The sequence below is a fragment of the Crassostrea angulata genome, chromosome 4 (genome assembly GCF_025612915.1).
Source record: "Crassostrea angulata isolate pt1a10 chromosome 4, ASM2561291v2, whole genome shotgun sequence".
NCBI classification, from domain to species: domain Eukaryota; kingdom Metazoa; phylum Mollusca; class Bivalvia; order Ostreida; family Ostreidae; genus Magallana; species Magallana angulata.
The window spans coordinates 47438385-47565486 of NC_069114.1; the positions used below are offsets into that span (position 1 = coordinate 47438385).

General features: G+C 32.3%; 7 protein-coding genes across 10 annotated transcripts; 6 read left to right on the top strand and 1 right to left on the bottom strand.

Moving 5' to 3' along the window:
* The first annotated feature begins 28339 nt into the window (after positions 1–28339).
* Positions 28340–30712, top strand: LOC128181697 (uncharacterized). 2 transcript variants are annotated; one of them, XM_052850184.1, is made up of 3 exons: positions 28340–28676; positions 29152–29316; positions 30351–30712. In XM_052850184.1, the coding sequence occupies exons 1-3, from the start codon at positions 28487–28489 to the stop codon at positions 30584–30586; spliced, it is 591 nt and encodes a 196-aa protein (XP_052706144.1). In that variant the 5' UTR covers positions 28340–28486; the 3' UTR covers positions 30587–30712. The 2 variants fall into 2 exon arrangements, with proteins under 2 accessions (XP_052706144.1, XP_052706143.1); XM_052850183.1 differs by having other exon boundaries at positions 28342–28799.
* Positions 30713–32378: 1666 nt separating this feature from the next.
* LOC128181872 (uncharacterized) lies at positions 32379–65496 on the top strand. 3 transcript variants are annotated; one of them, XM_052850426.1, is made up of 4 exons: positions 32379–32517; positions 50257–50421; positions 64861–64965; positions 65156–65496. In XM_052850426.1, the coding sequence occupies exons 1-4, from the start codon at positions 32499–32501 to the stop codon at positions 65389–65391; spliced, it is 525 nt and encodes a 174-aa protein (XP_052706386.1). In that variant the 5' UTR covers positions 32379–32498; the 3' UTR covers positions 65392–65496. The 3 variants fall into 3 exon arrangements, with proteins under 3 accessions (XP_052706386.1, XP_052706384.1, XP_052706385.1); XM_052850424.1 differs by lacking the exon at positions 32379–32517 and adding an exon at positions 49730–50118; XM_052850425.1 differs by lacking the exons at positions 32379–32517; positions 64861–64965 and adding an exon at positions 49743–50118.
* Positions 50487–75963, bottom strand: LOC128181873 (uncharacterized). The gene is made up of 3 exons (XM_052850427.1): positions 75577–75963; positions 75244–75355; positions 50487–51168 (listed from the first exon to the last, which is right to left on the bottom strand). The coding sequence occupies exons 1-3, from the start codon at positions 75961–75963 to the stop codon at positions 51023–51025; spliced, it is 645 nt and encodes a 214-aa protein (XP_052706387.1). The 3' UTR covers positions 50487–51022.
* A 13266-nt stretch (positions 75964–89229) lies between these two features.
* Positions 89230–95857, top strand: LOC128181909 (uncharacterized). Its single transcript, XM_052850477.1, has 3 exons — positions 89230–89542; positions 89655–89819; positions 93925–95857. Exons 1-3 carry the CDS (start codon positions 89230–89232, stop codon positions 94158–94160), a joined length of 714 nt encoding a protein of 237 aa, XP_052706437.1. The 3' UTR covers positions 94161–95857.
* A 2454-nt stretch (positions 95858–98311) lies between these two features.
* LOC128181903 (uncharacterized) lies at positions 98312–104561 on the top strand. The gene is made up of 3 exons (XM_052850472.1): positions 98312–98664; positions 98792–98956; positions 103715–104561. Exons 1-3 carry the CDS (start codon positions 98358–98360, stop codon positions 103948–103950), a joined length of 708 nt encoding a protein of 235 aa, XP_052706432.1. The 5' UTR covers positions 98312–98357; the 3' UTR covers positions 103951–104561.
* Positions 104562–111544: 6983 nt separating this feature from the next.
* Positions 111545–113458, top strand: LOC128181696 (uncharacterized). The gene is made up of 3 exons (XM_052850182.1): positions 111545–111805; positions 111968–112132; positions 112950–113458. Exons 1-3 carry the CDS (start codon positions 111595–111597, stop codon positions 113177–113179), a joined length of 606 nt encoding a protein of 201 aa, XP_052706142.1. The 5' UTR covers positions 111545–111594; the 3' UTR covers positions 113180–113458.
* Positions 113459–116945: 3487 nt separating this feature from the next.
* LOC128181694 (uncharacterized) lies at positions 116946–122189 on the top strand. Its single transcript, XM_052850181.1, has 3 exons — positions 116946–117329; positions 119191–119355; positions 121936–122189. Exons 1-3 carry the CDS (start codon positions 116996–116998, stop codon positions 122169–122171), a joined length of 735 nt encoding a protein of 244 aa, XP_052706141.1. The 5' UTR covers positions 116946–116995; the 3' UTR covers positions 122172–122189.
* The last annotated feature ends 4913 nt before the right edge of the window (positions 122190–127102 follow it).

Genomic DNA, 127102 nt, shown 5'->3' on the forward strand with positions numbered 1-127102 from the left:
TTTGTAACATGTTTTCCTTGCAAGAATGTAGTTCACGTTTGTGACTAAATCAACAGATAAGCAGGCAAATGATACTGATTCAACTTTTGAGTTACATATACTGTAAACATATTTACCCGATATGTTCGATGAATAACAACATTTGGAATGCTTTGGTGTGTCATGCAGATAAGAATGCATGCATTAGGATCTTTACAGAAAAAAAACCTGTTTAAGGAAAGATACATAAATACATTTGGGGAAATAGCATCAAGTAGAACAATTGTAATTCTACTAAAAAACTTACCTACTTGAAAGCCATATTGGAATGTTTTGCCCACTAATGTAAACTGTCAAAGACATTACACAATCTTTGTTCTATTGTTAATTCTTATTTCATTAAAAAAAAAACAATTGGAGAAACCAATACTTTTGAAATGTTACCATGGAAACCGTTAGAATTTTTTAAAATTTGTTAATAGTGTTTTTATGAGCTGAAATGGGAAATTATTCATTTTTTTAATCCTAATTAATGTCCATGCCAAATACACTTTTTTATGAAAATTGACACACGTTGCTAAGGCAACAAGGTCAAGAAATAGAAAAAACTGAAAAAAATTCAAGATGATTGTGATATTCTGTAATTCCCGATTTCAAAACTTTCTAGCAATTCTTTTTATTGGAACTATGCTTAAGTTTTTATTGTATACCACAAAGAATTTTGTAATTCAACACAGAAGTGTTGCTGCTAAGGAAATTAAGGCTGAGTAGAAAATCAAACAGAAAATCTTACTTTTTCAAAAGTCCATTGTAGCGACAATATTTTTTAGCAAATGCAAAATGTTTTTTCAAGTTGATTTCAAGTTCAGGACATAGTTGATATTATATAACCCATAATAATAAGTTATCTATAGTTTTTTATATGAATAATACCCATTCAAAAATGCCCCAAAATATTAGAAAATACTTTATTTTTGAGCTTGTTACCATAGCAATAGATTTCAATTTTTAACTATAAATTTTTAATTACACAACTATAATAGTGTATACAAAAAAACCTAAAGATTTGCATTTTTAATTCATATTAAATGAAGAAATCATATTTTGAACTAGACACGATCTCGTTGCGAGCAACGAGGAGGTCTTCCGTGTGTTTTAGAACATGAAATACATGTACGACATTGGTTTTGCTATTTAACGGCTAAACGTGATTTAAAATATAAGACAAAGGTCTACATTCTAAGGGCCAGATACTATTTTGTTTTAGATGTATGAGCTTTGGTTGAAAACAATTAGATCTCTAATTCGGGGGGCAGCCTCTTTTTCCTCGTATCAAATGAAAAGTCATTTACTTTTAAAGATATTTTGTTCAACAAGTGTATAGAAATTTGTTACCATTCTTGAGATATCTCAGAAAGAGCGTTTAAGGGGCCGATCCCTTATCTCCTTATAGGGGTCGTTTAACGAAATTTTGAAGAATCCATATTGTTTAGTAGATCATTTTGAGTATCTTCTCTTCTATACTGCATTTCAAAATATTTTTCCTTTCTGAGATATCGGTGATCAAAGTTTTGAATTTTGAACTCTTAAAAACCTTAATTACGTATCACATTATAAAATCATGACACTGCTTGGATACATAACTGTAAGATAAACATATTTGCTTCTATAATCTTTCACAAAATATATCTCAGTAAAGGGGCTATAGATGAAAGACTTGAGAGCCCTTTGGTCCCCTAATTTGAGGGGCCAGCCCCTTTGTCTTGATATCAAATAAAAGGTCTTATAAATATAAAAAAAAATTAACATTATATGTTTTAACAAAATATTATTCAGAAAAAAAGATAAACAGAGAAAACCAGAAAAAATTATGATATTTGTTTAATCTCAATATTTAGGTCCAGGCGAGCTTCGGCGCTTTTTGCGATCGAAATGTTTTTAAACCTTCATGCACAATTTCAATCTTCCGTCTACCATCACTGAAAATTTCAAGTGTATATCTGCTATAGTTTAAAAGGAGTACTGCCGACAAAATACCTCTCTGAAAATCGACAAAACGACTATATCTCAAAACCTGAAGTCACGTCATCATTAAAAAAAAATTGCAATACGCTTCACATCGTCATCTATAAGATCGACAAGTTTCATAAAAATCAATTGAGTAGTTTTCGAGATCTTGCGTGCACAAAATTGGTAAGAAAAAAAAATAATAATATAGAAGAATAGGGAAAAAGGAACAAAGCAATAACAATAATGTTTTCCGTTGGAAACGGAAGACCTTAATAATAAGAAAAGTGAAAAAGAAACAATAGAATAATAGAAGGGTCTTCCGCTGAAGACGGAAGACCCTAATAATTAAAGAATGTTTTTGTCTAAATCTTAATGTACGAGTGTTTTCAACTTGTACTTCAGTCCAACAACCCCTTTATTTTGAATATCTTAGTTAGACAGTCAAAAAAAAAAATGGAGAGAAGGAAATAGACAGAAAGAACAAATCTTGGCTCTGGCGAGATTCGAACACACAGCCTTTGCAGGTGTCATAACAGTATTTCATCGTAGACTGGTCCTCTGTCTCTATCATACGAAATATATATCGCGCATATCAGACAGGCATTGCCAGTCTATATTTCATCATCGAAGGTTCACGTCAAAACATGGCTGACGCGAAATAATTCCAGATTTTCTCTTTGAATTTGGGGCGTTTCCGCCCGGGACAGGAGCTGAATTTTTGTATGAGATGAAAAACAACGTGTATGATGTCTCACTACTCAGGTTTGGTAACAGTGCGAGGTCATTTGAAATATTAATGCGTGTTTGTGTCTGGAGGGGGATGAAAAGGACCGAGCTTGATTTTCGTCGTAAATAAATCGAAAGTAGAATTTTGAGGTGTGGATTTCGGATTCGGTTAACGACAATTAGGGGAAGTCCTAAAACAATGACTGATGCATTTTACACATGTATTTCAGAGTAGATATTTTTTTGTGTCGTTTACTATTAAGTTTGACTGTTTTATACATGTATCAACAGGATTGATAAAATTCTTATAAATGTAGAAATAACGAAATCAGTAACACGTAAATTTATTCATAAAAAAATTGATGACTGTAATTTCCACAGTTCTAACATTCATAAGTAGTTCACACGCTATCGTAGATACAGACTAAACGGAAAACAAGAAATATACATGCAACAGAAATATTACGCGGCTGCTTACATCCCTTGCACTGTGTAAATTTTAAGTCCCCATACAGGCTATACTCGCGGCTTGATATCGGAAATTTCTTCTTAATTGTTCAACCCGCTGCAAATTTGCAGAAAAACAGAATGAGGTCCGAGGTACATTTACACAAAATTTCATGAGGATTGAGTGAAGGGCTCGGGAGTTAGAATTTTTTTCTACAGTACATGTCAAACACGAAAATTAAAACTCAAATGCCAAAAAGTTCATTACTCTGTTAATAATGAACGAATTGGTCTGGTAATTAGTACGGTAATCTAGAATGGTACTATGTTGAAATTAAAGGTCCGAGATCAAAGATCAAGTAAAATCGGGCCAGAAAAACTAAATGATTTTATGAAGGGTGGGGGGGGGGGGGGGGTGGTCGGTGACTTCTATATTAAATGGAAAATACTAAATTCCCAATATCACTAGAGTTTGAGATACATGCTTGACCTTTATTTTGCTATTTACCAGCTAAACATGATTTGGAAATAGAATGAAAAATCCTTTAATCTTAAACAGACTCTTTTCTTCAATTTCTATATCCTCTTTTTCTTTTACAAATAAATCATAAATGTATTGGACTTCTCGCCCTTGTTTTGTTTCTGATATATGTATAAGAGCTTTGATTGAAACATTTAGATCCCTCTTATCATGTAATTTGAGGGACTAGCCCCTTTTTCTTGATATCAATGAAAGGTCCCTTAATATTAAACACATTTTGTTCAACAAGTGTTTAGAAATTTGTTACTGATTTTGAGATATTAGGGAAAGAGTGTTTTAGGGGCCGACCCTTTATCTCCTTATAAGGACCATTAAACGAAACTTTGGTGGTTAATTATTATTACGAATATTATTCTGAGTATCTTCTCTTCTAGAAGCATTTCAAAATATTTCTCCTTTTTAAGAAATAAATGATCAAAATATTGGACTTCTAGCCCCTTTAAAATCCAAATTATGTAACATATCAGAAAACTTTTAACAAATATAGGTAGATAACTGGAAGATAAACAGTTTTGCTTCTATAATACATTACAAAATATTTTTCATTCAAGAGATATAGATAAAAGACTTTAGACCCCTCTTGGCCCCTAATATGAGGGGTCAGCCCCTTTTGCTTGGTGTCAGTTGAAAGATCTTTTATAGATAAATTTTTGATGCTCTACATGTGTTAGCCAAATATTGATTAGAAGAAAGATATTCGTGATCAAATCTCAAATTTCGTAAAAATTGTCAAAAAAATTTCACATCAACATTTTCAGTTCCGGGCGAGCTTCAAGGATGATGACTTCTGGTCAAATCTAAAACAAGCAAGCAAATCTACCATAACCACTCTATCTTGCATATAAATTTCAAGTTCCTAACTATAACAGTTTTTGAGGAGATGCGTGGACAATATCATGTTCCAAAATACATGAAAAAGGCAGATAATTCAGAAACAGAAGTGAATTTTCAGACAGGAAGTAAGATGCAAAGAGATATTCACCTAAGACATCACCCCTGTAAAAATCATTAAAATCGATTGAGAAATGGCTGAGAAATTAAGGGTGACTACCAAGAAAAAAAATAATAATATAGAAGAACTAGAGCAAAGCTCGTTGCAAAGCAACGAGTGGGTCTTCCGTTAATGTCGGAAGTAAAGCTGGAAGTTCCTGTAAGAAGCAGAGTTTTTAAACCAATAACAAGAGTAACTAAAATATAAAAGATGAAAAAAACGAATTATTCCTGGTGCGACTTAAGAAATACGAATGATTTTAAGTACGACTTAACAAACACCTTTCCGATTTCAAGAACGACTTAACAAAAAAAAATCCGAATGTGTTCAAGTACGACTTAACAATTATTTTTGGTACGAGTTAATTTTACTTTAAACATAACGCTATTTTTTAAACCAAGGACGCGGAATCAAAATTTCCGGAAAAATCAATATTTAAACCCCGATATCCCTGTAATGCATCGTCCGATTTTAAAACGGGTTTCGGTTTTAAATTAAACTTAATAAAAGCTTCTTTGCTGCTTTATGATTAATATCAAATTATTGGTCAGAAAAGAGTTATTATGAAAAGACTAAGTAGCCCTTCTGGCCCCTAATTTGAGGGGTCAGCCCCTTTTTCTTGATATCAAATAAAAGGTCTCGCTAATATAAACATATTTTGTTCTACACGTGTTCATGAATTGTAAACCGTTCTCGAGATATCTTTACAAATGCGTTTTAGGGGCCGACCCTTTAACCCCTTACCGGGGCAACTAACAACACAATTTTTGGTATCATATTGTTAAGAACATTATTTTGAAGAACTTTTGTTCTACATTGCTTTCAAGAATATTTCTCCTTTTTCAGATATTAATGATCAGATTTTTGAGTTCTGGCCCCTTGAAACCCCTAATTACGTAATATATGACTTAGGTATGGTAATGTATAGATGAACAGCTGTACAATGAACATTTTTGCTTCTATAATTAATAACAAAATATTGTTCGGTAAAGAGTTATTGTGAGAAGACATTAGAGCCCTCTTGGCCCCTTATTTGAGGGGCCAGCCCCTTTTTTATGACATCAAATGATAGGTCTTGTTAATATAAACATATTTTGTTTAACAAGTGTTCACAAAATGTTTACCGTTCTTGAGATATCTGTACAAATGTGTTTTAGGGGCCGACCCTTTAACTCCTAAATAGGGTCATAAACAAAAACATTTAAGGTAGCATATTGTACAAAACATTATTTTGAACAACTTTTGTTCTACATTGCTTTTCAAAATATTTCTCCTTTTTCAGATATTAATGATCAAAGTTTTGAACTTCTGGCCCCTTGAAACCCTTAATTACGTAATATATGACTTAAGGATGGTACTGTATAGATAAACAGCTGTACAATAAACATTTTTGCTTCTATAATTGATAACAAATTATTGTTCACTAAAAAGTTATTGCAAATAGACTTTTGAACCCTCTTGGCCCCTAATTTGAGGGGCCAGCCCCTTTTTCTTGATATCAAATAAAAGCCCGTGCAAATTGAAACAGCTTTTGCATTACATGTTTTAACAAAATATTTATACGTCAAAAGATATTACGGAAAATGTGCGAAAATTTAGTGAAAAAATTTGGTGCTAATTTTCAGGTTCAGGCGAGCTTCTAGGCCGTGCGCATTTTTCGCAATTGGAAGCATGGAGGGAAATCTACAGACATTCATCTACAATCCCTGCAAATTTCAAGCTTTTATCATGATTAGTTTCAGAGGAGATGCGTGGACAAAATGACCCTTAAAAATTTACAAAATCGTCCATATCTGAAACCGGAAGTGACGTAATCATTTGAAATTTTATTAATCTGTAGCGACATTGATGCTTTATAACTCCTAAAAATTTGATGTAAATCGATTGAATAGTTTCTGAGAAATAACGATTCAAAAAAGTCAGAAAAAGAAAAAAAAGTATAACTAGAGCAAAGCTCGTTGCAAAGCAACGAGTGGGTCTTCCGGTAATGTCGAAAGTAAAGCTAGAAGTTCCTGTAAGAAGCAGGGTTCTTAAACCAACAAACGTAAGAAACTAAGACCAAAAAAAATCGAATTATTCTTGGTACGAGTTAACAAAATCCGAATGATACCAAGTACTAATTAACAAACCTTATCGATTTGAAGAACGACTTAGCAAATACAAATCCGAATCTGTTAAAGAACGATTTAACAATTATGGAATAATTTTAGGTACGAGTTAATTTAACTCTGAACATAAAACTATTTTCTTAACCAAGAATGTGGAATCAAAATTTCCGGAAAAATCAAATTTTAAACCCCTATATCTTTGTATTGCATTGGTCGATTTTAGAACGGATTTCAGTTTTGAATTATGAATAATAAGCTCTTATTTTCTGCTTTATGATTTATAACTAATTATCGCTTAAAAATACGTTATCATGAAAAGACTTTGTAGCACTTTTGACCCATTATTTGAGGGGCTGGCCCCTTTTTCTTGATATCAAATGAAAGGTCTTGTAAATATAAACATATTTTGTTACACAAGTATTCACGAATTGTTAACCGTTCTAGAGATATTCGAACAACTGTGTTTTAGGGGCCGACCCTTAAACTCCTTACCAGGGCCACCAAAAAAATATTTTTAGATCCCATATCGTTAAGAACATTATTTTGAGCAACTTTTCTTCTACAAGGCTTTTCAAAATATTTCTCCTTTTCTAGATATTAATGACCAAATTTAAAGACATCTGGCCCCTTGAAACCCCTAATTACGTATCATATGTCTTAGGTATGGTACCGTATAGATAAACAGATGTACAATGAACATTTTTGGTTCTATAATTGATAACAAATTATTTTTCAGTAAAGAGTTATTGCAAAAAGACTTTAGAGCCCTCTTGGCCCCTTTTTTGAGGGGCCAACCCTTATTCCTTGATATCAAATAAAAGGTCTTGTAAATATAAACACATTTTGCTCAACAAGTGTTCAGAAATTGTTGACCGTTCTAAAGATATCTGAGCAATTGTGTTTTAGGGGCCGACCCTTAAAATCCTTACTGGGGCCACCAACAAAAATTATTAAGGTAGCATATTGTTAAGAACATTATTCTTAGCATTTTTTGTTCTATAATGCTTATCAAAATATTTCTCCTTTTCTAGATACTAAAGATCAAAGTTTTGAACTTCTGGCCTCTTGAAACCCCTAATTACGTAATATATGACTTAGGCATGGTACTGTATAAATAAACAGATATACAATGAACATTTTTGGTTCTATAATTGATAACAAATTATTTTTCAGTAAAGAGTTATTGCTAAAAGACTTAAGAGCCATTTTGGCCCCTTATTTGAGGGGCCAGCCCCTTTTTCTTGAAATCAAACGCAAGTCCTAGTTAATCTGAACAACTTTTGCTTTACATGTCTTAACAAAATATTTTCACATTAAAAGCTAGGGCCGAAAATGTGCGAAAATTTCGTGAAAAAAATTGGTGCCTATTTTTGAGCTCGGGTGAGCTTCGCCACCTTGCGCATTTTTCAAAATGTCAAATAAATAGGATCATCTACAGACATTCATCTACTATCCCTGAAAGTTTCACGTTTCTATCGCAATTAGTTTTTGAGAAGTTACGTGGACAAAATGGTCCTTAAAAATTCACTAAATCCTCACAATCTCGAACCGGAAGTGACGTCATCAACCAGAAATTTTATAATATCAAGTATATTTGATGCTCAATGTGTCCTGTAAATTTCATGCAAATCGGTCATGTAGTTCACGAGAAATAGCGTTCGAAAAAAGTCAGAAAAAAAATAAAAAATAAAATAATAATAAGGAAAAGAAACAATACAATAACAAGAGGGTCTTCCGTCGGAAACGGAAGACCCTAATAATAAAGAAAAAGAAACCGTAGAATAACAGAAGGGTTTTCCGTTGAAAACGGAAAACCCTAATGAGAACGCGTAGAAAAACAGTAAGGTCTTCCGCTGAAGACGGAAGACCTTAAATATCTCTTTAGTTACCATGGAAACACTTTAAAAGTTTGTATTTCTCCATAAATGTTTTTCTTTCTCTTGAAAAAATGAAAATTTTGTTTAACAATATATTCTACCCTAGAGGACCCAAATTGTGCTTATTACTTGTAATATGTTCTCAAATAAGCATTAAAATGTCATTTATACATCTTTACCCTCTGTTAACATGGCAACGCGACCACATAGCAACAGATAAATGGTGTTTGTTTTTTTTACTCATCAAAGTCTTTTAAATTGTAAAGTGTGAGGAAAATCTGTGACTAAGCGTGGACACCGAATTTTATTTTGATTCTTACATAGAATTGATTTTAAGTTCTTGCCCTGCAGTGTATACACCCTTTAAAAACTTAATAACTCTACACAGCATTGCTGATCAATCCGTACAAAATTGTTAAAGGTACTAGGGTCTTTTAGGCACAATTCATGGAGCAATGCAATGTTTGCACCGTGCACAGCTTTTCTTTGAACCCGAAGACTTGTCAATACGCGCATGTTAACCCTTTCCTCTTTTTAATTAGTTTAATTGCCGCAGCCAATAAAAAACTGCTGCTACAGTTATGATATCGTCCTCCATTTTTTTTAATGTTCAGAAAAAACAAAAACGCGTGGTGATTATGGAAAAAATGTGCAAGGCTTGCCTTAGCGTGTAGACACTAGAGACGTATGGCGTGCAAACAAGTATATTTAAGACTTGTAAGGCAAACCTTATCGTGTGTACCGGCCCTTAAACGCAGAAGGATAAAACGTAGGCTCAACCAGGACTCAAGGTCACCCGAAAATAGTTCCCAAATAGTGTGTATTAATAAGCACTTATAGAACTTTTTTATCATTGAAGATAAGAATGTAAATTAACTTTCCCCCCCTTTTCTTCAGCTTATAATCTACGAGATTGGCTCTCCTTAAACACAAGACCACCGGTAAGTTGATACCTGTATGTAGCTATAATATCGGTGTGTTCGATTATAGGGTGGGTGTGATGGAGTGCGGAGGTTCGAAGACCATTCGCAATGAGACGTTTCTCTCCGAGACTGTATCTAATGAGTGTGAAACTGAAAATCGGGTGTTTCTTGATTTCAAAAACAAAGTACTAATTTTGTTCTGTATGAAAAACGCAGTATTACTTTATTCCATCATAATTTGTCCCCGCCGAGATTTTAACCATTAATTTTTGGGACTGGAGCCTGGGCCTAAAACTTATAGACAAACAAATTATCTTTTATCAATTTTGCTGCTGTTAATAATGTAGCAAGTTTATTTTTTAAGTGGTTAATATATTGTTTATTTTTTGTTTGGTAAAGATTTAGTACAAGCCCATTTGGTCATTGGGTGGGGTTTTCGGAAGAGAAGCTGGGCCTGGTTCATGGTCTTACAATCTATGTAAGAGACATTGCTTCTCTAAGACCTGGGGAAGAACTTAAATTTAAGTTTTATCTGTCATTGATATTAGAGTAGGAATTCTGTCATCTGTTTCGGTTACTGAATATAGAGATATTTAACACTTCCAGATTTTTGTATCTTAAGACAGTTAAATATGACATACCGGTAAATTCAATAGAGTAAGGCACACCTAATATAAAGTGACCCGTACAGGTATGTCAGGAGAATAGTACGGCATGTGTATTAGGTGCTTTTAAAAGATTATTCATAAATAAAGAGAACATTTGCTATATTGTATTTCATTATGTAGCATTTATCATGAATATGTCATATTGATGCTCAGTTATTCAAATTTAATTGTAGATAATAAATGCATATAAAAATATCATAAAAAAAGAACACAGATCAGGTGAACCAGGATTGATAAACATTTGAAAACAGATACATGGAAAATATTCACTTTTGCAATAAACAAATGATAAAAAAAATTAATTCTTAGAGCATGGAAATTTTTGTCACTCTGAATGTATAGTGTTATCAGCTCTCTTTTATTTTCTAAAACAAAAGTGTATTATTATTTAAGACAATGCTGTGTGTCAGCAGCCCTTTAATCTCTTCTATTATGTCGGGGAAAGACCATATGGGGTGGTCAAAAAAGGTAAATACCACACAAAATGTATGATAACCATAGTCACAATACATGTAGTAATTACTAACAAAAATCAAATCTGATTTTCTTTGTATTGAAAGGCTAAATTACTTTTTATGCAATATGAAACTGTAAAATTGACAAGGACTAAAGGTTGAATAGGTGTTGTATTGAATTCTGTGTTACAGCAGGACATAAGGGACTATGATATACAAATCGATGTGTGAATGAAAAGAGTTGCCACTGGGTGGATGTTGCGAGTAGAAATCACAGGAACAATAAATAAGCAGTATAATAGTCTAAAAGAAAGGGGTCACCTTATGTAATTTTACAAAATGGAGAATCACTAGTCATCCACTGTAGGGTAACCAGGGGTCACCTTAAGTGAAATATCATGAGGGAAAGAGAGGTCACCTCCTTATGTCCTACACAAATGTCGTAATGATTTTGTAAATCAATACGGAAACTGGAGGTCAGTTAGTGAAGGAGAAACTTCAAGAATACTGCAAAACAATATACTCCAGAAGTGGGCGAATCAGATGTGGATATTAAAAAACTATAAAGAATTATTAGAAGCTTTGAGGACACAAAATCTTACCAAAACATCAAAACGTACGATTTTTCAAAGCTTTATACAACCAGTCCCCATTACAAATTAAAATGAAGGCTTTTTGATATCGTCGACAGTTGTTTCTTCAAATAAATTGGGGGTCGTAGAAATGCTTACCTTGTCATTGGAAATCTTAATATATATTTTGTTAAAAACCATTCTGATTGCACACACAAGTACTCTGAAGTTGACATTAAAAAGATGCTTGAGTTTCTGATAGACAACATCTATGTAGTTTTGGAAAATCAAGTCTTCCAACAATCTGTTGGAATCCCATGGGTACCAATTGTGCCCCATTGTTAGCAGATCTATTTTTATATTGTTATGAAGCAGAATTTATTCAAAAACTTGTACGTGAAAAATTAAATCACTCGCTGTGGCCTTCAACTCAACATTCAGGTATATCGACGACGTATTATCAATTAACAATTGTTTTTTCCATACTTTATACGTCGACTCGATATATCCCAGGGAACTTATAATAAAAGATACCACCGAGTCTGCGTTATCTGTTTAATATTTGGATATTTTACTGGACATGGACATTGATGGTAACCTAACAACAAAACTTCATGATAAAAGCGATGATTTCAATTTTTCTATAGTCAACTTTCCTTACTATGTAGCAATATACCTTCATCACCTTCATATGGTGTTTTTGTCTCTCAGTTGATTCGATACGTAAGGGCATGCCTTTGTATGAACAGTTTCTAAGACGAAGCAGGCTACTGACAAACAAGTTGATAAAACAGGACTATCAACAGTCTCGCTTGAAGTCATCTTTTTTTAAGTTCTATGGTCGATACAACGACCTTGAACACACACTAAGGGCTCCTTTGTTTTAGATTGTTTGTAAGGGAATGTAGAGCAATCATATTTGGATGTTCATTGCAAGATGGTACATGGTCTGTGGTTTCCTTCAGAGTATATCTGATAACCTTTGTCAACTCCGCAATTGGTTCAAGTTTATTTTCAAGAATTCTTTTAATGTTTGATGTGCTAATAAAAATAAATTTCGGCCTGCCTTTGGTAACACCTTCACTAGTACGCCTTGTATTCACTATCTGCCATTGTTCTTTACGTTGCTAATTGGCAGCAGCTTCTGCATATGACTTGGGAGCATTTATATGATTCGCAATTTGATGGAATTGCACATTGCCCGAGTCTGCTCTACCGGTAGTGTTTCTTTATGAGCCTCCAGTCTTTCCACAGTCTTTAAGATTTCGTCGTTGAAGTTACCGAGGGAATTGCACATTGTCTGAGTCTGCTCTAGTTTTTCTACAAATTTGTTTTTTTTTGTCTTTTAAATTCAAATTTAACCTTACAGAATGGGCGGTATTGTTGTTTTACCATCTCATCCATGTTTTTACCGTGTCCATGCTCATTTCTTAATGAGATCTTATGAATATTCATATTGATATCAAAACGAGGCTAATGCCGTATCGAATATAAACACTAACTATCATGGCCGAAGAAAAAACGTCTGCTAATAAAGACCTTACGATTGTGCCGAATCTAACGTTTGGGTGTTATGCTGTCTCCTGATATACAGCTAGTTTACTCATGTAGTTTGATGATCAGATATATTCAAAAACATGGTGAAAAATACAAGAAAAGAAAAAACAATAAATGTCATGTACAGAGTCAAAAAATAGATAATGTCATGAACATATGTAAATACGTATAATGAAGCTTAAATTTTATCAGTATATAAACATTGCATGACTGAGAAGTTCGCATATTGTCTAAATGTATATATGAAAATGTAACAAACTCCCCTAAACCTAAACCATAGAAATAAATATATATATATATATATATATATATATATATATATATATATATATATATATATATATATAAACTACTGTAAATTATCAAAATACATAGCCGAGTGAAAAAAAAAATAACTTAACAACAAAAAAGACTCAAAGATAATGACTTCCAGATACTTACATTGTTGGCAGACTAGAAAAACAGTACATGACTGTGCAAACCTGAGGTAGGGCGACGACTGAGCCAAAAAAAAAAAACCCGTGCAATATTCAAGTTAGGAAATGGAAAGTAAACAATAAAAGAAAAAACCAGGCCGTACCGGATAAAAAATTCCCGGCTATAAGACGACACAGGTGTTATGGAAGCTACATGAAAACCGTTAGCCAGAGCCTTAGGGATAAAGAATCATCCAAGATATATAAGTATTTCTGCGAGAAATATGTAACAAACATCACGGGTAAGCAGGAGTTGTTTGTGTTTATAATCAGTTGTTTTCATGTTATGACATCGGTATTTTGGCTATAAAACTCATGAAATGCTTCGTATATGATTACAAATTAAATGTTTTTCCATTTATTTTATTTAATAAATGACTTTTTTATATTATAGTTCACAGTATTGAGAAAGGTTGCATAGTAAAAGGGAAATGTCATCGGTCACAGCGCAAGAATGAGTCATCGCATGATATCGAGGTAATTTGGCATGCTTTTACAAAACTATTGGGTATGAAATGATTTAATATGAAATGTAAATTTTTATTTACACGCATTTATATATACTTTATAGTGCACCAATAACTTAAATCATTTATAATAATAGAAATTCCAATTCTTTAATATTCAGATTGTACTGTTGGATGGACCAGTCATAGATAGCTGTTGTTGCTCCTGGGTTATAGGAAAATCAGGACATTGTGGTCATGTTATGGGCCTCCTCTATTCATTGGCCCATATGAAATCACCCAACTTTAGATCCATTCCATCAGATGTCTTGAAAACCTCTCTTCCCCAGACCTGGCATGTACCCCGTGGAGAGAGGATATCAGGAAGTGCCGCAGACAATGTGGTGGTTTATGATGTCAAATCACCCCAACGACAGCCTCGGGGATTGAAGTCCACAGTGTACAATCCCCTGAATTCATCATAGCTACCAGTGTCCCAGTTATGTTCTAGTGTGTCTCAGACATTTAAATTCAATTTAATTGAATAACAGCTGCAAGACAACAACATTAATATCTATCCATGTGGAATCAATCTCAGTCATCATGCCCCTTGGCCTGCTGTAAGTCCAGACAGGAAAGTCTACCAACCATCAATGAATCCACCATTTGGATTATTAGAGATCAAGTGTCCTGTAAATTTTATGAACCATTGTGGGTTTTTTTTATTTTTACATCTGAAAACCAATCCGTCCGCGGAAGATAAACATAGAAAAAAACTTGGAATGGCTTTACTTCTCCCTTCCAGGTGAAAACAGAGGGTACACTCCCAGGTTTTAAGGTTTTCCTTACAGGTGTCCATTTAAAGTCTTCGGACTTAAAATACTGGGAGCAAACTACTGTTTGGTCACTAATCTAAATAATTATAATTAAAAATTTGTGGCAAAAGGAAACTTCAAAATATTTTGGTTCTGACATACAAGCGACAAATACAAACCAGCCTTAATTCCAAATATCATATTTTTCAGTGTTTTCATATACAATGGAAACATTTTCTTTACTGACTAGTAGAAAACAAAGTCGATATTTGATAATTAATTTGTGATTTGCGGACATTTATATATTACTGAAAAATACAGTGAATGTACTATACATGCCCTAATATTGAACTTGTATGAGACTTATGAAAACGACTGCGTTATATGCAGGTCAGGATGGCTTACGTTAAAAAGGTGTCCCGGGTCTCTCCTGATGGCTAAAATCCATTTATTCCTAAGCTCTTGGTCCGCCAGTATCCTATGGAAAGAGAGGTTGGGGTTTAGCCTCCAATTTCCAGTGCAATGTGACACACAACAGTGTTTGTCGTTGCCTTGTCCCATCGCATTTTCTTTATTATCCGCCATATTTGTTCACTCTACCTACCGATCTTAGCCTCGTTTTCAAGTCTGACGCGGGGCTTATGAATATTCTTTGAGAAAGGAGTATTATCAAGTTTACTGATAGAGTCAGTCAGACTTTTTCTTATCTTTGAAAAACCCGGACAGAATCAGTTACGTTTAGAGTTTTCACAGCTGTGTCATCTCCAGTCATAACTGGGTGAACAATTATGGGGCTATGTGGAATATCTTCCCCACTACATTCACTATTTATCAGTTTGCAAGGCCAAAACTTTGTCCAGGAATTGTTTCAGTATTGAGAAATGTTTATCTGCAAATATTGCATGTTGTAACACAAATATCAAACTATAGAGGAGATTTGTCATTTGCATTACTTTTATAACTATAGAATTAGAACTATCCGATCCACTTTCCCATACTTCTGGATCATCATACCAGTTTATCTCAAAATCTTCATTTTTCTCTAAGAAGTTGTAGTAAAACACTTCGAGTGTTTTTAATCCATGGATGGATGCGCTGAAGATATTGTGGAACGTGATCATTCTCGCTTTTTTTTCTACAGATTTTTGTCGATCTACTCAAAGACATTTTTTGGCCTTCCCTGTTTTTTTGTTAAGTTTTTTTTGGTGACTTGACCTTGGGTATTCTCAGGGGTGTGCAATTACAAAATTTGGCCACTAGCCCAGGGGCTAGTGGGAGTACCAAAGTTACTAGCCCAAGATTCAAAGTTACTAGCCAGACTATTTCGGACATGTCGACATTTCATTTTATAAAAAACACTAAATTTTATGTACATAATGTTTTCTCCTGTATGATACTAGTATATATAATTATTAATATACGAAATATTTATTACTTGCATGTTTTCTGTGGTAGACTAGTTCAAAAATATTCAACTTCATTGATCTCTCACATTTTAGTTACAAAATTGGTTTGGGTACCGTTTATATAATAAAACCCAAACATAACATTGTGAATGTGAACAGACTCTATAAAATCACTGCAACTATCTATGTGTGCATGCATTTTATCCTGTTTAATTTCCAGGTACAAAATATAACTATGCAATTAATTACGTAATGGTAAATTTTAATTAAAAATAATGGAAAATGCACAAATAATATGCAAAATATGATTATTTTTGAATTCACCAAGCAGGTCACTTTAAAATGTGTTCATGAGAATAGTTAGTGCAGAAATTTATAATATCTCTGTAATGCATCTCTCTCTCTCTCTCTCTCTCTGTAAAAAAAATTATATCAAAAAAGCCAATGAATACATATTAAAGGAAAAGGAATCATTTTACAGTGATGTCACTTGAAACAGCTGCACAGGTAACTACGGAAGCCATGTGCAGTGAGGCGTGACTATCTCGTCTAGCCACTGGTCAACACTGTCGGTAAAACTTCAAAGTGTGAAACTTACAGCAGAGTGTTTTTTCTCAGAAGAATGTAGCACGAGAAAAAAATGCTTAAGAAATTTTTAGGCTATCATGACTTAAAAGGAGCAGATATTATGCCTCTGTGATAACAATGACGATACACTTTTCCTACTAGGACACTGCAAATTTACCGGCATATTTTGCCAACTCTGGTTATGATTTACTAGCCCGACGGGCTACCACAGTTAATGTTTTTGCTAGCCCGACCTCTAAAATCGGTAGCCCCGGGCGTCGGGCGATGGTAATTGCACACCCCTGATTCTGTTAAGATTTTCGTCCATGAAGGACACTGAAGTACTCTATGTGCATTACAGTGTTATAACAGCCGTAGCTTTCAACACACTTTACAAACAAAAATATGTGGAATGTAAATATAAGGATTTGATATGTTTTCTTTTCAGTAAATATGCTATAAAATAATATCAAAATACGATACTCGCATAAAAAGTGGAACTACATACCAAAGAGCTCTGATGTAAAGTATAAACGTTAGTTTAAGGTAGGATAGTTTCCCAATCGCAACATTTCACAGTATAAATCTCTGCTATTCAGTTAACTGAAATGTAACTAATCGGTAACTGAAGGGTGACTGAATGTCATAGCTTGCCATTCAGTCACCTTTCCAGACCTTTCAGTTGACTGAATTGCAAAGGTTCATCCTGTGAAATTTATTGCATCTCTGAGCCGCACACCATGTGCGTTTTCACATTGGGTTTAATATACATGAAATTGGTATATAATATTACTGAAGTATTCTACATAAATTGTGAATTTTGTGGTCCCTGTGTCGGGGGGGGGGGGGGGGGGGTCAGGTACTATGGTGGGGCCAATATGGCCATACAAGTGAAAATAAATTGAAGTAAACTCAGGTGACCAATTGCTGTCCGTTTTCGTGCGTCGAGCGTTAACAATTTACATTTTAAACTTTTTAAAAACTACAAGGCTGATGGTTACCATTTTTGGTGGGAGGCATCTCTATGGTAAGAGGAATCTAAATTGTGAAATTCATGGCTCTACCACCTATGGGCGCCACATATAGGGCCAAATATGCCAAAAAATAGGCCAAATTTTCAAAAATCTTCTTCTCTACTCCCAAACATGTGAAGAAAAAACTGATTGCATAGTTATGATGTCCATGAAGCTCTCTACCAAAATTATGAAATTCATGGGCCCTGGTTTAGGGGTTCTGGCTCCAGGGTGGGGCCAATATGGCCATATAGTAAAAATGTATTAAATCTTAGAAAATCTTCTTCTCTACTAACAAAGATATTTTTTAAAACTAAATGCATGATTATGATGTCCAAGACCCTCTACTTAAATTGTGAAATTCATGACCCCTGTTTTAGGGGTTCGGCCTCTAAGGTGGGGCCAATATGGCCATATAGTTAAAATGTATCAAATCTTAGAAAATCTTCTTCTCTACTCCCATATATATTTGTTAAAAACTAAATGCCTGGTTATGATGTCCATGAGGCCCTCTACCAAAATTGCGAATATCATGGCCCCTGGGTCAAGGGTTCAAGCTCTAGAGTGGGGCCAATATGGCCATATAGTAAAAATGTATTAAATCTTATAAAATCTTCTTCTCTACTACCATATATATTTGTTCAAAAGTAATTTCATGATAATGATTTCCATGAAGCCTTCTACTAAAATTTTGAAATTCATGACCCCTGGATCAGGGGTTCAGTCTCTAGGGTGGGGCCAATATGGTCATATAGAAAAAATGTATTTAATATTAGAAAATATTCTTCTCTACTCCCAAAATCATGCATCAGGATCGGTATGCGGGACGTACTAAATACCTGAAATACTAAAGACCTGAATGTCATTAAATTTTATATAAATGATATATTTGAATTTCTATTTGCCGTGTCAAATAAAATGACTTTGCGTGTGTACTTAGTATATTTCCATGTAAAATGTGGTAGAAAATATCATAAAATGACATTATATTAATTATTTACGCAAGAATATGACAGAAATGAAAATTTGAATTGACTGAAAAATTTGAACTGATCCATTTTTATTTTATTATGAGGTCCCTTGAAATCATATACTAGTATTAAACTAATGCGTTAAGTTTTCATTCAATACAATGCAACAACAACAAAAAACCAAAATGGTTTGAAATACATAATCTCCAAGAGAAAAATGATGAGCTGAACTTTGTATTAGAGTAATGTAAAAATCAATGTGTTCTCCATTACTTCATAGTATGGCAATGGTCATACAATTTCCGTTAGAAATGCTTACAGTAACGAAATCGATTCTTTATGATAATAGTAAAATGTTAAACTTCAAAACAAGTTGCTGAAAGTATATTAAAATTACCATAAAAATTAGTACAACCAACTCTTATTTTCTTCTTTGTGGTGTGTTTTTATGTAAACAACCAATGATTCATACACCAATTATATTTTTTGCGGCCCATTTGACGCTTGCGTCAATATGATTTCTTGTTGTTCATTTATATGTATTTACAAACCACTCTAGGTCATCATGACATTCATATATAATGGGATACATTTTGATGTATCTACTTGATTAAAGCAGTATTTAAGAACGACGAAACCCTATTATGGCAACACACGTTCAATTAACTCCATTTTCAAAAACAAACAAAAGTAAAAGAAAAACCTATTCAGTCATCCTTGTTTACACTAGCGAGCGTTTAATACATTTGATATTGGTACTGAGGGTCCGGAAATTTTTGTGAGCATTTTAATGATTTGATAGTTTACACTTCAGGAGTCGATATCATAGCTGTTTGTTAACTCTATAATTGTTCTGTAGTGTGCATGAACGTATTTTGTCGTATCTAACAAGCTCGTATCAGATTTTGTTTCACTAAAATTTTCTTTTCTACTAAAATGACAAAATATCATGGTTTTTAAAGTTCTGTTAGCCATATTTTTTGTGGAAAAGGCCGTTAAGAAGCCTTATTTTGGGCAAAATTGAATTATTAGGGCCCCGCAAGGATTTGCGGGTGCCCTATAGTAATCACTCTGTCCGTCCGTCCTTCTGTCCGTCCGTCTGTCACTCTTCCGTCCACAAATTTTCTGTTTTTTTCTAATAACTTTTTTATGGTTGCCCAATCAAGTTCAAATTTGGTATGGCAGTTCAGTAGGCAGAAATACATATTTTGATGCTAAGTTTGGTTCTCTATGTCTTCTGGTTTGAAGCTGGGGTGGTGGGGGTAGATTCCTTAACTATGCATAAGAATGAGTGGGCAAAGAGAGATAACTGCTGAGAATGTTACCATTGTATACTAGGAAGGCTGTGCAATATTTGTCCTTTGGGATTAATTAACCTTCCACAGGAAGAAAATCCTAAGCTTTATTTTTATCTGTCACATTGAGATTAATTACTGCACTGCCTGTGTCTGCAAATGAACTTTGTTTTGAAGTTAAGGTCAATTTTGAATGATGTGTTGTATTGTATACATTCTTTGAAATATGGATTTAAAATATAATATTCATACTTTATTTTGGTTAAAATACCGTACACAATGATTTATGATAATTTTATTGAATTCTAAAATCAAGATATATATTAAGATATCCCTTTTCACTATTTTATTTTTCAATTATAATTTATTTTATTTTTTTCTGCCTAGCTTAATGCTGTTAATTTTATCAGGTAATCAGATAATAACCCCATTCTGTCATTTCTGAAAAAACAAATCTTATTGTAAATTTAGAAGAAAAGGATGAGAGAGCAGAACAATTAACCCCCTGGGATTACTTATCTTGCCTGCTGCAGAAAATTTAGAGGATTATCTCTATCTGTCATATGAAGATTAATGAACACCTTTGTCTGCAACTGATGTTTGTTTTGAAGTTGATGTCAACCCTGGGTGATACAATGTATTTGCATTCACTGAAGGCTTGCATTTTATAAAACACCTGCTTAAATCTTTTTTAAATACACATTTAATTTAGTTTTGTTTTTTTATAAGACATGAGGTTATCTCTGTTTTATGCAGATACAAGGTTACTATTTAGAGTTTTTGGACATTCAGGAATTATCTTGAAATTTTAAAAATACAGTTGTTACTTATAATTTTCATATATATTTTTTTTAATGTAATCAAATTTAACTCTCATTCCATGAGCTGCACCCTTATATTTTTACCCCTCAGTTTAACACTTTAATTGTTGGATGAAAACCATATCAAACTACAAATCATGAGATCCTATATATTGCAGTTCTTTACATCTTATGCCGGGCATTTATTTTTCATCATTGTTAATATAAAGAGGATGGAATTCAAAGTTTTTTTCACTTCTGTATATTAATTGTCATAGCGGGGCCCTTCCTGACTGGTCAGTTTTCTAGTTGTCGTCCTGTTCAAAAAAATTGTTTTGCTTATTATTCCTTAGAAGAGAAAACTGTCCTTTGACAAAAATTATTGATTATTTTCAAATATTATTTATCAAAGGTTTAAGTTAAATGCAGACTTATCACACTAGCAGGTTTTTGCAGGAAAGAAAAATCTAAAAAATACAGCTGATATTGCTTTAAGGAATATATAAAGAAAATCGTAAAATATCTTCTTCTCTAGAGCCTATTGGCCAGAAAAGCATAATCTTGCGTGGAAGCATCCTTCCTCAGGTAGTGAAGATATAAGTTGTACACGGGGTTAAATTTGTACCAAGAATTAATGATATCGAGAAATATTTTAAACAAAAGGCCCATATATAATAGGCCTTAACGATCATCTGAGAAGCATGTTACCCATACACAAACTTGTCGGAGTCTCATATATGCATTTTTAATTCTAGAGTACAATCAAAGTACTGAAGTACTGACGGGAATTGATTTTTATCGATTATCATTTATTTTAAAATCAACGATAAGTTATTTTGCATGGCAAGTGGTTTTTTATAAATGTATGTATTTGAATTACGCACATTTTTTATTATATGAATACTCGGACTTTTCCGAAAAGAATTTCGACAAAACCCATATGAATCATGCCGTGTAATATTTAAGGATACTATTAATTCCATCAAGATACGTATCAGTAATCGAAATATTTCTGAAAAATTGTATGGATCCAAGCAATATTAATATAGTCTCGTTCAACCAGACGCTCGGCTGACTCCGTTCATCTCCGACAAGCAAGAGAGATTCTCGGCTTGTCGAAAATTTACGGAAACCACCGATCGTCTGCTTGAACGAGACTTTAGTAATCTCTAGCGTAGGTATACAAACCACTACAAAAAAATATCAAAATTGTTCCTACCATTGAAAATCTGACTATTTTCATGGTATTTATAAATAAATTTCCTTCAGAAACAGTGCTTCAGAATTCATTACAGCGAATTTATCGATTATTTTCGAGAACTAAGTCTTGTCAGTGGTGATGATTTGTGCTTAGGTTCAAGCACTGTTTCACTTTCGGTTTGCCAGAGTAACTGCATAGGAGAGTTGATTAAAATCAACTACCAAAAATAATAAATGTGTAATGACGACCTCCTCCCTGCCTGTAATCTTTCAAAAAGGACTATGAAACCTATAATTTTAGCGAAAAACTTGAAGATCATAAAAGAGCGTAGGACCTGATATAAAAAAAGGTGCAAGACTCGGATTAAAAGTAATTTCCCATATTTGTTAACTTTCAAGTTTGGTTTTATGTGTATATGTTTTTATTGATAAACTAAAACAAGGTGGTCAGTATACATGTTTTATCTAAAACAATCTCCCATCCGCCGTCCCTAGGGACAGAAACTCTCTCTGTGGGCATTTTATCTTTAAAAGCCATCGATCATGAGTTACTCACTTCTTCTGTTCCAGCTTTCAAATATTCAACCTTCATTGACAATTAATCATCATCTGGAATTTATACCAGAACTACAGACTACCCGATTACAGGGACGAGATCAAAACAACAGTGTGATGTTGTTAATATCATATATCTCAAATCAAAGACTTTTATTTGAATTCGAAGTCCAAATAGGTAATATAATTTATCATGAAGCTACAGTATAGATTTTTTCCGGATTTACAAAACTTGTTCGTTTTTATTCCTTATGAACTGTAAGAGTTGTCGGACTTTGTTGACAAACCATCTTCGCTTGAAATATACAATAGAAGGGAGTCAAGCACTAGTATCTTCTAGATTTCAAAATTATCAAGAAAGAGAAACTTCTCCCCAGGCAGCTTCCTAATGAGGCAAATTTTCATTGGTATTTCGTAAGTTTCCTATCATATTTCGTTCATAAAAATCTATACTGTTAGTCCTATAGCAAGTTGTTTGAGAATTTTGAAATTCATAAGCGCGTCCTTTACTTTAACCACTTGATTTTTACAATCTGAACTCTGGTGTTCTACTATTTGGTTTCTTTCCACCTTCTCTATATCCTCCATAGTTTAAATGTTGATTGATAATATTAAATAAAGCGTGTTACTGTTCTAAATGCACAACCGTAGTGTAGGTTACCTCCCCTTACTTAGATACATATCGCTATTTGGAGCTATTTTTGAATTATTATTTTTAAATTTTTAGCAGAATTAAAATATTCAGAAGTGTAAGGTGATGCTTTATATAATTTTTAACCGGGTTTTCCAGCGGAAAAAATCCGGTTATTAAAATGATGAAAATGGCGTGCGGCTGCCTATAGGGTACCCTCATTGTACGGTGTAATAAAGTTGATTCAGTTTTGTATATACATGTATTTGTATTTGTGTTCCTCTTTCTTTTTGTTATGAATGGGTTACCGTATGTGAGTGACGAGTGTCGGGCGAGTGTGCTATTTTTTAGATCAAGTATTTGAAGTGACCGGTTTGGGTGTAGTGGTCAGTAGAGGGTCCGGTAACGACATCAGCCGGGTGCCACGTTTTGCAGCTCCAGATTTAAGATATGGTGAATATCTCCAGTTAGTATAATACTGAGGAGAAACGGGTAGCCATTGAATTCTTGATTTGTAGGGGGGGGGGGGGCACATGTTTTCCTAGCCGTGCATAAGGGTGTTTGGTACAAATTCCTGTACTACAGACTGTGGGCGCTAGACGGAAATTTTCCTATGGAAGGACATGTAGGTAAAAGACGAATGTCAGGGACGTATGCTGTGTTGAGCGGGGTGTATTTTCTGTCGAAAAAGTGGTCGTAGACTGGAAGCGAGAGACCTGTGAGTCCGGGGCTTGCAGTCAGGATAGCGATACTCGAGGGACAGGCAATTTGACGAGGGCAGGAGCGTCTTGGGTGCGTGGTGTCCTTGAAGTGACCGAGTTCCTTTCAGTGAGAGGTTTTAAGTGTGTAAAAGTGACTGTTATTACAAGCTCATTTTCATATTATATATATCGAGCTGAAATTTGAAGTAATTGTAATATCACGGTTTATTGAACTTTAACATTTTTTGAGTAATTTTTCAACAAGAGTTTTATTGGTTAAAATAGCTTCTAAACAACATTTTGTACTTTACTTCCATTTTATATCTGATACAGTGTGATTTAATTTTGAATTCAGTTGATAGTATCAGATATTTTTCATTTGTTTAATTGAATTATCATTCTTTGTTTTAAGTTATTTTCGAATGAGAGTGGCGTGCAAGGGGGGGGGGGGGGTGAGAATATTGATTTCTTTTATTTATTGATTTTTTTTTCAAATTAAACTTGTTTTTTTCTTTACAAAGTCTTATTTTTCATTCAGCCGACAAAATCAAAAAGAAATCATTACATACGGATAACTCCTTCAGTTTTCAAGATAGGAAGATGTTCTTTTGCACATCAATTGTACATATATCAGAGGTGTGCATCTTACAAGGATTCGGATTTCTGATAATTTATGAAAACAATACCAGCTTTTGAACTTAGTCATTTTTTTAGCAAAATATTGCATATTGGGTACCCTCATTGTACGGATAACTCCTCCTACAGTTTCAAGATATGGAATTGTTCTTTTGAAGATCAATTTTACATATATCAGAGGTGTGCATATTGCTAGGATTTTGAATTCTGATAATTTTTAAGAAAAATATCAGCTTTAGAACTAGTCTTTTTTGGGCAAAAAATTGCATTTAGGGTACTCCCTTTCATTGGATTCGGTAGGTAGTGTTTATCAAATCAAGGTTGACATGGATTATGAATACAGTTTACATAAAAGAAAACCCGGGTTGTCGTCACATTGACAGCTCTTCACTTGTTTTTTTTTTTATCGTTATTTTACAAACTAGATTTAATCATAGCAGAGATATTTGGGAATTAGCAATTTTAAATTTGAGGGCAATACACCCCCTTGACGACGGGCTGAGACAGAGAAATATCAGCCCCGATGGCGATACAGCATTAGCTTCTGGTTGCTGTCTCACCTAGTCCAAAACACATGTATCAGGGCTGATACACTACTAGGTATAAGATATAATGATTATCAGCATTTTGTCTAGTGGCACAAGAGTTTAAATAACAAGGCAGCCCTGCACACGATTTCTCACAGATGATATTGGACACTCTTCTTTATGCCCTCTCTGTGACCCCAGAATATGTTTTTAGTGAGTTCTCAGATTAGACTTAGAATATTCAACTATATCAATTCTATTTAAAAACATGTATATCATACCTATCTGATGCTGCATCTAAATAGATATGCATGGGTATATTTTCTCGGTTTCTGAATTTGACTATTAAATTGTACATAAATATGCACTTTATATATCATGGATTTGGGGTAGATTTAACGTGTATATCTCGGAAAATCAACATTTTATTCTGAACACTTGATGAAGGAGAAACCAAATGAAACATATATTGTATGCCGAATAATGTTTAAAGAGTTTGTTTTAACTAGGAACTGAACATCAATAATGAAAAATCAACTTCGTTGGTCACAGGATTAAAAAGTTCGAAGGGCTTTAAAAGTCGTAAACAGCAATTATATCTAAACTCATTGGGATATAAACCTTTAGAACGGTGAATATTTTAGAATTATTAAACCGTGTTTTTTGTTTATAATTAATGTAACCGTCAATCCGTTGTCGCGTACAATGATCATTGTGACATTAAATATATATACCATTTACCCGTTAAAAAGTTTATAAAGAATTTTACACAGTTTTGTGCTTTATAAACGTTCATAACAATTTATAAAAGCAAGTCAACAAGTTCACCGGGATATGATATTGGTTGATCACGTACCCCAGGGGAAAAATAAGATGTTTCTGTAAATCCGACGACAATAAGACAAATATATTCAAGATGTTGAAAACACTTTATTAGAATTCCGCTCTACGGGCGCCCTATAGTGATAAGTCTGTCCGTCCGTCTTTCCGCCCTTTCGTCCGTCCGAGATCGCTTGTCCGGAGCATATCTTCTCTCCTCTTGGCCCTCTCTAGGTCATACTTTTCCCACAGAGTGCCTTTGGGTAAAGGGTGTGCAGTGACCTTGTACCATGTTTTTAGGTATAAGATTAAGGTCATAGAATTATATAGAAATACAAAATTATACATAACAAGAGGCCAATTGGCCTTAACGGTCACCTGAGTAGCATATAACCCATACACAAACTTGTCGAGGAGTCTCATATATGCATCTAATCAATAAGGTTTCATACTGGAGTAGAAAAAATAAATTTGTAATGATGACCACCTCCCTGCCTGAAATCGTTCAAAAAGAACTGTGAAACCTATAATTTTGGCGAAAAACAATAAGATCTACAAAATCATGAATTCAGTTTTCCTCTCAGGTGTGTGGGAGTAAAAAAGATAATTTTTTAACATTTTATGCATTAACACTTATACATCCATTTTGGCCCTGCCCTAGAGTCAAAACCCACCCTTGAGGGGACATGAGAATTAAAATTTCAATAGACTTCCTGGTAAACATAATTATTAGTCAGTTTTTTATACAGATGTGTGAGAATTGAGAAGACAATTTTTACAAAGTATATGCATTAACACTATATTGCCCCCCCCCCCCCCCTCATGTCCTGAACCCCTGACCCAGGGGCCATGCATTTCACAATTTAGGTAGAGGAGTTATTGGACATCATAACCATGTATTCAGTTTTTTGCCCATATGTGTGGAAGTAAAGAGGAAGATTTTTTAAGAGTTAATACATTTTTACTATATGGCCATATTGGCCCCACCCTAGAGCCTGAACCCCTAACCCAGGGGTCATGAATTTCACAATTTTGGTAGAGGGCCTCTTTTTTATGTACGACTTCCGGTTCGTGAATGCATTCATTTTAAATCAACAAATTGATATTTTGTTGAATGTAAGGCTTGTAAAGGTAAGAAGCTAACGTTTTTGAGAAATGGGAGTTGGAAGGATATCCAAAATGAAAAACTGAAGCAAGCAGTAGATAAAGTTTATCCTAATTTAATCAAACCAAGCAACCGTCCGAGCCGAATTTTGGGCTATATTTAACGAATTACTCAGAGAAGAACAGGTTCATAACTCAGAAGAGACTTTGACGAATATCGTAAACATGATTAATGGAATTAATTCATGTAAATTGCTGAAGATATGTTAATATTTTAAAAATATTTGGGTTAAAATAACGACATGTTAACTCGAATTTTCTCATAGAGTTGACTATAAATCGCCAGATCTTAGCTACGTTTCAGTTTCAATATCAAACTTAAATTTGCCTACACTAATTTTCTAAATGGGTAATGTATGTCACTGGATAAAGAAAATTTATAAAACTATATTGCTAAAGATTAACACGTTTGAGGTGTGATTTCGGTAGCAATGGGAGGGATATTGTACAACTACGTAAATGCACCCATTCCCCATGGATGCACCTCAGAGCCTGCATGGGGATAGGAATTCAAAGTGGTTTTTAACAAGTTCAAACTTTGGTCTCTTCAATTACATGTTTATTCCTAAATAATGCATTTCCCCGAACAATATTTCCATTTCGCGAGGGGATGCTGCGCTTTGCGGTGCCCTTGTTGATATCAGTATTGCTATTAATAAATTTTTTAAATAGTTCGGATCTCTAAAACTTCAATGTAAATGAGGGTACATCATATTTGCTTTTTATTGAAATAAGTATAAAATCCCAAATAAGTTTCGAAGTCACAACCAAACGCTTTAACCAACTGTCCTACACTATTTTTCCATTTATATTTCAAAAGGAAAATAATTAAAGAGTTTTTTTAATAGCTTATTTAATTAATCACAATGTGTGTACATTTCATTTCATCATTTTAGACTTTATTTAGCAATGATTTAGTTGTTAGACATTCGTAGGAATGATATCAACTAATTAACCAACCTTTTGAAAATGATCATTTATAAGATATAAATAAATGTTACAAAGTAAGTTTGTGTCTAATCTATGCAATATTTAAGCGATAAACGTCATAGTATTTTTTCGTTTCCGTTCCGTTCTGTTTTTCGTTCCGCGTGTTAGCAACACCCGTTTTGATGGTAGGTCTTATGACTGCAAATTGTATTTGTTTTGAATTTAAAACTGGAGGTAATGACAAATATATATTTGTGCCATATATTGTATGTTTTCTTCACATTAAACAAAATTTGACGATTGATATTAGATATGCATGTTAGATGTTAAATGGTTGTTTACCAAGTCCATTCCTATTCAAAGGCCCTAGAACACAGTGACCCTCGTTTTGTTATAGATACGTTTACTTTTAATTGCAAGCGGATGAATTATAGTTTATTAGTCAATAAAACAACCAATCGTTTAAAACATTATCATTTATATATCTGCCTAGGCATGAATGTCTATAAAATGACGTAAAGAGATCCATTATATGATTGTTAGACAATCATATAAAACTCTTTGATTTTGTTGACTAATGCTTAGACTATAGTAATTCAGGAGGTAGCCGTCTGGAAAAGTATATCTATGGTACTGGAATTGTAATTGTAATCTTTAATGTTTGCACTCACATTTGTGAAATGTTCAGCAAAGTCCAGATTTGGTTGAGTCTGGGACTGATCGTGGTGCAGACTTTTCAGGCTGTTAGCTTCCTTGGATCAAGTTTTAAATTTCTCAGCGATATGGATAACATCAGATTCGACCAGTTTATTATACGTTCATTAACAACAAGGAGTCCTCTAGACTGTTCTAGGAAGTGCGAGATTCATGGCACATGTCTCTCCTTTCAATACTCCCATATGAGTGGTCAATGTCGACTTTTCAATACCATTTTTCTACATCAGGATGCTGGAGTGCACGACATTGGATGGCAGTATTATATCGCATCTAATAGTATTGTGATTTTATAAGTATTTGCGAGCATCAGTTTTATTTGATTCAATGATAACCAGTTTTAAGCATACTTGAATTTATGAACAATGATCCTATAAATACAATTTGTTATTTGAAATCGCGCTTAAATGAACATTAACTTTCATGGATCAAATCAACAAAGAAATCTACAAAAACTGATATTCAACGAATTTTGATAAAACCACAGAATGAAAAAATTTCAAAATTTTCTCATTTCACAACAAACGTAAAGCATTAAATACTTTCAAAGCATTTTTATTTTGGTGACAATTGTCAGATTTTTTTTATTATATATGTGAAACTGTCTTTGAGAATTTTTTTTTCGTTTAAGGGGGCTGCAGAGACCCGTTTATAGATGGTCGAGACCTGGATATATGTTTTATGTTTGCTGGTTTCAATAACTTGACAGAGGGAATGAAGGAATGCGCGGCAATCCAGTCAAATGTCATCTCTATTACATCAACCGAGGAAAACGATTTTCTGACCAGATTAACTGGTAACATATTTTTTAATTCTACATATGCATGTTTTAAATGTTACATTTGTGTGCCATACTTCTTGTCTGTGTTATTTAAATGCATTGTAAAAACGAAGGTCCTCTACAGAGAACAAATTTATCTCAATCAATTCATTCAATATAGTAAGCCATATTTTAAAGGGGCTCGTAACATAAAGGGGGTCTTTCTTAGGTCTAAGACAGTGCTTAAGCAGTATACACTTAGTCTTAAGTCCGTAATTAGAAGTATGCCTAGCTAGGACAATTTTCTCAAAACTTACGCGGCCGGTAGAGGTGACTAAAGTTTATCTTAAGTTTTGTTTACACACATTTAGAAGTTTTATTATAATTTACAAAAAATGAATATAATTATACTCACCAATATCAAAGTTTTTGTTGAATTGATATAAATTTAACAGTGGCCATAATATGCTGTAACATTATCCATGTAGGATACAAGTGGGCTGCTGAATAGGTTGTAAAAATGTAATGGTCAGTTTACAAGAGGTTACAGTATGTGTAAACACGCGAAACTTGAGAAATATAAAAAACAACAAACAGTGGTTTGTCACAGCTTGCACGGTGTGACATATTTTGCGAGTTGTTTTTATTGCGTAAATATTTTCCGGTAAAGTTTTAGAGAGATGAAACATGTTTTCCCATTAACCTCATTATAGAAGTAACCCTATTTCACTATATATTGTAGTTCAAAAACTAAAGTAACAAAGTAGTTTATAGTCATGTATTGAACAGAAAATAACAAGTTTTTCTGAAACTCTGATATCTTGATTCTTAAGAGGTGATTGATAAACATTTATTGAACAAAAAATAGATATTTTTTCTAACAATTTTATATCTTGATACACATATTATCTCAGACTGACAACTGTTATTGTATTTATGCAGTGCAAGGTATTTAGCCCCTTTGTCTTTGTGGTTGTACATACTGCATATAACTATTACATGTCTAATATTTGATTCAAATAAAATATGACTATTGATTTGGGAGTTAAAATTTTTCTTTTGCATTTTAGGAACTCTGTCCAATGTCTCTCCTCTAAATGTCAGTTACAAGCGGCCATTTATTCAAGGATTTTGGAATGGAACTGCCTGGATCTTGGAAAATGGGACTCCGTTGGTCTATACAAACTGGGCCAAAGGTCATCCACAGATAGATGACGAAAAACGATACATAAGATCGATCAAGGGGAAATGGCAATCAACAAAGTCCTCAGCCATCAGATCTATTTTTTGTAGTTATAAACCATAGACCTTTTTTTGTTCATAATACGTGCATGATGATACAATGCCATTAGCACCATTCAAGGATGTTTTAGTTGTTTTACTTTTATGAACCAATGTAGCTTTTGAAATATAAGAAATCTCCTAATAGCCTCATAGTTTGTGCTTTAATTCCATATATTTCCTTTTTTTTTTTTTTAAAATATCTGATATGCTTAACTAAAATGTGAAGTATCGATTCTTTTTTAGCAAACAACTTTACAAGTATTACTTTCTTTTAATTTTATAAAAACTAATGAAAGGAAAATATTATATTTTACTGAAGCCAAAATAAGATTTGTAAAACACTTGTAACCGTTCTGCCCTGTCAGTAATTAAGTTGCTTAGAAAAAATATCAATGAAACGAAGACACGATCACTGTATTGTAACACAGATCGTTTTCATACTATACTTGTCCGAAGATATCATCGATTCACATTTTGCTTAATTACTTGATATATAAAAAAATCCTCAGGGTTCGAATGATATGAATTCAAAAGTATGAAAAATTTCCAAGATTTCAAAAGCCCCCGTTAGCCTATCGGGTTTCAAAAACAGCTAAAAATGTGATGTCTACGGGGATTTTGTATAGCGGCAAGCCCGGATGATAACGTTTAAAAATTGCGCAAGGTATTTCGAGTGACTTCCGAATGTAAAAAATATGTAAACATTCTCCATTATAAATCTCCGTTGGAAATCAGTTTTCGTTCCTGTTAATTTTTCCGAGTGAAAAATGATAATGTGTCAGTGAAAATATCTTGGAAATTTTCCCTTTCATCGATTTTAATTGCACTGCTTTCACAGGTATATGTATTTTTATAAAAAGATCAATCAAATGTGCTGCATAAATATCTTTGGAGAGACAAAATTGTTAGATCAATTAATTAATCACCTAATTGTGTACGGACTTTTCCTTTTTTCCCGATTACGACAAAGAACACACGGCGGGTGTGACTGGTCAGCAGGGGATGCTCTGTCCTCCATGGCACCTGATCCTGCCTCTCAGGTTTTCCAGAGGTCCGTGATTGTTCTGCTTCGGACTATCGATTGAATACCGAATTGTCAACGGATTTTTCTCCGTGTTCCCCGATCATTATATTTTCCCAAATTACGACAATATCCCCGATAATGATATTTTTACCGATATGACATTAGGCGCACGAGGGGTGTGACCGGTCGGCAGAGGATGCTTACTCCTCCTTGGCACCTGATCTTACCTCTATCTTTTTTAAGAGATCCGTATTCGCTCTGCTCCTGTCTTGTAATTTTCCTTTGGACTACTAACTGTTCGTTTTCACCACTTGTCATTTCATATAACTTCCGGTTTTTTTTTTAATCAATTGCTAAAACAATTTAAAAAGACCCAATAAAAATATTAAATATTATAACTAACGAATTTGTCCATACCCCCATCTCCCACCAAATATACACATACAAAAAGAATGAAATAACCTCAAATCACAGAAAATGTACGGTATAAGATGTGTCTGGGAGACAGTTATACCATTAAGAGGTAAATACCTTTTAAAAAGATTAGAACCGTCAAAGTTTATTCAGTAAACATGAACAAAAGCCCCAGGCGGATTCGAACCCATGACCTGCGGTTTACAAGCCTGATACTTAAACCGACTGAGCTATGAAGATAAACATCTGAATCGATTGGTACAAACAGTTTAACAAAACATTTAAATCGCCATCTTGTGACTTTGTGTCTTAAAAAGTATAATTCTCGGTGTAGTGAAGTACCTTAACAAATATTACATGTATATGGTAGTAGAGAAGAAGATCAATACATTTTTACTATATGGCCATGAATTTCAAAAACTTGGTAGTGATTCATGGACATCATAACTATGCAACCAGTGTTTTCCTCACATGTGTTGGAGTAGAGAAGATATAGATGCCTCTCACTAAAAATGGTAACAATCAGCCTTGTAGTTTTTAAGAAGTTAAAAATGTAAAAATGTTAACGCACGACGACGGACGAAAACGGATAGCAATATGTCATATGAGTTTACTCAGGTGACCTACAAAATAGAATTTAAAAATCATTTATTTTTTTCAAAAATACCAGACGTTACAAAAGTGTAAACTTGATCTGTAGTTTGACATTTTGAAGCTGTTCAGCAAGTTTCATATTATTCTTCAGATGCTAAAGGTGCCTCACTACACCTTGAAATAGTTTCTCAAATCAGCAGAAAATTACTTGATTATGATGGATAGCATGATGGATAAGAAGTATCTATATCAAATAGGCGAAAAAATGTGCAATTTTAGATAAAATATGATATTTTCAAAAATTTTATTCAGTAAAGATGAACAAAAGCCCCAGGCGGATTCGAACCCATGACCTACGGTTCAAAAGCCCTATACTTTTTTTTTTATCTTCAAGCCCGATACTTTAACCACTGAGCTATGAAGATATACATCTAAATCGATTGATACAAACAGTTTAACAAAACATTTAAATCGCTATCTTGTGACGCAGTGTCTTAAAAAGTATAAGTCTCTGTGTAGTGAAATACCTTAAGGAAAAAAGTGTGGAAAACTGAAGTGGGACTGACAGACGGACTGACAGACGCAGAGGAAATTTATTGTCCCCTCCGGTGAAACTGGTAGGGGTTTAATAAAACAAAGTTTGGGAAGGGGTTTTATAGGAACCACCTTGTCTGTCCGTCTGTCTATTCAATGTTCCATATCTTTTTTATAGAGAAACATTGGAAGTCCTTACTCGACATAAACATTGCTTATGACCTGAGGATGTGTCAGGATCTTCACCCAGGATTGTTGTGTAAAATGAAGGTCATTATTTTAAAAAATGCTTAATTCTTGTGTGTGCCCTCTCTTGTAATGGAAATTAATTATAGGATTAGATGTGACCGAAGATTGCTTGGGACTTGTACATATTTCCTAACTTGAGCTTTGTTCATTTGTGCTAGTTCAATGTCACTCCAAGGAAAGGGCATCCCTTATTTTCTAATAGAAAAATATTTCAGTTTTAGTATTTTCTTAGCGGGGGCGGGGGGTTTGTGTGTGTTTGTGTGTGTGTGTGTGATTTGTTAGCTCGCTCACAGTATCACTATTTGATAATGATAGAGAACATGTAGCAGCTATAATGTTAATGTGAATTCACTAGCTATAACAACACACATAATACAAAAGCAGTGAATTTTTATATTATAACTTTTGTCTATACATTCAGTACATTGACAACAATTACATCTTTACAAAATTACCTGTAATTTAAAGCTTCTGTAGATTAGTAGCTGTGAAATCAAGCTGTCTATGAACACACGATCCTTTATCTCGAGTGCCATGAACATATTGGAAATAACTGTCGATACATCAATGACAATTACAAGATTAAACAACATTTTGAGGCGCGTCAATTGTTTTGGACTTTTATGATAGAATTTAAACAACTGACTTAGCAAGTCCAAAATCTTGTTTTTTGTCTCCCATGGTAGGATTTTTGACTACGGCGAAATCAAAATGTTCATATAGTGTTTCTCCTTAGAATTCTATACTTTGAAAAATCTTTTACTCACATTAAATAGAAACTGGCTACGTATACAAATTTAGAAAGACTATCAAGATATCTACAAAGATTATAAATTACGTTTCCAGTGGTAAGGGGTATTGGCACTAGGATGGGGCCAAAATGATTACATTTGTATATAATGTAAATATATAATTATATTGTTTAAAACCATTTTCTTTATGACACTGAATGGTGAAAATGACTGCATGAACCTCAAGATATGGTTCTTGCTGCAGGGTGTGGCCAAATGAGTCATTTAGTGTTTACGTTGTTTTTGTTAATTCCTTTGACACTGAATAGAAACAAATATACCAACGATTTTATTTTCTGGCCCCGCCGTCACTTAAATCACTATAGTCCGTCCTGAAGGAAAATTGTATAAATTTGAGATCAATACTCAGACTTGAAGCTAAATGATGATTTGAAAAAAAGTCGGTGTAGTTGGAGCCAGGATATAGAAGTTAAAATGACATGAAAGCCTCTGTTCCATCATATTCGCTAGCCAAGGGTATACGATCCACTCTGAGCAGAGTGGATCGTAAACCCTTGGCTAGCGAAGATGCTGTTCCATCGGGTAAGTGTTCAATTTAGGAGGAGAGGGGAGTTTTTAAATATGCCGAGCAAGGGCTAACTTCTGTTCTTTAGATATGCTGATATAGGAATAAAAGGAATAAATGTAATAAGAAATAAGTGAAGAAAATGGGCATTCTACCAATAAAATTTTCATTTAATAGCCCTTGAGATTTTTTTTAAATTTTTTTTTTGGGGGGGGGGAGTTGAGGTAAAACATGCATATGTACACTGGCCATTTTGAGTTTTATATCTAAACGAATGAAAATAATTGATTTACTAGTAAAAATCCATTTCATCATTTCAATATTTTGACTTAGATGTTTGTTTTTTTTTTTAAAAATCAATCCCTAATCAAAAGCAACAGTACACCGTGACACTCTCTATAAAATAAATACATTTACTTATCATCACAAGCGGATGCACTTTAGTTTATAAATCGATTAAGTAACCAATCAAAGTATCAAAGAAATTATCAATTGTAACTCTACTTATGTTTAAATTTCTATCAAACGACGTTAAGAGGACACACATTAAAATTCTCCGGTTTTGTTGACCAATACTTTGTTGAACGATAGTAGTTTGGACACGTGGACTTCGTGCTTATAAAATGTATAAGTATGATGTTGTATTCTACATCATCTTTTTGAGTGGGAGCTATCATTCGTAAAATGTCCAAGAAACTCAATAGGATGTTGAGACTTGGTTTTATCGTGGTACTTATTACCACGGCCATGGGTTACCGAGGAGCAAGTTTTGTAAAGGTCAGCGAAATGAGGGACATTAGATTTGATTTGTGGTCAATACGTTCACTCTCTACAAGGAGTCCTTTGGACTGTTCCAGGAAGTGTGAGACCAATGGTTCATGTCTGTCTTTTCAGTACTTATCTCTGACCGGTGTCGTATAATTTAAGGTCCGCCCTGTGAAATGGTCCGGCCGGACCTTTAATGTTAACATTTAGGGTCCGGCTTTCCCCTATAAGAAAAGGTCCTACCCGTAGTCACTTATTAAAAGTTCTCTTAAAGTAATTATTCTTTTTGCTCCTGTATATGAATCTTAAAGATGTCTTTGTTTATGTAATCCAATCGGACATTTGCGTATCGTACATGTATGACCGTACTACTAATTAAATTACTTTTGGAATATTAAATATTGATAGCGGGTTAGATTTTGACCAATTGTATAAGAATCTGAAAAAAAGAAAACCAGGAGTATTTTGACAATAATTTGCACACACTATTAAGTCCCTTTGTTTTTAAATTTCTTCCGGTGTATATGTATTAACAGAGAGTTTCACGACAGTTGAATACGGGTAAAAGAAGCCCTGCAGGCATTCACACCTGTGCTAATCAGAATACACCCCTGAACTGTGAAAGAAAAAATGTCTCCGCTGTAGTGTTATACACAACTTAGATTGTCTTTTTAGCTCGTGCTTTGTTTAATTTTCAGTAGGTCAGGAAGGTATGATTATATACTAATAATTTATACGTCTCTAGGTAGATTTAACATTTATTTAGTGTATAATAATGATAAGAGGCCGCATACATGTATATGGATTACCTGAACAAAAGCGATTTACGTTGACAATATAGTGAACATACGTAACTGTGGTAACTATAAGGGCGTGAAAAAACAAAAGGAAGTTTATTAGAAGACACATGTACCTATTATCAAAAAGCATGTTTTGATTGACTACAGGTACATGTAGTGTTTATTCATTCTTTCTTTATTCACTTTAGGCTTAACAGCCCATCCGTATTCATGTACATATAACAGCTGTATAACATAAAGATATGCAATTGGAACAAGAGAATAGACAATATACTTAAATTATGCCAAAAATTCATTTCGTAATTTTAAACTATTATCTGTATACTTTATAAGGTCATTAACAATTTGGAAATTTTCTGATCTTAAAAGTTGCACAAATTTGAACATAGCAGATTTCCTCTAAAAATATGGTTTGATATATTTTTTATAAAAAAGATCATACAAATGACACACCAATAGAAAATTAAATTCATCTTCCACACAATAAATATTACAATATAATATACATTTTCTTCGAATTCTGAGTGTTCTTTTCAATCGACCAGTTTAAAGGGTAATAAAAGTCTGATAGTGTGGTAATAATCTCTCTCTCCTCTCCCTCTCTCTTCTCTCTCTCTCTCTCTCTCTCTCTCTCTCTCTCTCTCTCTCTCTCTCTCTGTTTTTTTCTCTCAAATTGTACATGCAATTTTGTTAAAAAAAAAAGTAAAGTGTATATTCCCGACCGCATTTGATCACCTCAAAATTCTCAAACATTGATTCCATATTCCTTTATTTACAACGTCCAATATTTTTACATGTATGTAATGATGCATAATAATGCAGGATTTGGAAACGAGTAAACACTTCATAGATAAATCCGTTTCCATCGATAAATTCTACATTTCAATTTTTGGTATGTCTAAGTTAGGATTTCTCATATATGAAAAATTAAAGTTGAACTAGCAGCGTACTTACAATAATTGCGTTGAGGAAGAAATATAAGAAGCAATGTATATAACCTGTGATATGTTACAAAGTGTTTTTATGCAGAAATATAAATCTATTTGTAAACTGCCTAAAAAATAACATCCTTGCTAATTTAAGAACAATATGTATCCCCTTGGAGTAAAAGATTGACGTCCTTATTAAAAAAGATAGTGTCTAAGAAAAGCAGGCTTGTATATTGGTATAATTTATTAAATCCCCCCCCCTCTCTATCTCTCTCTCTCTCTCTCTCTCTCTGACTTCAATGTTGGAAAGGGCCCTAATTTACCATCACTAGATAAGATCTGCCCCGATGGAAAATAGGATCTTTAAAGAAAGTCAATGTCGACTTTTCAATACCATTTTTCTACATCAGGATTCAGAAGTGCACAATATCGGATGGCAGTATTATATAGCATCAAATAGTATGATATAATTTTAGCGTTTTTTTATGAGATCACAGCTTAGTTTTAAAACCTCTAAAATGAATTTTCATTCTGGTAACAGTTTTTGAATTTTCTCTATGTTAAGGTAGATCTGTACACCAAATAAGAGTAGGAGATTTTTGTTGCATGCATCTTTACTAATAGCAGGCCCTGTATTCAACAATATAAGACCTCAAAGTACTCTACCCTATTTTCTGGAATTTTTAAAAAACAGTCTTGTTCTAGATAACATCAATTTTTTTAAATTTCTAATCATTTCTGCTTTAAATTTCATATAAAAGTTAAATGTTGTAAAGTTTTAAAATGAAAAACAAAATAATCATGAGTTAAGTTTATGATTTTATTGGAATCTACATAAATATTAAACTAAAAGTTAAAAAAAAAACTTTCAGGCAAACTGTGTTTTGAAATCCCACAAAATTTTGAAAATATAAACAATATTCGTGGGTTAATGAGATGAAAGTAATTGAATGAAACAGAAAATCAAAAGAAATACAGAATTATTGCAAACATCTTGGTATGGAAGCTCCTATTTAAGAGTTGCCTTTCTTTATTTTACCTGGTCTTAAATATCTTTGTACCAGTATGAATTTTTTTAATTCATAAAATCTAAAATAAAGATTGAAAAGGAACAAACCACTCCATGCTTATTATGTAGATATAAGGTACATGTAAGTAGTGTTTATTATGTAGATATAAGGTAAGTAGTGTTTATAATTATGTTTGAACCTGACAAATTATATTTTATTAAAATTCACTATTTATTTACAACTCTTAACACAAAATTGTTAACCGGGTTTTCCGAAGGAAAATTCCGGTATTAAAATGGTGTAAACGGCGGGCGGGCGACTGCCAATAGGGTACCCTCATTGTACGGATAACTCCTCCTACAGTTTTCAAGATAGGAAGTTGTTCTTTTGCAGATCAATTGTACATATATCAGAGGTATGCATACTGGTAGGATATTGATTTCCGATAATTTATGAAAAAAATACCAGCTTTTGAACTTAGTCATTTTTTGGCAAAATATTGCATATAGGGTACCCTCATTGAACGGATAACTCCTCCTATAGTTTTCAAGATAGGAAGTTGTTCTTTTGCAGATCAATTGTACATATATCAGAGGTGTGCATATTGCTAGGATTTTGATTTCTGATAATTTATGAAAAAATACCAGCTTTTAAACTTAGTCATTTTTTGGCAAAATATTGCATATAGGGTACCCCATTGTACGGATAACTCCTCCTACAGTTTTCAAGATAGGAAATTGTTCTTTTGCAGATCAATTGTACATATATCAGAGGTGTGCATATTGGTAGGATATTGATTTCCGATAATTTATGAAAAAAATACCAGCTTTTGAACTTAGTCATTTTTTGGCAAAATATTGCATATAGGGTACCCCATTGTACGGATAACTCCTCACACAGTTTTCAAGATAGGAAGTTGTTCTTTTGCAGATCAATTGTACATATATCAGAGGTGTGCATATTGGTAGGATTTTGATTTCCGATAATTTATGAAAAAAATACCAGCTTTTGAACTTAGTCATTTTTTGGCTAAATATTGCATATAGGGTACACCATTTCACTGGATATGGGTTGACATGGATTATGGATACAGTTCACTTAAAAGAAAACCCGGTTTGCTGTCACACTGACAGCTTTTCACTTGTTGTAGTTAAAATGCTTTAGTTTTTCTTTTTAATATACATTAGCAATTATAAACAACGACAATGCTCATATTAATACATACAGTACCGATCAGACCAAACCTAACAGAGAGTTAACCCCAACTAAACTCTGAGTTTACTTGAGTGGACATAGAGTAAACCTCGATCAGAAGTATACCCTTGAAAGCAGACGCTACATGTGTATTCTGAATATACAAGGAACTGTCACACTGACAGCTTTTCACTTGTTGTAGTTAAAATGCTTTAGTTTTTCTTTTTAATATACATTAGCAATTATAAACAACGACAATGCTCATATTAATACATACAGTACCGATCAGACCAAACCTAACAGAGAGTTAACCCCAACTAAACTCTGAGTTTACTTGAGTGGACATAGAGTAAACCTCGATCAGAAGTATACCCTTGAAAGCAGACGCTACATGTGTATTCTGAATATACAAGGAATTACAGGCAGTAAGATGTTAAGACAAAATACAGGTCTGCTTCACACTTCATTGCATTAATTTAAATCCAAAAGCAATTCTGGAGTAAACCAAAAGTAAACTCCGATTAAACCCAAAGTAAACCCCGAGTGGACTCAAATTTTCTAAAAGTAAACCGAAGTAAACCCGGGGTTTAGTTGGGGTTTACTCTGGTGTTAGGTTGGGTCTGATCGGTACTGTACATTAAATGTCCATCATGATACACATATACTTGCGGTAATGAAAAGCATGCTCCTATTTAGAATTCTGTCCTTCCCTCATTTTGCTTGCAAATCTTCACTTGCTATTACTACCTAGGACTTTTTAAATAAAAAAAAAAATATTTTAAATCCAAACAAATTACTTACCTTTCGGTTTAGATCCAATGCAATTCTTTCACTGCGAATGTTTCAGATTTGAGCATTAGGATCAATTCAAGAGATCGAACGAACTATAGTTTTATTTACATCATACATATAAAGTTTATATGGAATAATCATAATCTGCTTACCTTTATCATCCGTCACGTATGTTTGATCGTTTTCAGAAGATGACATGACAAAATGTATCGCCAATACCAGGAAAACATTATTTGATACATGAACAAAAATGACATATTTTCTAAGCGTTTTGGTGATTTTATTCTTATCTTATATCCCTCGTTACATGAGTCAATATACACTGTGCAAAGCAATTTTTTACCATGACAGAATGATATCAATTTGGAACAAAATGGCATTTCAAACGGATATCAGATACGTTGTGACAATGTAGCGATCCATCTTAATTTATGTAAGTGATTGCGTCTTAAAAAATTATTACTCCTAAAGTTATTTTAAGGACGCTGTAGACACCCGTTTATTGATGGTCGAGACTTGGATATATGTTTTATGTTTGCCGGCTTTCATAATTTGACAGAGGGTATGGAGGATTGCGCGGCGATTCAGTCAAGGATCATCTCTATCACATCAGCAGAACAGAGCGAGTTTCTCAACAGATTGGCTGGTAACGTACTGTTGTTCTATATTTTGTACTTGCTAAATGTTATCTCTTTTTATCTTATGTTAAGGTAATTTTTTTAAACTTTTAACTCATTTTTTCTTTAGATATCGATGTGACTTGAATGCATCAATATTTGTCACATATTTTTATGGATATAATTTTGCATCGTTTGAATTTTCGAGCGTTTAATTTTAAAATTAAATTATTTTAATGAAATAATGATATTTAGATAATAAACAACATTTGTGAAAGTTGCAATCGTGCCAAGAGCCTAAAAACGACTCATAGTTGTATAAAGAATATATATTAAGAATAAACAACATGTTAACGATAACGAAAGACTCGTATATATTTTATCCGGCTATATACGTCCCTTTTTAATCCCTGTAAATCTACAAAAAACGTTCCCACACGAGACAAAACTAATTTGGTCACAAGTATATATATGCCGTATTCCTCTGATTGCTAAATTAATTAGACAACTTATTTTACCACTGCCGAAAAAAGCCGGCCAGATTCATGATACAATAGTTTTCATAGGTAGGTAAAATTGTTATTTAACAGGTAGATGCTGTTTTAATTGGATACTTGAATTACGAGAGAGAGAGAGAGAGAGAGAGAGAGAGAGAGAGAGAGAGAGTAAACATGTTTTCCTTCCAACGTGGTATAGATGAATTTTAGTACACAATAATTTCGCTGGACATCGTTAAAAAATAGTTCACGAACTGAAAAGAGTATCAATCTAATTCTTTTTAGCTAAAGGTAAAGGCTATTTCGACTTATTACGATGAATTTAAAGAGTTGTGACTATTGCTGCTTAAATGAGCAATGTGGCCCCTATACCTCATATTATTCAATTGGAATGTACAAAAATCAACGCATGGCTATTTTTGTGCTTGTACGATTAACAAAAAAATAATAAATAACTATTTTTAATGTAAATAACGCGAAATATTGATCTGGGAATGTGATCTTCTAATTTCAGAAATTTTTACGCATATTTCTCTCCCGGATAACAGTTACAGACGGCCATTTATTCAAGGATTCTGGGATGGAAACGACTGGGTCTTGGACAACGGGAATCCTTTAGTCTACACAAACTGGGCGAGTGGTCAACCAGAGATTGTAAACAATAAACGATATTTAAAATTCTCAAATGGTGAATGGAAAACGTCAATGGCCTCAAACATTAGACCTGTTTTTTGTAGTTATATACAATAGAGGTAGTTCTTGCAAAATACGTAAACCACTTTCTGTGTATGATGTATTACAATTCAAAGTTGGTTAATTTTGTTTTGTCGTTGTTTGTTGATTCAATGTAATCTTTGGAGTCCTGGTCACAGTTTTAGTGAACCATTTTCAGTTTATATTTTTTTCTGAAACCAAAATGTTTATAATGATTAACATATGTAAATGTATGTCGAGTAAAGCTAAATATCTCTTTTGTAAAAAAGTATTTTGATATGTTTTGATTCAAGTTGATGAAGGAATTGAAAATATTATTTCATCGATCACAAAATGATATGAGAAAACAATTTAAAAATGTAGTTCGGTTAATAATTTATTTGCAAAAGGAAAAATAATTTGCATGACCCTTCTTTACAAAGAGAGGTAAGCTCTATATCCCTCTTGCAAATCAGCAAGGAAAGTTCAAATTTGGAATGAATATTTGGCATACAATGGTTAAACTTTATAAATGTTTTTTTTTTAAACTTAATTTAAAGTGTGATCATGCTCTTTCCGTGTAAGAATATTCTCTATATCCAATTTACAAATCAGGAAGAAAATATTTATGGATTAATCATTGGGCACATTATTGTTTATCTTAAGGATGACGTTTACTCAGAATGAAAAAAAATTCCACTGATGATAATGAAAAACCAACTATTGTGTGTTATAGACCTTTTATTGTAGTGTTATTTTTCATTTTTAATTAAGTAGGTCAATGACCTACTTTTTGAGTTAAAGGCCATTGTATATTTTTGGAAAATTAAAGGAAAATCACTTAAAATTTTACATTATGATTGAGATTTTCTTAATTGTGAAAATATTACAAATTGCTCAACGATTTTGAAAATGAAATACAATTTATGAATGGCAGTGTCACTAAATACATACAAAGCATTAAGTTTTCCTTTTCAATTTTTATAAATATTCCAGTCCGAATTTCCTCTATCACTTTTCAAATTCCTACCCATTTTTGATCCAATTTTACAAAAAATTGAATGATGATAATACAAAAACATTTATAGTATTAAACTACTTATATTGATCTTAATCTGTTGGCATATAATTTATATGAGGTCAATGATCAAAATTTTGAGATACGGTGTCTTTTCTCGCTTTTAAGCATATTTCAATATTTTTGAAATTCATGCCATACGGTTATTATTATGAATTAATGAGGTAAAACTACCAGAAAATATGCAAAATTATATAGACTAAAATATAAAATCTTAACTTTTAATATTAGAGCACTTCCAAAAATGTTTTAGAAGAAAACAAAATCTGCAAAATTTAGTCCGAATTTCCTCTGTTTGGCTAAAAGTCTATTTTTGTTTTGGCATAATTCCATAATATAGTAGAAATATGGAATGCTATGTCAATAATAATTCATTTCACAGATACTTTTTGTGTTTAGAACAAATTTTACTCATGACATTGAACTTTATAACAATCCGAATTCGAGAACCCAAACCCTGAGTAAACAACACCCTTAATAAACGTAAACCCATCAGCTTACTGTGGTTTCATCAATTTTCGTTGAATACCAATTTTCGTGGATTTCGTTGTTAAGTTGATCAACGAAATTTATTGTTCATTGAAGTTCAATTTCAACTAACCTTTTGTATTGATAGGATCATTGGCCACGAAATTACGTATCCTTGAAACTGTGGTTTTCAGAAAATCCACGAAAATTGATACCCACAAAAATCCAGAAACCACAGTATTGAAAAATGTGATCATGCTCCTTCTGTCTGAGAATATCTAGATGCAAGGTTTTTTGAGAGATAATAAAGTCAGAAATAATCAATATTTTTATACTTATCATACTAAATATACTGACGAAACTGTTAAATAAATACAGCATTTATTGATATTCGTTTTAATTTTTGTATGTTTTCATTTCATTTGTCAAATAGTCAAAATTAAGCTACGAATATCAATCTACTGCATTGCCACGCCCATTCATTTACTACATGTATAAGCATGAATTTATAGTAAACATGCAAATATATATAATGCAATGCAAATATTTACCCGTACAAATTATGACCTGTTCAAGCACGTTGAAACGGCGTTAGAAGAGTGAAACTCAAATTTGAGTCTCAAAGTTAAAATAATTTAAAAAAATTATGTCACTGTGTAAAACCCTTTTTTTGCAATAAAACATACTGTAATACAAACTAAGTAGTGGAAATATTTTTATGCCCCCCTTCGAAGAAGGGAGGGCATATTGCTTTGCTGTTGTCTGTCGGTCGGTCGGTCCACCAATAGTTTCCGTTCATTTTCTTCGAAGAGATGACATATTCAAAAGTATACAGGTTTATCATGATAATATCTAGATCAAATTTGATACTGGGTACGATCGAGCAATTTTCGACAGAGTTATGGCCCTTGGACGTAGAAAAATTCCAGTTATTTGCAGTTTCCGCTCATTTTCTTTGCAGCGGATGAACACATTGAACTGAAATTTGGTATACATTTTTATCATGATAATATCTAGGTCAAACTCGATATTGGGTACGATTGAGCAGTTTTCGACAGAGTTATGGTCTTTTGACATAGAAAAATTCCAGTTATTTGCAGTTTCTGCTCATTCTCTTCGCATAGGGTGCATATATTGATATGAAATTTGGTATACAGGTTTATCATGATAATATCTAGGTCAAGTTTGATATTGGGTATGATAGAGCAATTTTTGACAGAGTTATAACCCTTGGACTTAGAAAAATTCCAGTTATTTGCAGTTTACGTTCATTTTCTTTGTGGATGTTTCCAATGGAGGGGGCACAAGTGTTTCACAAACATCTCTTGTTGTATTTAGAAACACAATCTTTAAATCAAAGTTGTGAAACTTCTCAGGGGAATTTTTGTAGGATGATTGTTTGATCAACGTCTAAACATTGTTGTTTAAGTGTTAAATGTTACAGTCCGAAGTGAAAGTCATTAGGTAGAGTGTGCTAAGACTTTACCCATCATGTTAGCATTTTGTTTTTAAGCAAACTATTAAATAAATGAAAAAGCAAATATTCAAGAAACAAAAGATGTTTGTGAAACACTTATGCCCCTCCCTAAGTACAAGGGGCATAACTCTGTCGAAAACTGCTCTAACATACCAAAAATCAAATTGACCTTGATATTATTTAGATAAACCTGTATATTAAATTTCATACCAATATAAGCACCTTCTGCGAAGAAAATGAGTGGAAACTGCAAATAAGTGGAAGTTTTCTACGTCCAAGAGCCATAACTCTGTCGAAAATTGCTCGACCGTACCCAATATCAAACTTGACCTGGATATTATCATGAAAAACCTGTATACCAAATTTCATTTTAATATGTTAATCCTCTGCGAAGAAAATGAGCGGAAACTGCAAATAACTGGAATTTTTCCACGTCCAAGGGCCATAACTCTGTCGAAAATGGCTCGATCGTACCCAATATCGAACTTGACCTAGATATTATCATGATAAACCTGTATACCAAATTTCATTTCAATATGTTTATCCTCTGGGAAGAAAATGAGCGGAAACTGCAAATAACTGTTTTTTTCTACGTCCAAGGGCCATAACTCTGTCGAAAATGGCTCAATCCTACCCAATATCGAACTTGACCTAGATATTATCATGATAAACCTGTATACCAAATTTTAATGTTATCCTCTGCGAAGAAAATGAACGGAAACTGCAAATAACTGGAATTTTTCTACGTCCAAGGGCAATCACTCTGTTGAAAATGGCTCAATTCTAACCAATATCGAACTTGACCTAGATATTATCATGATAAACCTGTATACCAAATTTCATTCCAATATGTGTATCCTCTGCGAAGAAAATGAGCGGAAACTGTAGGTGGACCGACCGACAGACAGCAGCAAAGCAATATGCCCTCCCTTCTTCGAAGGAGGCATTAAAATGTCTTTGGTGACATATTTTATTTTTCAATAATCTCCAAAATTGTAGTGATGTCACCAACTCTGAAAAATTGGCCTCATTTTGTACCTCCCATTTCTACCTAAATACTTGGAGCTTATAGACAAACTAATCCATACCACTGTGTCAATGATCAGAGGTTTGTTTTTAATATTGTAAAGGGTAATTAACTAAAATAAAAAAAGGTGGTTAGTATTTTAATACTTTTAAGGTAAGATTTATCATTTGTTTCAACAAAGAAAGAAATCGATGCATGTATTGATTTCAAATAATAGCCCATATTTGTTCTCTCCATCAAATATCTTTGTCGAACAATCGGGGAAGTTATTTCAAAGATAGTGAAATACTCTTTGACATTTCTGAAAATTTCCATTTCTATCCCATTTTTATCATTGTCAGATAGCTACATCGTCTTACAAATAAAACAAAATATTTAATAGCGATACCATCCGTGTTAATTGTTTTCATATTTGGTTAACTAAGTTTTATTTAGATATGCACTACATTGCCATGACGTTTTCTTTTTCTAGTGACATTCATATCTGTTATTAGGGTAGTTATATATCAACCAAGACTGCTCAAAAGTATCTTTGTACAAGTTAATCATTAGTCTTCTAAACGGTAACTGTTACTTGTTATACAACTATGATGATTAACATAATAAATTTAGTAACTAAATGAAGATCAGTTTCTACAATACATTAGAGGAGCACTTCCTGTCCCCTGCCATCCAAAAACTAAGTGTTTGGGTGAACATACTTGCTAGACTTGTAGTTTGCTATGACCCGATACTCTCAGCTAATAACAGCAATATATCTTACGCTACATAAATCGATAGTTCTAGAAATATACATCAAGGACTACAATTAACGGTAAGAATGATAAAAATTCATTATATTAGAACTAGTAGTTACATATAGAGCACTAAAATTTACAAAAGTATGCATATTTATTGCCAACATGTCGTGTGCGGCATTACGACTTGTTTGTGTTAGATGGCCGACTTAAGTTTTCATTGCTCATACTTTCAGCGCATTCCCATAAATGCCTTGTATTTAGACTTTTTTCAGAAATTGTTTTGGTACTGTACACGTAATATAACATAATAAACAAAGTTCAGTTGTATTTTTTTTATTTTTTCCAACTCCAACCTCTTTCCGATATTATCGTCATTCAGTAGGGAAACATTGCCATCCAACGTTTATGTGGCTATAATGCAATGAAGCTTTGTTTGATAGCGTTATAAAAATTGGCATTAAAAGAGTGAAAAAAAGTGAACGCCTTTGGAATTACAAAAACATAAGTAATTTATCTCCTTGGTTAGTTTTGCTATATCTTATGAATGCATTGTAAACATGCCGGTTGAATTGAATTTCCTAACAATGACCCATAGTTTGTGCAGTTTGACATTAAGATATGACCCCTTTTAAATACTAGATGGTAGAATTTTGTTTTTCTTCATCAAAAGTAAAAGCTGATATAACTAATCACAAACCATAATTCTATAATTAAAGAAACATGTCTACTGTAATATATTTATAATCTGCTTCGAAATGGCATCTTATAAATGCAGACAAAGCAAATTGTGTTTATTTAAGTGCAAACTTAAAATGACAATACATGGTGTACCTTTTCAGCCTAAAGTATATAATCAAATGAATGCAAGGTTTTTTTTAATCGCATGTATTTTGAAATCATTTTTTGTTTGATGGTTGTCATGACACATAAACTCACGTGTTTACACTTTTTTTTTTTTTATTTCGAGTCAAAAAAAATTCAGGTTTTAAATTAGATTTGATATAATTTTTAAAATCAATTCCATATTAAGGTTATTGACAATATGTCTGCAATAAGTACATAAACGGATGCGCTTTCGCTAAAAATCGATTAACAACCAATCGTATGAATGGGATCTCTTTTGTAACCATACTTAAGGATATACATAAATAGAAATCACTGTGTAATAATATTCATTATGTAAACAATCATAAAATCTCTCCAATTTTTTTTACCCATAATATTGAATGCCATGCAAAAAAGTTGATAAGTAACATTTTACATCACCATTTTGAATTGGAGCTATCATTCTTAAAATGTCCAATGTTTAGACTGTGTCTTATCCTAGTACTACATGTGATTACATTAGTTACCAGGGAGCAAGATTTGTCATTTTATCGAAATGATTTGCTTAGATCCGTGGATAATAGCTGAAGTTCAATGCAAGAAGTAACCATTTTTGGTGGGTTCTGTACTAGCTAGTATCTAATATAATTCTTTTTTGTAGATAATGGCTCCAATTCTTCTCTTACATTATTAGTTACATTACCCTACTTATATAGATCTGAAATACATACATGTAATTTATCGGAATTAAAGGAAAAACAAGAATTCGTAGGTATGGTTCATTAGCAAGGGTGGTTGAAACCAATATAGAACATCACATGGTCAATAACATTTACTGTGGAATCATTAGATTTCGTGGAATTCGGTGGAACCTCTCATCAACGAATAAACATCTTCCACGAATTAATGAATTAAGGTAATAAAGTCATATTTCCTCTGTATGTTTAAGTGAATACACGAAATTGCGTTCCCACAATCCTGTAAAATTTAAGGAATCCACGAAAATTGGCCCCCACGAAATCTAATGATTCCACAGTACACAATTTTTTCACAATCTGCGAAACAAAAGATACTTTTTTTGCAAAATACTCTTCTGTTGCCTTGTGTATGATTCGGTGATATTAGAGTTTATCATTTTTTATTGTGACAAGTTAAGTTTATATGCTGCTCAAAATAATAAGTATTTATATGTTAAAAAAACTCAAACGCAAATCAAGTATCAAAATATTGATAACTACCTTTTGTAGCTAGCTGATGCTAAGAAGATTACATATCAATTTCTTTGTATCTAAAGTAGTGTAAATTATAAATTTTCGTATGAGAATTATATTTTGAGTCGATGCATAATGTTTCAGTTGGTTCCAGGATACAATTAATGTTACGTTTCACATATAAATTTCGATATTACTGCTTACATCCAGTTAAATTGGAAAAAAAACAAGAAAACCCAGTTTTTAACGGTTGATTACAATTGCACGTTATAATATAATTATTTACCTTACATTTTATAATTATCACCACCATTTAGATTCATTCAGTGTAATTGCTGTTAGTTTAGTGGACTGTTTAAATTTTAATTTTTTTTCCAAAGGCACTGAAATGGTAATGCTGTTATTGAAAAGTCAGAATGACGTGTCTGTAGAAATAAACCGATTTAAGGAGTTATTATTTTTGTTCGTTCCATGTTTTTTGAAATCTTAATTCATTTTTATTATATATAAGATTTAAATTCCTTTACACATAGAGATTGCGTTTTTACACAGGTTTTGTAACAGATTTACAGCAAAATGGACACTACTTCGATTTCAAGTTTTAAGTTCTTAATTATATAATTTACAACTACTACATTAAATAATTCAATAATGGATAGCTATGAAATAAAACAAATATTTTAAAAGGCTCCAAGTATTTGATCGTAGCCTATGTCAACATTTATTTAAATATCGTCATAATTAAGTTTAAAAATTGAACAACAAATCGTATGACGGAGTCTATTTTGATTTTTCACTTAAAGATGAAAATCAATGGAAATCAATTTATTATTTTGTCAAGGTACATTATGTAACCATACATACAACCTCCTAAAGTATTTGACGTACATCCTCTTCTGTCAATTAAAAAAATCGATCCTTTACTAATAGGCTGTGTTGGAGTTGTGCGATATTTTCTAATACCTTTTTAACGTGGTACTATAATTTGTAAAATGTCAAAGAAATTGCAGATGATGTTGAGATTTGGTCTTATCGTAGTACTGATTACCCAGGTCATTAGTCGCCAAGAAAGAAGTTTTGTCATTGCAATGGCAAACGTTAGATTTGATCTATGGATAATAAGTTCACTGTCTGCAAGAAGTCGCCTAGACTGCAGCAGAACCTGTGAGATCCATAGTACATGTTTGTCTTTCGAGTACACCCCGCTGACCGGTGAATGTCGACTATTTGATACCATTTTTCTACATCAGGATGCTGGAGTGTACGAAATCGGATGGCAGTACTATATCGCATCTAACAGTAGGACCAAAAAAATGTCTTCTGGTGTTATGGATATGATTTTTAAATTTAGTTTTTCTTTGACAATCTTTATTAGAATTCTACATTTTTTAATTTAAACGAAAATTCGTCTTGAGGATTTTTTATTTTCATTTCAAGGGCGCTGTAGACACCCATTTATAGATGGTCGAGACTTGGATATATGTTTTACGTTTGTCGGTTTTCATAATCTGACGGAAGCTAAGGCGAAATGTGCGGCAATCCAGTCAAGTATCATCTCTATCACATCAGATGAGCAGCAGGATTTTCTGACCAGATTAGCTGGTAATGTACTTTTTTCTTCTTTATTTTGTATATGCAATATGGTATTTCCTTTTTATTTTAAATGCCATTTATTTCCTGTTTTTGTTTTGTTTCGTGTTGACTTTTGAACACATGGAGCCAAACAACCATTATTTGAAGATCATTATAAACATTTTATTTTGTCATAAATTGACTGATGTGCGCTCTGTCCGGTTTTGAAGTTGGTTCGGAAGTATAAAAAGTGACTCAAACGGGACAAATGCCTGTACAGCAGATATGTTTGAATTTCGTTTGATTTGTCAGCATATGACTATATTGTGTGTGGATTTGAACACTGGAAAACGAAGTTAAATGTTTTTAAAAAAATCATGGTCCATCGATGAACAGTCATGATTTGTTGATTAAATAAGTAAATCAGATGTCAGATTGAGTCTGTTTCGAGAGATTCAAGTTACCTTTGCAAATGCCATGCTATATTGTATTCAGGCTCGAATTGCTTGTGTTATGGCATTTCATAATTCACAACCATATAAGACTGATAAACGAACGACAGTGAGACAGGTTGAGGGAGTTGACATTACATGTAGTAATTCTGATGTCAAAGGCCCTAACAAGATTTTATTTATCTTTTATTATAGGCAGTAGCAATTCGGTCCACCAGTTCTGTTTGTTGTGTAGCACTATGCCTTAATGGCTTTCTGCTTTGCCGATTTAAAAGAATCGAAGAGCTCCCAAGATGAATGTTTTCCTGTTGTTTATTTCCTTTTTCTACAACATTAAGAAAGATAAATCGTCATTTACAAGAATGTGAAGCTGGTGTTTATCATCACTTGCATAGCTTAGAATATAGAATGTTTAAATACATGAAATGTTATCAGCATGAAGAAATGTTAACAAAACTCTACCATGCCTGACCCCCTGTTTGACAATAAACCACGGAGGTTTTGTTTGGTTGACAAATACAGAAGTCCTTGTCTTAACACAACCTAGCCTTAAAGAGTCGGAAATTTTCCTCAGAGTTATCTTTTCAAAAACAATGAAAACACATTGTAAGGACTCCGGCTGAGTGGAAATTGCTATCGGTATTTGTTTTGTCGCCACCTTTGGATATAGGAACATTTAAAGCTCGCTTCCATTCCATCGAAATATTGTCCTATGTTTATATGGCGTGTGGCGTTATACATTTTTGGAGACATTGTATGAAATAGATGTTAGGAGTATTGTGAATGTTCATTAATTCATCTCAAGGTGAATTAAGCAAAACTGTGGCTTTTCTTATGTTTTCTTTTATTATATTGTATTCGGATGTTGTGTTCAATGCCGTGTATTGGACTTCGATGTCGAAATAGCAGGAGGAAATATCCTCCTTTAAATGTTCATCTGAAAAAAGCGGTAAGCGTCCTTGTACAATTCGGCAAAGGTACTTGCGACGCGAAATGACTTGATGTATGGAAATACCGCAAAGTCCATGGGGGCCAAGTCCGGGCTGTGTTGGGGATGCTTAAGGCACTAATACTCGAACCCCAGTAAATCGATCTTTAACTGTGTTGTCTTAGATGTATGAGCGGAAGAATTATTTTGGTGAGGTAAAACTTGATCCAAATGGGCCGCTAACAATTTTAAAAAAAATAACATTCAATAATTCTAGAATGCAAATAAATGCATTGTTATTATTGATTAAAATATAATGAAACTTTTTTTTGCTTTTTTCTTTCAAATTAAGAGTAGCAATGATTATTTGATTTTATTTCTAAAGGACACTAATGTTACCTTGCACTAGTATGGAACGCCGGGGCTGTCTTTTATGGGGATTTAACATTATACGCAGTGTTCTCCTCATTATATTTGATAGTATATTCATTATATGAGGTCTTTTTTTTTTTACATTATATCGTGTGCATTTTCCATTTTATATAGTACTTCTTTCATTATATGATGTAGTGTTTTCACTATATTATGTACATCTATCATTATATGAGTTGCTTCCAACATTATATGAGGTGCTTCCAACATTATATGAGGTGCTTCTAACATTATATGCGGTCGTTCTAACATTATATGCGGTGAACACAACATTATATTATGTACTTCTCACATTACATGCATTATATTCATTATTAAATGTAGTATTTCTGTTATTTTGATGATGATGAACGTTAAATATTATGTCCGGTCCTGTTAGCATTCCGTGCGGTAGTTTATGCATTTCGTTGTGATGTAGACACAGTATTATATGCTGTGTTTTCATCTTTTTGTCTAGCCCTGCTTAAACATTCTTAAATACTTGATGAGGATTACAGTATATCTTTCCAAATTATAAGGCGTGAAAATAGATCTGCATATTGCCTATTTAAGTTTTTCACCTGATAAGTTTAAAAAAAATAATTTCAATACTACACAAATCACAATTCGTAATTGAAAGTTAAGTTTTTTATCCATATTTCTAGGACCTTGCCAAAATTTTAAATTAATCTCTTAGAAATACCCATTTAGCGTTAAAGGAATTCTTATTTCTTGGTTTTGGAAAAGAGGTGGGTGGAAATAAATATTCGATCAGTTCCTGAATACTTAATACAATATTCATTGATGGACCTTCCCGTGATATACATGTTCGCTTGCCAAAGGTACAAGATTCGTACGGTTAGTTAGCACAGAGACATTTTAAATTTTTAAGTTTAAGCTTTTTTATGCCCCCGTCCTAATCGAAGATTCGGAAGTATATAGTTTTTGCCCTGTTCGTCCATCTGTTTGTCCGCAAAAATATAGATCTTGGCCCTAACTTTTGAGTTGGTGGGGCAATTGCTTTCATATTTCACAGATGTATTCCTTGTGGCAAAACTTTTCTTGAAGTACCGCCAAATTAATAAATATCGTTTACTTCAAACTTGTAATTTAGATTATATTTATCCCAGATAGTAATCTTTACATCTGCATTAAATGAAGATGAATGAGCAGTTTCTGAAATTTTAAGACACCCCTCCCCCTTCCATTCTTCTCTCAATGTACGCCATTCGAGCTTGAAAAATCATCGGTAATGTCTGCATAAATATATAATTGGCATATTGAATCCATAAAGAAATAAGATCTTCATTCGTGCACACATACAGATTAAATGTTGACAACTTATATGTTCTGTTCCCGCTATTATATTTTTTTATTTTGATAATTCATATTTAGAAAAAACTTATTTTTTATGGATTTTATGTCCACGTGTCCGGTTTAGAGCTCATGCACACAAGTACGAGAGTTCAGCTTCACACCTCTATATACTTGCATACTAAAAACTCTGCGTTTATATTTCTGAGAGATTCCGAAAATAAGCTTCCAAAAGATCATCATCATAAAGATGAAAGCACAGCATATAATACTGTGTCTACATCACAACAAAATGCATAAACTACCGCACGGAATGCTAACAGGACAGGACATAATATTTAACGCTCATCATCATCATAATAACAGAAATACTACATACTAGATTTTGATCCGTGAGTGCACGGGTTGACATAGCATATGATATCGGACATTTACGAAATAGATACATCGACACACAGTATATTGTTGACATTTGCATTACCAAGCATTAAGCCTACAATAATGCTATTAATTTCACTACATTCTGCTGAGTTGGAATAATATAATCTGTGACTGCCTCCCATATACCCGTAATGTAGCAGAAAATCGCATAATCGCTCCAAAACGATTTTGGAGAAAATTAATAAAGTTGCACTGAAAATAACAGTCAAATTGTTCATAACAAACCATGTTGAAGCTGTAAATACCTTTGTTCGAAAAGTTTAATTTTATAATTGAAGAATTCAACATTTCTTCAATAAGGTTTTTTACACACCATGTTGACAATCTAAACTCCCGGGGTTTTTTTTTATAGTAAATGCATTGTGTTAGAGTTGTCACCCGTATTTTCTTTGATGAACAGAAAAAAAAATTCTAATGAAATTTTATATGCATTTGTTATCCATGCAAATGTGACATTGTGGAAACATAAAATAAAGAGCCTCCCGTGATTTACCGTGAATGTAATGCACATGCGCAAAATTGTAAAATCCAAAAAATTCAGATGATTTCCGGAATTTTTTGAGGAATTTTCGTTGATTATTAATTAGCGAAACTTGATTGAGAAAAAATAAAAACAAATTGGTAATCTTCAAGAACCAATGATGTTTAGAATATATAAAAATAAAGACAGTACTCTTCCAATTAATTGGTATTAAAACTAAAAAATTCGAATCTATTATTTTAATATAGTAGTATAGATAATAATGAATATACTGTATGTAATGTGAAAAGTACATAATATAACGTTGTGTTCACCGCATATAATGTTAGAACGACCGCATATAATGTTAGAAGCACCTCATATAATGTTGGAAGCACCTCATATAATGTTGGAAGCACCTCATATAATGATAGATGTACATGATATAGTGAAATAACTACATCATATAATGAAAGAAGTACTATATAAAATAGAAAATGCACACTAAATAATGTATAAAAGACCTCATATAATGAATATACTACCAAATATAATGAGGAGAACACTGCGTATAATGTTAAATTCCCATATAAGACAGCCCCGGCGTGCCATACAATAGTAATCGTAATTTACTGTCCGTCCATTGAGTACTGCGTGTGTAAGAATAACTCCTTAACGGTCCATAAAAAGAATGAACATATTCGTTTCAAGAGATTTAGTAATTAAAGATTAAGTAATTAAAAAGAACTCGAAAATTTTACAGTAGCAAAAAATTGCAGAATCGCTCCGAAACAATTTTGGAGAAAATTAATGAAGCTGAATTGAAAATAGCATTTAAAGTTTTCACATGTAGGCAAAAAACTGAATACATGGTTATGATGTCCACTACTACTTTAAATCTTGAAAGAAAGCAACAAACGACAAATACAATCAATAAAATAAAAGATAACAATCAAATAGAACACTTGGACAATAAAGGAATTATGGACTGCCTTATAGACTTCTTTGAAACACTATATAAAAGCAAAAGTATTAGTGATGACGCCATTGAAACATATCTTAAAAATATAAAATGCGAAAAATCACAGAAAATGATAAAAGAGAATGTGATGAACTGCCTACCATGCTCGAATGTGAAACAGCGATTAAATGTAGGAAAAATAAATCTCCTGGACAAGATGGACTTGCGGCAGAATTTTATAATATGTTTTGGAATGAATTAAAAGACATATATTACGCATCTTTTCTTAAAAACATTGAAATAGGAATTTTACCATTCTCTCAGCGAAATGTCGTTTTATCTCTAGTTTTTAAAAAAGGAGAAAATGACAATTTAAAAAACTATAGACCTTTAAGCTTAACTAATGTTGACTACAAAATATTTGCACATATCTTAGCTTTACGATTACAAAATGTAGCTGGTAAAATTATAAATCGTGAACAAAGTGCTTATATTAAAGGACGATACATAGGCGAAAACGCGCGATTGATTTTAGATGTCTTTGAATATTACGACCATATTGATTTAGACGGAATATTACTATTCCTAGATTTCGAAAAAGCGTTCGACTCCATAGAATACAATTTTATGTTCAAAACTTAGAAAAGTTTAACTTTGGTTCAAAATTTATTGGGATGATAAAAACACTTTAAAATAAGCCCACATTTAAATTTAAAAACAATGGATGGATGTCAAAACCATGTATAATGCAAAGAGGAATACGTCAAGGCTGTCCGGTCTTTGCATTATTATTTATGCTTGTTCTAGAAATATTAGCAGTTCAGATAAAGAGCGATAACGAAATCAAAGGGCTATCATTTCAAAAAAATTACGTGACAGACGATAGTATAAAAATGATTCAACATGCAGATGATTGCACAAGTATGGTAAAAGATATTAACAATCCTTGACAAAAGTATTAAAAAACAATTTCAGAATTCTCTAAAGTTGCCGGACCTAAACTTAATATAGAAAAAACAGAATGCCTATTAACTGGCTCACTTGTAAATAAATACGCGGAAGAAACCTATATAAGAGGTGTACGAATTACAAATTCGTGCATTAAATCTTTAGGCATTTATATTGGACATGATAAAACCGAATGTTTTGAGAAAAACTGGACAAGTAAACTAGAACAACTTGAAAGAATTTTAAGTGTTTGGAAAAAACGAAATCTTACAATATTTGGAAAATGTACAATTATAAATACCTTAGCTACATGTATCTCAAATATAGTATACAATACTAATACTTTACAAAACCCAGATGTTGAAATTTTAAAAAAATGTTTCAAAATTAATATATAATTTTTTGAGGAAAAAATGAGACAGAATAAAGAGAAGTTACACGTTAATTGTGAAAATTGAACAAGGTGGTATCGAGATAATCGAAGTAGAGAGTAAATTTTATGCTGCTACAGCATCATGGTTAGATAGGATAGTAAAACACTAAGTGAGATTTTGCAACAACACAATATTACAGTCTTTGTTATTATTAAAACCAATGAGTGTTATCCAAACAATTCCGATTTTTTCGAACTGATAAAGCTACCGCAGTTTTATCGAAATGTATTCAATGCCTTTAATAGTTGTAAAATACAAAAATCGATTGGTAGTGTAATACGAGATGAGATTTTAAGCCAATTTTTATGGAATAACAAACTTTTTCAATACGATTCAAAGCCACTATGTTTTTATAACTGGCTTAAGGTTGGCATATTATATGTTAAAGATATTTTTGACGAAACTGGGGAAATGTATGATATAACATATTTTTCAAACAAATTAGTTAATAAGAACAATATAACTTGTGAATATGTTATGTTAAAAAGAGCTGTCAAACATTTTAGACAAAAATTTGATTGTTCATATGCAAAGTACGTAAATATAAAAAATGATGTACATGTTCTTTTTAAAAATCATGTTACAAAATCTATCTAGATCTACAAAAAGCGATTTTTACTACTCAATATTCATTGATATTAAATTTCAAAAATCGGTCCAAGAAAATAAATTGAATCGAATATTCAACATTAAGGAAGGGTATATATGGAAAAATGTATATGTGTCCAAAATAAAGAATATGTATGAGAAAAGAATAGCAGAATTTAACTACAAACTGTTAAATGATATATTAAATAATAATGTATATGTGAGTAAATGGAATAGAGATGTATCGCCATTTTGCACCTTTTGCAACATTGAAGAAGACATAAAACATGTGTTATATGATTGTGAAATTGTCAAACCTATTTGGGAAAAATTGGTTCCTTTCTTAAGTTTACTGTTACTTGGAAAATTATTGTACTTGGATTTTACATTGAAGTCAACGAAAAAACATTGGTTTAAATAGCTTTTGTTGCATATACAATATACAAATATAAGCTGAAATGTAGATTTGATGATGAAACAATGTCAAATCTTAAGTTTACTGTTACTTGGAAAATTATTGTACTTGGATTTTACATTGAAGTCAACGAAAAAACATTGGATTAAATAGCTTTTGTTGCATATACAATATACAAATATAAGCTGAAATGTAGATTTGATGATGAAACAATGTCAAAGAAAAAAATTCTTTATGTATTGAAAGGAAAATTGAATGTTCAAAACACTGTTTTAAGAGAGATTGAATATATGAGAAATGATATTTATCAAGATATTTGTGATTATTTGTAAGGTTTGTGAATAGTTATCCTGTTGATTGCGTGGACCCTGAGGTCCACGCAGAAAATATATAAGCGAGGTTAAACCGGATGCTATGGGGAAAATTCAGCCTGCGCATGAGCTAGCCTGGTTCCTGTGCGTAATGGGTAGCTCATGGAACTAGGCTAGCACACGTTTATCTGAATCGGGATCGGTAAACAGAACAGAAACAAAATATTCCTTTTAAAGAAATGATTGGCATGTGATATTAGCTATCAGTATTATCAAATAAGTTAATGTTATGCTGAAACTACAACATGCATCAAATAGCATAATTTGCAATGTATTGTTGTTTTCCGAATACACATGTAACTTAACTTTACTTTTATAGTAGGCGAGACTAGAGTACTTCCCGATTAAATTTTTTTAAGCTTTTAAGTATGATTGAATAATTATGCCACTGTATAAAATTTTAAATCTGAAGAGAAATGCATCAAGATATGAAATTTTTAATTTACACAAAGCTGTCACTGAATAGTTAACAAAGTAGTGCGAATCGTAATGTGTGCGCTAATAGTAGAATAAACCGAATGTCTGTTACTATACATGCAAACTTCATTCATAGATAGATAATAATTATTTTAAAAGTATGAATCCTTTAAATTCTGAAATAAAATTCCATCGTTTCTAGCTCTCTGCTTTTAACCACTAAATTTGTACGTTGTATTACGTATACATGTATGTATTGCCCTGGCTTTTTATATCAGAATTTAATAATCCTTTAAATCCTCGACAAGTTTGTGTATGGGTTATATGCTACTCAGGTGACCGTTAAGGCTTATTGGCCTCTTGTATATTACAATTGTGCCACACTGAACTGTAATGATATTTGTTTTTAAAATTCGATTTGTATGAATAGAAGAAGTATAAGCTTTCATATAACAAGTCCAAGAGTTTAAAATCTACTCTATGTAAAAATCAAAACTCATTGGCCACGTATACTTACTAATTTTCTTCAAACATTACAGTTAAATAGATTGTGATGAGTATAACGGCATAACACCATATGTTTTAAGCTACATGTATGTAGTGCTGTTACCATAGTAACAGAGGGTAACGATACAAAAATGGAAGTTATGCTTATTTGAGACCATATCGCGAGAAAGGGCAACAATTTGGGGTTCAAAGTTAACGTAACTCGTACTAAAAATAATTTGAAAATGATTAAGTCCTATCTTAACTTATTCGAGTTTTTTTTTTTGTTGAGTATTTTTTTCGTACGTTTTTGTTTTTCAACACTTTTCTGTAATTTTTCAAGGTTGATGAAGGGGCTTTACTGAGTGCAGAGTATTTGATTTGTTTTAAAATCATATATGCAAAGAGTCTTTTCTGGTTTACGATTTGTTAAACGTAAATTTGATTAATTTCCATTAAATCAATATGAGAGGAAATCAAAATAATATATTTTTCTTTTTAACGAGGCCGGGTCTAATTTGTTCTGCCCTAGATTTTTGGATGAAACTCTTTACATGAATTTCTACTGATATAATTATTATTTTACAATTAAAAAATACGACATTTACCACACCGTTTGTTTAGGGGGTCATCTCAAAGTTTGTTAATCTTTAAGATAGGACTCTATGGGATTTTGCTTGAAATGTATCAATTTTGCATATTTTTTTTTTTACATTTTTTCAAAACTTCTGCCCTAGGGATTTCTTTTTGTGTTCTACATATTAAAGTTATTGCTAAAAGGCATCAAATGGTCAAATAAAAAAACCCTTTTACCTCCTGGTTTGTTCCAGGGGTCTTATCAAAGTTGATTTTTGTAAGAACAATTTCCCGGATTAGTCAGATAATGGCTATTTTTTATTTGACAAAGGCGGAAAAGATGATCTTTATAGTATTATTAAAACATTCAGACATATTTAAGTAATAAAAAATATATAACATCACATATTAAGGGTCATTAATATAAAATAAATGGTTATTTTCTTGAAATATATGAATTAAACTATATTTAGGCGGGTTAAGAAAACGTGACAGAGGGCTAGGCTTGCTGAATCCTCTTCACGTTTTCGACCCAAGCCCAAATATAGCTTACTTCGAGACATTTATGTTTATTCCACAATATAACATTATTTTTACGCATCAAACAAGATATTTTCAACAAAAACTATCACGCCATGGCGTCAACCAAGCAAAAAGATGACGTCACAATACAAATGAAACGCTGCGCGAAAGCGTGCGTACGCGTTCTGTACTCGGCTCGTTAATTAACTATCATACAACTTTGGCATAGAAATAGTTATAGTTTAGAATCTAAGAAGGACTATATTTTTGGCGGAATATCGGCGTAGGAAAATATCATACGTTTCGCAATTCAGAATTGCTGTAGATTAATGAGTCTCTTTTAGGAATTTTAAAACAATAACATTAATGTTGGATTATTTAACTTATGTGAACTAATGATATGATACTTGGATTTCGCAATTTGTTTTTAAAATAAGATTTGCATATCAAATTACATTTTAATAAGCTTTAAAAGTGCCCGTTTTATACTTTGAATTGTGTAAAATAAAACACTGAAATCAGTTTTTCTCTCATATTAAATGGTCAATATATTAGCTTTTCTGTCAATTCATATCTTTATATAAAGTCTTCATAAAATGTAAAAATCAGAAATATTTTAATATTGGAAGCATAAAAAATAATCATAATAAACCTTAGATTACCGGTTTTATTTTTAAAAGGATGGAATGTAATTTTCACGGTAATAATTTTATAAAAAAAATCACAATAATAGTGCATTTGTGAATATGAATATATGTATTGAGAGTTCCTTAGGGATGGTTGAATGGAATTTGAAGAGGTTTTAAGAACGGATAGAAAACTAGACTCTTGTTGCTATAACAACAAAAAGGTCTTCCGTTCCTCATTATGAATCTGTATTAACAAATCCATTTTTCTTGTAAAAAGAGAATGAATATAATATATACTGTAAAGGAATTCACAAGAAATTATTTCTAATTTAAACAAAACAAAAAAGGCAAAATGTCATCTTTTGAGTACTTTCTGTGACGAACGGAAGTTACCCGGGATCATAGTTGACATATATTTATACATTGTTTTGTCTTTACGCAACGTTTGGATGTTCAAGTATTTGTTTTTTATTATATCTCGTTCAGAAAAGGATTTTGTCTAGGGACCGGAAACGGACAAACGGAAGTGATTACAGAATTGAAAGTGGATATTTTTAGAACATTTACCTACAGTATGTTACTGTACATCACCCAAAGTAAAATGTTTTTTTTTTTAATTCTGAAGTTTGAAAAAAGCGTTGTTTGCTTGAACGCTTCCAGTGAGAACCGGAAGTGACATACGATCACATGAAACCCGTTAAACACATGTTCAATCAATTGTCCATCATCCAAATAAGTTTTGTGTCTTGTACTCTCACAATTTATGAGATCTCGCGGGTACTTTGTGTTTATAAAAGAAGGGAACCAGAGATATTTGAGATGTCCACCGGAAGTAGAATGTTAATTTTTGGTTTTTTTAAGGTGTAGGTGATCTATTGTAATTCTATAGCTTAAATGTTACTTCGATGCTAAATAACCAAAGTATTCTTAAAAATCGATTTGAGTGTACTTCCTGTGACGACCGGAAGTTACACCGGATAAAACAAATAGTGTTAACATTTGTACATACATAGGTCTATCATCCCACAAAGTCGTCACCGTTTTTGAGATCTTGTCAATATAAAGTTAATTGTCTCGGGACAGGAAACGGACAAACGGCAGTGCTCAATGTAAATTATATTAAATATTTCTTGTAAACTTGCCTTTTGTACATTATTTTTCATTTATCTAACTAAAAATATCAAAGAAAAATAGTAAAACTGATAAACAGCTCGATTTTTTTTAACTCTTCCGGTGTGGACCGAAAGTGACGGAAGACAACATGAAACCGGTGAAACACATCTTCAATCAAATGTCTATCATCCATGAAAGTTTCGTGTCTTGATCACTTATAGTTTCTGAGAACTCGCGGGTACAAAATGTGTTTTAAAAAAGCTACCAAAGATGATTGAGATATCTGAGAAGTGTCTCCGGTGACGACCGGAAGTGACGACGAACAAAACAAAATAATTTAAACATATTTATATACACAGGTCTATCATCGTACAAAGTTTGGTTGTTCAAGTCTTTACCATTTTTGAAATCTCGAGGTGACAAGCTTTTTTCGTTGCGGGACAGGAAACGGACGACAGGAAATGAATTTTGAAAAAATGAAAAAAAAAAACAACGCCTCGAAATATTATCATTCTCTATCAGTCCTAATAACTTGAAGTAAATCTATCTAGCCATCTCTGAGGAATCTTGTGGACAAAAAATGGGAAAAAATAATAATACATGTAACTAGACTCTTGTTGCTATAGCAACAAAAAGGACTTCCGTTCCTCATGCAAAAATCTGCACATAAAAATCCATTTCTCTTGTGAAAAGAAAAGAAATATAATATATACTGAAAAGGAATTCCCAAGAAATTATTTCTAAGTTAAACAAAAGAAAAACACAAAATGTCAATTTTTGAGTACTTTCTGTGACGACCTCACCGGAAGTTAAGCCGTATTATACATAAAGAGCATAGTAAACATAACTTCATACATTGTTTTGTCTTTCCTCAAAGTTCGGATGTTCAGATTTTTGTTAATTATAATATTTCTTTAAGAAAAGGTTTTTGTCTCGGGACAATTTAAAAAAGAAATTACCAGAGATATTTGAGATGTCTCACCGGAAGTAGATTTTTTTTTTACCATGAGTAGATGACATTTTGTATTTCTATTGCTAAATTGATACCTACTTGCTACATAACAAAACATTTTTATAAAATCAAATTTGGGTGTACTTCCTGTGACGACCGGAAGTTACCACGGATTAAACAAAATAGTTTTAACTCATGTACATACATAGGTCTATCATCCCACACAGTTTGGTTGTTCAAGTCGTAAACGTTTTTGAGATTTCGTCGAAATAAAGTTTTTTTTTTGTCTTGGGACAGGAAACGGACAAACGCAAGTGCTCAATGTAAATTGTATTCAATATTTCTTGTATACTTGCCTTTTGTAATTTATTGTTCATCGAGCCTACTACAAATATCAAAGAAATAATGTTAAACTGATAAACAGCTCGATTGATTCGAACTCTTCCTATGTGGACCGGAAGTGACGGAAGATAAAATGAAACAGGTTCAACACATCTTCAATCAAATGTCTATCATCCATGAAAGTTTCGTGCTTATATCACTTATAGTCTCTGAGACCTCGGGGGAACAGAATGTGTTTTAAACAAAATACCTGAGATAATTGAGATATCTCACCGGAAGTAGAATTTTTTGTTGATATAACATCGCATAGACAACCTATGTATAGATTTATACTTATATATTTATTATATGGAAAAGGAATTTAAAGCGTAAAAATAATTATTTTTGAAGTGCTTCCAGTGACGACCGGAAGTTAAGACGAACAATACAAAATAATTTAAACACATTTACAACTAAAGGTCTATCATCCCACAAAGTTTAGATCTTCAAGTGTTTGCCGATTTTGAGATCTCGAGGGAACAAGGTTTTTTGACGCGGGACAGGAAAACGACCGGAAATGAATTTTGAAAAAATGAAAAGAAACGCCTCGAGATATTATCATTTTCAATCATCCTTAAAAATTTCAGGGAAATCTATCAAGACAACTCTGAGAAATTCTGCCGACAAAAAGGAGAAAAAAAAATAAGAAAGAAAGAATAAACACTACAATCACTATAGGGTCTTCCGTTGGAAACGGAAGACCTTAAAAAGAAATATTAAAATCACTATAAGGTCTTCCGTTGGAAACGGAAGACCTTAATAATAAAAAAAACCTTACAATCACTGGAAGGTCTTCTACCTTAATAAACATTATTCAATTGCTTTTTTAAAAGTATATTTAAACGGAAGACTTTTCGTTGTGTTTAACAAACTTCTAGTTATTATCAAACTGATGATACATTTGCATAATTCCGACGTAAGCAGTCCATGGTTTACTGCCTATTTGACAATAAACCAATGTAAAACCAGATTGATTAAGAACCATGGCCAACTAGTAGGAAAATAATATGCTGTTCACTTTGATTATTAAGGTAGCTCCATACTCGTAAAATTCTCTGAGGAAAGTTGAAAAACCGAACTGATTTCGACTTTATAGACGTACATGTCATCAATTGTTAGAAAAAATATACATGTCATCACACTTTTTGAGATGCCAGATAAACATAAACTAAAGCATATTTTAGCATTAGAAATATGCATATTTTTTTGTTAAATCTTGTAGGCAGAAATTTGTTTTTCTTGTTGAATTTTAATGTCAACTTTATCAGAAAACTAAAATTACAAAAATATTTGAAAATTAATCGTTGGAAAAAGAAAAACTATAGCATTTAGACATACAACTGAGAGAAAAGTCAGAAAACGAGTTATTTCCCCTTTGCTAGATAAAATATATAAAAATTTGGAAATTTTGTATAAAATTAAGTGCGAAAATATCTTGAACCTACCAATAATTCTAATTACATCCATGTGATTATATTCACATAAAATAAATAAAACTATCTTGCACAATTTTTAAAGAATTCAATGTTTTACAAAAAAGTGTGACATCACAGAACACTGGATCTACTTTAAGTTTAACCTTGAATGTTGAACTCCCATTATAATATTTGAATCTGACTTTGAAAAAAACATTAATTGATTTTGTATTTTTTATGGTCGTTTAATTTCAGAAACGTTTTCTAATGTTTCTTTACCGGACCCCATTAACAAAAGGCCATTCATTCAAGGATTATGGAACGGAGCTGACTGGAAACAGCCTTCTGAATTGAATGATAGTATATGGTTACATTTTCTGGCATGCTTTGCTCGGTCATAAAATGATTTGTTTGTCGAAAGGTCGTTCGGCGTATGCCGTCTTACCGATTTTTTTGTTCAGATGCTCGAAAATAGTGTTGTATCCGAATGTAATAAGATTGTATGAAATTTAAGTGCAACTTTAATGACTTAGTCTTTTTTTCATCTTAGGTACTCTGTTGAATATCCCCTTCCCAGGTACCAGTTACACGCGGCCATTCATTCAGGGATTCTGGGACGGAACTGACTGGATCTTGGACAATGGAACCCCGTTAGTGTACACAAACTGGGGAACAGGTGAACCACAAAATACGGACACAAACCGATACATAAAATTAAGAAAGGGGAAATGGAGGACATCACTAGATTTAAACATTAGACCTGTGTTTTGTAGTTATAAACCATAATCTTGTTTTTGAACATAATACTAGTGTTTGGGTTGTGGAACACAATTAGAAGTTGGTTTATGTAAAAAATGCCAATTCTTTTATAAAAACGTAATACACATGAAATTTGTTAAACCGTGTTATAAATTTAAACTTTCTCAAGAGTTTGCCATACCGGTAAATGATTCAAATCTATGGAAAAATATATACACGAGAAAAGTCAAAGATATAAATGACAATAAAATAGCTGAATTTAATTACAAAATGCTCCATAATATTCTCTGCAACAATGCATATGGTAAATGGTTAAGGGACAATGGGGAATAACTGTAATATATGTAAAACAATTAAAAACACTAAACATTTATTATTTGAATGTAAAAATGTTGAACATATTTGGAGAAAATTAGGTTCCTTTTTATTAATCGATATAAAATAGAAACATATTATTCTAGGCTTTTATTTAAAACATAACGACAAGATTGAGTCGTTGAATTTATTAATTTCTTTCATTGCTTATAAAATATATAAATACTGTTATGTTTATACTGATAAAATCTTAAGTTCTAGCATCTCTCGCATAAATAAAACAATGTTTAGGGCAGTAATTGATTCGGACATTTATTAATGGGAAACTCCGTAGTTTATTTAAATTATAAGCACTGGCTCTGCTAAAGTTGATATTTGATAGTCTGTGAACTTTTGTGATGTACCTTAATGGATTCTCAGTTAATAAAATGTAGCGTAGTAAACGGACGTGTTTGTATTTCTTAATACACAACAAATTGGCGACGAGGATGTTTTAAGACTAACTGATAATTCCATGGAAATTTTCGTATAAAAGTTACTGCAAAGTTTCTGTAATTAACAGTTTGAGTCATTATTACTAAGATGGCAGGTTATATAGGAAAAATTGATCCCTTTGATGACAGCATTGAAACTTGGACTTCATATGTTGAGAGACTTGAACAATATTTCAAGGCCAACAAAGTAGAGAATGATATGAAAGTACCGGCGCTTTTAAGTTTGATCGGGGGAAAAACCTATTCATTATTGAGAGACCTGACCAGTCCTGAAAAACCGGCAGATAAAAACTGGATATTGAAAAATTATTGAAAGATCACCTATCTCCAAAACCATCTGTAATCGCAGAGAGATTCCGATTCAATCGTAGGCAGCAACTGGACGGAGAATCAGTAAACGATTATGTGGTGAAGCTAAGGAAATTTGCTGAACATTGCGAATTCGGAGAAAACTTAAACGACACTCTTCGCGACAGGATAGTGTGTGGACTTAATAACGAACAAATACAGGGGCAATTATTATCCAAATCAACTCTTACACTTCAAAAAGCCATTGATATAGCAGTGGGAATGGAGACCGCCTCAAAAGATGCGCAAGAACTAAGACATAAACAAGTAATTGTCAATAAACTCAACCAACAAAGGACGTACCATCAAAAACCTAAGTCGCCGCAGCCAAGTAATTGCATTCATTGCAATGGAAAGAATCATGATTCAGCTGATTGCTATTTTAAATCAGCTGTCTGCCGAAAGTGTAACAAAACAGGACATATCATTCGAGCCTGTGGAATTGCGGGTAAAGGAAAACAAAAATTCAAACCAAGAAAACAAAAGAAACTAGAACTTTTTTTGTCTTCAACAAAAAGTAAGGGCTTTTCGACAGCCCCATTATCCCTTTTTAATTAAATGTTAAAAAAAAATATTCTCTAATTTGTTTCCAGGTGTTCTAAACGCCTTGGTTGCTTAGATAGGAATTTTTGAGTAGTGCAATGTGAAAAGAAAGATAACTCCAGAACTTTACAGGTAGCTACACTTCTAATTTCCAGAGGAATATTTTCAAAAAATCATATTGAAGTAAGTATTCATTCCTCGGACACAAAACTTAATATGCTTATAGTATTTGTGCTCTGCATTCTTACAGCAAAGCGAGATAACTCTTACTAAAAACATTTTCAAATTTAAACAAGTGATGATCTTTGGGGCCTTCCAAACCCCTATAAGGAGTTAAAAAGTGGCCCCTCGGACCATAATTTTAAAACTGTACTCTATATTCCTAACAATAAACTGAAAAGATTTTTAAAATCGGAAGAGAAATAAAAAAGTTACAGGTAAAATACTGTTTTGTACGTTGGCCCCTGCAGATCCCTAATTTTCTCAAATTGTCTACCAGAAAACTTTTCCGGTCTGTGCATTGTGTGTACCATTATACATCTGAAATATTGTAATGTTAACTTGAAAACTTTTTGAGAAAACGAACGACGCGTGACTTTTGTTTAACATTGAAACTCCTATAGGTGCTTTTCATCGACCTATAAAACCGGAAGTAGTCAATATATGTCAATGAAACTCGGAATGTACGTTTATTACTTTTATCTTAACAATGGTAAGGTATAATTTAAATTTTTAAAGGTCATTTGAAATTTTTTGTTTTTCATCCCCCATTTTCTAAAGTTTAGGATTGAATATCTCAAAAACGGTAAGATATAGAAAGTTGTCAACGCTTACAATTTTGTTCAACAAGACAAGATGCATCTAATTCCTAAAGCTGAACGTTCTAATTCAAAAACTAAACAAAATATTGCGTTTCGTTCAATTTTTACAATTTTCCTTATATAAACCGGAAGTACCGTAACCGGAAGTTCAAAACCTTACTTTCCATAGATTGATATATTTGCTGTAAGACGGTTGCATAATTGTATCTATATACCTTCCAGTTTTATAGAAATCGTTGACAAAAAACTGTCGAGAAAATAATAATAATAAAACTAGACCTGTTTTTGTCTCCAACAAAAAAGAAGGGCTTTTCGACAGCCCTTTAAATCCCTTGTTTAAATTTTAAATATTTTTTCTCAAAATCTGTATATTATAAAATGAGACTAAATATCAGGAACATATATCCAGACGTTAACATTTAAGAAATAAAATGCCCAAAGAAAGACAACTCCAGAATTTTATATCCAACTACATCGTTTGTTTCTAAAAGAAAGGTTCTAAAAATTCATATGTAAGAAAGAACTCAACTATGATTCATGACTTTTGGTAGGCCAATAGCTCTAATGCCAATCATTCATTAAGCAAAGCGAGATAACCCTTGAAATTTAATTTTTTTGGAATTGTGATAAAGTTATCATTTTCAGGCCCTTAAAACCCTTATAAGGAGACAAAAAATGCCCCCTCGGACCATATTTTTTAAATTGTACTCTCTATTCTAAACAATAAAGTGAAAAGATTTCTAAATTTGGATGAAAGGTAAAAAAGTTACAGCCAAAGGGCTGTTTTGAACGTTGGCCCCTGCAGATCCCTTATTTTTTCGAATTTTCCACCCAAAACCTTTTCCGGTCTGCGCATTATATGTGTCATTACACAGATAAAAAATTGTAATATTTAATTGAAAACTTTTTGAGAAAACGAATGACGCGTGATTTTAGTTTAACATTAAAACTCCTATAGACGAGTTTCATCGACCTATAAAACCGGAAGTAGTAAACAGATTTTAATGAAACTCGGAATGTATATTAATTACTCCTATCTTAATAATGTTCAGGCATCAAATAAATTTTTAAAGGTCATTTGAATGTTTTCGTTTTTTCATTCCCCCTTTTTTAAATTTGTGGGCTTTATATTTCAAAAACGGTAAGATAAAGATACTTGTCAACGCTTACAATTTTGTATAGCTAGACAAGATAGATCTAATTGTAAAATTTGAACGTTCAAACTTGAAAAATAAACAAAATATTGGGATTTTTTAATTTTTAGAATTGTCTCTGTAGGTTCCGGAAGTACCGGAACCGGAAGTTCAAAACCTTACATTCCATACTTTGAAAGGATGGCTTTATAACAGTTGCATTATTGATTCAATATATCTGACAGCTTTTAAAAAATCGCTGTCAGAAAACTGTCTAGTATAATAATAAAAAAAGACGAAAACAATAGGTCTTTTCGACCGAAAGTCGAAAAGCCCTAAAAAGACAAAAACAATAGGTCTTTTCGACCGAAAGTCGAAAAGCCCTAATTTGTCCGAAATGTTGACCAGACAAGTGATGACAGTGATTCATCATGCGAAATCGAAAAATTGAGCATTAATTCAGTTATCAAGACTGATGATCATCCTATACTCTTAAAAGTCAGAGTAAATGGAAAAGAAATTCAAATGGAATTGGATACCGGATCAGCTGTGTCCGTAATATCAGAGGAAAAGTTCCGAGAAATTTTCGGTAAGCAGCCATTAAAACCAAGCAAAATCAAACTCCGCACATATTCTGGTGAAAAACTTAAACCAGTTGGAGTCCTAGATGTAAAAGTTGAACACAATGGACAAAGTGCAGTTTGTGAGCTGTATGTTGTAGAAAAAGGGACATCAACTCTATTTGGACGGTCATGGCTAAAAGAAATAAAACTCAACTGGAAAAATGTCAAAAGCATCATGACGGTTGCCACAGAAAAACCTGAAAGCCAAAGGAAAATTCGTGAAATCTTACAAAAATATAGCTCAGTGTTCGCTGACGGAATCGGTAAAGTCCATGGAATCAAAACAAATCTACATTTAATTGATGATGCGAAAGCAATTTTCTGTAAGGCACGACCAGTTCCATACGCCTTGAAACCAAAAGTTGAAGAAGAACTAGGAAACCTAGAAAATATGGGAATTCTAGAAAAAGTGGACACGAGCGATTGGGCAACACCAATTGTTCCAGTTCCCAAGAAAAATGGAAAAGTTAGGATCTGTGGAGACTTCAAGGTCACACTCAACCCTCACCTAAACGTAGACCAATATCCCTTACCGAAAATAGAGGATATTTTTGCGTCCTTGTCCAATGGAGAACATTTCTCTAAAATTGATTTGAGACAAGCATATCTACACATGGAAATGGAAGAAAAATCCAAAGCGTACCTGACGATAAATACCCACAAAGGATTGTATCGATATAACAGACTGTTGTATGGGGTAGCATCGGCACCATCAATTTGGCAAAGAACTATGGACCAGATTCTACAAGGATTACCAGGTGTTCACTGCATATTAGATGACATGATAGTCACTGGTAAAACCGATAAGGAACACTTGAGAAATTTGGATAGTGTTCTTCAACGCCTCCAGAAATTTGGATTAAGGGCTAACCTTGAAAAATGTTACTTTTTCAAAGACAGTGTCCAGTATTGTGGACATGAAGTCGCAAAAGATGGAATCTGGAAAACAAAAGACAAAATTGATGCTGTATTAAGAACGCCAGCACCTGAACATCTTACGCAACTGAGATCATTTCTTGGACTGGTGAACTATTACAATAGATTTCTGCCAAATCTGGCAAGTGAACTGAAACCAATGCATGAACTGTTGGAAAAAGGACGTAAATTGTCATGGAATGAAAGCCAACAGAAAGCTTTTGAAAAGGCAAAAAGGCTCATTACTTCCGATACGGTCCTGGCTCATTATGACCCAGATATGGACTTGTACCTCGCTTGTGACGCCTCACCATATGGAATAGGAGCTGTGTTGTCACACAAATACGAAAATGGAAGTGAACGACCAATTACTTACATATCAAAAACATTGACAAAGGCTGAACGAATCTATGCACAAATCGACAAAGAAGCACTGGCGATATATTGGGCGGTAAAAAAATTCTACCCTTATCTTTTTGGACGGAAGTTTACACTGATCACAGATCACCAACCATTAACTTCGATTTTTAATCCTTCAAAAAGTATCCCTGTAACCTCCGCTTCAAGATTGCAAAGATACGCTGTGTTTCTGTCAGGATTCACCTATGAAATCATGTACAAAAGTACAAAGAATCACACAAACGCAGATGCATTGTCAAGACTTCCCATGAAGTCATGTGAAAATGATGAGCCAGATGCATCTGATATTTTCAACATTGAACAAATTGAAAATTTGCCCGTTACTGCAATGGAAATTGCAAAGGAAACAAAGAGAAATCCGATGCTGAGTTGTGTTTATCAACATGTGACATCAGGATGGAAAAAGCCAGAGGACACATCTCTGATGCCGTTTTACAATCGTAGAGATGAAATAACCACACAACATGGATGTTTGATGTGGGGAATCAGAGTCATAATTCCAACGAAACTTCGAAAAAAAATACTGGAAACTCTACATGCGTCTCATTTAGGAGTCGTGAAGATGAAAGGCATTGCGAGAAGTTACGTATGGTTGCCAGGCATCGATAAAGAAATAGAAAACGTCACAAAATCATGTAGTGGGTGTTCAAAAATTCAAAATAATCCAACCAAGGCACCAGTACACCCCTGGAAATGGCCGTCAGCACCTTGGCAAAGAATACACATTGACTTCGCCGGACCATTATTAAATAAAAATTTTCTCATTATGGTGGATGCGCACTCAAAATTGCCTGAAGTTTTTCCAATGAAAGAAATAACTTCTTTTAAAACCATTGAAATTTTGCGTACAGTTTTCGCACGAAACGGAATTCCAGAACAGATTGTATCAGACAATGGACCACAATTTACATCACACGAATTTGACGAATTCATTAGGAAAAATGGAATTAAACATTTTAAATCCGCTCCGTACCACCCTGCAACTAATGGTTTAGCAGAGAGATTTGTGCAAACGTTCAAACGTAGCCTAGAGTCGATGAGAAATCAAGAAATGTCACTCAACAAAAAGATTGCAAATTTCTTAATATTGTATAGGAACGCGCCTCACAGCGTTACAAATGAAACACCGGCAAAATTATTTCATGGAAGAAATCTTAGGACATGCTTAGATCTGATTAGACCTGACACAAGAAAAACTGTAACAGATAAAACCATGAAAAATGCGGTGGAGGAAAGAGGAACAACTCGTAATTTAAAAAAAAATGACCATGTTATCGTGCTAGATTACAGAAATGATGAAAAATGGATAGACGGACAAATTAAATCAAAATTAGGACCGCTATCATATGAAGTTACAACCGAACAAGGGAGCGTGTGGAAAAGACATGTCAATCAAATGCGAGATTCGAATAAAAAAATCGATGAACCGAGTTACCGTGACGACCCTACACCAGAGTTCAAAGAGCAAACAGAGTTGACCACCGTTGCGCCATCAAACAAAGAGTGTACCGATACCATACCGACTGAAAACGCGCCGCTAATGAGACGTTATCCGACACGCGCACGTAATAAAACCAAAAGACTCATTGAAGAATGTTAATTTTAATTGTAGACATTGTGACAATATAATAATCATATATACCTTGATTTTCATAACTGTAGATTAGTTTTGTGTTGTTTGAATTACTCTTTATCTTTTATGTTCATTAATTTGAAGGGAGGAAATGTTATGTTTATACTGATAAAATCGTAAGTTCTAGCATCTCTCGCATAAATAAAACAATGTTTAGGGCAGTAATTGATTCGGACATTTATTATTGGGAAACGCCGTAGTTTATTTATATTATAAGCACTGTCTCTGCTAAAGTTGATATTTGATAGTCTGTGAACTTTTGTGATGTACCTTAATGGATTCTCAGTTAATAAAATGTAGCCGTAGTAAACGGACGTGTTTGTATTTCTTAATACACAACAAATAAAAAATGTACTGTAGAATTAAATCTCTGCAAGAAACTGAAATAAATGTGTGTAAAAGTGTCAAAAATGCTCTTATTCAATATTCTTCTGTTACGTCTTATGAAATATGACAAACAACGTCTTTTCTCTTTTGCTGATACATTGTGATATATACATGTACTTACATGTTTTAAATTTGTAATTCTATAAAGTATTTAGCTACTTTGAGAGAACAGTCTCATGTAGCATCGTCCACTGGGGAGTGTTTGGACTTTTTGTGTTGTAAGGACCCTGGTGGACCATAATTGTCAAATAGTATCAGAGTACTTCTATATTATACATATACTTATACAATGCAATTGTTTGTTAAAATACAATTTACCCATTATATGTATATTCATTGTTTGAAAACAAAATATATTCGACTTAATATACAAGATATCTATGTATTAATCGTCAAATCTAGATTTATGTTTTCCTAACTTATTCCTGTATTGTTTACGAATTATTGTTATCTGTATAAAAACTGAATAATAAATATTATAAAAAAAATTATTAATAGATAAGAAGGTGGGGACCCATCGTGTACATTCGAGAATCAAAATGCAAACATTTCTTGAACTGGCTTGTTTCTGCCTAACACTCACTATAACACACACACACATTAAAATTAGACCTTTCATATCGCTCTCCGTTATGTATGGTTACCTCTCGTGAAAGCGATACTAGTATTTAAATGACTCCTTTGTTGTGTCATCTCAAACTGGGGCACTATTTCAGTGCTACGTATTTGCTAGATAAAAGGGATGTAGCATGATTTCTTATGCACGGAATTGACTTAAAATTTTGATAAGACCCCGACCGTTTTATGCGTACACTTCATTTCCTTTCTGGCTATACGTCTGAATATCACAAACTTTTTAATAAAATTGGCCTGCTTTCTTAAAATTCTGCTTGGTACATATCCAGTAAATTCTATTCATACTTGTTAACTTCAGATCACAACAGTCCTTTTAAATACAAGATACCAATCAAAGAAAATATTTTAACAAACCATAAAACAAGAACTAAAAACATACATGTAACAGTACATATTCTGGTAAATGCAGATGTAAAATTTGATTGATAACATTTTTTACATGGAAACAAAAACATATGAAGGTCTAAATAGCCGCAACACAAGTTTACTTTAGTTCAGATGTTTTTCATAAAATATCAATACTCAATACTGCGTAAGACAGACAGTGGTTGTAAAATTCACTATAAGTTATGAAGCCAATTCAAACATAGATTGCCAAATGTTAAAATGTTACCATCATTTAAAATCATAAACAAACATTTAATCTCTTACTAATAAATTAAAATAAAATCAAATTCAATGTTAAAAAAAAGTCATATAAAATCTGAAAATAACATTTGTTAACACACACAAAAAAAAAATATGTAAACCGAACTCAAAACCAACTTTTCGCAAACATTTGGCACCTTGACTTCGTCTACATATTAAGAAGTACTTAGACTTTTGTTCGCATTTTCAATAACTTTGATAACTTTGCTATAGCGAAGAGATCTTCTGGCACTTTTGGTTTCTTGATCAGATGACCCTACAGCTGTTAATATCCAACAAACACAGATAATAAGTTATGCAATAATGTAACTCAAAACAACTTTCATAACTCTTGTAAATACACCTTGGGAATATGCAGAATGGAGATATAAATTTAACTGAAAGTTTTATGTTTGTACAAGGACCTAATACATACCAGCATTCAAGCTTTTGTCAGCTTACACTCCTGTACAATGTAGACCTTAAATCTAAAAATATGAAAGAACATTGCTTGGATTCGTATCTAATAACTTAAAGGTTTAATTTAGCTAATTTAAATACCTTTGAGGATTCACTTAACTGCTATAAGTGATTTATCCATCACTCATTTAGAGACATAAATTTCTTCTTTATTAAAGCATATTATAACTATTACTTGCAAAACATTTTGCCTGTACAATGCCCGGAAGTTCCCTTAAAGAAAGCTGTATGACGACTCTAAAAAGTTATTTTATATCCTTATTTTAAAGTCATTCTACCAATTTTGAAACTTGTCTTTAATCATTGATAGTAGCTGATCAAGACAAAATATGACAATCAAATGATTTCTTTAAGAATCATTATGAAAATAATCTTTCAATGAAGATAATACTAATGCCCAATCAATTAAAAATGTAAATATTTCACTCAATTACATTAATTTACATTTAACCGTTCCCAATCTGGAAAACAAAGTAAGGAAATAAATTGCATTGTTCATAAAACCTTCAGGCCTTGGCAACAAGGGTCTTTGTTGACATGTAGATAGATAGTGAATCTCATGGGTCGGTACAATCCCTTCACAAAAATGAACCAACTTGGTCTCTGGTACAGTTGCCTGTCAAAGTACTATGAATGATGTATTAATTTGGTGAATACACATTTATCATGTTTATTTAAACAATAAAATGTTTTCAACTTCCTTAACTAGAAAATTTAATGCTTAACAAAACTTTTATTTTATGAAGATATCTTGAATAGAACTAAATATGAAATTTACCATGAGTATGATCAATCGCGTTTTCGTGAATGACAGTTTTTTCAACGAGTGATTATTACCTGCGGCGATATTAGTAGTCTTTTCTTCCTAGACCCAGGTGTCTTGGACAGATTCCGCTTCATATGATCTTCAAACTGGGATATTATAACTGTAATCTCCTTACGGTACTTAATAACTTTCTTAACTTTTGAGAAACATTTTGTGCAGACACCGTCTGTATTGTCCGGAATTGTTGTCACTTGACAGATTGCTGCACGCTTCTCTTCGCTTAGACGAAATTTTAACTTAGATAACTTCTTTACAGTTGCTTTACTATTCTCGTCAATCTCTTTTACTGTAAAAGAAAAGCCACACAGGTTGCATATGTTTGTGGAGCTGTATATCTTTCGCGGTGTCATGGACGCCGCCATCTTTGTGTTGACGCATCCGACAGTCACATCGAACATTTCATATGTGATAAGCTGATTGGTTGGAGCAAAAGGTCACTAGAACGTGACCTGAACGAGGTTGCGTTGGATCCATTCACGGGCGGTAACCATACATAACAGCGAGCGAGATGAAAGGTCCAATTTTAATTAGATTCACACACACACACACACACACACACACACACACACACACACACACACACACACACACACACACACACACACAGTTTAGCATTTTTGATGATCATGAGATAGTTTTAATAATTGGGAACAATTAAATATAAATCTTCGTTATCATCAACATCTTGCACCAAATTTGTTGAAAGAAGAGAGATTAGATGGATATAGGGTATGAGGAGAGAAAAGGGTGCACCTTTTAATGAAAGAATATCGCTTTTATGTGAAACAAAGTATTTACTCAATATCAAAGAAGGCACTGAAGCCGGATGTGGGAAGGCTGAATAATTGTAATTAAAAACAGAACAAATGCGGTATGTGTTTTTGTCTGGGGTTTCTATTAAACATGGTTAAAAGTTTCAGGATTTTCAAAAAGAGAGGTCGAAGAAGACATAAAAAATCCACATGCTTGACCAGCTTATTACCTAAAAAATTACCATTTTCTGTTAAAGTTTTCAAATTTATACTTTTTAGTGTCAAGGTATTTTAAAGTAGTGAAATTTGTTCTAATATCTGTAAATAACACTTGAATTGTTAGGGTTTTACTAAAACAACGTTAACGTTTTCTTTTGATTTATGATTAATTGACCATTGATATAACATTTTCTTCTTCGGCATCTGGCGCAAGATTTCCCAGAAGATATGTGAAATTGTTTGTGACATAGTGTGCTGTAATCTAAACAATGATTTTCAAATCAATCCCATATATCAAATGCTTTACAGTTTCATCCTCTATAAAAAATTAAACGATTAAGGACAACATTAAGCGATTGTGATATTCCTGTATGGCAGAGACTTCCTCTGTAACGTTGAGATTTTTTTAGTTATATATCAAATGTTAACAGGATAAAAGTATCAGAGTCTGTGTCACTCTGACCTTGATATTAATATACTGAAAACCAACTTTTATTCGCGTGTGAGAGATTTTCGCGAGGTTAGCGAGAGCCTTGTCGTCGCGAATATTTCTCGCCGCGAACCAATCCTTTGTAAATAGTTTTTATAACAATACAAGTCTAGATAAGGCTTGGTCGCGAACATAAGTCGTCGCGAACAAGTTTATCGGCAGTTAATCGCGAAATATAGTCGCCGCGAATAGAAATTGGTTAACAGAAATTCAAAATGACTGCTTTATATGTAACTTTGTCTAAGTTTTTGCAAGGTCAACAAGGTCGATCTCAAAATTGTTTAATAATGCATTCCTTAAAAGAACATTTGTATCATCGCTACTTCCTGCTGAGTTTGGTAATATTTAACTGCAATTTGTGAATAAAAAGTGAACATTTAGTATCTAAACATCTATTTCTTATCCTGTATTTCAATCCCAATGGCGTAGCGCCCTTTACACAAAAACGCAAATGAATACACAAAATTTTGCAAAGCATAGGTCTTATGATTTGAGTTTCCTATTGTTTGCACGTAAACAAATCGTATTGAGACTCCACTGCATATTTAGTATTCAGTTCTCAACGTAAACCATGCATTTACTACGATTCCGGAAAATACCGTCATTCCATACTTTACATTAAAATTAATTGGAAGTTCGTTTGAATCATAAATTAATATGGACGAGCTATACCTTTGACTTTCATGTTATTGGCTTAAAGAATGATCTACAATAAACTTATTAAAATGAGATGAACAACTTTTAACTCCTTTCAAGTTTAAATATTCATACTAAAATCTGAAAACACATCAAGTTTTGAGTGTTTGTCCGTAATTGTATTCTGTCAGTCTATACTTACATGTAATGTAAAGTCGGCCGTCGGGTGATTAAAATTTTGACAAAGTCACAATACATTGTGATAAACTTGATCAAAAATTTGTCATTTAGGTAAGCAAGTTACGGTTTGAATAATAGACCTGTTTCAAAACGCCTATTATCTTTAGTCATATGCAGTTGGTTTCCGCTGGGGTATCATGCAATGTTTCATATATATATATTCTTTTAAAATTCAACATTTCCCTTACACATACAGTATGTAAAATTGTAACATTTTGAGACAATATCTCATCACCAAAAGCCTGTAAATCTAAAAGCTAAAACCTAAAATCCAAGAGCATCGGGGGTCTTGAAATTTTAAAGAAAATATTCGATGAGTACCAGGTAAATAATGTTTGTCTCGGAATTCAGCAACTTTTGTTCATATTTATTGGAATCATAATACTTAAAAATGTCATATTTTAAAGGCAGTTTTGTCATTCAAATAACATAAAATCCAGGAGCTTCCGGGGGCTTTGCCCCCTGGGCCCCCACCAGGGCTCTGCTCTGGACCCGCTGGTGGCCTCAAAGCGGCCCCCAGACCCCCTACCTTTTTTTGAATACAGTAAATTAAAAAGTAGCTACGCCACTGAATCCTGAAAAGAATTTTGTACAAACATCAATGGGACGAAAAAGAAGCTATGTTGTCGTGAAAAGCGGGTTGTTTTTTTGCTCTGTTTTATGTTTCTTACCAGCAGCAGAATTTGCGAAAGGTTTTCTTTGTTTATCCGAGTGAGGAGCAATATCACACGTATGATGTCAATTTTACGAAGTTATTCTTGTTGACTAATTGAGGATTTTGTTCAGTCTGTAGTGAAGTTCAAAGACACAGCCATAGATACGTCCATTTTTTCACGTATAAATAACTAAAATTAACAACTGGATTAACCAATAACTTAATGTGATTAGAGTTAAATTTGATACATTTCAATAAATATAAATTGATGACTAATGCAGAACCATTGTTGAAGTAGTCTGTAACTTTTGATAAGAATGGATTTAAATATGAACATTAAGTTTTAAATATAAATTACCGTCTATTGTGATGTAACGTTGTTACAAAACATGTGTAAAATCTGTCTGTGAGTTTTTACCTTACACATAAAGATTGCATTTTACACATGTTTTGTAACAACGTTACATCACAATAGACGGTAATTTAAATCCAGTCTTATTCAAGGCTATAGACTACTTCCACAATGTTTCTGCATTAGTCACAGTTTCAAATAATAAAATGCAGAGACACTTTAGTTTATAAATTGATAAATTAACAAACCGTATAGATGAAGTCTCTTTTGTATTTATACTTAAGGGTAAAATTCAATGGAAATCAATTTAATAAGCTACATTATATACAATCTCTTTAATTGTGTTGACGTTTATCCTCCAATTCAATGCAAAAAATGAACCTTTTACCAATAGAATTTCTTGAAATGATGTGGTAGTTTCTAATATTTTTTTCAATCTAGTACTTTCAATCGTGTAATGTCCTAAAAGGTCAAAATAATGTTTTGCCTTGGTCAAATCAAAGTACTAATTAACCAGGTCATTAGTCTCCACAAAATAAATGTCATCAAAATGGAGGATGTTAGATTTGATGAATGGATAATAATGTCACTATATGCAAGAAGTCGCCTAGACTGCAGCAAAACCTATGAATTAGGGTAACACAATTTCAGAGGTTTCTTTTTATATCCAGAACGATTTTAGAGGCTCATTTATTGATGGTCGATGTTTGGACATATGTTTTATATTTGCTAAACGTTTATACACTAGGCAAAATTACTAACGCTCCACCTACTACTTCTTTGATTGTTTTAGATCTGAACGCAACAAAGATTGATTAGTATATTATTTTAACAGTTTATAATAATACAGAAAATGAAACATCATTTGTTGTAATCTTATCGACCAGTTGCTTTGAGTACTGTTTATGAAACATTGGTACCCCCCATTATGTGATTCACATATCAATATCAGGTGTGGGCTCCATTTGCTCGTATAAATGGGATCTGTCTGTCTTTTCGCCTAGTATTTACGTGACGCTTTGGAATTCTTGCTCGGTCCCTCACACTTCCGGTTTGCGCAAATTTCCGGTACAACCTTGCAATTGACGTGTGGTCCCTTTTAAACACTTTGGCTACCTTAAACGACATTTTTTTTTTATTTGATAAGCATGCTGTGTCATGTTTTAGCAAATATCACCGGTAATCGTACAATTATTAACATTTTTTCTAACCTCACTAAAGGAGCATTCTGCAGAGACCATACCAACTGTCCTGCCACGCTCTTCTGCGATCAAACGCGCCATACCCCGTCGGGTTTTTTGTGAGGTTTTAGTAATGCATGCATCAATAATAAGATCACAAAAAATGTCTTACTTATAATTTAGGTGACTTATTTAAACATCAAGTATATCTTTAAAAAATTCTAGGATGTAAATATTATTTTATTTCAAATGGTGCGATAGCAATTTTGTCCAGTGTATACATGTGTTCGTAAAAACAGATGAATATGTATACTTTTTTATTATTCTTATTTATTTTTACATTATTACATCCATTTGATATATTACGCAAATATCTATATTTGTTATCATGACATGTATGTTCCGGTACCTAAGATGTATTTAATTTATGCTCTACTGGTTCCAACGGTTGCACCATAAAAATATTAAAATGAAAATGTTTTGAAATGAACATTTTAGAGAGAGAGAAGGGGGTAAAAATAAACAATGTATGTCGAAGTCAGCTTTTTAACCTAATTTAACTATACTTGATAAACAGCGAATAAACAAAATGCAATCAGATTCCTTTCCAAAATATATCTTGATTCTTATAACACAAGAATTGATATCAAAATACAAAATTATCATCATACTTTTTTATCCTTATGATGTCGTTGCCGTTATGGATGTATAAATACATTGTAACAATTGTTTTTGTATTTCATTTAAAAAAAGGAGTCATCATTATTGATTTTCGTTTGAAAAATCTTATACAAGCATACGAAAACTGAAACAAAATCAATCAAACATTATTAAAATACAAAATAACAATGTTTTCAACAAATATCGATTTTAATAAACATGTTTTGTTTATTGGAGGAAGATGTACTACGACAAAGGTAGATTAATATTGAAACAGAGAAAATCCGAAATAATTTTTTCTAAACTGGTTTTCTCTTAAAATCTTTCTGTAGCAATGTAAATGCAAAAGTTAAGTTTCTATGTGTTTGTTCATATCATTTTACATTATTTATGGTTGAATTATCTCGTGTATAACTTTCTATCGCTGGCTGGCAAATGCTGGAAAAAATCTTTAAAATACATAAAATCAATTCCAGATAGAATATCTCAAAAATTTGATTATTGATCTTATACAATGTTAGTGTCAACAGATTACAGACAATGAAATAGTTTTAGACAATCAATGTTTTTTGAGCTCCTATTAGTCAGGTTTTTTATGTAAAACTCGATAAAAAATGGGTAGAATTTTGAAAATTTATAGAGGAAATTCAGACTAACTTAAACTTTAAAAATAAGCTAAAACTTTTCATTGAAATATAAAATTAAAAAAGCTTTTTGTATTTGATATTTTTCCAACGAACAAAAAAATTGTTCTATTATTTCTGATAATTACAAAATAAAGAAAATCATGGAAAGGTTGGACAATTTTGACAAATTTATCAATAAAAATTCAGAGGTCATTAACATATAAAGTAGGCAATTGACCTAGTTATTTGAAAGAGAAAATAACACCACAAATGTATGCTACAATGTAAATAAGTATTTTTTATTAGTGGATATCTTCGCCCCGGGATAAACGTAATCCTTAGTATAATGACTTAACAAATCCAAAAAACATCTATCAAATCAGAAATTAGACAAACATACGGCGGCGTGGAAGGGCCAGATGAAAACATAAAAAATTCTTCTTTGTTCGGACAAACAAGTTATTAGTTCGGACGAATTAGGATTTGTTCGGACGAATTAGGATTTGTTTGGACGAATAAGTTATTTGTTTGGACGAATTAGGATTTGTTCGGACGAATTACATATTTGTTCGGACAAATAAGTTATTTGTTCGGACGAATTAGGATTTGTTCGGACAAATTATGATTTGTTCGGACAAATAAGTTATTTGTTCGGACAAATTATGATTAGTTCAGACAAATAAGTTATTTGTTCGGACGATTTAGGATTTGTTCGGACGAATTAGCTATTTGTTCGGACGAATTAGATATTTGTTCGGACAAATAACTTATTTGTTCGGACGAATTAGGATTTGTTCGGACAAATAACTTATTTGTTCGGACGAATAAGTTATAAATAGTGGTACATGTATGAGAGAGAGAGAGAGAGAGAGAGAGAGAGAGAGAGAGAGAGAGATGTCATAATCATGGATACATAAATGTGAAAAGTCTAATCAGTTTACATGATCATGCGCGGATCCAGAAAAATTTACCGGGGTGGTGGTGATGGTGGGGGGGGGGGGGTCTGATAGATAGTTTTGTTTGCGGGGTGGGGGTGCACATTTTCACATTTATGTATCCATGATTATGACATCTCTCTCTCTCTCTCTTTCTCTCTCTCTCATACATGTACCACTATTAATAACTTATTCGTCCGAACAAATAGCTAATTCGTCCGAACAAATAGCTAATTCGTCCGAACAAATCATAATTCGTCCGAACAAATAAGTTATTTGTCCGAACAAATAGCTAATTCGTCCGAACAAATAAATTATTTGTCCGAACAAATCCTAATTCGTCCGAACAAATAACTTATTTGTCCGAACAAATCCTAGTTCGTCCGAACAAATCCTAATTCGTCCGAACAAATAACTTATTCGTCCGAACACATAGCTAATTCGTCCGAACAAGTAATTCATTTGTCAGAACGAATCCTAATTCGTCCGAACAAATCGTAATTCGTCCGAACAAATTACTTATTCGTCCTAACAAATAGCTAATTCGTCCGAACGAATAAGATTAATTTTTTTTCCTCTGGCCCTTCCACGCCGCCGTACAAACATGTATTGGTCTCTTATTTTTCCAGCATTTCTTGTCATAATTGATTTTTTCACGATAAAATTGAATCAAATGCATAGCACATATTTGTGCACTTATGTCATCAATGTTTGAAATTTATGTCTTAAAAATCTACATTTCTTTAGTGGATGCCTTTGTCATCAAACTGTTATATCAGATTTTTATTTGATGTCCTTTTAACTCTCCGTGTTGTAAATGATTATGACGTCATAATGTGTTGTTATAGTGACTATTTGCATTTAGATGCATCATCTTAAAGAGTTTAGGAGAAACTTGAAAAATAAAACAGTATAGATGAAATATTTTTATTTATGCATGTACATAAAATTGTTCCTATGTAGCCTTCACTTACCCGGAAAACGAACACGTGTTCATTAGACACACGCGTTACTTAAACGTAGAAAATTACATAAATTTACACGATTATGATACATAAGTACGGCAAAATAAAATGTACTTTGACTTTCTTTTCAAGGTAATTGTAATTTTAAATGAATTTCTAAGCCTGATAATTTTTCTGTAAAAATAACATAACCTCAAAATGGCAAACGGATACACTTTACTTTAATAATCCTTAAAACAATCGATCCTTTAAAAAATCTTTTTTGTATCTTTACTAAAGGAGAAAAAATCATTAAAATCAAAGTAAATAAAGCTACATAATGTTAAGAGAGGCTGTCTGCAATCATCGAGAAATTTTTGGAAAGTGCAAAAAATTTTTAAACAAAAAATCCTATGATTACATATAGCATTATTGATAAATTCAATATAATTTAAATGCGTTCCTTACAATTGTATGTATTGTTTTGTTGTAACTATGGTAACGGCTACAGACTCTTTGAAAAAAACGCCAAATATGCCACATTAAATGCCAAATTTTTTTAAAATTAAAATTGTAAAATCCATTTTCAGGTCAATGAACAAAGCTCATTAAAAATTTAGTTAAAAAATAATTAAAATATTTTTTTTTAAACTTGGCTGCCATGGAAACCAAAATAACCTGACATTTTGTACGACTTAAAATTCAATAAAACAACTAATTTTTAAGCTAAGATATTTCAGTGGCACAACTTAATATGGTACAATCTTTCGTATTGGAAGAAAAAAGACATTTACACTTTTATTTCAAAAAATAAAATCAGTTTAACAACTTTCTTCTTTTTTTCCTGACCTGACGACCAATCCCATTTTTCACCATTTGCAGCTATATTTTCATATTAAAAAGATAATTCAAGGTTACATGGCTTTGAGCATGTTATGAAAAGTAAAATCAAATGATTTCTTTTGAGAACAGACTTCAACGGAGTTTATTTTCTTAAACAATTACAAGAAAATGCCAAAATGTGGATTACAACCACAATTAATCAATTGGTGGTATCTAAGGAAAAGCATTTTCTTAGTTACCAGAATGAATTTTTACATTCAAAACCAGAAATAAAAGTGTGTGACCTCCTTATATGTTGTTTACAAGATTATTTAGAATCACCTTTAAAGAACATGATTTTAGGTCTACTGTTTACAAATATGAAGGATTAATATTTACCGTTACTATGGCAATGGGAAAACAGCAATTATTTGTACAGAAACATCGCTGAATTAAAGGCGTTTAAAAAATACATATAACTGCTATTAACTCTGTAATATTATTTTGTTATTACTTGTTTAAGTAGAATAAAAATCGCTCATGGAAATTCAAATATGAAATTTTGAAAATTAAGATAACTTCCTATAAAATACTAGTAACATATTATAACAAGAAATGTATCCTTCAAGGTACCATGGTTCCGATAGCACAGTTGGGAAAGAAAAGGAATTGTGCACTTCCATGACTTTCATATTGACCTTAAGGTTATGCCTAATTGATCTTAGATACATGTATATGGTATTTTAAAGAACATGGTATGATAAGGGCCAAAATTGGAATTTCATCAAATCAGAGATACAGGTATGAAGTTGATTTTAAATCTTGTACAATTTAACTAATTATATAATAATAATGACATATTCTTGGTATATCTGGCACATGTATGCATTTAAGCATGCCTTATGCTCAGGTAAGCTAAGAATACAATCATGGGCATGGGCTCCTTCAAAGCTTTGAAATGGGTCCATGACTATTGAAAGCTATTATAAAAGAGCCAAAAGCATACATAAACTGGATTTGATCATTTCTAATTTTAAATGAACATATAAATTAAATGAAAAAAATATTGCCTTCAAAGATCTTCACTAAAAAAGTTTCTTTTTAAAATATGCATACTGCTTCCAACTTTCGAACCTACATGTATACCTCTTCATCAGAACAAAATCAAGGTTTTTCCAATTATCAGTATTTTGTGTCATTATCATGATAATTGCAATTTAATTCTACCAAAACTGAGTAGAACTTATATGTATCTAATCCAGATTTGTGTATTTTGAAATATTTACCAATAGAACATTATTATTTTTTGTAAAAGATTTGTCCAATCCGAATTATTGCCTAATCTGACCAATTCATATGGAAACATTGATGTCTAGATTAGACAAGTTCTATTATTTTTTCCCAAGCCCCCATTTTATTTAAATAAGAACTAAAATAACAATACAGGTTTCTAAAAATTATCGGTTTAGATAGACATAAAGCTTATAAAATAACAATACTAAAGGTGCATCTGTCATAATGGATATTGTACATTTGCAACTTCGTCTCGCAGTTGTTTATTTTATCAGGGATAGGATTAGCAACAGCATGTTTATGTACAGCAGAAAACTTATAACGAGTCAACTCAGGGATATATATTTTCAAACCACTGTAGCTTTAGTCTTGCACTAACAAACTGAGAATCTGCCTCTGAGCTCCCCAACTTGCAATAATACTGTATGCAGTAGTATCTAACATCTTCTCTGTTAGCTTATCACCGCTGCGACCCGAGTTCGACCCCCGTGATCGACAGTGGTTGTATGTGATAGGGTATGGTGGTCGCCCACTTGGACACAGTTTGGTGCAAATGTAATGGAGACCCAGTTGTTTATTTCCATGAGGTAATAATGAATCAAAGGGAACGTGTATAAATAGTTTGTTAAAAGACCGATGTCCATGACTTCGCCTACGTCTCTTAGTGTTGTTAAAAAGTCCCATTACATTAACATTGGTACACTGTGGACTTGAAAGATTCCCCACACTTTCAACATTATCGTTGCATCCATACAGAAAGGCCGTACCTAGTTTTATTATCCAAATTTCTTCTTGTTGTCCTCGGCATGGCGTACTCAGTGATGGGCTATTGGTATGATGGTTATTTTTTTCTAGAATTCTAACTTTCATAGACAAAACAGAATGATCAGTGGAATTAAAACGTTTGTATAAAACTTGCTGACCGCCATTATTGATTTGAAATCTATGACCTATTAAATGACAATAAAGCCAAGAAAATAACGACTTTACATCGTTTCCATGTTTCTACAAAAACGCTCCGTTTCTTAAATACATTCGATCATTGACATTGTTCGATCTGCCGCAATGTGTGGTTTGCGCATATGCGAGCCACCGCTGCACCTGTTCACACTTTTTTTTAATATCTCAACTTGTATATTTATTCCATTAGATCCATCGTAGGGAAATTTCCAATAACGTTGTCAAGTGCGTAGGTACCGTCTAAAAATTTGATTTTATTTCTAAAGTTTGAAGGACAAATTATATTTTTACGATGAAAAAAAAAAATACTTTGAGGGAGAGAATTGGAGAACCTCAATGTTTATATTTAAGATTTAGTTTGAAAAATTACAATGATTTTAAAACCAGAAGGTTAATGGTAAATAATAATTATTCTACATTTGTGTAAAATTTCAGGCGAATTACATTGTATTGTAAAGCACGAGTAATGGTTGCATTACAATTACCATCACTTTGTGAAAAGTCAATAATAAGTTTTTAAAAAGTAAAGATTTCTTGCAAATGTTTCAAATATAAAACTCACGTTAACATGTCCACAGGTTAATGTTCACTATCAGGTTAAAATTAATTTTAGTTTATGAATGAAAATTTGCAGTTTATGATTATCAAAGTTTGAATGATTTCATCTTTTAACCGCATCCTGTCGGGTTTGAAAATCTTCCATGCTACATGTATACTAAATTAACTTTCTACAGGTGCATGAAAGCTGGGACTGAAAGATACTCTCTGGCAATCTTTATCTTGGGATAAATTAAGTGTTCATGCAAAATAGAAAAAAATACATGAATCTTGTATTTTCCATCAGTCCAAACAAATGGATTATAATAATCGAAGTGATTTTTAGGCTTTAGCACTTCTTAAAACAATAAAACATTTCGATACTTAAATTATCCTGATGGCATTGTGTGTTGTTGACACATTCTTCACAGTAAAGTATTTAATGCACAACTAATTAGAATTAATTTTTCAAATGATTTCAAACTCATAATAGCAACAGTTTTAAAAATGTTATTAAATTGTGTTGTTATGGCTAGTAATGTTGACAAATATAACGATGGAAGTAAAAACGGATTCTTTTTATAAAAAAATTTTTTATACATCTAGAATAATTTTATCTCAAGGATTATGTCTTTAAATTTTTAACCAAATGCAATTTCAGTTATTCAACTTATCATAATTTTAATAATGAACATAGTTACATAGATAGGCATAGTATTGCAAACAAATGCCAGCATTTTGCTAGATTTTGGAAAGTAATGCATTACATTACAATTACTTGTAATGCTAAATCTATGGTATTACATGCATTACTTTGAAACATGTAATGCATTGTTATGCATTATCATTACATTTAGCTATACCCCAAGCCTGGTGTAAACCTTTTGCATAACAAAAACCTTTCTGTTACAATCAATATATCTAAAATTAATCAATGGTAAAAGATTTTGGCATTATGTCACAATTACATGCTCAACATACATCTCTAATAAAATTTTGTTCAAATTTTTAAAAAATATTACAGATGACTATTTTCATTCTGAACTTATTTTTATAATCGATTGTTGCATTATAAGAATTATCTAATTTGAAATCATAAACGTAGAATACATGTATTTGATATTTTGAATACTTCTAAAGAATAAAATATTTGAATGTATTGCTTGGTACAATGCAAACTATTTTGATCATTATGAATACTTATTAACAAGTATGAGTATATGTATTATGGTGATTTACGTTATTAATACGTAGGCAAAAAAATGCTTAGCTTAAAAAAGTTTTCGTCTCTATTTAAATTAATTTCAATTTGATAATAAAGTGAATGGATTTTGAAAATGCAGGAAGTTTACATCGGCTCCAAAACATTTAATTACCAGCTGTTCTCATTATTTTAACTTGCACTACATATTTGAAGTGATGACGGAGTTGTGTAATAATGAATTGTAAAAAAAAAAACCCGATTAAAGTTGGTTGTGGGGATAGGGGCCAATTTTTTATTAAATAGATGTATAGATGTCATACTTAAAAAGCTCACGATTTTGTAATAAGAATGTCATACTGAAAAAGCATTGAAAAAGCATTGGTTTTCATAATTCTCAAACCTTCATTGCTTAATACAAATCTTCTCAGAATGCATGTGTTGAGAATTGACTGTCGCCTGTGACGTATATTTTGGAAATCGGCTTCAGAAACTATGTTTATCTAGTTGTAACATATTGGGGGATTCGCTTTCGTTGTAGCTTGATTCCGGAAATCGGCTCCAGCAACTATGTTTATCTAGTTGTAACATATTGGGGGATTCGCTTTCGTTGTAGCTTGATTCCGGAAATCGGCTTCAGCAACTATGTTTATCTAGTTGTAACACATTGAGGGATTCGCTATCGTTGTTGCGTGATTCCGGAAATCGGCTTCAGCCACTGTGTTTATCAGCTGTGTGTAGTGAAGCATATTTTCAGTCATCTCGTACTCAAAGGATTTTGAGAAAGCAGATTAAAAATTAAAAAAAAAATAACGTCTTGAGTCCTTTGAATGATCGGAAAAAACTAAATAAATGTGTTGTACAAAACATTAAAAAAATCAAACAAAGCAGCTTTAAATCAATATATACATTAAGTTTTCATTGAAATTGATTTTAATTAGTTTGATAATCAATAAAACAAAAAATGAGTTCGACGAACTTTCTTTTTAACTACAATCTTGTGTAAAATTGAGAGAAAATTGATGTAAAGAGCTCTTCATTGTTGACAAGCATTTGTGTGAGCTGACACCAGACAAGAAAAGTTAAAACTAGCTTATATTAATATTGGAAAAAAATTGTATTCTACAACAACTAGTTTGAGTTGACGTTGTTAGTTGAAAAATGTCCAGCAGAGTCCAGCTGATGTTAAATAAATGTTATATCTTGGTACAAATTATCCACGTTTTTTGTTACCAAGGAATAAACTATGTGATGGTCAGCGAGATGAGGGATATTAGATTTGACCTGTGGATTATTAGTATACCGACAACGTGGAGTCCTTTGGACTGTTCCAGGAAGTGTGAGACCAATGGTACATGTCTGTCCTTTCAGTACTCCTTTCTGAGTGGTCAATGTCGACTATTCAATACCATTTTTCTACATCAGGATGCTGGAGTGTACGACATCGGATGGCAGTTTTATATCGTATCTCATAGTATGACCAATATAAACGTTTTTCTGTCCTAAAATTTGTAAAAATTTTCAGACTCCTCCTTTTCTACTCTATTCTGTTAACTCTTTTTTAAAGAATTTTTCTTTATATCAAGGGCGCTGTAGAGACCTGTTTATAGATGGTCGAGACTTGGATATATGTTTTATGTTTGCCGGCTTCCACAATTTAACAGAGGGTAAGGAGAAATGCGCTGCAATGTCGTCAGGAATCATCTCCATCACATCAACCGAGGAAAACCAATTTCTGATCAGATTAACTGGTAACATTTTTTTTTAAGTTTCATAACAGATTAGTTGGTAACTGAACCTCTTTCTCTGCTTTTCTTTGCTCGCTTTATAGGGTTGCTTTTTGTTTCACATAATTTGTTCTGGTACTTTAAATAGTCAAATGCAATCCGTCCAAAATAAAAAAGACAAGAAAATCACATCGAAACGAAAGAAAATGCAACAAAACCAACTTCAAATATTTTTTATTATCGAATTGATATTTTTTATAATTGAAAAAATAATCAGATTCAAATAAGGATCAACAAAGGAGAAAAAAATATTCAATCATAGCAATAACTAAACCAGAAGCATATGTAATTATGTCAAAGATACAGTACAGTCAACGCAGGTCACGTGCTTAACCGCGCTCCTCCCGCGGTTAGTAATCATTTACGTGTTACACCATCGCGGTTAATTTATTGCGGTCGACGTTTTAACCGCGGCGGACGTTTTTACCGCGGCGGGGTGATCTCCCATTAACCAAGGTGATCGGAAAATTTTACCTGTACGCTATTAGACAATGAGACAGCCACCTAACATCGAGAGTCATTCTTTACTGGCCGTACATGAGGCCTGTTCAACATACCGATCTCTCTCGAGCGCTTGCCAAAATTTGTGTTGCAAGTATAGGGAATTTTGGCGAGCGCTTGCATTATTGAACACGCTTCTAATGTATTGGTTTTCATTTCATACAAATCGATTACGTATTTAACGCACGTTTTCAAAACTCCGTATCAATATTCTAAAGAAATTTGAAATTAATCTTCACCTGTTTCTATTTTCATGTACTTGTAAGATTAAGGATATAAGTATTATTTTAATTATTTTCACCTTTATCTACTTAATATAATCAGTATGTAGGTGAAGGTAAAAACTATACGTAAAAAAGGTTTTCCTCTCTATTTTTAACCATTTTTTACTCCAAATATAGTTTTAATCTATATCAATTTAAGGCATGTTTTACGACACAGTCATAAAAACTTAACGTTACCCTTAAAATACTAAATAATTTTTATATCATTTTCTGCGTGTTAAATATGAAGCTAATACATGCAAAAAACATGTTACATTAAATATCAGTGGCAAATAACGTTCTTTCGACCCCCCCCCCCCCCCTTTTTTTAGTGTAAGATGACTGGAGGTAAATTGTATTTTACTATAGTCCCCATCGTTTTTCACAAATGGTGTGTAACCACTGACAGAAAATCATTCTACGATTGAACGCACAGAATACACAGGTAAGAAACAGTTAGATAGTCAATGTAACGAGGGATCATCAGGAATTATCCTCGTACATCAAACACTTTTACTAACAGTGACAAATGCAATAAATAATTGCTTCATTTTTCTGCATTTCTAAACAGTTTAAGGTGATGAAATGTTCCTCGCCACAGAAAATCAATGTATGAAAAAAAACCCAACAAGAAATCATCTTGACGCAAGCGTCAAATTAGCCATAAAAATATAATTGTTGTATGAATCATTGCATGGTTGTTTACCTAAGAACACACCACAAAGAAGAAAATAAAAGTTGGTAGTAGTAATTTTTATGGTAAATTTAAATATACTTTCAGCAACTTGTTTTGAAGTTTAACATTTTACTATTATCATAAAGAATCGAGTTCGTTACTGTAAGCATTTCTAACGGTAATTGTTTGATCATTGCCATAGTATGAAGTAATGGAAAACACATTGATTTGTACAATACACAGTTCAACTCATCATTTTTCTCTTGGAGATTATGTTTTTCAAACCATTTTTGTAGCATTGTATTGAATGAAAACTTAAGTATTTCAGGTCTTTAGTATGTCCCGCATACCGGAATTTTCCGAATAGATTATAGTCTGGATAAAAACGCGCCAAACACGACAATCTACTAAGTATGACCTATTTTTCATTTACGAGTAAAACAAAAAATATGTGATATTTTTTAAAAGGCATAAAACATATTTCAACCTGCAAATTTACGTTTAATTCATAAAAATATTCATAATATTAATTCTATCAAAAAAGAAGTATCCCGCAGAAACGCAGTAACAATATTTAAATGTGTATAAAATAACGGACCGCCTTCCGGCGGCCCGTAATAAAACCGTCAAATGCGTCAATATAAACTAAACGCGAGAATGCACATGTGCAGAGGTTTGGTTCGGTTCAGTTTTGTTTAAGCTCACCGAAAAAAATTTTTGTTACTAATTTCATCAATGTGTGATAATGGTTGATGGCAAGAGAGATATTGACTTCTTATGAATAAGTAAGTTGAATCTAAAATTCTCTCAAAAATTAACAGAAATCGAGAAATTAGATAGTTCACTTGAAAGGGACGTGTCTTTGTTTACGCACAGACCACTACTCATGGCTCAGTCGTCGGTCACTGGAATCGATTTATCGAACACGTAACTGTATAGAACAATCTTACTAACTGTGAATACTGTGATGATTATTGAAAACTGTCAGTATCCAGAAATTGTGAAATTCTTGATCGTGATTTGATTTTTGAAAGTGTCCATACATGTAAATGAGTACAGTATCAATGGCCGACAAACACAAATCTGTAAACAATACGGATAACGTCATCTCACTGATACATCCAAATATTTTTCGGATGTGGTAAAAACCCCCAAGAAAAAGAGAAACACCTAGCTCTTCGCTACCGAGTATTGAAATTAATCCCGAGGCTGACCAATCTATGAACTCAAAGCTACCAATAAATAGTTCTACACCTGAAAACCTTGAAAACCCTATTCACTATTAAATTATTGCTTCCTTACACCCCTTATTGCCTGATGTCCTATTGGTACAGGGAATCGAAGACATTATGCGTATAGCAAGATCTGTCAAAGCAAGATGGAGAGAGAAGATTGAAGAGCTTATAGCTATGAAGGTCGCTAAAACTGTTGTCTCAAAACTAAAATCAGCAAATTAGAAAGGAAAACAGCAAGATGTTTCTTCAGACGAATTATATGGTCGTTGATCTCTTCTCCGTGCACATGTCAGCGGAATCCCCAACGCTAACGAAGAGGACACTACACGGAAGATACTATACGCGTCCAATAAAGCCTAAGTCCCACTTCAGCCCGATGACGTTTTCGTTTCACATAGAGTCGGTTGTCCCCATAACCAATCACAAAGACAAATAATCGCGAGGCTAAAAAGTGTATACGACAAGTTTCGACGTGTGAAAAACTTCAAAACATGCTTACACTATACACATTACGGTCTCTGAAGATCTAACCATATACAGAGATCGGCTGATGTTCCTTTGCAGAAAACTGTGTCGCACAAATCAACTCGAAAAAGTTTGGTCGACAAATGAAATGATTCTTATCCGTGATCTTCGCGAACGAACACATGCTATCCATAAAGAATCTGACCCCGTTCGATTTGGGCATGTCATGCAGTCCTTTGACGGACAGAGTTGTCAATTTTTGCGATTATCTAATTTTCGCATTTTTCGCAACTTCTTTAAATCGTAAATATTGGAATACGCAGAAATTATATCCTGTATCATTTTTTATAAGACACTTTTTATATCGCAAAAAATGACTGCTGCAAATTAAAACTGATACATTTTTTACCTTAATTTTCGCAAATTTTGTGACACGCGAAAAAAACTGGATGTACGGTTTATTATGCCAATGTTAACGTTTAAAGAATTAGCATACTGTTTATCGTATGTCAACAGTTTTTTTACTGTATTTGAATTTTATTACCATTTTTTTTTACATACATCCTCCTACTTTGTGGAGATATTGAGATGAATCCCGCACTTTGGACTACAAATTTCCTTGGCATTATCCATTTGAACATTACGAGTATTAGAAACAAAAGAAGCTTTTCAAACACTTTTATTCAAAGTTCTGTTCTTAATTTTTATTTACCGTTTTTTATGTTTCTTTACTACTTTGAGGTGATATTGAGGTAAACCCGGGACCTATTAAGGCCAATGTCCTTGACATTTTACATCTATTTTATTAGAACAAACCGCGTCACGAGTGTCGATACTGGTCAATGTACTTATCAAAAATGATTATAATTTTATTTGATATAAATCATCAATGAATATCAATCTTGAAGTTCTTTGTCTTTTGATTTCAGAGCCGTTTTCGAATATCTTTCTCTCAGATAGCAGCTATAAGCGACCATTTATTCAGGGTTTTTGGGATGGAAGAAACTGGGTTTTGGACAATGGGACTCTTTTGGTCTACACACAATGGGCCGATGGGCATCCAAAGATTAACCAAGACAGACATTACATAAAATTTGTAATAGGAAAATGGAAAACATCAATATCCTCAGCGATTAGACCTGTTTTTTGCAGCTATAAACTGTAGATGTTAATTGGTTGCATTATTCGCATGTCATGCTCGGTGTTTGATAATACATGTACCATGTTAGTTATCCTAATGGGGTTTTTTTGCGGAATTAATCTAATATAGTTTTTATAGGATTTCAAGGCTTTAAAAAGTCACAGTTTGAACTCACAATTTTTAACTGGGTTTTCCAACGAAAAATCCGGTTATTAAAATGGTGAAAATGGCGGGCGGGAGGCTGCCAAAAGGGTACCCTCATTGTACGGATAACTCCTCCTATAGTTTTTAAGATAGGAAGTTGTTCTTTTGCAGATCAAATCAATTGTCCATATATCAGAGGTGTGCATATTGCTAGGATTTTGATTTCCGATAATTTATCGAAAAAATACCAGCTTTTGAACTTAGTCTTTTTTTGGCAAAATATTGCATATAGGATACCCTCATTGTACGGATAACTCCTCCTACAGTTTTCAAGATAGGAAGTTGTTCTTTTGCAGATCATTGATCAATTGTACTTATATTAGAAGTGTGCATATTGCTAGAATTTTGATTACCGATAATTTATGAAAAAATACCAGCTTTTGAACTTAGTCCTTTTTGTCAAAATATTGCATGTAGGGTACCCTCATTGTACGGATAACTCCTCCTACAGTTTTCAAGATAAGAAGTTGTTCTTTTGCAGATTAATTGTACATACATGTACATCAGAGGTGTGCATATTGTTAGGATTTTGATTTCTGATTATTTATGAAAAAAATACTAGCTTTTGAACGTTGTCATTTTTTGGCAAAATGTTGCAAATAGGGTACTCCATTTCACTGGATACGGGTTGACATGGATTATGGATACAGTTCACATAAAAGAAAACCCGGTTTGCTGTCACATTGACAGCTTTTCACTTGTTATTATCTGATTTAATTTTTTTTAATCTTTAAATGCTTACTTAAATATGTGTATTAAGATGTGCTAACATTTGTTTTTATTGTATGATAAAAGTAGAAAAAACTGCAAAGTGTAAACAATCTTTTCATAACTAAATGAAAATCGTATTACAGATTATAGATTATAGATAATTAACAAAATGAGAAGTATACTTTATCTGTAGCTAACAGATACTATTTCTACAGTGTACAATTTAGTTACATCGCCCGAATACCTATATCGCTAAATCCTCATACAAAAAAACCCGAAAATACAAAATGTTTTTAAAACAATTTGTGTGGTACATTGTTTCTTTTATGAACTGGTCAAATGCTGTTGTTCTTTGTTAACGTAGAGGCTTAATAACCTTTTTAAAGTAACGAATCAAGATAACACACGCAATTCGTTTTTATCCTGATATAGATCATATTTCTTATTCATTAAATGCTAGGCACTACATTTTTCCATTGCTTCATGTACATGTTGAGGAACTTCGATTGCTAACTGTGTGTATTTTAGTGTGAATATCAGTCAACAAAATGGTCTATTCTGTGGATATAGTATTTAAAAAAATGAACACAAACTAAAGATTTGTATTAAGCCAAATTGAACTCAAATCTAAAATCATCAGAGTATTATTTCTTGGGACAAATCACATTTGATGTTCATGACAACAGAGCCCAATAAACAAATGAGTTAACTTGATTCGGATTTCCTACTGCAAAGGAATTCTTTTCACTAGAGTGTTTTCTTCTATAAAGTTTTGCCGCACAGAAAACCTGATATTGATACATATGTACTGCTTTTTAAATTTCTTTTTGGTATGTTAGTTTAAAATGTTAATATTAAAAATAAGCTTTGTAAATAAAGTGTTTTTTAAACAAACTGTTTATGTTTTTGTTATGCATGAAAAAAATGACAATAACAAACCGTTATCCATTTCAAAAACCCATAAAACGAAATAGAAATTCAAAGCAAAGCAACACAGCCTCCAAATAGATAGAGGTAGGATCAGGTGCCTAGGAGGAGCCTCTGCTGACTGGTCACACTCGCCGTGTGCTCTTTGTCGTAATCGGGAAAAAAACCCGGAAAAGTCCGTAGACAGTTAGGTGATTAATTATGGTCTAACAGTTAGTATGAAAAACGTCAGTCAGCATGCGACCCAGTGGAAGATTATATTTGTTGGCATGGTCGTTGTATCGACCATAGAACTAACGAAAAGATAGCTTCAAACGAGACTGTTGATAGTCCTGGTAGTCCAACTTGTTTGTCAGTAGCTTGTCTCGCCTTAGAAAGTGTTCATACGAAGAGCATGCCCTTGTGTATCGAATCAACTGAGAGACAAAAACACCATATGCAGGTGATAAAGGTATATTGCTATATAAGTATAGAAAAATTGAAGTCATCGCGTTTATCATAAAGTGTTGTTGTTAGGTTACCATCAATGTCCATTTCCGGTAAAATATCCAAATATGAAACGGATGACGCAGACTCTGTGGTATCTTTCATTTCAAGTTCACTAGGATATTTGATTTGACGTTGGAATGGAAATTTTTTAATTGATAATACGTCGTCAATACAGTGTTTAAAAAATACGTCTCATTCTGCGTCAAAGTTTGATTTTTTGGCCTCTAAAAATTCCTAATTGCGTAAAAGGGGGTATGGCAATAATTTTTCAAACAAGTATTATTACAACAACAAATTTGCTTTTATAAAACCTACAGAAAAAATCGTTTTTAAGTTATTTGTTTTTTTATTTTACTTGTCTTGTGGCCCCTAATTAGAGAGACCAGTCCTTTCTCCTGATTTCGAAGGAAAGAACATTTATTTTCCCACCATTTTTGTTATATGTGGTTTAACAAAATATCTATTGATAGAATAATACAGATCAAAATGTATGTAAATTTCGACTTAAAATTTGTACTTCATTTTCGTGCCTAGGCGAGCTCCAAGAAATGGCGCAACTGGCATTAAAGAACCAAATAGTTTACCATTTCAAACTAGTTTCACTATATATCATGAAAGTTTATGGTCATATCTCTAGTCGTTTCTGAACAAAATTGATCGTAAAACTTACACAATCACTTTAAACAACCATTCCCCACGATAAGTTCAAGATTTTTTACATCATTAATAGCTGCTTTTTCAATAAAAATGTATCTTGTAAATTTCCTTACCTTGTCATCGGTCTTTTACAAAACTACTTTGTTAAAACCATTCAGATTGCGTACACAGGTACTCTGAAGAGGATATAAAAAAATGCTTACGTTTCTGATCGACAACATCTATGTAGTTTTTGGAAATCAGGTCTATTTCTATTGCCATATTAAGAAGAATTTGTTAAAAAACTTGTACGTGAAAAAAAGAAATCACTCAATGTGGCCTTAAACTTGACATTTAGGTATATCGACAACGTATTAGTATTATCAATTTACAATTGTTACTTCCATTCATACGTCGAATCGATATATCTAAGTGAACTTTAAATAAAAGATACCACAAAATCTGATTCATCTGTTTCATATTTAGATATGTACCTAGAAAAATACATAAATGGTACACTAACAACAAAACATTATATAAATACGTGATGCCTTCAAGTTTGGGTAATTTTTGGTATAAAAAAACACGACGTATTTATAATTTTCATGTTTCATTTAAAATGCATATAAGCATGCAGCGCACAGGAAATAAAGGTAAATTTCCTAAATTAGAACATATATTTAATTAAATGTGACCAAGTGACGATTTGAGTTAAAAATGTAAAACAATGTACGACCAACGGCAATATGTTTTTCAAGTGTCTTAAGTGCCTGAATGAAATACATGTTCACTACATAGCTATTATCCCCCCACCCCAAGCCTCCTTCAAAGCCTCAACCCCCTGCCCCCTTAGGCGATGAATTTCATGATTGAAAAAGTTAACACTGTGGACATTATAATATCAATGTATTTAGTTTATCTCCAAAGACAGTGAAAGTAAGACAGAAATAATACATATTGGCCCTACCAAAAGAGCCTGAACCCATGATCGATACACTTTACTTTAAAAATCGATAAAACAACCTTTCGTTAAACAGGTTCTTTTTCGTATATTTATTTAAGGATGAAAATCAATGAAAATCAATTTAAAAAGCTATATTTTGCACACACATAATGTCTCCAATTTTGATGAAGTATATTCTCCTATGCTTTGCAGACAAGTGGGCCATTTACTTATAAGATACTTTTGAATGATATTGATATGGTATTCGTCATCACCTTTTCCCTTTTTAAACTGAATCTATCATTTATAAAATGTCAAAGAAACTCCGGATGAATCTTAGACTTGGTCTTATCGTGGTACTTATTGCAAAGGTCATTTGTTACCAAGGAGCCAGTTTTGTCATCGAAATGGAGGACATAAGATTTGATCTGTGGATTATAAGTTCACTGTATGCAAGAAGTCGCTTAGACTGCAGCAAAACGTGTGAAATCCATGGTACATGTCTGTCTTTTCAGTACTCCCCTCTGAACGGTCAATGCCGACTTTTCAATACCATTTTCCTACATCAGGATGCTGGAGTATCCGACATCGGATGGCAGTATTATATCGTATCTAATAGTATGGTCAATATAAAAGTTTTTTGTTTTATGTTAAGGTATAAAATGATTTTTTTCTTTGATAACTTTTATCAGTTTTGTACTTAGTGATACATGTACAACCTGAGAGAATTTCTTTTTATTTTAAGGGCGCTGTAGAGACCCGTTTATCGATGGACGAGTATTGGATATATGTTTTATGTTTGCCGGCTTCCACAATTTGACTGAGGCTAAGACAAAATGCGCTGCAAATAATTCAAATATCATCTCTATCACATCAGCAGAGCAGAACCAGTTTCTGAGCAGATTAGCTGGTAACTAAACTTCTTTCTTATTTTTATATTTTAAAAGTTACATCTTGTTTAACTGAAATGATAGTTTGGTTTAGTATTAATAGAGATATAAAAAGAGTTACAAGAAAAAAACTCCCATCAGAAAAAAGAACGCATTGAGATACTCTTTAACTAATTCAGTGGTAAACTTTTATTATTTGAAAATATATTTCAGAACGAAAAGGTCAGGCAATTCATGCGTTAGGGATTTAAAAGTGTTTTTTACATTTCCACACATGGTATATCAGCGCTTGATTTCATTTATAATGGTTTACTCATTCATCAATGAACAATTTGTAAACTGCTTTTATAGAGAAAAACAATTACAATGCGGTATTAAAAACCAGATGACAGTGTAATTCATTTTGTATTATTTTATTATAGTGTTGTTTTTGCCCTTATGATACATGAACACCATACCGAATTTATTAAACTGATACATTTGTCTTTATTTCTATGCTGTGCTTGCCCAAACTGTCGAACATATTTAAAATCAAAGTACCGAAGAACTGACGGGAGTTGATTTTATCGATGTTTATTGATTGCAAAATCAATGATATGTTATTTTGCATGTTTTTAATCTGTATTTGAATTACGCACATTTTTATAATATGAATTTTCGGACTTTTTCGACACACAGGCACGTAGCATCGTTTTTGAATGTGGGAGGGGGGGGGGGCAGACTCATCCAAAAGATCTTGACAAGCCAAAAAAAATAATTTGGAATTTCCCAAAATCTTCTAAATCCTAATCCATGGGGGGCGGGGGGGGGGGGGGCAACTCAAAGGTAATTCAGTTTTTTATATGTCAATTTTAAAAAGTTAGTTGCTGCGAGAAAAAGTGGGGGGGGGGGGGGAGGGCGGGGTAAGCCCCCCCCCCCCCCCCCCTTGATGCTACGTGCCTGACACAAGAATGTTGATTAAAAACCCATATGATTCATGTTAAGTAATATCTACAGATAGAATAAATTCATTCAAACTATGTATCAGTGATAGAAATATTCCTGGAAAATTTATGGATCCAAGCAATATTGAACTCTCGTCTCGTTCAACAAAACGCTCGGCTGTCGCCGTTCATCCCCGACAAGCGAGAGAGACTCTCTGCTTGTCGGAGATTTACGGAGACAGCCGAGCGTCGAGTTGAACAAGAAGACTTTATTGAACTCTGACGTAAGAATACATACAACTACAAAAAATATCTAAATTGTTCGTACCATTTAAAATCTGACTATTTTCAAGGTATTTATAAATATGTTTCCTTGAAAAACAATGCCTTAGCATACATTATTTCGAATTTATCAATTATTCTCATGAACTAATTCTTGTCAGCGGCGATGATTTGTGCTTTGGTCCAAACACTGTTTCACTATCGGTTTGTCAGAGTAACTGCATAGGAGAGTTGATTAAAATCAACTCCCAAAAAGCTATTTTTTGTCCCCCGCCGCAACGCGGAGCGGGGACATAGAAATGCCGGGTGTCCGTCCGTGTGTCCGTGCGTCCGTGTTTCCGTCCGTCACACTTTTTGTAAGCGCTCTCATGCCTACAAATTTTGACAGATTTTCATTAAATTTATACCATATGTTTATACCACTTGGTCAAGTTCGAAAATCAGCATTGGTCGATACTTTTGGTTGGAGTTATGGGATTTTGTGACCTTGTAAGCGCTCTCATACTTTTTTGTAAGCGCTCTCATGCCTACCAAATGTTTATACAACTATTACTTTGGTCAAGTTCGAAAATCAGCATTGGTTGATACTTTTTGTTGGAGTTATGGGACTTTGTGACCTTGTAAGCGCTCTCATGCCTACAAATTTTGATGGATTTTCATTAAATTTATACCAAATGTTCATACCACTAATACTTTGGTCAAGTTCAAAAATCAGCATTGGTCGATACTTTTTGTTGGAGTTATGGGACTTTAACCACAATAATGACTCTGTTTTATCCAAAAATTGACCTTGTAAGCGCTCTCATACCTACACATTTTGACGGATTTATTACACTTTTTTGTAAGTGCTCTCATGTCTACAAATTTTGACGGATTTTCATGAAATTTATACCAAATGTTTATACCACTATTACCTTGGTTAAGTTTGAAAATCAGCATTGGTCGATACTTTTTGTTGGAGTTATGGGACTTTGTGACCTTGTAAGCGCTCTCATGCCTACAAATTTTGACGGATTTTCATTAAATTTACCAAATGTTTATACCACTAATACTTTGGTCAAGTTCTTTTAGATTGTAGTATTTTGGATATATTTGCGACAGGAAAAATAGAAAAAAATGGGTGGTGGGGGTAAAAAAAATGTTCTTCCCAACCTCCCCACACATTTAATTCTGGAACAGCCCTGAATATTTGAAAATATTGCAATGTCATATACAGTATACTAGTATACTGCTTGACCGGCGGGGGACCCAGGAATTCTATTCTTGTTAGCTATACTAAGAGTTTTTTGTTATATCAATGTAGAGATACTTCCGAAAGTTTAACATTTTTCAGACTTTTCAAAGTCAGAGCTTTGCTTTCTTTTATTTATGCTTTTAAAAGTTTGGTTTGACTTACACTGGCATCAACAAGACAATTAAAAAGATCAGTAAACGTGTAAAATTAATTTAGTACCCTTACAGCCATCTATAGAGGATAAGAGAGACTCTGTCATGTAGTTCATTTTTTCCTGCATTTCAGATAAAAATGTATTCGTTATATATTTTCACGTGAAAATGGCTTCAATAGGACCACTCTTAATATACCATAAGATTTATGATTAAATAAGATATAATAAAATTATAATATTATTATCATAACGAATATTAATTATAATGATATTATTAATGATTATCATTAATAAGATAAAATTAAATATTATATAATGTAAATGGTATCTATATATCAAATTAATGACACAATAAAAAAAAACCCGTTTTCGAAAAAGCAAAGTTTACAGACAAGTACCCATACGTCATGAATAAAATAAGTATTGTACATTATATAATTAACATCCGTGGCAACACAAGACTTATGAACCTTATGTGAATCATCATTACATAAAGTTACATGTGCATTTTCATGTGTATTTGCATGTTCACAGACACGGACAATTAATTTTATGTATTGTGTATAAATTTTACATGGTTGTTCAAATTAAAGGAAGTTACATTAGCATTAGAAGATGTATCAGGATGCACTAGTTATTCCTGCCGGTCCTACATAAACCAAACAATATAATAGGACCGATTCATACAAATCACACTTTAAATGATCTGAATTTTTTCCCGGTTAATTAAATTATTAATTAAATAAATTAAGTAGAGATTCTCCAATTAAAACACAAACTTGCATTTGAATCTTAAATCACAAATTCAAAATCTTGACAATTTACTTAGTCAAACATTCGATGCTTACAGCTTATATTGCTTCTGTATTATATGAGAGTATTCAAAACTACTGAAGTCATCATTTAGATGAAGTTACATTTGTACTTACATGTAATTTCTGAAATAATAAATGAACACAGTGTCAAACATGCCCGTGCCAAGGTACACAGTTAGTGCACCCGGTAAACTGTATAAAGAGCTAACAACTTTTTAACTGTTTTATTTGATGAAAGAGAGAGAGAGAGAGAGAGAGAGAGAGAGAGAGAGAGAGGTGGGGGGGAGAGAGAGAGAGTCAAAAGAGTCAGAGTCAGCTTTCCTAACAATACTTTCCTTATACGTGAAAAACAGTAAATAACAAATACATTTACAATAATATTCTTTTCAAAAGTATACTATATAATTGATATAAATAACTCTTTTGACAATATATTCATCATACCTTTTTTTTTTTATTTGTAAGGCTTTTAACATAAAACATGTTTATGGTATTGTTGCCTTTGTGGTTCTACAATTACATTATAAATATTAAGTTATTATTGTACTTATACATTTTAACCAGGGATGTCAATTTTACCTGTATGGGTTAGTTAATTATTTGGGGGCTTTAGTCGAGCGATAGTCGACTACTCGTTCATTTATTTAAAACATTATGCAGAGTTTGTTTTGTTTCAAATCAAATAATGCTACTGTCCCATACATCTTATCTTTAAAAAACATTTAAAAACTTATGATAATGTGTACTCAATGAATTTGATTTAAAATAAATTGAAAAGTATTTTATCTATATATCCTTTAGTACCTGTCCTGGCTTTTCCGTTTTTCTTGTAACGCTTACACAAAACCGAGCTCTATTTCATCTCAGGCACATCAAGTGTGATCTATTCCTTGTTAAGTCATTGTCCGTTTCTAACCATCGATTAAAGATTAATGAATATAAAAAATAGCGCCTTTAGATGATTGATAAGATTAAAATTTTGATTATAAAAAAATCTGATCCAATAAATAAGTGTTAGAAGAAACTTAAATTGTTATCCTCAAATACATGCCTGACTGAGTAAATCAAAAGAGATCAAATATTAGCCGCTTTTAAAAATACACTAGGGAAACTGATCTTACGGGTCAAACATGCCGAGAAAAGAAAACTTATTTTCATTCGTAGCCCCAAAACTGCAGCGTTAAGAATCAATGAATAAAATTTTTTGAATTTTAATCACATCATTACGAGTAATCGACAAAGAAAATAGTCGAATGGTTGTAACCGATCGATAGTCGAGTATCACATTACTCGTTGATATCTTTAATTGATTCATTTATATTTATATACATGGCTATTGATCTCAGAATTTTATTGACAATTAATTTCAGGAACTTTTTCATATCTCTCTCTTCCGGGTGCCAGTTACAAGCGACCATTCATTCAGGGATCCTGGGGCGGAACTGCCTGGATCTTGGACAATGGGACTCCGTTGGTCTATACAAACTGGGACATAGGTCATCCAATGATAACTAGCAACAGACGATACATAAAGTTCTTAGACGGACAATGGAGAGCAACAATTCCTGATTTCATTAGATCTGTGTTTTGTACTTATCAACCATAGATCTGTTTCATGCATAATACTATTGCCGGCGTAACGAAGTATATTGACCCGGATTGAAAATTGACATTGTGGTCATATTTCAACCTTTAATTTTTTCCGGGGGTGCTTTTTCAACGTTGAAATTTGAGACCAAAAGTCGTGAAATTTATACCCGGGGTCATTTTTCAACAGCTTGTTTTCCCCTAATCTCTGGTTATCTTTTACCGTTGAAAATGACCTTGTTGAAAATTGACCCCAGCTACAGAATTTTGAATTGTCTTTGAACTTGAACTTGCTCTACGCGATTTAACTAAATATACTTGAAATTTTCAGACACTTTTTGTTAGGTATTGGACATTTCTGAAGTACTATATAAAACCATTTCATTAATGGAATTTTCCTCTTTAAAAAATATACAGAGCGGGACTGCACCGAAACCCTACTTTTAAGCAAGATCATCTAAAACAATGAGCTACATTTTTTGTAGTGCATTTTTTTTATTGTAATTTACCACCGCAGTAAAAAATAAGATTGTGATGAAATTGATATCAGTTAATATTTATTAGTTTAATGAGAAATTGGTGCTTCTGATTGTTCGAAAAATTTCTTTGATACCTGCATCAATAAATTTTTTGCCGAATCTGCTTATCTCTACTTTTCTGATTTAACACTATTTATAGAACGGGATTTTCCAAAATAAATCCTGTCAACAAAATGTAAAGTTCTGTCTGTTTAATTGTAAGCAAGCAAAATACAACTTAATAACCATAAAAAATAAAAGTTTAACCTTAAAAAATAAAATTTACATTAACTTATTCACGAAATAGAAAATTGTCCTTTCACGATTTTGTCTTCTTGAGACGACGAACAACATTTACGGCGATGCTGGCTGTTCCAAGAATATTCATAATGAACATATATGCCGATACATTTTTACAACATTGCTGTTCAAATTTGCGAACGATGAGTTTTAATTAACACATGCACTTTATTGGAATTAGCATCGTAGAGCAGAGATAAAAGTAGTGTATTTACTCCTTCAGCGTATTCCAAGCATCAGATCTAGATATACCACTTAAAGTACTTCACTGGCCATCTTTTTACCCAAACATTTACAAACGTTCCATATGCATACTATCTTTTGTCGACATATCAACTATTTTCGTCTACGATCGCGTCTCTTTGCATCATAGTTATGCCCAGTTGCATATTTCAGCAATCTATCTCGCATAAAAACCAGATTTAACGAATCATGCTGAACAGTGAATAATATCACACGCCATCGCATGCATTTCCTTTCGTTTTCAATTCAGCCGATTCAAATTTCAACTTTTCTATTTGTGTTATTCATTTAAGGTTGAATAACACACCTGGAAAAAGTCACTCAAATTAATAGGAATTTTTTGATAGTGAAAGATAGGATGATACATAAACTGTACAAATTGTCAAATAGTCAAATCTAAAAAATATGGTAGTGTCACACCGATCAATGCGGTATTAGTTGGAACGTGAATGTGGATCTGTATAATATGGGGCATTATCAATGCAAGAACAGAAACTCATTCGGTACATGCAGAATAATCTTTCGGGTAAGAATATCGGTATGCGATAAAAGACATGTTTTTAAAGTATTTCTTTTCCCCTGCGCAATTATATTAATATCTGCGTCAACAAAGAAATAAAAAATAATGACTCATTCCTAAAGATAACCAATTTTTATTAAAATTTTGTTGTTGTTACAAAATGATACATCAAAAACACAAAAAAATATACAATAATCTTGAATATCGCCGAGCATCATGACCATAAATGCCTCGTCTTGATAAGGGGTAAAATTACGAGTTACCAAAAACATGAGGCACATGGGGCCACATCGCTCACCTGAGCAACAATGACTTTATAAGAGCGTTCTAAGGATATTGTACCATATAGCCCAAATTATCAGTTTGATAATGATCAAACAAAATTTCAGCGTCAATCGTAGAATTATAAGCAAGATACAGAGCTCACAATTATGCTAGCTTTGAGTCATATTTTGTTCACATGAGTTTATTATTTTCAGCTGAAGATTTTTAACTAGGTATTTACTATTCAGCATTTAAAATATAAAAAAAGGAATGGCCTCAGATTTGTGAGCAAAGCTCTGTATGTTACTTATAAATCTGAAAGCTCATGTGAGCTGAAAACCCCCAAAACAGTTTTCTTTTAATTCATCATTTTGTCCATCTGATAGTAATGTGAAAATAGTTCCCTGCCGCTCTACTCCATTTAATAGAAATCATCCAACACTCTGCTGATAAGATTTAATATGCATATTTCATCGCAGATATTAGAAACACTCAGTATGACGTCAGATTAGAGCTCAGAAATGCTATATAGGTCAATGAAAGATACTTTATCTTTCTAATCCTTTATCCGACTTTCATCTTTCAAAATTGCTTAGGATGGAAGAAATGCAACAATTATAAAATTAAGAGTTTGTAATAACTCATAACATTTTTTTTAAAAAAAGAATTTTTTATCAAAATTGTAAATGATGGACTTTTCTGTGTGGTAATACGATTTAGGAAATAGATGTGTATATGAAACAAAAATGACAAGAACAAACCCTCAACAATAAAAAAATCCATAAAACGAAATGAAATAGAAATTCAAAGCAGAGCAACACGGACCTCCTCGTAATCGGAAAAACCCCCCAGAAAAGTCCGTAGACAATAAGGTGATTAATTATAGTCTGAGAATTAGTTTGAAAAACGTCAATCAGCATGCGACCCAGTGGAAAATTGTATTTGCTGACAAGGTCGTTGTATCGACCATAGAACTTACGAAAATATGACTCCAAACGAGACTGTTGATAGTCCTATTTTATAATAGAAATTATACAAGGAAGTCTTTTTGTTTTCAATTAAGATTGAATTACTTCATACGTATAATCAATATTTTCGTTTATCAAATTTTAGACTAAACAAAATCTACAATGACTTTACCACTAGCATAGTAGTTCATGGCAAATTAAAAAAAATATTCTTTTTTGTATATCTTTTGTTTAACAATAGCCCCTCTGGTTTAAAAAAATATGTTTGAAATTAATTAAATAATGACAAATAGTTTGGACTTGATATCACAATCTCAAATGAAAATACCTTTCTCTTATTTTTTTTCTTCAAAATTTAAATAGAAATGATGTATAACTATTGTAAAGAAATTGTCATTATAAATTGTAATATTATCAGAGTTATCCATTTTAAATTCATGATAGCTAGTATGACTTATCTGTAATGTATGTATCATGGTTTGATTAAAATAAGTCAATAAATTTTTTTTGCACTAACCAGATTGTAAGTCTTAAGTTTCACTGAAAGTTTATATTAAATTGATACTCCATAGTAGAGAAAATCATCTTGTCAAATCTTTTTTACAAACTCATCATTATAAATTTTCTTATCAATTTGATGACTTTTTAAACCATTTTATGTCATCTGTGAATGGTTTGCTTTTACTTTTGAATTCCAATATTCGTTAAATGTTGGAATTCAAAGCTCTCTGAAATTGTTCATTATGTTTCTAAAAACCACATACACATTAAAACGAATAGATTTTGATATTGTTAAAAAAAATAAATAATGTACTACAAGTAAAAGTATTTTTTTTAAATCAATATTTTATCAATAGTTTAAAAGCATTGCTCTGCTGTTTTTCACCTTTGCACTGATCTCTAAGTGCAAAAAGATTTACTTTAGTTTATGAATCGATTAAAGCAGCCAATGGTTAAAAAATGATGACATTTAAAAGAATTATCTTTAACATTATGAATATAAATTGTACTAATTTAAAACGCCCTTATATAGTAAACATAAAAATGGAACCATATTTAAATAACATATTACATACATGTATAACAATACGATAAAACGTTTCAGACGCTGAGAAGTTTCTTGATATCTATAAAAAACATTTCAATTTTTTTAAATACAATGTATTTTAAAAAGTTTTCATCTGGTGCATTGAAAACAGCACAGTCATTGTCTATAGATTGTGCTACAATATAATTAAACTTCCTAGTTTATTTTCAAGTGAATGGGTAATTACTGGATTTTATTTTATATGTTTTAAAATCTTGAATTATTTGGCAGATATGGCCTATCGATATTTTTAAAACTTCGATGCTGTGAAATCATAAGAATTCGTACTGGCCCAATTTTCATGGTATTCGAATTTACATCTTCGACAAAAACTAAAGATAATAAATTCAGTTTTTATACTGAAACTAAAACCGACGCATCCAGGAAATTACATTCCCACGAATAAGCAAAATATTGACAATCCACGAAAATTAGCCCCCACGAAATTAAATGATTCCACAGTATTATGTATTGTAATCTTATGGATGATTATACATTATTCAGTCTTTCTGCAACCAAACATGTACCTTATTTACAAACTGAAACCCAGGTTTTCATCGTTTAAATTTCATGACTTTTTTTCAAGTAGCATGAGATTTAGTGCCGAGCAAATCGAGGTGTCAAATCGGAAGACGAAGAAAAATGTTGACATGTTTCACACAAGTAATTGGACGCCTTTTAGTTCTATCTATATGTCTACAATTCTCAAGATTTCTTTATTCAATTCAAAAGAAGAGCAATTTTCTCTACAGCATATTCTAGTAATGGTTAATGTACATGTGGACTTATTCCTTCTGGCCAACTTGCCCGTGTCATAAACAGGTAAATAATGTGAGCAGTAGTCAAATCAAAAGTAGAAACCTTTATAAAGATTTGACATTTATGTCATCAAGTTGACATGTATTTTGAGACTAATTATAGAAGAAAGCAACAACGCTTTAACATTTTTCAGATATGTCTGTAAAAGGATGGGAAACTTTTTTTCTATAACATTTTTCTCATAACAATGAAAAACTTAAGAAAGACAGTTTAGGTTTGATACAAAGTCTTAATCGTACATTTGTTTTTAGTGAAGATTAAAAGACTGGCTTGCATTGGAATTGAATATCTTGTAACTTGTAACAATGACCTGTTATCTTTTCATCCTGTTTGTACTAATAATTTTCATCTATTATATAGTTTATACATATTGTACATAAAAATCATAAATATTTTTTCTATACTGTTCCTTAAGTTTTTAGTGTCATTTAATTTCTTGGTATTTAGTTGATAAAGGTCCTGCTCATGCTTATTAATTCTTTCCTTGATGTTATTATTTCTTTTAATATCTTTTATTTGTTAAAAAAAAACACCAGCCCGGTTTTTTTTTCAACCCAAGATGCGGCAAAGATTTGTAAATTATCGATTATTGACAATTTTAACCAAATGATAATCGCTACAATAGCTTGACTACTAAGCCATAAAGCTTCGACTTAGTGTGTACCAAGTCATTTGGTATCAGCAAAAATCCAATTATTGAGATGTACAATATGTGCAAGATATTTAAAAAACATGCATTATTCATTGATATTTAGCAAATCTATATAAATCGTTAAAAAATAAAGTTCTGTAAATATTAAAAGTTTGCTTAGCACATGCGAAAACACAGATAATATAATAAAATCCTATATATGGGGCGGATATTTTTTAAAAGCAAAGAAATCATTACAATATTTTCGATATTAATGCGGACATTCTGTGATGGCAGACATTTAATGTGACTGGAGACAGCGTAAATTAATAATCATTAAACGTTGAAGTCAAGCTACGTATTATTGCAATATCAATATATAATTATATAAAATGTTAATTTGCTTATTTCAATTTACAGTGTACAGTGGAGCCTCAGATATCCGGACGCCAGATATCCGGACGCTTCACTTACCGGTCGATTTTTATTGGGAACGGAATTTTTACACAATAATTTGTCTCGTTTATCCGGAATTCCGCGTTCCGGATCCGGACGGTCAAATTTTACCACATAATACAATTTTCCTTTAAATTTTACCTCATTTAACCGGACGGTCACATTAAGTGTTCGGGGGCACAAAAGTTTTTTATGCGCAAGTGCAAATTGGTGTAAAAACATCTGACACTGGTTGTTGGTTTTAAACAATGCCTTCGTCCGGTAATCGGGGTCACCTGGTCACGTTATGTACTCGCCCGAGGATATTACGATAACCATGGATGCGACATGTTTAATTGTTGCCATTTAACTTATGAACTGTTATTGTTTGATTAAAATGTCAAAATTGTTTAATTTGTGTTTAAAAAAGTCAACTATTGATTGAATTAAAATTCTATTAATCGTAGTGTGATTAGATCGTTCGTACGCCTATTCATTTTAAAACGTAATTGAAATGAAATATTTGATAATTTGAGTTCTGTTTACGATAGTTATTAAGACAGCTTGGGATGTTCAGCTTATCGACATTAATTTTATAGCGTGTGTTCAATTAACAGTGTAATAATAATTTATGCCAAACATGGCGTGGATGATTGTTCACGCTACTTGTAAATATCGCTTTCGTGCAATTAACTCTATAGAAAGATGGATACGTAAAATTAGCTTGGGTAAGTTCTGTCAATGAAAAAATAGCTTGGACAATTATCAATAAGGGAATATATACAGATTTTCACCCATTTTTAATCATCAAATGTTGAGCAGCTTCAAACATGTCAACACCACCGGCCAAGAGAGCGAGAGTTGCGATCACCGCTAGCTTGAAGAAAAAGATTTGTCAGCGTAAAGTGGAACACCGACTCTCTTCTCTTCGCTTTGTTATGCGAATGTAATAAAAGTATCGGTTTAATACAGTGATTTTTATGTACATGTACATGTGTTGCCTTGAAGAATGTAGTGCTTGGTTTCATGTGGAAAAAACATGTACCTTAAATAATGATTTTAACAATATTTTGTTTTGTTAATTTAAAAAAAAACTAAAATTTTTTTGTAGTGCTTATGGCTATCAAAATAAAATATTTAATTGTATAATTAATTTATGAGTTATGTTTCCATAAATATTAAAGGTAAATATCACAATTCAGATATCCGGACGCTTCACCTATCCGGACGATTTGGCCTGGGACAAAAGTGTCCGGATAAGTGAGGCTCCACTGTAATTCATTGTGAATGTTGGTCATTTATGGCATAAAATTGAACTCACATGTAATTCTTTAATAATAAATGATTCATTAGTTCATACATTATCAACAATAATTACTATAAATAATTGATTGCATGTTGTGTATGCTCCTTATTGAAAACTACAATTACATTTGAGTTAGTTTCATATATATTTTCAATGTGAATTAAATTGTCTTTTAAATTGCGATCAAGAATGTTTCTTCTTAAATCAATAAATACATTAATTTTTCATCGCAAGCAGAAACACATTTGTCAAGAAATCATTGAAACAACAGATTGTATAAACATAGTATCTTTTGTTCCTTTACTTTAAAGCATAAAAATCAATAGAAAAATTTCCAAATTATAAGACATTGTCATTCTTTGATTTTAATGAATAGTCTCGCAGCGTAGAACCCTACTTATTAGACACGTAACTTTTAAGCATGTATGGTAATCTATTACACCTTTTCATTTGGTGCTATCTTTTGTAAAATATCCAGCAGAATGAAACGTGTGTTACAACTAGGTCTTATTATGGTACTAATTACCCAGATCGTTTGTTTTCATGGATCAAGTTTTGTATTGGTCAGCGAAATGAGGGATATTAGATTTGATTTGTGGTCAATACGTTCACTCTCTACAAGGAGTCCTCTGGACTGTTCCAGGAAGTGTGAGACCAATGGTACATGTCTGTCCTTTCAGTACTCCTCTCTGACCGGTCAATGTCGACTATTCAACACCATTTTTCTACACCAGGATTCAGGAGTGTACAACATCGGATGGCACTATTATATCGCATCTAATAGTATGACTTACAAAAAATAGTTTTTCCTTAATTTGGTGTCAAGGCTAAGATTTAATATAATTTAAATGTATTAATTGTTTTATATTGGTAACATATTTCAAACTTTTCTTATTTTTTTTATATGTGACACTTTCTTCGATATGTTATTTTCTCTTTTTTAAGGGCGCTGTAGAGACTCGTTTATTGATGCACGAGTCTTGGACATGTGCTTTAAGTTTGTTGGCTTTCATAATTTAACAGAGGGTTTTAAGAAATGTGCAAAAATCCAGTCAAGTATCATCTCCATAACATCAGCAGAACAGAATGATTTTCTGATCAGATTAGTTGGTAACTATTTTTTGTGGCAGATGTTGCATTTTGAAAATTAATTGGTCTCGAAATTGACTTTCTTTCTATGAATTTTATAGATATTAATGCACTTTGCTCTATCAATATATTCACATTTCTTTTTATAGAAATTATAACAGACTTTGCATTATATAATTAATTAATTGGGCACATATAAAATGCCAAAACAAAGTTATACTTAACAAAACAAATACTACGTTCATTAACCTTAACGAAATGCAAATTAAAAAAAAAAACAAATAGTTAATAATTTTGTCTATAATTTCATTATTTATTAAAATAAAAGAAATGATAGTTACATTGTAAATATTATAATCTGTCCAAAGTTATTGCTTTTGTCACGTTTAGATGATTTTATTTTTATAAACATACCTGAAACTGTTTTAGTTTAAATCAATAAAAGTAACAAATCTAAGAGTTCTTCATTGATAGACCGCTTGTTTATTTTACTAATTTTACAAGAACAAACATCGTACGGAGACTTAAAATGAGGAATATTTAGATCTTTTCACAATTTCGAGTCAATCGGGACACCTCGCATAATTTTGTTTAAAAATGTGAAAATCATACCTTTAACATCGTACGGAGACTTAAAATGAGGAATATTTAGATCTTTTCACAATTTCGAGTCAATCGGGACACCTCGCATAATTTTGTTTAAAAATGTGAAAATCATACCTTTAATATTTAAACTAGTTGAAGATATTCACTCATTGATCTTATTTAAGAGCCATTTAAGCGAATAGTGCAATTTTGTAGTAGAACAAACATTGATCATGATGTTCTTTAATTTCAGGTACTCTGTTTAATGTCTCTCTTCTTCTTAAATACAAGCGGCCATTCATTCAGGGATTCTGGGACGGAAATGATTGGATCCTGGACAATGGAACCCCTTTGGTCTATGCAAACTGGGATACAGGTTATCCAGTGACCAAATGGGGACGATACATAAAATTGGTCAATGGGAAATGGAGAACAACAATCGCCTCGATGACTAGAAGTGCGTTTTGTAGTTATAATCCATAGATCTGTTTTGCAAGAGTATTACAAATACATTATTCTGTTGTATGGTCACACTATGACAGCTTCTCATAATTTGTTTTGTGTATGTTGTTGCACCTGATAATTGATTATTTGATTGTTGCTTGTAACACCTACAATACCTATTGAGTAAGTAATCTTGCTTTAAATGACTATCAATCTAAAATGCTAAAACTTTTATTCTGCTTACCAGATCAATACGATAAGGAATCTGATGAAATTTAGATTCAAATTAGTGTAGTGAAAGTGAAATGCTGAACTGTGATTTTAATGCTCTCATTTTCTTAAATACATGTGATTCAAATTATTAAGAATTTACATGTGTTTCCTGACCCCCCCCCCCCCCCCAGTATTTCCAAGTTCCAAGAAAACGGGGAAAACCGGTATTTAGCACTGGTAATTCCACGTACCGGGATTTTTTCGGCGAACTCTGTCCCAATTACTTCATTTTCATTTATTTCATAACTTCTTATTAGAGTTTACTATTTATAAAGCTTTTAAATTCTATAGATGACAGTTGAATATATGTAAACACTTAAAAAATAAATAAGTCTTTTGATTAATTCAAGAATGTATTTTTCAATGATTATGGCTCTTTAATAAGGTCATATTTCTTTTTTTTTTTAATGTGTAGTACAGTTCAAATATAATTGAAAAGAAATGGTCTAACTGGCAATATACTGAAAGTGTTGTATTACAATGCAAATATTTTTATTAAAAATGAGTGTATTGACTGTATTCAAATTTTTATCAAAATATGAAATTATTACATTACAGGTACACATTTCCATTACATCAGGTCTGCTTAATTGATTTTTATTTTAATTTTGATGCGAAGAAGGTCACAATAAGGACATGTCCCTACCGATTTAAACGATTATTATTCTTGACTCTTATATTTTTTTGTTGGCGACAATTACTATCAAACGCAAAATGTAGTACACAGGTTTTTTCTTAAATGACTAAAGGATAATTCTTATTTCATTAAAAATATTAGTTTAATGAAAAACTTAAATCATTTTGTCCTTAATAAAAATTACTCTTTTTAAGCTACGAGTACATTATGATTTATATGATCATTAAAAATATATGATTTTATAAAGACAATTAGACAGATTCAACATGTGAATAATCTATACTACTATATTAAAATAATAGACTCGAATTTTTTGGCTTTAATACCGAGAAATCGGAAGAGTACTGTCTTTTGTTTTATATATTTTTAACATCATTGGTACTTGGAGATTACCAATTTGTTTTTGTTTTTTCTCAATCAGGCTTCGCTTATTAATAATCAACGAAAATACCTTTAAAAAATCCGGAAATATTCTGATTTTTTCGGATTTTACAACCTTACGCATGCGCATTACATTCACGCTAAATCACGGGATGATCTTTAGTTTATGTTTCCACAATATCACATTTGCATGGATAAACTCAAAAACGATGATACAAATGCGTATAAATTTACATTAAAAATTTGCTATCTATGTATTCTGTTCATGAAAGAAAATACGGGAGATAACTCTAACTCAGTGCATTTAATATGAAAAATTCCGTGAGATCTGAATGTTAACACGGTGTGCAAATTTGATGTATGTTTTAAAAATTGTACAATTTGTTATATTGTCTGAATATCTATCAATTGTAATATATTACAGATTATTCGTATTAAAGTACACGAAATTTTTTTTTAATAATATGCATGGGTATGTTTTTCATATTGATAACCGGTCAGATACATGTATGATCCTTGTTAATATAAAAGTACCGTAGAATTCCGTACGACGAAACTCGATAGTAACACAAGAAATTCACTTTCATCATTTTATGCATAAAATCACTTAATACAAAAATTTTATTTCCCCCTTGTGCACCTTGTCGAGTAGGAAAGAAGCCTACCTTATTTATCACCGAATTGTCTACATATTTTTCCGTTTTCCCGAATACATCAAAGAGATCACGGAGGGTGTTACCGGTCATCAGAAGATGCTCACTCCTCCAGGGCACCTCATCTTACCTCTAATATTTGTAGAGGTCTGCGTTCGCTCTCCTTCTGTTTTATATTTTTCCTTTGGACTTTTGATTATTGAGTACAGTTCGTTATCACCACATTTTATCGCTAACTGTTGTATGTCATTGTTTAAGAATAATTGGATACATGGGTTCATGGGCAAGTTAATAGAAAATCTGAGCATTTAGATTTCCTGAGCATTGTAGTAAGTCTAATCCAATTCATTTGTAAGGTCATCGTTCAATTATTTCTTGAGAGAACTAAAGTTTTATGTACAAATTAACAAAAGAATACCCAAAACAAAATTTATTGAAAACTCTGCTTGTACATGTATACATGATTAATTTACAACAAACATGATAACAATATATGTCTAATTGCACTTCTCGATGTGTTTATCTAACAAAAATAAAATGTAACTAAGCTATGTCTGTACAAATTCTGAATAAGGTGTACACAGGTTTATATTTATATTTTATAGATGCATCTTGGTTTGAAATAAGCACATGTGCTTACCCAAGCAAGTTATTTTACATTTTGTAAGGTTTTGATAACGACTATGCTGTATATGCCAAAATACCTATATGTTCTTTCTAAAAAATCATATTACGATGCATTTTCAAAATATCAACAATCAAAGTTTCTATATAGTAATTTGTGTGCTTCAAATATTGTTTGAAAGTAAGTTGTTTTTGCATTTATTTTGGTTTTGTTTACTTTACTTTTGACCAACTTAATTTTCTATTACGGTATGGATAAAACAATTACAATTTAAAAGTATCAATTATAAAATCAGAAATTATGCATTTATTCTATTCATGAGTCCTACATTGTACACTCATCATCTTAGTGAAAAATTGTAAGCTTTCATTTCCAAAATTAAACATTTCAAAGAGGAACCCTTTAAAGTGTACTATATAGATAGTTACAATTTCGATATTGCACATTCGAAGAAAAGAGAGTTTTGGTCAATTGTCAATGTTATGTAAGAATAGGGCCCTTCATTTTAATTGCTTTTTAGTCATTTCGAAGAACATATTCAAGTTAATTCATTCTCCACCTTTTTAACCAAATCTTAGAATAAGAGATCTAAATGAGACATATTTAAATTGCAGATGAACAATTGAAGTAGTACTTTATCGAATTTATCTTACTCCGTTACGATTTGTGATGTGTAGCGGTAAAGCTTCATTATGCATAAAGTATTTCATTCAACCAGCTTTAAAATGTTTAAATGACTTTACGTCTTTAACATTACATTGTAACTATATCTCAGTAAATCATCAATGTTCACTGAATGTTTTTACAGCAAAGGACGTTTTTGCCCTATTCTACTTCTATTTGAACATTTCCTAAAAACTACACTTTATCTTTTCGAACATCGTCTACTCATTAAATCCAATTAAATTTATATCAATACATAAAGTAATAAGACGTTCTTCAAATTAATTGTTTAAATTTAAGATTATAAAATACTGCTACTGATCTTACTGTCGCGACACTGTACTCTAAGCGCCATTGAATGCACTATAGTTTATAAATTGATTTGAATAGCTAATTGTTAAAAGAAAATAGTATCTAATAGAAAATTCATCAAATTGTAAATATCAAGGGTAAAAGTTTAAACAAATCCATTTTTAGAATAAACAGAGAGATTAATCCATGTTTGATGTTTTGGAAGAATAATCAAACAACACTTAAACGGACAAAGTAGGAAAATCTGACTTTGTGCTCTTTTTTTCGTCGTGTAAGGTATTCTACACAACAGATTGAATTAGCTCTTTCTTATGTGTGTGTGTGAGTGTAAAATGTCAAGCAGAGTCCGGGTGTGGCTGTGGCTGGGACTGATGACGGTGCAGACCTTCCAGACTGTGGCCTACCTTGGATCAAGTTTCAAATTCTTTAGCGAGATGAAGGACATTAGATTTGACCTGGAGATTATATTTTCACTATCAACATGGAGTCCTTTGGACTGTTCCAGGAAGTGTGAGACCAATGGTACATGTCTGTCCTTTCAGTACTCCTCTCTGAGTGGTCAATGTCGACTGTTCAATACCATTTTTCTACATCAGGATGCTGGAGTGTACGACATCGGATGGCAGTATTATATTGCATCTAATCGTATGTGAACACTGTATCTTATATTGCTTTGCGAACAGAATGATAGAAAGATATACAAAACCGTTTCTCTAGTTTTACATTCATGTAGCTCAATGCATTTCTATAACTTTAATACGTAACTTAACAGGCACTGACAAGTTTTTTAGAGTTTGTTTTGCTCAATATCATGTCTCCTTTCTGTACTTTACTTGAAACAATATCAAGGAAGAATTTTCAACCCGGTCGTAGAAATTTGAATGCTCAAAATCTAAAAAATAATTGAAGGTCAAAGATTGTTAACTGAAATACGACCAAACATTTATAAACTGGTATGATTCGTAAAAATTCGCGAATTATTTTTGGATCTTAATGAATTTTTTTTCGAAAGTTATATCTTGATATAAAACAAAAATATACATATAATCTCTTTTAGCTTATAGGTATGATTACGTGTTTTTCTTCATTAAATTTTACTTTTGAAGATTAAAATGTAATTTTATATGTATTTTTCAAAACAATCACACACAAAGTAGTGGAGAAATGTTATACAATAGCAATCAAAACTCACAAGGAAAATAAATAAATAAATAACTTAACCAATAACTTCATAAAACAAGAGTCGTGCAAAGTGTACAAATTTGAAATAATATAAATACAGTATTAAGGAATCATTCTTTGAATCTTATAAGGTAATACTTTCGGTCGGAGCGTGGTCAAATCTATCATAAAGCCCTTCGGGATTTATGCGATTTGACCACGCCCCGACGGAAATTATCACCTCATAATACTCAAAGAATGATTCCTTATTCCTTAATGAAGGCAAAGTATTTTGTGGACATCTAGATCTTTTTTAAATACATAACTAAATATACCTTTGGTAAGCAAAAATGCTTCCGTAGATCCGGATTTTTTTTTTCGCTTGTCAGAAAAGAGGTGTTTACGATGTACAATTTTATATCCTATTTACATCGTCGACATCGCAATGTTGACCATCGAGTAGACATTGTGTCTACATCGTATGCCTTCTTTCCTGTTTACATCGTCGATATCGTCGACATTGCATTGGAAGGGACAACGTAAACGAAATGTACGAGATGTAAACTCCATATCAGTTCAATACATTGAGATGTTAACTAAAATGTCATCAATATAGACAATGTAAATTTGATATTGGTTCAACATCGTCGACATTGCAATGTCGACGATGTAAACGTTAAAGAAATATCTGCGATGTAGACAATGAAAATTAGATATTGGTTCAACATTATCGACGTTGCGATGTCGACGATGTTAACGTTTAAGAAATCTCGGCAATGTCGACGATGTTATCTCAATATCGATTCAACATCGTCGATGTTGCAATGTCGACGATGTAAACGTTAAAAAAAATATCGGCCATGTCAACGATGTAAAATCGATATCTGTTCAATATCGTCAATTTTGCGATGTCGACAATGTCGTTGATGTTAACGGCAAAGCAATATAGGCAATGTTTACAATGTAAAATCGATATCGTATCAATATTGTGTACATCGCGATGTTGACGTTATCGAAAAAGAAATATGAATTGGACATAAATGTCAGAATATACGGTATTTTTTTATACGCGTAAGTAACTTTGGAGTTAAAAATTGTATTTATATAAAATAAAACCGTATATATATATTTTGTGTATTTGATCATTTGCTGTGTAAGAGTGCTTGGGATAACGCTGAAATTAGATAATCGCAAAAAATACCAGTCAAACGTGTACATATACAAAAATAGTTAATTTTCTATCAGATTTCCTTTCCTTTTTAAAAATTATAAGTAGTAAAGTTTTCACTGACTCCATCTATTAATAAGCAATGCCAATAAGTTCTTTTTTTCTTCTTGTTTCAAGGGCGCTGTAGAAAGCCGTATATAGATGGTCGAGACTTGGACATATGCTTTACGTTTGCCGGTTTTCATAATCTGACAGAAGCTAAGGCGAAATGTGCGACAATCCAGTCAAGTTTCATCTCTATCACATCAGCCAAGGAGAACGAGTTTCTTACCAGATTAGTTGGTAACTAATTTTGTTACTTCTTTCTTTTTTCAATATTACTATACCTATTTTGTAATAGTGCGATAGTAGAATAAAATTTAAGAGTGGCCAGGTTTGTATTTTTTCTACATATTAACGCGCCTGTAAAAATGCAAAAATCCGTAGTGAATACTGCAATTTTTAAAAACTCGCTCTTAGTCTATAAAGAGTATACTGGTATTACTCTAGTCATGACCAAACAACAGAAGTGATTATTTTTTCCATTTAATTAAAAACATAAATTTGGCTTATGATCCTTGATTTTAAAGAGCCTTTACAAGCTTACTCTAAATAACTATAAAAAAAACCATGCTAGTAAAAGCTTAAAATGCTTAATTTTTTGTTTGAATATTTTCTTCCATTGACAAAATATTGAAATCAATATTCACATTAAATGTTGAAAATTAATAATGTTGTCGTGGTAAGGGTATCTCAAAAACTGGAAGAACCCAATACCCATCTTTTAGCATACGTGAAAGAACATCTGGTGATGCAAATAATGTTTTTTCGGGTCATTTATACTGTTATTTCTTTCGAAAAAAAAAAAACATGTTTATTGTCATTGATGGGGTAGGTCTACTTGTAAGACGCGTTTTATTCTTTTCGTTGCCAAACACTCAATGTTGATGCGACTAGATTTGCAATTCTAAACAAACTCAAAAGTTGTGATACAGTCTCTAGTCTGGTTCATGTTTTTTAAAGTTACCGACTTTAGTTTTCATTGGACATGTTTTGCTTTCAAATAAAAGATTTATATTTTTAAAGGCAAATTTGATTGTTGAATGATTTTCCCGTTGTAAGGAAGGTGAGTGCTGCTCTTCTGCATTATGACGTTATTTAAGAAATAAATGTCATGTTTCACGTTCATGTCAAATATTAGACCTTATTTCCTATATTTTCATTTGTAGCAAATTATGACGATAACACTGTTCCATACTTTCTTTTTTATGATTACCTAGAAAGCAGCTTTGCTTAAATATGACACTATTATTGACAAGACAACACTATTTTATTATAAACAGTGACACAGTAAAGTAATAACACTTCCGTGAAAGTTGCAGAGCGGTGTTTAAAATTTGAAAACAAAGCGATTGAATGATGATTTAGAGTGTACTAAGGTATTTTTAAAGGACATTTTATCGCAAAATCATATTCAAGAGAATAATAAATTTCATCGGACATTAAAGAAACCAGCTATTTTAATTTTTTTACGGAATTAAACGAACAGAGAAGCAGAAGGAGTTAAATTTGACCGTAAATGGACTAAACACAAAAGGTTTGTGATTTTGCGTTTGCGATTTTTATCGAGACCTGTTATAAAAGTCAGAAATTAGCTATAACTGATTTTCACTACTCTGACAAAATGCATTATTTGCAATTTGTTACGATGTCGATCCCAAAACGTATTCTTACGTAGACATTTATGATTTATCCCCTCAATTAATGTTATCTAAAATGAATAAAACTTCGTATATAAAAATATAGATAAGGAATTTTTTCTTATGCCTAAAGTATGTTTTCATTATGGTACTAGGTCTGTTTGAGCTCAATTTGACTTCATAGAAAAAGAAATGACCAGATTATTCATGCTTTGACCTATTGACTCAGGCTGGTGTTATCCAGGATTGCGCAAACATAAGAGAAAACATTTGCAAAAGTAAATATGATATAATGAAGCTTTGTAGGAGTGCGTTACAAGAAATAACATAAAAGAAAAAGTAAAAATCGTACGCTGTTAATAAAATCTAAACATAGAATATTGCTAACCCCGGTCGTATTTTTCGTAATTTTTTAATGAATCCAATATACCAATATACATTTGTAATGCTCCAAAAATATAGCAATATTTTATGCATTTTGATATTTTGCGATGGTCCCCACTAAAATCAACACAGTCGAATTTACAATTTTTTATTTATAAGGTAGAAAATGAGATTAATATTCTCATTATAAAATTTGAAAAAAAACCTGCCGTAGTATTTTTTTTAATCTGCTTTGAATTGCGAAAAATGGCAATTTCCTATACATTCCTGCTCCAAATGTACCCGTAATTTGAAATAGCCCCCAAAAAGAACATGATGGTCGATTTTTTGAAATCTTTGCGGGTAAACTAGACCTGGTATTAATTACATTTGGTTAAAAAATGAAGTGTTTTGTTATAAAATTGTAGTTTTTCCGCAAAAAAAACAAATCGTCCTCCTTAAATACATATTGGTATATGACAGAGACTGTATCGCCATGTCATCGATCTTGGGATGTTTTCGCAATAATGGTAAAATAATTATTATTATGATGATAATGCATAATGTGTAGGAAACGAATTATGACTTACGACTTTTCTCGACGAAACAGCCTTCTTAATTGAATGATAGTATATGGTTACATTTTCTGGCATGCTTTGCTCGGCCATAAAATGATTTGTTTGTCGAAAGGTCGTTCGGCGTATGTCGTCTTAGCGATTTTTTTTCGCAGATGTTCGAAAACAGTGTTGTATCCGAATGTAATAAGATTGTACTAAATTTAAGTGCAACTTTAATGACTTGGTTTTTTTTTTCATTTTAGGTACCCTGTTAAATATTCCCTTCCCAGATACCAGTTACACGCGGCCATTCATTCAGGGATTCTGGGACGGAACTGACTGGATCTTGGACAATGGAACCTCGTTAGTGTACACAAACTGGGGCGTAAACCAGCCAAAGAAACTCAATATGAAAAAATACTTAAAATTACAGGATGGGAAATGGCATACGATAATTGGTTCAAAAGTTCGACCAGTTTTTTGTAGTTATGTACAATAAATGACATTTAAAAAATGACGTAATATTTTAAGGATATGTTTTTATACACCACAGGTTGAGTTTCAGTCACGTCCTGTGTGCGTAGTGCATTAACAATAGTTCATTTTTAACTTTTTTAAAACTAGAAGGCGAATTCTTACTAGTTTTTGTGTAAAGCATCTCTAGATTGAGATGAATGTAAATCGTGAAATTCATGGTTCTACCACACCTAGTGCCCCACAAATGTGAGGAAGAATGAAGCCCTCTACCAAAATTATAAAATTCATGCTTCTGGGTAAAGGATTCGGGCTCAAGGGCTTGGCCAATGTGGTCATATAGTGGAAATGTACTAGTATTTCATCTTAGAAAATATAAGGAAATCTTTATCTCTACTCTGATATATATATTTTAAACCCCAAATGCATGATTATTTAAAATGTGAAATCCATGACCGGTTGGACGGGCTAAGGCGAGCTCAATATAGCTAAATAGGGAAAATGTACTGAATCTAAAAAAATCTTCCTTTTTAGGCACACAAATGTGTGAAAAAACTAATTAATGGTTATATGTATAATGTCCACGAACTCTTCTACCTTAATTATGAAATTCATGGCCCATGAGTCAGGCCGTAGGTGGAAGGGGGCAATGTGTCCATATGGTGTTAATGCATATAATGTTTAATATCTTCTTCCCTACTTCCACACACCTGGAAGGAAAACTCAAACAAGGAAGGTTGTTCTGAATCTAGGACGGCCAAAAAGTCGTACAGTGTTAATGCATATACTGTTTTTGGGGTTTTTTTTTAAACCCACCTTCTTTACTTCTACTGATACTGAATATAAACTGTGTGCATAAAAAAGAAGAAAATTGTGCCATCATTCAAAATTGTAAATTTCATGTTTCCCAATGTAAGAATTTCAATCCAAGGCAGGGCCGAAACACTCATAAAGAATAAAAAGTGACTGCATATTTAGAAAACATGATATTTTATTTCACCTACATGTACACTGTAATACAAGGCTGGGTGGGTGGTTGTCTTTTTATTTCATTTTGCTCGGGAATTCAAATGAAATGAATAAATTCAAATATTTAGAAAAGAAAAAAGATGAAGCTGTCGATCAATTTTATAATATCGTAAAAGCATTTGAGTTCGGAGGGAATGTATGGAGTTATCTTTCTTTACTTCTTCATTTTGCTATAGTCTTCTTTTGCTATAGTTTTAAAATCGCAAGCTTTAACTTGCAAAGATAATATTTCCTAATTATGAATAAACACATTTTTTGTCTTTTCAAAAAAAAAATTTCAAAACTTTACAAAAAAAACACTTCTCGGTGATTTGAGAAATTACAACATAAACGATCTCAAAATTATATTGCTAAAAGAGTAAGACTTTTTTTTAAAGGCAAAGAACATTTTCCACTCAAACAATATGTTTGTTTCTCATTTTATGAATCATTCTGTTTATTAATGGAGGTGGATAATACTGTGCAATATCAATGTTTATGAAAGTGTATCATATTTTTATATCCTATGCAAATGATAATCACTGTATCAATTAGTAAAATTGTGCTTTTTATCTCAAATTTTTTTTTAACGAAGTCCAAATGCGTCGTTTTAATAATCGACAGATTTATAGCTTACGTTTTAACATACGTTTTGTACTGCGTGGGCTTACAATAGATGTGTGAGAAAGAAACATATCATTATCAGTGTTTATTTCATTGTTAATTATTACTTAATTTGCAGTTATACAATAACAACCTCAACCTTTTCAATTTAACATAACTACTCTTTCATAAGTTACGGTAAGCAATTACTTTTTATTACGTCCTTGTATTTTATTAAAAGTAAAAAGGTACTACTTTTTAGCATTGTTTCACAAGGATCCAATCCTTTCCACTGAAATAAATGGTCAGAAATATCTCATTAACTGAGTATATGTAACCCCATCCTTCCTTAAATATTACATTTTGAAATGAATTTAATGAAATTCAATAACCTACATTTTTATGCTAGAGACCTCTAAATGTTTGTTAAAAAATTTGTCAAAATTGTCCACACATACCAAAGCTTTCTTCATCTTAAAACTATTAGACATGATAAAACAATCTTGAGGCTGGAAAATGATAAAATTCGAATAGTTTTACTAATTTCATACCTAAATAAATTGTTTTTAGCTCATATTTTGAATTTTTTTAGTCCGGATTTTTTCTATCCATTTTCAAAACTCTACCCATTTTTGATCGGGTATTTTTTTAAAACCTGACCAATAAGAGATTGTCTAGAACTATTTCTATTGCCTGTATTCTTTTGACATTATAATGTCATATAAAGTCAATAATCAAATGTTTGAGGTACTATCTTTTTGAAATTTATTTTATGTACTTTTTTGTTTAGATTTTCCCCATTGCGTGCCAGCCAGTGATTTATAATTTTACACAACATAATACAATCATAAAATATATAAAATGACAAAAATACACATAGAAGCTTAACTTTTGCGATTACATTTCTAAAGAAACTTTTAGGTTTTAAGAAAAAAAATGAAAAAGAACTATATATGATACGTGTCAACTTTGGCCCCATAATTTGCCATTTTTTTAAGTGTTTCGGGTACAATACATTGTTATGTTCTTTTTTAGAAGAGTTGTTATCAAATGAATTGTTCACCTATTTATTTGCACTCATTGGGAGTATATGACGTCAGGAGTGACGATTTTTTTTATAATTAAATCAAAATCAGTCAAAAATTGGCATTTTCCCCTTTTTTTACGAATATGAAATAAAGAGCGACGCTTTGAACAAGGATAAAATGTTTGTCTATTATTAGTCTTATATGGATACACCCTGCTTAAAATATTTTGTGCGCTCTATGTTTTCTAAAAGAAAGCTGCTCGAAAACAATTCGTTTTATGCTAAAAATGCAAAAATTGCGGGAAAAGGTTATCTTTACGATGCCATATTTCTTAATTGTGGGCAATTGAATCAAAATGAAATTTTGTTAAAACAGCATGTATATATCAAAGAAAACAAAGAATTACAGTAAGATGATGGTGTCTATTTTAGGTGGCCATTTTAGGCTTATATCACATATAGTCCTTTAATTTGAATTTATTTATTTCAATATAAATCTATCTTCCTCGTATATCTTTCTCAAATAAATAAAACATGGATATCAATATCGATATTTGTTTAAAACTGTGTCATTTTGTATTTCAAGAACAGTTTATGACTTCAGGTACTTTGTAAAAATATTTGTTTGACATCTCAAACCCTGAGTAAACGTTATCCTTAAAATTTGGCAAGTATGATTAATCAGCATTTATATATAGGAAAAAGAGTTCATTTTAATCAAAATGGTGAAAAATCATACCTGAATCAGCAATTAAAAAAATAGAACACATTAAAATAAGTACATTGTTTTAAATATAGTTAAAATGTGCTCTTTTACACTTATTATATTATCATATCATACTACGATTGTATTCTTATATATCATAGCATTTTAAAGCAATTGAACATATGAATCAGTTTAAGAAACAATAATAGGTAATCGTTATTATCTTCGACAGTTACATAACAAAATAAAACGATCTTTTAAATTTACTTTCTGAGAGGTTTCATGTTTTTTGAACGTAATGTAGTTAGACTAAATATACAAATCTCTAAATACTGTTACTGATACTGTGATAATCTAAAAGCCCAAAGGTCTATTTTTATTCCTTTCATAAAGGATAGGAGCTTTTTCAGGTGGTATGGGACCTGTCCATATTAACGGGGATAAAAGTACATTATAAACAAACTATTATCGCCGGTTTATAATCTTCAATTTTTACAATATTTGACCAAAAATATGTTTAATATTTTTTTTGGAAAGATAAAAAATCATAAAAGCCCCAGAGCGATTCGAACTCAGGACTTACAAATTCGTAGCTAACGCTCTAAACTCATGGTGCTACGCTGTTAAATGACACTTTTGGAAAAGAAACCATTTATAAAATTATACTTGATTTTATTGTTTTACTAGATCCGAAGCTCGTCACAATACAGAAGTGTCCCATACCACCTTAAATGATTTAGTAATGGGGGTAAATCATCGATATATTACCTTGATAATTGACTGTATACATGATAGAATTAGGGAGTGGCACAAATAAATCTCATTAAAAAATTAGCTGCTTCTGTTAGGCGTGTCTACATGATGTATGTATATCTAATGTTCAATGTACTTAAAAATCCATATTCTACAATAAACAAAACAATTAGGCCATACTTGATTTTTTTTGTTAATCTGTGTAAGTCCGCTCTGTTATTTTCAAAAGTCCAGCAGAGTCCAGTTGTTGTTGAGCCTGGGACAGACCCTTCAACGTGTTACATATAAAACTGGTTGTACTTTTGAAAACCAAGCAAACCATACTTTTATATTTTATAGATAATATATATTACCAATGATTACAGTAAATCATTTCATCTATGTCTCGATCATATTTTGCTTTGGGTATCTTATTTTAGTTTGACTGTTTTTAAATGGAAAATGAAAAAATGTGTAATTCTTTTTTTTGGATGCCGAAAAATGTCTGAGAGAATTAACAACTAATTTACAATTTTTCTTGCATCGGGCGTTTTTTCTTGAACACCCATACCGACCTTAGAAAGTGGATTATTTAAATGCACGTCGGATTTAAGAGTCGCCATTTTTATCTGTAAACAAACCCCACCACTTCACATTACAGGGATAATGAGAATGTTTAAAAGATATTCAGAGGGAAGTAAAATAATGACGTCTTAAGAAAGTGTCGCAGCAGTATTTTTGTATTAACGATTTTACTGAAAATATTTCTTATTTATGTCAATAGGTCAAAAACGCTCGCAAACTTTCGAGCGCAATAAAGATAGGTTTTAATAGGGCTGTGCATGTAGCTTTGCAGTTCGTCAAACCGATTTTCCCATGG

Bases quoted from the DNA above. Each gene is read 5' to 3' on its own strand.
- LOC128181697 (XM_052850183.1), top strand. From the start codon at position 28,487: ATGTTCAGCAAAGTCCAGATTTGGTTGAGTCTGGGACTGATCGTGGTG. The intron at 28,800-29,151 runs GTATTGTGATTT...TTTTCGTTTAAG, and splicing joins GTATTATATCGCATCTAATA to GGGGCTGCAGAGACCCGTTT. The intron at 29,317-30,350 runs GTAACATATTTT...TTTGCATTTTAG, and splicing joins TTTTCTGACCAGATTAACTG to GAACTCTGTCCAATGTCTCT.
- LOC128181872 (XM_052850424.1), top strand. From the start codon at position 49,812: ATGTCAAAGAAATTGCAGATGATGTTGAGATTTGGTCTTATCGTAGTA. The intron at 50,422-64,860 runs GTAATGTACTTT...GTTTAATTTCAG, and splicing joins TTTTCTGACCAGATTAGCTG to AAACGTTTTCTAATGTTTCT. The intron at 64,966-65,155 runs GTATATGGTTAC...TTTTCATCTTAG, and splicing joins GCCTTCTGAATTGAATGATA to GTACTCTGTTGAATATCCCC.
- LOC128181873 (XM_052850427.1), bottom strand. From the start codon at position 75,963: ATGTTCGATGTGACTGTCGGATGCGTCAACACAAAGATGGCGGCGTCC. The intron at 75,356-75,576 runs GTAATAATCACT...GTACTTTGACAG, and splicing joins GACTACTAATATCGCCGCAG to GCAACTGTACCAGAGACCAA. The intron at 51,169-75,243 runs GTTTTATGAACA...TTAATGTTGTAG, and splicing joins CTTGTTGCCAAGGCCTGAAG to AAAAAGGAAATAAACAACAG.
- LOC128181909 (XM_052850477.1), top strand. From the start codon at position 89,230: ATGTCCAGCAGAGTCCAGCTGATGTTAAATAAATGTTATATCTTGGTA. The intron at 89,543-89,654 runs GTATGACCAATA...CTTTATATCAAG, and splicing joins GTTTTATATCGTATCTCATA to GGCGCTGTAGAGACCTGTTT. The intron at 89,820-93,924 runs GTAACATTTTTT...TTTTGATTTCAG, and splicing joins ATTTCTGATCAGATTAACTG to AGCCGTTTTCGAATATCTTT.
- LOC128181903 (XM_052850472.1), top strand. From the start codon at position 98,358: ATGTCAAAGAAACTCCGGATGAATCTTAGACTTGGTCTTATCGTGGTA. The intron at 98,665-98,791 runs GTATGGTCAATA...TTTTATTTTAAG, and splicing joins GTATTATATCGTATCTAATA to GGCGCTGTAGAGACCCGTTT. The intron at 98,957-103,714 runs GTAACTAAACTT...AATTAATTTCAG, and splicing joins GTTTCTGAGCAGATTAGCTG to GAACTTTTTCATATCTCTCT.
- LOC128181696 (XM_052850182.1), top strand. From the start codon at position 111,595: ATGAGGGATATTAGATTTGATTTGTGGTCAATACGTTCACTCTCTACA. The intron at 111,806-111,967 runs GTATGACTTACA...CTCTTTTTTAAG, and splicing joins CTATTATATCGCATCTAATA to GGCGCTGTAGAGACTCGTTT. The intron at 112,133-112,949 runs GTAACTATTTTT...CTTTAATTTCAG, and splicing joins TTTTCTGATCAGATTAGTTG to GTACTCTGTTTAATGTCTCT.
- LOC128181694 (XM_052850181.1), top strand. From the start codon at position 116,996: ATGTGTGTGTGTGAGTGTAAAATGTCAAGCAGAGTCCGGGTGTGGCTG. The intron at 117,330-119,190 runs GTATGTGAACAC...TCTTGTTTCAAG, and splicing joins GTATTATATTGCATCTAATC to GGCGCTGTAGAAAGCCGTAT. The intron at 119,356-121,935 runs GTAACTAATTTT...TTTTCATTTTAG, and splicing joins GTTTCTTACCAGATTAGTTG to GTACCCTGTTAAATATTCCC.